At 44.4% G+C, this 144,179-nt stretch overlaps 2 protein-coding genes across 7 annotated transcripts; both read right to left on the bottom strand.

Moving 5' to 3' along the window:
• Positions 1-32,998: 32,998 nt before the first annotated feature.
• LOC146173935 (tenascin-like) lies at positions 32,999-51,029 on the bottom strand. The gene is made up of 7 exons (XM_084585302.1): positions 50,955-51,029; positions 46,623-46,705; positions 44,858-45,084; positions 42,510-42,815; positions 39,540-40,820; positions 36,665-37,696; positions 32,999-33,403 (listed from the first exon to the last, which is right to left on the bottom strand). Exons 1-7 carry the CDS (start codon positions 51,027-51,029, stop codon positions 33,063-33,065), a joined length of 3,345 nt encoding a protein of 1,114 aa, XP_084441428.1. The 3' UTR covers positions 32,999-33,062.
• A 9,454-nt stretch (positions 51,030-60,483) lies between these two features.
• Positions 60,484-125,979, bottom strand: LOC146173934 (sodium-dependent nutrient amino acid transporter 1-like). Of its 6 annotated transcripts, XR_014702117.1 has the most exons (18): positions 125,698-125,976; positions 121,873-121,999; positions 119,794-119,925; positions 111,136-111,299; positions 103,740-103,798; positions 98,703-98,835; positions 97,559-97,693; positions 95,293-95,396; positions 93,911-94,044; positions 92,921-93,036; positions 92,383-92,511; positions 89,807-89,906; positions 88,901-89,001; positions 87,802-87,960; positions 87,145-87,283; positions 62,675-62,888; positions 61,952-62,070; positions 60,692-60,708 (listed from the first exon to the last, which is right to left on the bottom strand). XR_014702117.1 is itself a non-coding variant. In XM_084584570.1 (15 exons), the coding sequence occupies exons 1-15, from the start codon at positions 125,707-125,709 to the stop codon at positions 87,119-87,121; spliced, it is 1,770 nt and encodes a 589-aa protein (XP_084440696.1). In that variant the 5' UTR covers positions 125,710-125,976; the 3' UTR covers positions 86,104-87,118. The 6 variants fall into 6 exon arrangements, 1 of the variants encoding a protein (XP_084440696.1); XR_014702116.1 differs by having other exon boundaries at positions 60,689-60,708; positions 61,952-62,888; XR_014702119.1 differs by lacking the exon at positions 87,802-87,960 and having other exon boundaries at positions 60,484-60,708; positions 61,952-62,888; positions 125,698-125,979.
• Positions 125,980-144,179: the final 18,200 nt, after the last annotated feature.

The following is a 144,179-nucleotide window of genomic DNA, read 5'->3' as shown; positions in this document are numbered from 1 at the left end:
GTGTTCGATGAGCACGAGGAATAAGCGTCTGTCACGCTCGTTCAGATTGTTCTAGCGAGTATTTCATATATCCAGCGCTATATTTGAAGTCAATTAGACGAGATCATGACGTTACTAAACAATGAGAAGTTCGGCAACATGTATATGAAAACGAAGCTGAAAACAAACGCTCTTCCATGCTTAACTATATTAGAGAACCGACCGCTTACGAATTTCAACATAACCTGCAACCTAAACCGCGAGACACATTTAGAATATATTTATTCAGGTACTTTGTAAGGCATAATGATGTCGATTACAAAGAACTGAGCTGAGGACGGAGCTCATTAGTCATCTACAAGAAGTTTAGGATCCTACAAGTACCACTCGTCTTCTCTCACATGATAGCGCAACATTTGCTGAAAATGCTTTTCTGTATATGATTCAAAACAGCGGTTTTGTCGTGTACTGTGTTTGTGGTTGCGCTCATTGTACTTAAGGCCCCAAAGCAACACAGGCCTTAAGATATACCGTAGTGGAGCACCTTGGAATGCTCGAAAACCAGGGGTGCACACTAACGTGCCCCCGCCTTGAAAAACACACGATCGCCGTGCTTTTCGTCTCCATCAGAAACCCACAATCTTAGGAATTAATTCCTCGACTCTACGAACACTCGAACATTGGGCAAATGCGCCTGCGTGTACTGTTTAAAAATGTTTAGAAAGGCAGGTCGTGGAGAGCAAGCCGTTAACCACGCATTCCTTGATTCATTGATGCATGCGAATTGTCCGTGTTCACGTGCGATTGCGACTATCCTGTAAAACGACTCTTTTCTTTTCAGTGCATCTACTTTGCTATTATACCACTGCTCCCCAATGAAGAGTACTGAAGATGAGTTTTCCTTGGCCTGAATGCAAAGGCAATGTTGTATTTTGGGCCATTGCCCACATACAGAAGCCCACATACAGTTGATAAAATTTGAAAATATAAGGACTACCAACTGCCTAATTTGCCGATAATAAAATTGGCGAAATCATAGCCACTTCGTTGAATTTTCTCTTCTTTGGTTGTTTCTAAATGGTAGAATTGTTTAAGCCATAATCGCTGTAGACTGTTGTGATAGGTATACTTATTGGTAACAGGGATCACATCATAGCTCTCTCCTCAAATTCATTACTTCGATTAACTTTTTTTTGTGAGATAGCGTACATAGCTCATTCGCAGAGTTAAGATAAATATGTGGGATAATCTAATGTGGCGCTAACATGTGACGGCACCCACAACTCCATCCAGGCCTCATACGTCGCTACCAAAAAAGATGGCACCTCCACGTTCTAAGTGAGCGGCTTTCGCAATGAAAACTACGCGCGTACCTCGAATTCTCCCTGATACACTCCAGAGGTTCACATGTCGCTATCGAGTCATACACTTAAGGCGGAGGTTGTCTAATCATTAATCTGTCTATTCATTAACCATGAATAATTTTTTCATCACATCATGCCTTCGTTAAAGTCTGAGCAAGTACCGAACGCTAAACAAAAATTATCTTCCGTTCTTGCGGCAACATCTGATTAGCACAACAAGATCAAAGGCCTAAATCTACACCCGGAAATTAAAGTATAAGTAATACATTCAGCATTTCACATATAGTGTCGAACGCTGCAAAAACAAATCATCAGAAGTGACGGTCATATTATTAGCACACCACATTCTATATCGTCTGCCGGTATAGCGCTTTGGTGATGCTGACGTTAGGCCGGTCATGTAGGTGCTCTCACGCATAACTCAAGCTACTGTGAGATCTTTAGCTGAGGCGCGCGGTCATTATCATTATATTATCATTATTTGCCAGTCCTTCGCAAACGCGAGCCTGCCGTGGATAGAAGCTCTTCCTCCAGCCTCTTCACTCTTTCTTGTATTCTTACAGGTACATAGTACAAACTTAGGGGCATCCTCCAAAGTGGAGAAGACCACGGACCAGGACGACGTTTTTTTAACTGCGAAGTTTCTGTGAAAGCTAACAGCTTTTCTTTGCAGTCTTATGCCTGCATTTAGGAGGATGCCAATGCCTATTCCTTCGTGTTGCGCGCATGGCCGAGTGACGGAGCACTGCAAAGCGGTCCTTGGAAGCTCTGTGTTATTTGCAAAACAGGGGCATTCAAGTTTAAAAAGCGTGCCGAAGGATTACGGTGCATGGAAATCTTTGTAGCATCGAATTGTCAGGACGATGAAAGTACTCGGTAACTACAACCTTGAACGGATGTTCGCAGTGGAGTTGAGCGCCGTCATTGACAACTCGCACTTGCTATGAGCGAATGACGCTGTAATTACCGACTGGCGCCTTCCCATTGGAAAAGCGAAGAGTGCTCTGCACAGTGATTCGGAATATGCGCAGCTGTATGACCACTTGTCCTCACAAACGCATCACCCAAGATGCCAGGGTCAGATTATTGTTGATCTGATACGATATTTTCACACTGTGCGCGCAAAATGAAGTAAAACCGAGAAGAATAAATGTACAGGCAAAACATCACTTTCGTACGTGCTTTATTTAGTTACTTTCTGCTTCCTTTTCTGCACTAAATGCAAAACAGTAAAAAGCGAACACTCCCCGAACTTTCCAGTGGGTGCCCTGCATGCTCACATGCTCTTTAATCCTGTATAACTGCTTTAGGAAATCACTGCACCTGTACTAAGCTTCTTTTATGTTCCAAAATAACAAACGTCCTGTTTTCACATTAGTTCACAGGTTTTTACCTGCAGGTGGAACATTCGCCTATCTTGATATATCAGCCTGTTAAATTTGCTCTTTCCTAAGTCTGAAAATTTTCGTAGCTAATTTGTGATCAGTTTTTATTTTGCGCAAAATGCCTTTTTTTCATGTTCCCACAGACTTGTGCGTACGATTTACGGCAGCAAAGCAAACCCACTGGCGATCAATAGGCCAAATACCACTTCTACATGGAGCGGTTCAGGGGGAGCGCGCCGTGCATACAGTGACAACAAAAAATAGCTGAAATGACTTCAACAAGAGTCATGATATTTCATCACGTGGCACTGCGGTTCACTGGGATGCCTACCGGGCTGTTCATACTTTTTGAACCAAAGAAGGAGGGCCAGAACAAACATTTATGAAGCATGCCACTGCTCGAGCATCGAATACTCTCTTACGTTACACTGCATGTAGCATTTCTTTTTAGCTCAGTCGTCATGACCAATGACAGTTTGTTTTTTGTTTCTTTCATGTCAGCAAATTAAATTTCTCTAAACCCTCCTCATACAGTTCACTAATCCCCCCCCCCCCCCCTAATACACAAGAATGTGCACGGCCCGGTACTCTCGTTGTCTGCCTCTTCGTCAACCGCTGCTCCACGTATTGTTATTCCGGTGATCCGGTAATCTGGGACCTATGCTAATCGTTTTTACCCATGACTTTACCTCAGATGTCTCTAAAAATCTTCAGATAGTATTTCTTACTATTGCTTCCGTCCATGCGCAGTGAGGCTACATAACGAGGCACGTAACGTCCCGAGTCGGCGGACCGGTGAAGAGGTGGTTCCTCCGCGAGGCTTTACTCGTGGAGGCCCCAGCCCTGTTCCATAGTCTGCGTGCCGGGGTCGTGGAGTAGGCAGCATCGAACATTAGTCGAACAATAAAGTTTTCGATCAATCAATCAGCGGTAGAGACCGGGGCGGTGCAACGATGGGGCACCTGTGGAACGGCACGGCTGGTTTTTAGCGGGTATTAAGAATTAAAAACATCACATAATGCAACCTAAAGGGGAACATCCCCCCGGAAAGATCTTGGCAGCTTATTTGCACAATACCACCATTAAAGCCTTGCATGCATTGCATGCATTGCAGAGCTCGGCAACCGCACTTCGCTTATTGTTCATTTGTCTGGTGGTAGCTGCGTACTGCTTCGCCCTTTCTACAAAATTCTTCCGTTCCGCAAGGTACAACGACTGGCACTTAAAGCAGGATTTGATACACCAAGCCGAGGGCCCTTTTTTCGAATGAGCGCAGAATGCTGCTTGAGTCATTGGACATTTAGCAGACGTAGAAAACATTTCCCTTTTATCGTAAGCTCACAATACACGTTTAGTGATTTGCCGACTGAAGTATGTTGCCAAGAGCTGCCAAGCTGCAGCTCTGCCGCACCCATACCTTCATGAGAAAACCATGTTCTGAAATACGTTTTCTTACAAGAGAATCGTCGTTTTTATTTCTAACCTAATTTTAATCCCCAAACACACGGCAGCAACGGGTGCAAAATCACAAAAACTTCGAAGATTGTTTGCTTGGACGCATCGAAGGAAACCTCGCTCTGTGCGCTCCTTACCTGAATACGGCTATACTCAGCTGAGCGGTAAACGTCTTCTAATAACGCTCATTTAAGGGTTCCATGAACATATCAGGCACGTGACGTGCTGGTGATGATTGCGCAAAGCCTTCACAACTTAGCTGCGAAACAACAATGGCTCTTAATCTGCTCGTTCGCAAAGATTATCAGCTCGTGGTACTGAAAAGTTGTTCATGTTTAGCACAGAAGCCGTTGCGCGGAGCTTTTGCACACAAAAAAAAAAAAAAGAAAAAAAGACGAGACAGGCGAATACAACCATGTGCCGATGCTGCCTGTTCGTCCCATCGTGAGATTGCACTCCATGAATGGATCGCAATCAGCGCTAAACGCAACGGTTCACATAAAAATGAGACCTGATTAGAGACCTGATTCGCCACCGACATGTGCGGCTCCTGCGCAGCGTCAAAGTAGTGAGCGTTTCGGCCATTTCAGCGCCATCCGGTCGGCCGCCCAACGCTTCCTCCCGCCGTGGACGTGCTCCGGCTCGTTCGAGACACATGTGCCGTAATATGTGTGCGTGCGTATGTGTGCAAGCGCTGGCCAAGCCCGGTGCTCGAGAGAGAGAGCATCGCCAACGCCCGCCTGCAGGAGGTGGAGGAGATTTCTGTCGCGACACCGATACTGAGTCATCACAGCTTGCTTGGACATACATTTCTCCCTTTCCCTCTGAACTGACGAGCTTATAAAAGGCAGCGACAGTTTCCCCTGCGGGAGAGACTACAGAGAGACGTCGCAGAGACGACGCCAGACATCAGCATTATGAGCGTGGCAGTTTTCTCTCCGGGCCAGCTTCTCCGCCCGTTTCAACGTGATGTTGAATTAAACGTTGGTTTTGTCAGTCGACGCCTCGTCTTTGCCGGGACCGCTGATGCCGTCCGCCGAGCCAAATGTTTAAACAGAGGGCGAAGTCAAACCGGGCAGCCGGCCGCGCTCCATTTAGCGGCTCAATTCCAGATATTATGACTACGAGGCTTGCTGCTTCCACCGTCGTCACCGTCGGCCTCGCTCGGCGCGCAACACGATGCTTGCGCCTTCTACTGTTCAGTGCATCTCTCGGCGAAAACAAAACTGATAAAACAATTGCGAAAAGAAGCATACTTTCCACTGGCGTATGCTTATGGAAGACCGCGCCACTTCGGTCTTTCTCGATCTCAATTGTCACACGTTCTTATTTTATACACCACAAGAATCATGGACTCAGGGCTCTGTCAAACCTCCGCCAGAGCTCCGCGGAAGTCCGGACGGAGTGGTTACGGGATTGGCAATGCTCTGTGCTCTATTTAACCGGAGTTCCTCCCCATGACATTGACCTACACAACAGATGGCATGCCGTTAGTGCTCAATTTTCGTATATTTCGTGATTAGAGCATAGAGTGGTTGACGAGCTGTGTTACTACCTTAAGCACCGGAAATCGAGAGCAGAAAGGGCTGAATGCGCTAAATACCACTAAATTGTATATATGGAAAAACCACATTTTTTTACATTTTATTATACTATCTATTCTGCAAAGAATGTGACCAATATTGTTATTATATTTTATATCACTTGTTTTTTTCTTCGGCTGGAAATTTACGACTACGAATACCTTCATTCTCTGCAACATCTCCCGCGCCTTCTGTAGGTTAAAATGAAAGTTGCAGAACTTTTCTTTCCTGACTACAAACTTCTGACAGGTAGCACTTTCACACGAACAGAAACGCCTCCTTCGTCGTAATTTTCAGAGCACTCTGTCAACTCATAGCACAGATTCAAGGCGGGATTCCAGATTTGAGCAGACGGACACCATATTGCGTCGATGATTTGGATTACACCTCGGAGCAGTTGACAGTGCGAGTAGCATTTACCCTGCCTTCAGAGTCCGGCTCAAATCGTTAAGACGTTAATCACCATCTTCTTTTTATTAAGTTTGTTTTTACTTGAAAAGAATTCGTTGAATGGCCAAGCGTGCGACTTCTGCGTTCTATAAGAGCTGTATCAGCATTCGAGAGGAAACTCGGGCAGCTGGAAGAAATACTAGTTGTCGCAAGTATTTTTGTAGTTTTCTTCGTCCTAGAATGCAGCTGTGATCCCAGAATGGCCTCAGCTAAGGAGAGTGCGCTGATTTGAATGGCAGCCAATTTTTTTCGCGGCATTCATGCAGTCCACAATAGCTGCCGAAGACTTTTGACTACCAAGACCTCAAGAGTGTCCATTGATAATTTGAGCTTCCAATGCCTGGAGTCTAAACTTATCCTGCAGCCGCTACCTCTTACACTGCTGCATAATCCGTCCCAATACACCAGGCCCCATTCTCTCCAAACCCGGAATCGACGGGTGGATTTAAAGACGCGGCCAATATCAATTTGAGGCGTATAGAAAGGGTTTCAATACTCGCCACCTTGACCTCTTAGGGACTTCATGTGCTCAAAACGATGTTTTCCGGCAGAAATTAACTTATTATTAACGAACTGGGTCTGTTCTCGTCAAAATACGCAGGACCACTCAAGCAGCCACCCTCCCCTCCATAACTATAAGGACCATACGAAATGTCAAAGTCTGCTCCAGCAATAAATTTTTGCCAGGGGCAATGAATAAAACCAAGCTACCTTAGTGGCAGGACCGGTATCTTGGAAACACCGTTAAAGAGGCAGCATCAGGTAATGCATTTTAGGAGTCACGCGAAGCGTGTTCCCAGTGGCATGTAATCTTTTATGTTTCAACATTGCATTAAATGCAGACAATAGTGCTTCTAAAACGTACCTTAGAAGGTCAGGGCAATAACTGTTAAAAAGCTTATGAGTTCAGCTTATGACTTTACACCTGCTTGCTGTCGTTCAGTCATTGGTTATCAAAGCGGGCCACAGTCTCTATTCAAGAAAAAAGTAGAATAGATATCAAGTCTCCCTAGAAAAATCTCAAGGGATGAACACGCTCGTGTTATCTCAACAAACTTGCAATTCCGTGACACATCAGATCTGCGTCCTTGTAATGCGAAAACAATCGCTGGTGTCCGATGATTCGTTGAGCTGGGGGCACTGGAATGCGGTGGCAAAATCTGCGTTGCTCCTCATCAACTCATTAACCAAATGCTTAGCGATGGGTGCGCTGCTGCAAGTGTAGTATACGCAGCGGGTGTAGAAGAACTGCGCTTCTGACATCCGCTCCATGTTCCAGGCAAGTTGCATCGTGTGCCATCTCGGCCTTGAGGAAGAAGGCGTGATGGCCTCACCAGGGGAGGTTCCTGCAGCTGCTACAATGGCTGCTATTTTGAGTCCATGCTTGAGCGCCACAAGTATGTCTGGGTGTTCGAGGTAATCGTTGACTGACTTGGCCAGGACGCATTGCCTGCATGGAAGCCGTAGTCAAAAATGGCAAAAAGGGCGAAGTAAGTTGGTCTGTTACTTGACCTTTAGTCTTTCTTGGCTATGGCGTGGTGCAGACATGCAGTGTGCGTACAAAGAGACAGTTATAAGTAATCGAAAAAATAATCATCGGGAGGAATCGAACCACCACCTTACCTCTATTCAGTGGAGCGGGGAAACGACTACGCCACGCCGACTCCCTAAGAAAGCATTTGCAATGCACTTTGTCTTTCGTAAGTACACCCGAGGACACTCAAAGAGAGAAGACCAGTGAAAGTGAGAAAGAACACATAAAAAATAAACATAAAATTATGAAACCTGTCAATAGCAGACAATGAAAATGATTCGAAATCTGCGCATCCAAAATTCAATCGCAAAAAAGAATCTCGTTAGACTGACGCGAAGCGCCATCTAATGAGGTTACAGCTTATTGAAGCTCTTAGCTGTACTGAGAGCTGTTCCGTATTTTTTCATAAAGTTGTTACATAGCTTTTGTGCACAATTAACTTTTGGAAACGTTCACGTTTAATCACTATTTTTCTAACACGAAAATCTGTACGCTGTACGCTTCTGTAAAGCGACAAAACTTGCATACCAATACGCTATGCATTCCCTCAGCACTTTCATAAAAATTATCTTTAAGTAATCGTCCTGAGAAGTCTTAACAATTAAATATTTATTATTTATTGTATAAGTGCAAGTGATGCCTTCTATAACTGTATCCTATTCTTGGTCATATTTCTTAGCTTATTTTAATGGTAGAATAAATTACCTAAAAGGCAGCAATATAAATGATAGAAAGGATTGAGCGCAGCTTCCATCTTTTTTTGTGATATCATTTAAAGTAGCCATGATATAAATTTGCTGTAACCAGTCACTAAGTGGCTTCGTAGCGCTCTCGTTTTCCAAGACTACAAAAGCCACAAATGGTAGAGAAAAGCTGTAAAGAAAACTTCCAGACGACTTTTTAGCCATGCCTAACGGTGGTGTTCATTTCAAAGATCGCTAAATAAGAATGAGCGTTAAGTTAGAAACTCTTTAGCGACGCAATACAACCAGGCCCCAAGTAAAAAATTCCTATCATGTAACCTATAGATATATGTTCAGCATACCTCTGGTAAAACATCGAACGGCGAACACCATTGTAATCACATTCTAAAGGAGGACGACATGTGTCCCACATATAACGTTTTTTTTTTTTATCGCGGTGGCGTTAAACGGCCCGTTGTGCTGAAAATTCGGCGTCGGCATTCACGAGTACATATGCTTGGTTAGGTTTGGTTTGTGGGGTTTAACGTCCCAAAGCAACTCAGGCTATGAGTGACGCCGTAGTGGAGGACTCCGGATATTTCAACCACCTGGGGTTCTTTAACGTCCACTGGAGTACGTATGCCTGTGAAAGGTGTAAATTAGCCGGTAAAACAACATCTCGGCATCGTGCAGCCGGCCGCATATGGCCACTGTTCACCACATTAAGTCTCTAGAATAAGGGCAGTGGACTGACTCATAAGAAACAAAATCATGTTGACATCAGCAATCCAGCCTCCACATTTTTGTGCCTGACCAGAATGCGTTAAGCACTACACGATGCCAACAGTGAACGTTTCCATAATTCTCTTTGCCTAGCGTAAGGACACTGCAGCGCTTTGAGGTATACAAACAAATAGAACAACGAAAAGAAAAGGAACTGGAATGAACACATGAAAATAGAAATAAATTGAGAACTTAGAAAGATATGGCTCAGGTTTAACCCTGCTAAGCCTAGATAGGTGAAGCAAAAGTGTCGTTTTCCTTGGTCCTGCTTTAGTTTAGAGGATGGCAGACATCGTATTGCAGCAATTGAATTGCCGTGCCTAATGAGTCCCCAACGATGCCAGCAATGAAAAAGAGTGCGTGATTATGTATCTCCCGTCGAAGGTTCAGGTGGTAGTATACCCTAGGTTAAGTAGTATACCATGGTTAAGCCATGTAGCCACACTGTGACTTCTGGCTCGTTAAAGGTAAGCGTCCTGCCAAGTTAACCATGGCCGATACATGCCCTAGTGAAGCCTCCACTTCAAAATGCTACATGATGTGTCTAATCTCGTAAAAAAAAAGGCTCTCAAACGTTTTTCTGCATCCCCTTTTTATCCATAAATGGCTGTAATAGGAAATTTTTTTTGATCAACCAACTACATGTGTGAGAACGATCGAGACACCACAGGCGGAGCTGCAGTCCGGGGGAATTAACGCTACAGGCTGATTACGATAACTTCTGTTATATACAGGTTGGTCATACAGGCGGTGAAATAAAGATATAATCATGGGTAGAAAGTAGGACTATACGCGGAGAACTTCAGAGCGGCTTTAGAAATGGTAGGCGCTTAGATGGTAGCCTGTTTGTGCTTACCCAATGCATCGAAATATCTGAAGTTGAAACTATACCTTTGTATTTGGACTTCCTGGACATAAACGGGGCGCACGACAACGTAAACAGAAAATTCCTGTGGAACATATTAAAAGAAGGAGATATCGGTCATGAGATAACAGATTTCCTACAGGAAATACACCGGGATAACAAATTAAAAATTACATGGGAATGAATGAGAAGTACGGAAGCTGTCAAGGCATATATACAAAGGATTAAGACGAGGTTGTCCTCTATCAACGCTGCTGTTCATTCTTGATATGACAAATATGGAACGGAGGATACAAGAAAGCAACCTAGGTTTTAACCCGTCATATATATTAGGCGGAAAGGTGGTAGAACAGCGCCTCTCCGGTTTAATGTATGCAGACGATATTGCCGCGAAACCTTCAAAACAGTATTTGTTGTTTTTTTAACAGCCGCCGGCATACAGGCTTATCACTCTGATTCTGGACCGCGTATCAGTTCCGTAATCTTTGTTTGTTTATGCTCGATGCCGCGAGTCACACCTTTATCAGTTTTGTTGTAGCACAAGATGCACCGAGATCTGTCTCGAAGGTTCCGGCCACTCGGGTGTCTTTCCACAATGTTCCAGCCCGTGCTGGTAGCTGTTTGCGACGTTATCTAGATTGTTCTGTGCAGCCATTAAATTGAGCGTTGCCGAGTGTGACGAGCATTCTTTGTTCGACGATCGACGAGCACGTTTGTTTCTATCACCGCCGCCGAGTTGCTTAGTTATTTTGCGGGCGCAAGTCAGCCCAAATAAAGAGTTTCTTTAGTGCAATCATCAACCCCTTCATTTGTGTCGCCAACCTCGTCACCACTACGTGACATCTGGTGGAGGTGCTGCCTTTTATCCTTCAAGCGAAGACCCAAGCCGTGTTCCTGTCGCCCTGGAAGACCAGCCTACAGGTCACCGAGCCAGCCGCCGACTTCAAGGCCTACAGCCAGAGCACGGTCTGCTACCTGACCCCATTCGATTTCGGAAGACATCGACGCTGACAATGGCCCAGCCTACAGCACCGGTTGTTTTCGTTCAACCCCGTTAGCCCCCCTGCTTCCATGGACGACCGGACGAAGATGCAGAAGACTGGATGGACCTTTTCGACCGTGTTGCAGAATTCAATGGCTGGAACGACGCCGCGAAACTCAGGCAAGTCTACTTTGTTCTTCAAGGACATGCCCGAGTTTGGTTCGAAAATCATGAGGCAGCTATGAAGGATTGGGAGATTTTCAAGGAAGCGTTTCTGACTGCCTTTTCAAGCGCCGTCCGAAAGGAAAGAGCCCAGGCCCTCCTTCAGTCAAGACTTCAACTCCCTAACGAGCCTGTCTTGGCGTATGTTGAGGAGATGAAGCGCCTCTTTCGCCGCGCCGACCCTAATATGGCCGAAGGTGAGCAAGTCAAACTTCTATTGCGAGGCGTTAAAGAGTCGCTTTTTGCGGGTCTTGTGCAAAATCCGCCAAGAACTGTGGCGGAATTTGAAACGGAGGCGTCTACTATTGAGAAGACGTTGGCCACCCGAACGCGCCACTTCGAGCGACCACTTCAACCAGACTACTCATGCCACTACCCCAGCGCATCTGCAAGCGGAGAGAACCTTCGGGACATAATCCAGGAGATCGTGCGAGAGGAGCTACGCCGAATGCTACCATCATCGCAACAACCCCAGGTGGCGACGCTCGTCCGTGAAGAAGTTCAGCAGGCTCTGGGCGTTCCTAAAGCGACGACTCCGACGGCTCCAGAGCATGAATCAGCAGCGATGGACTATGCAGCTGCACTATGTCATCCTGCACCTCGACGCGACCTCCCAAGCCCTCGTCGCTACCGTCCTGCTTCCGAAAGCCGCCCCTTGGTCCCCGCCCGCCAAGCCTCCCAACGACCCCCAAACCCCAGAAAGTGCGACGCCTGGAGGACAGCAAACAACCGACCGCTCTGCTTCCATTGTGGTGAGGCAGGACACATCCTCCGTCACTGCCCGTACAGGCGGATCGGCCTCCGTGGTTTTGCTGTCGACGCCCCACGACCCCGTCCTGGCGAGCGACCACAGGAAATCAACGACTTCCTGCGGAGCGGAGAGCACTCGTCGCCAAGACGTCTGTCACGCTCCCCATCACCGTACAATGCCCGATTTGCGTCGCCAGGCCGTGACTATGATGAGAGTATGCGCGGAAGGTCCCCAAGCCCGCGCAGGGGAAACTAAAGGCAGCAACCTTTGGAGGTGAGGTTGCTCAACGGCAGATAGCCAGGATGACTTGCAAACTCTAGTTAAATGTAGCGGAGGCGGAGGGAGTGTTATAGGCTTCATTTTTAGCGAAGTTAAGTTGGGTCTGATTATTTTCAACGGTTCAACAGATCAGGGTCGTAAAATACAAGGCCATGAAACACCCAGAGTGGCAGAATATGTATACCTCGGGGAATGGGCAAATGAAGGATTGGCATACATTGAAAAGCAAGAGCTATCACTTAGGCCAAAAGGGCGAAGAAATGCCGGGATAATGAAGCACAGGGCATTGTGGGTGTACAACAGGTATCAGGTGTTTGAGTGTATTTGAAAAGGAATTATGGTGTCCAGGCCTACTTTCAGAAATTCGGTTTTGTGCCTAAAAGCAAAGGTACAGTCGACATTAAAAATAAATCGGAGAGTCGTCGGACGATTAGCACTGGGTGCCCACGGCAAAGACACAAATGAGGCGGTACAGGGAGATATGGGCTGGTCATCTTTCGAAGTACAGGAAACTCAGAGTGAAATATTATACGAGATACGCCTGAGGAAACTGGACAGTAACAGGCGGGCAGCTAAAGTATTTAAATGCCTATACCTAAAAGGCGCTGACTCACAATGGAGGAAAAGAACGAGGAAACTAACTAGTAAATATGCTGGTCATAAGGACGAAGAAATAAAGAGCGTTGAGCAACATGTGAAAAACACCGAGGGTAAATATTGCATGAATTCTATGGAAAAGAAACAGAGTGTGGAACTATACCGAAAGTGGAAAAATCAGACCAGGAAGATAGCTTTTTTTTTTTATAAGTCAAGAGGCCGTGCCCTACTTTTTGAAGCTAGATCAGGGTGCCTTAGAACACGCAGCTACAAAAGAAATTTAACCATGAACATGACACATGCGCAGAATGTGGTATATCCACAGAAACAATTAACCATCTTATACTCGAATGTGATGGTATCCATCTGGAAGTTGATGGAGGCGCAGTCAACCTCCCTGAGGCCCTGGAGTTTATAAATACCAGTGGCCGGGTGAATGAACGTGCGGTGGAAGCTAGCAAAAAACTGTTGGAAGATTGGTGGCTTAAAATCAAAAATGTAACACAATGTTTGTACTGTAGAAACAAAATTCAATAAATAGAATGATGGTATAGTTAACCAATTTAAAACAATAATTAATATATACGGGAAAAACGAGTATGATAGCACTGCTACCACCCCGTTTCAAAGGGGACACTCCTATATTCCATCCATTCATTAACACTAGCATGCCATGCTTTTGAAGGTGGAGCCCAAGTGTTTCTCATAATTTTACGCGATAGCGTATAGTCCTCTCTAGGTCTAAAATCTGTCGCCGTGCCCCAGAAATGAGATATGGCGCAAATAAACGCATCGGAAAATGTGTCAGAAAAGGGTGCACATCCCTTCTTCCAAAAATTGTGACGCAACGATTCATTGTGCAAGGTTTAAGCTGGTGTGTTATTGTTTCGCTTAAAATTGATCATCAATCCGATAATCAAGGTGGAGACTAATTTGCTGAAAGAAATTGAAAGAAAGACATGTGTGCCACCGATTGTTTTCCGCCAATTGCGAGTGTAGATATCAATTGATAAGTGACACAGTTACAGCGCTTGCAGCTCCTCAAATACAGAAGTAAACAGAAAGCAAAGATAAAGGACGGCGTTGAATGGCGGCTTTGAAGGTTCAATCGCATTTACTCTTAAGGCAATGCTTGTGGTCCTCTTATTTATTTATTCATGTAATCTCTTATGTTTTCAAAATGAAAAAATAATATCTATTAGGCAACCACCAATTTTAAATTCGGCAAAATTCCCTTTTTTTGTTTTGTTTCGCCTGCCCTTCAAACCTCCGTTCATTTCCTTCATATATTTTAAAATATTTCTCAAATATAGATGTGTTTTCTTATTTATACATAGCACTGTAATATTCATTGTTTCGTGTAGTAGAACACAAATATTATTAACTATCTTTCTCCCCTTCCATATTCTGTTTCTCAGGAATGCAAATGTATAAATTTAACTGATTTCACCTGACATTCAAGCTCTAGTTACTTGTATCATTACCATTCTAATGTTGCGTTATTCGCAATGATTGCCTCGTTCCCAAAGTGGAAGCCACAGTAAAAAGATTACCACGTGCTTGGCACATAATGAAAGGAAACTTAACTGCTCCTCGTTCTAAATCTTTCTAAAATGCACAATTCTTGCCTTTATGCACTCATAGCGAAGAATATTGCGTCACCTGTGTAAATCCAAAGCCTTCTTTGTTTCTTGCGGCCAGCCCTGCCATTCGTTCACGTTCTTCCATAGCAAGGCAGCCATTGAAGTTCCAATCACAGCAGCGTCGGCGAGCTGCGGGTCCGTGATTCCGGAACTCAGCCAAGCATACACTCGCGGAGAGACGTAGAGCGCAGTCTCGTTCACAAAAGACATGCGCTCCAAGACTGTGTCTCCCGTTCCATCACTACTCCAGGAAATGCCTTGTCGCGCTTTTTCCTTTCCTGCGTCGTACTCAAAGTTCAAGGACACAAACAGATTCCGGACGAAGCCCTGCGCAGACATATGGGGGACGGCCGGTTTCTCGAAGACCAGGTCACCGGGCAGCAGTAGAGACATATTTGCGACAAAGACTCGGAACTGTTTCGTGTAATTTCCCACTGCGACGAGCCGCTTGAGTGGGGCGTATTCAACCAAACGTCGTTTCGTGGCCTCGAAGACTTCATGCAGCCGGCGGTCTTTGGAGGGAGATGCAAAAGCTGCAACGTACGTGATGTGCCACAGCTGAGTGCTTTTAAACACGTGTGTCCGACAGACCTTCTCACGCTGCTTTGTTGGGGAACTTAGCAAGTGCTCTTGTTTAATATAGCGGATTGCGTTCATCGTGACGAGCAGCAACATGTAGCACAAGGATAAGGGCTGATTTCGTGCGTCACTTAGAAACCGTATCACCTTAAGGAGGTCGGTCTTGAACTTTAGACGGCTTGTTTTCAGCTGCTGTGTGTCAATAAAGAAGTCCAGCAAAATATCATTGAAGTCCGACTCTTCGAGGCCTCCAAACGCCTTCAGAATTTCTGCCTGAGACGCAGACGCTGATACCGCTTTGCTGGCTACAAATTTGTCTTCCAACTCGAACAACTCCTCGTCAGTGTAATTAGTGCCGAAGTGCATATTAAGCGTGGAGAGAGCGATGGTGTAGCAAGAAGCATCGCAGATACTCTTGGAAGATATTGCACGGAAGGCGCTTTTGTCCAGTGTGAGCCATATTGTCTGGCTACCAGGATCATGGTATACCACAAATATGAACGAGAGATGGTACCGCATTTGCACTGCTAGACCAAACCGCATTATGTCCGCGCCACTCATTCGACTGGTCGAGTTGGCGATTTCCAGGGCTATGGCCACTGCATCTCTCGTTCGCAAATCTTCCTGCCATACCTCCCGCATGCATGATCTGTAGAGGGTGTGGAGAGCTGCCGCAGCTGGAGTGCCGTAGTGATGGGTTCCCTTGAAAATGTTGGTGCTGACATCCCACTGCAAAAAAAAGCCGCTGTGGTTAACACCCAGTGCATTTATAGCAATGCCTATTCACCTCAGACATAAGTCGTAAACGCTACTAACCTCTCTCTTAGGCAATGTTAAGTAATTCAATCGAACGAGTTAGTTTAGTGCAAAATCCCTCATAAGTTCGACACCACCGACAAAGTATCTTGCGCGAGCTTGTATGTGTCATCAGCCTAATTATCAAGCTGCTTCGTGAGATTATAGCTGCTTGGCCTGGCGCGCTAATTGAAGCTCAGTCCGGCATAATGACTAACGTCCGAATCTCCCTGACGTGTCAACTTCGACAGTCAACAGATAGAGTGAAGGAGCTTATGACTGATCAGTGACTCATCCTGATCTGCTGAGTGCTCCCACAGCAAAAATACTCGGAGAGGTCTGGTGGGCTCGCACTCGTATTTTCGGCTTCAGTATCCGTACCTCTTAGCCAGTGAACCACCGTATCGGTTGCTTTCGCTGGTTATAATCAGGTTTAAGTAGGGCATGTGATACGCCACTTGAAGCGACGCCATGAACACGTGCCCCCCGTAGCTGATCTCGGATGCAACAGCTGTGGTGCCAAGGCGTACTGCGGTGAAAAAGCAACGCGGGGATCTTTGTATAAGGTGGAATAGAGACGAGATCGAGGTTTGATCCCTGTCGCGGAAAAGGTGCACCTGCGCTTAGTCAATGAATGCGATATATATATTCCTTCTTCCACTCGATGTGTCAGTAAATATTTTTTTCTGTTCCATTCCTTGTGTGCCAAAAATAATAAACAAGAATGCTAAATATCGCCTGCATAACCCAAATTTGATTACTTTCGATATATGGAGCCTAAAAGGGCCGATACCTGTTGGCATCAGCAGAAAAATAAATTACACTATTTTATCTGGAGTTTCCGCTCCAAACATGCTTTGCCATCTAAACAAAACAAGTTCTTCCATCCTACTTCAACCTTACGAAATACGAGAATGTGGTTTATTTCTAGAGGTTCGAATCCCCTACATTTAGTAGCCGAAACAAAATAAAGCTTTCAGTCACGCCTCTCGTGATTCCGTGGAGTTATATTACAGTTTTAAACTAGTATTCTAAAAGGTGAGGAAAATCTTCTTTAACGTACTATAACTGCAGTTCAGGTAAACATTTCCACACGTTCTTGAAAATAGATAAGCGTCAGTTGTTCGCTAAGAGGCTCCTTGTAATGCATAAGTAAAATTATTAGCTAAAACAATCCTAATTAATTCATTGAAATTGCGAATGTTTAAAATGATCGGGTGCATCCCGAATAATTTTGCAGGATAATTACAGAAAGGAAACGGTTACTAGAGGTTAGTTGATTTATGGGGTTCACGTCCTAAAGAAACTCAGGCTATTAGATACAACTTAGTAAGAGGCTCCGAAAATTTAGAACCCCTGCGGTTCTTTAACGTGCACTGAAGTCGCGCCGCACCCAGGCGTTTTGCTTTTCACCTCCAAAGAAAAACGGCCGCCACACCCGGTGTATCATCCCGCATTCTTGGGCACAGTAGTCGAGCGCCCAACCACTGCACAACCAAGGCGGTTTAATCAATTACTTCTGCTTTTCTTTTCCACGTTAATTATCACAATACAAACTATCCTGCAATAAGCAAGCATGGTTTGCTTAAAATTATGCTTAAAAGTTGGCACTTTTGAACAGAAGTTTTTCCGGGCTCTTTTTGCCAATTTTGCAACCTTTCCTCGTAAAGAAAGGAGGGACTACACTCAACATTTTGTCAGTGTAAACCTCTAGTGTAGAACAATGTTTTACCGTAAGAACATATTACGGTACTCGCTCATATTTATGCAATGATTTGATGTTGCGCAAAATTAAGGCGCTGCGGGTACGACCGTATAGAAGTACTAAAAATTACAAGGGTTCAACGCTGCTGAACCAAATATTGAGCGAAAGCATTAGCTGCGGATGACCAAGCGTTCTTCTTTTTCTTTTCTTCTTCCTCAGCCCACATATAATGCCCCGCTTTAACCAAGCCGTATGAACGTGCCTTAGTGGCCTATAGGGGTAACGTGAATGCCAGGGTCCTAGCAGACTAATTCTGACATCACCGCCCCATGTGAAACGAGAGACCAAAGTTGGCAGCTCCTGCCAGCCCGTGTGTCACGTGGGGTGTGACGTCACAGCGTCACGTGGGTAAGACGTAACTGTGGCCGGGTCACGCGAACTCTTGAAAGGGCGAGTAGTATTGCTTTCGCAATAAAAATGATGCATGCATTTTACTTGTGCATCCACACGAAGGCCCGTTCAATTACTTTGCCAAATTCTGATGAAGCTCCTGATGTCGCCCTTCATATGACAACCATTTGGATTTAAATCGAATTGCAACAAATAGCAGCAGAAGCTACAACAAGAACTGCAATAGCGGAGCGAGCAACATACCAGGCGTGCAGATGCACCGTCATATGGCCTAACAATATCCATCAGGTACAGGTTAGTGCACTACTTATGATGGCTTTCAGTACAGTATTTTTGCCGGTAAGATTGTGCGTAGAGTTGATCAAAGTGGTACCCGGAAGTATATGTAGCAGCACAAGCATAGAAGTATATCTAGAAGTGTCGCTTTCTGTAAGTAATTATGAGCAGCTTACACTATAGTGAGGCGCGCTGTAGAGAAAGTGTTTCGATGAAGTACGCAGGCTGTCTCAAAATGAAAACATTTGATTCCAGGGTACAGTCAGCGCGTTCTTACTGTAAACTGTTTTCTGGTGCTCCCTTCAGTGAAACCATCCGGGGGGCTTATCGACTGCAATGGCCTGGCAGCTCCTGCGGTAAGACTCACCAGCATGTCGTTGGCAACGTCGTCTTGGATGAAGCCTTGTTCGAGGGCATTTTTGCAGATGTAGGAATAGACGTCCTTGCAGGGTGTCAGTCTTGAGTCGATGACGGCGAACAGCCTGGCAGCCTCACTCGAGCAGCAGAATGAACCACCTGTGCGGCTCGTGTTGCCTCGTTTGGCAGTCCAGTCGACCGCGAACAAAACCAGCGCACCGGTAGCAGAGGCCCAAAATACCCCGCAAGCGAGGCCAATGAGGATGCCGACCAATCGCAGCTTTTTTCTCTGCAAGATAATAGTCCGACGCGTCCAGCCACCGCGGGCGATCGGTGACAAGCCGTCTTCTCCAGTGGACCGACTTGGCATCGCGTCCGCCTTCTTCTTTATAAAACAGAGCTACAGCGCCCCCCTTTGGTTTGACATGCCTCAATTGAAAGCCTCTTTGAGAAACTAAACAACTCACTTTCTGAACCCTGTCCAAATGCTTTCTTTATTTTTTTATTACGAAAGCAATACTACTCGCACTTTCAAGCCTTCGCGTGACCCGGCTGCAGATACGTCTTACCCACGTGACACACGGGCTGGCAGGAGCTTCCAACTTGGGTCTCTCGTTTCACATGGGACGGTTATGTCAGAATCAGCCTGCTAGGACCCTGCATTCACGTTACCCCTATAGGTAGTGGCCATTACCTACGGAGACGCGACCAATCGAGAGCTTCACGTAATCACCGACTCACAAGCGGCGTGTCGGTTCCTTCTTGTAGGCAGAATACCTACAAAATTAGCTCGCTTCACAACTAACCCATTGGCTACAAACTCACAGCTCAAACATCAGATCACTTGGGTTCCGGGGCACTCTGGATTGGGAGGTAATGAGGTCGCGGATAGGCTACCTCGAGGTCACACAAACCGAGCAGCCACCAATCCCGATCTCACAACCAGCATTCCTGTCCCAGCGACTTACGGCGCGCGACTTAAGTACCTACGGGAGCAACGTAGGATTTATCCTCCACACAAGGGTCTAAATGCACAAGAAATGCGGGAATGGAGACAGCTCCAAACCAACACTTACCCCAACCTACAACAATACAACGTAATGTTCCCTGAACACTACACAGACATATGTACTTGGTGCAACGACCAGCCCGCCGCCTACCACGTCACATGGGGGTGCACAAGCCCCAAACCTCCACACATAAACATGCACCAAATGTCTAGCCGCAACACATGGCGCCTCTTTCGAGCCCTCATCGACCCAACCCAAACACGAACTGAAACACAGAAACATTTGCAGAGAGCCATGCATGCTTTCTCTGGCAACACGACACAACTGGCACAAAAACTCCGGGACCAGTATCTGTGTACAGCCCAAGACCCCCGTGGATCATCATACTCTTATGCAGGAAGAGAGAACACAGAGCTGGATCAAATTTTCCAGCTCCATGATCTGCGGGCGGCTCTTGCCACAATGAAACGAGGCACTGCCCCGGGAAGGGATAAGGTCACCGTCAAGCTTTTGACGAACCGGCCCGACTCGGCATACCAGTCCCTCCTCGACTACATCAATGCGATTTGGCGCGGGGACACCCCCCTGCCAAGCGACTGGAAAACGGCTCTGGTAACCTTTATTCCTAAATCAGGGAAACCAATTGACACAGATAACCTCCGTTCCATCTCTCTCACCTCCTGTGTGGGCAAACTAATGGAGACGATGGTGCGGGACCGGCTATCTGAATATCTTGAACAAAAATATGTATTCGCAGGCACCATGTTCGGATTCCGCCCACACAGATCCGCTCAAGATGTCCTCCTGCAACTCAATCGGGAAGTCCTTGACCCACTCGAATGCCCCCATAATGACCGGGTAGTACTCGCCTTAGATCTCAAAGGGGCATTTGATAATGTAACACACGAGATTATACTCACCCACCTAAGCCAGACCGACTGTGGTCTCAACACATTCCAATACATCAAGCAATTTCTCACGGATCGTCAATCCTACATTCGCATCCAAGATAATGAGCATGGTCCTTACCTACTCGGCACGCGGGGAACCCCCCAAGGCGCAGTACTTTCCCCGCTGCTCTTCAATTTGGCTATGATGCACCTGCCTGCCCAGCTCGATGGTGTCGCTGGTGTGCAGCACGCCGTGTATGCCGATGACATCACCCTGTGGGCCACGCATGGCAGTATCGGGGACATTGAAACCAGCCTGCAAACAGCTGCGACGATAGTAGACCGCTACGCCCGCCGCTGTGGTCTTCAGTGTTCCCCACAAAAATCAGAATTTGTGCACCTCCGCCACTCGCGAAAGTGCACAACTCAAATCACTCTATCTTTAGACAGTGGTCCCATACAAGAAGCTGACGAGATACGGGTACTCGGACTCTACATACACAAACACAGACGATCAGACACTACATTGGCCAAACTCCGTAAGGTGGGGGACCAGGTGGGCCGCATGGTCCGCCGGGTTTCAAACAAACGCGGGGGGTTGCGAAGTAAGGATGCCTTGCGGCTGGCAAACGCCTTCGTGACCAGTCGGATTTTATATTCGACACCGTATCTCCACCTACGGAAACAAGAGGAGGATGCCCTTGAGGTTATCCTTCGTAAAATTGTCAAGCGTGCCCTGGACCTCCCCATCACTACTTCAAACAGGCGTCTTATGGCCCTTGGGGTGGTGAATGCTTTCCGGGAGCTCCGGGAGGCCCACCTTACAAATCAGTACACGCGTTTGTCGCAAACGGAGTCGGGTCGCCGCCTTCTTGCTCGACTCCGTATCCAACACACCACACTCATGGAAGACAGGTTTCGTATCCCAGAATTGTGGAGACGCGCCCTCTGCGTGCGACCTCTGCCAGCGAATATGTCACGCGAAGATCATAATGGTCGGCGCCTGGCACGAGCGGAAGCCCTAGCCCGACATTATGGCAACAAAACAGGAGTATACTACGTGGACGCCTCCGGCCCTCACCACGGGGGATGGTACACGGCCGCTGTAGTTCACAACAGCAAAACGGTTAACGGTCTCACCTTCAGAGCCCACAGTACAACACACGCAGAAGAGGTGGCGATTGCTCTCGCGGCCTCTCATTCCGACTCAAAATACATAATTACCGACTCGCGAGGAGCCTGTCGGAACGTCAGACAAGGCTGGACTCCCTTACTAGCCTATAAAATTTACTTAAATTGCATACGGGATACGGACCCCGCACACCGCTACCTTATATGGGCCCCTGCTCATCAGGGTTTGGCAGGAAACGAGGCAGCAGACGCAGCCGCCCGCGCGCTCTCTCACCGGGCTGTTTTCTCCTCCCTACCCGATCAGGAACCCGATTTTAATCCGGCCTACACCTTCAAAGATATCACGACGTACTATCAAAATTGTCATCGCCTTTACCCCAGCCCATGTAAAGGTCTCAAAAAGGCGGATGAGCGGCTCCTTCTCCGCCTTTTCACCAATACATTGCTGTGCCCGGCAGCCCTAAAACATTTTGACCCCTCCTTTAGTGGCAGCTGCCCACACTGTGGAGCGGTGTCTTCTGACATCTATCACATGGTGTGGGCCTGCCCCTCCAACCCGTCTATTCCCCCCATCCCCAACCCAACCCGGGAGAACTGGGAGGCGGTCCTGCTCGGCTGCCACGACTTACAGGCCCAACAAGCCTTAGTCGGACGCGCCCGAGCGGCGGCAACCGCCACCGGGGTCCCCAACTAGGGACCTCCACCTAGTGTTTGTAAGGACCGGCCCCTTACGGGCCGATCCAAACATCCTTGTGTAAATAAATGTTCTTACCACCACCACCACCCATGCACCATTCGGAGGCGCAGTGGGAGGCCACTCTGCAATGCTATGATCTAGAGACCCAGCGTAGGCTGGTAACTCCGGCAAGAGCGGCAGCCCAAGCCACTGGGGATTTGAGATGGATTCCACTCACTGCCCCCCCCCCCTTTTTTTTCTTTTTATTTTTTCCTTTCTCTTTTCTTTTTCTTTTTGAAATAAAGTTTTCTCTCTCTCTCACCCCTATAGGCTACTAAGGCACATTCGTATGAGCTGGTTAAAGCGGGGCTTTATATGTGGGCTGAGGTTGGGTGGTTGGTTGGTTCACAGGAAGGGAAAGGCGCAGTATCTGTCACACTTGCTTTGTGGACACCTGAACCGCGCCGTAAGGGAAGGGAGGAAGGTGGGAGTGAAAGTGTAAACAGAGAAAGGGGAGCCGTAGTTGAGGGCTACGGAGTAATTTCGACCACCTGGGGATCTTTAACGTGCGCTGACAACGCACAGCACACGGACGCCACTTCGTTTCGCCTCCATCGAAACGCAGCCGACGAAGAAGAAAAAGAGAAGAGGAACGCTCGGTCACCCGAAGCTAATGCTTTCGCTCAATATTTGGTTCAGCAGCGTTGAACCCTTGTAAAGTTTTCACTTTCCACATTTAATGTGTAATCTAAATACTCAATAGTCTTCGAACAATGGTCTCATCTCGTAATTAGTTCCTCAATTTAAGAAGCCAGTCCTGATAGCTATTAGACTATTTTTGGTTTTAAAAATTTTCGCGCATTCTTCACTCGTTTCTTGGGATGGGCTGTTCGTTCGCATTAGGTAGGCGACATTTGCTTTGATAAGAACAAGAACAGTGGGTCTATCTGTTAGAACGCTGCAAATTTTGGTGTGAAGTAGTATTAGTTTTCTTTAAGGAAATATTGTTGGTTATAGTCATTGCCCCATGTGAATATTCGCCATTTTTTACGACAACAGCAAGAACAATAAATTATGTATCAATAAATATACAGGAGTGCCTAAAACACACACGCTGTATCGAGACCGCTGTCTATGGTTACAAGAGTTCAAATATGACCAAGTGCCCTGCAGGACCTCATTTTGACGGCCGGCGTCTGGATAATCTCTTAACCCTTTGGAGTCCGTTCTAGAGATTTGTTTTCACTAAGGGTGAACAATTTAAAGCATGCGTAGATTTGGCGCTGTAGGTTACGAAAGAATAAAATTTGCGAAATGACTATTGAAGTGTGGTAATATTCGTCATTACAACCACTAGCATGCTACGCGTGCAGGCGCAACCGAGAACACAAACGGTTGTCGCTATCTTCGTGATTCGCTACGCCTGACGCTCCACTGCGAGTTCATCCTGAGCAGCTGGGTTCATCTGGGTCGACTGAATAAACGCACCCCTACAACTGGTGGAGGTGCGGGGTGCTTTGTGTGGGTACGGGGTACACTGTTCTTCATAGCAGGCCTGTCTTTGTTATCTGGATGACATTGTAGTTTTTTCTACCGACTTTTCTTCTAACCTTCTCCACTGAAGCATGTCGTCACGTGTCTCGCCAACGCTGCGCTTCCAGTTCAACTTGAAGAATTTACAATTTGCAGTCTGAAAACGAAATTTCCGGCCACGCAGTTTTAAAGCGCGGCATTTTTCCCGACCCCACAAAACTTCGTGCAATTGCAAAGTTTTCCAAGCCACGCTCCCTGAAGCAGCTTCGGAGCTTTATCGGCCTCCGCTCATACTTTCAACGTTTCATCTTGAACTTCGTCTCTATCATCGCTCATCTGACCCAGCTCCTTGCTGGCAGCTCCGACCTTTCAGCCAGGACTCCAGCCTGCGATAAAGCATTCGACACTTTACGCCACCTTTTGGTTTTGCCTCTCATTATCTGCCACTTTGATCCGACAGCGCCTACAGAGATTCACACTGACGCCAGCGGTATTGGGCGCGGTGGCGTCCTCACCCAACGTAAGCCTGGTTTCAGCGAGTACGTGGTGGTATACACCAACCGAAAGTTGACGAAAGCGGAGTATAATGATTCTGTAACAGAAAGAGAACGTTCGGTCGTTATTTGGTCCATCGGAAAAATTTATCCCTGTGTGTATGGCCGACCATTTTATGTCGTGACTGATCAGCACGTTTTGTGTTGGCTGGCTTCTCTAAAAGACTCATCCGGCCGCTTTTCTCGCTGGGCTCTCCGTCGCCAGGAGTACGATGTTCACGTCATTTATCGATCACGCCTGAAGCATACGGCCGCGGACGCTCTTTCCCGCTGGCCACTGCCTAGCGCTTCATCGTCTGACCACGTCAGTGCTTACGATTTGTCGACCATTGCCACTGTCGAAATGGCCACCGAACAGCGGAATTACCCGTGGATCAGGGCCCTTTTGGACTTCCTTTCAAGTCCTTTCCCGGTAATTCATTCAGAGCAGCGTACGCCAAGCCTATCACTTCTCCATTCATGACGGTCTGTTCTAGTAACGTTGGGTCTGTTCTATCACCGCTTTCATTTGCTTGACAGACGAAAATGGCTCCTAGTCATCCCACGTCATCTCCGCGCCCGACATTAATAATTGGTTCACAGGAAGGGAAAGGCGCAGTATCTGTCACACTTGCATGTGGACACCTGAACCACGCCGTAAGGGAAGAAAATTTAATTATTGGTTCACAGGAAGGGAAAGGCGCAGTAACTGTTACACTTGCTCTGTGGACACCCGAACCGCGCCGTAAGGGAAGGGAGGAGGGTGGGATTGAAAGTGGAAAGAGCGAAAGAGGGGCCGTAGTGGAGGGCTACGGAGTAATTTCGACCACCTGGAGATCTTTAACGTGCCCTGACATCGCACAGCACACACACGCCTCTTCGTTTCGCCTCCATCGAAACGCAGCCGCCGCGGTCGGTTTCGAACCCGGGAACTCCGGCACAGTAGTCGGGCGTCTTACCACTGCACCACCCCGGCGGGGCGTAAGGGAAGATAGGAAAGTGGGAGTGAAAGTGAAAAGAGAGAAAGGGGAGCCGTAGTGGAGGGCTACGGAGTAATTTCGACCACCTGGAGATCTTTAACGTGCGCTGACATCGCACAGCACACGGACGCCACATCGTTTCGCCTCCATCGAAACGCAGCCGCCGCGGTCGGTTTCGAACCCGGGAACTCCGGCACAGTAGTCGGGCGTCTTACCACTGCACCACCCCGGCGGGGCGTAAGGGAAGATAGGAAAGTGGGAGTGAAAGTGAAAAGAGAGAAAGGGGAGCCGTAGTGGAGGGCTACGGAGTAATTTCGACCACCTGGGGATCTTTAACGTGCGCTGACATCGCACAGCACACGGACGCCACTTCGTTTCGCCTCCAACGAAACGCAGCCGCCGCGGTCGGTTTCGAACCCGGGAACTCCGGCACAGTAGTCGGGCGTCTTACCACTGCACCACCCCGGCGGGGCGTAAGGGAAGATAGGAAAGTGGGAGTGAAAGTGAAAAGAGAGAAAGGGGAGCCGTAGTGGAGGGCTACGGAGTAATTTCGACCACCTGGAGATCTTTAACGTGCGCTGACATCGCACAGCACACGGACGCCACTTCGTTTCGCCTCCATCGAAACGCAGCCGCCGCGGTCGGTTTCGAACCCGGGAACTCCGGCAACTGCACCACCCCGGCGGGGCGTAAGGGAAGATAGGAAAGTGGGAGTGAAAGTGAAAAGAGAGAAAGGGGAGCCGTAGTGGAGGGCTACGGTGTAATTTCGACCAGCTGGGGATCTTTAACGTGCGCTGACATCGCACAGCACACGGACGCCACTTCGCTTCGCCTCCATCGAAACGCAGCCGCAGTAGTCGGGTTCGAACCCGAGAACTCCGGCAGAGTAGTCGGACGCCTTACCACTGCAACACGCCAGCGGTGGTGGTGGTGAAAAACTATTTGGTGGAGCCGCGAAATACTCGTTACAAGGCCTGGGCCGGCTCCTGATCACGGGTGGTGGCCAGCAGGCAGTGCCTGACGGCGACCGCTTCAGCCCAGTCGACCAGTCTCCTTTGTGGAGCCGGTTCTGTGCTGGAGACCGCGATCTCCCAAGCCTCGTTGTCCGTAAGGCGCCATTCGGCCGATGGTTGGCCGCGCCCGACATTTGCGCTGCTTTTCATGCTGACCCACAGTGTGCCCATGGTGGCGTATTGAAATCCTACACGCGTCCCCGTCTGCAATTTTACTGGCATGGAATGTGCCGCTTTCTACGACATCTCGTGCGCGCTTGCGAATCTTAACACCGAAAAACTCCTCAGAAGTCCCCTGCTTTGTTGCAGCCGTTATTCTGTCCTGCCCGCCCGTTTTACCGCGTTGCCATAGATCTCTATGGCTCTCTTTCTACTGCCGGTGGATTATCGTGGTAGTAGCCCATCTTACTCGCTACACTGAACCATCACCGTTACTTTCTGCCTCCGCATGAGACGCCGTTTTCTTTCTTCTCAAGAACCTGATTCTTTGCCACCGTACTCCCAAAGAACTACTCAGTGACGGCGAACTCGTTGTTTTATCCGACGCTCCTGAGGCCCTACTCAAAAAATGCAGCATCATTCACTGCACCGCTACTTCTTATCACCCTGCAAACGAATGTCACGACAGAACGCTTCAAGCGTACTCTGAGTGACATGCTGGCCATGTACGTGAACGACGCGCATGCCAACTGGGACCAGGCTCTTTCCTTCGTAACCTACGCGTACAACACTGCGACACAAACCACCACTGGATTCTCTCCCTTCTTTCTTTTTATGTGCGCGAGCCAGCCTACACAATGGAAACGCTTCTTCCCTGCCGCTCTGATGTTTCTGAATCGATGCCTCTCGGACGCCGCCCGGTACACAAAAGAATGCCATCAGCTCACCCGTTCGCTTACAACAGAGAACCAGTGGCAACAAAAACACCATCGTGTCACCGGCAAGCCTTCTTCATATGCCACTAACTCTGTTGTGTCTCTGGGCACCTATCACAACCCCCGCCCTTTTAAAGACGCTTCTCGGTATCACGGTCTATGCCGAGTCCTTTAACAAATATCTCTTGCCAACTATGTAGTTGAGCCCTTTACGTCCTCTGTGGACGTGCGTTGCCATGGGTGCAAAACTGTTCATGTAAACCGAATCAAGCCTTACTATGCGCCGCCCGTCCTTTCGGCTCCGTAAGTCGCCAGGATGGCCCCTTTTCTACCCCGGGGAAGCTGTAATGATGATGATGATAGTGACCTCAGAGTGTGGTAATGTTCGTCGTTATAGCCACTGACATGCATCGCGTGTTGGCGCACCCGAGGACGAAGAAGTTTATAGCTGTCTTCGTGATTCCCTATGCCTGACGCTGCGCTGCGAGTTCCTCTTGAGCAACTGGATCATCAGGGTCGACTGAATAAACGCACCCCTACACTATCAAGAGTTACAGAAACATGGGCTAAAGGTATTTATTGAGAACACAGAAGATCAATCTAGCGGTAGTCCTAAGAGGACGGTGCTTCGGAAAAAGTAATTCTCAGCGAAAAAGAAAAGCCTTACTTATTGAAGTTTCCACGCAATGTCATCACTAACACTCAGTCTAAACTTTCACCAGACTGACCCTTGATTACAAAGTGTTGCATTTTTGTATTGGTAGTTCCGGGCAGGGAAATTTCAAGTATTACCCGAGATTTTTTGCAAACGTTTCGAGACTGCTGCTTTCTTCAGTTCCATTATTAGGTTTTGTAACAAAACCAATAGTGGAGATTGCTTTTGCAGATATACAGGTTCAACCGAGGCTGATACAAGCGTTGTGCATAACTCCACACAGCCTCCTCTTTCTCCTTGTCCCTGCTCTGCTCTCGCCAGTAGAAGCTCTTAACTAGACTGCTCTCAAGCTTTCTGTAGCATTCTGCTTCGTAATATTCGTAAGATCACTGCTCATCATAAGTGTCAAAATGATATTAGATACAGGGTAAAAAGCCATAGGGCGAACTTCGGCATAAGCTGAGTGGGAAAACATTATCGTCCTCGGAAGCAGTCTGATCAAGCATCCTATTTCAGTTTCACCTCACCTACCCCAAACCAAATAATCGAAACAACAAGATAATCACACGCAACCCTCCTATGAAGGACAAAATATTTGGGTCACACAAAGACATGCTACGGAAACTTCTTAAGTAAAGGGGTTGGCGTACGGATGGCCACTGTTATGTATCGGGGCGCAGAAGCGTCGGTTCTTCCACGGAGATCCCAACGGTATCCGGTGCATCCCAATAGTTATATATGTCTGAGTGGTGTATGTCTACATGCTGGATGGCCGTCGCTGCAATTCCCACCATTTATGTGGGCTTGTGAGCTCCCCTTTGATACTCACTCTGCTCATCCCATCTTAGCATCATCTTTAGGGAAAAGTGCCCTCATTCCGCAGTGTTTCTACCCCTCTGTCATTCCGTAACCTGATTAGAGGTGGCATCACGTCAGTAATTATTCCCTTATTACAGGTGGTATCCCATAGAAGGATAATGGCTTAGATCACGTTTAGTTGGTCTTGGTTTAGTTGAATATAGGTCAAAATCTACGATAACCAACGCGAGAATCATCCGCAGCGAAGCTAATCAAATTGGCTTCATTGCTAATTGCTATGCGCGACTGTGAAAACTAACAGTAAACAACTGCCATAAATTGGACGCGGGTTCTGATCATTCATTTTTCGGTACCAGAAAAATTCAACAACACGTTCCGCACTCTACACCGACTGCCTACCGCACCGCCCATATTACATTATTTTTACCCCGATGCTCCCAATGAGATTCACACTGATGCCAGCAGCGCAGTAATCAGTACTCTTCTAGCGCAACGTAACTCTTGGGACGTTGACTATCCTGTGGTCTTCGCGAGTCGCACCTTGACAATGCCTTAGCAGGACTACTCCGATACTGAGAAGGATTGCCGAGGCATAGTTGGGGTGATAGAAAATTTCTTACCTTACGTGCGCGGCCGACTAATCAAAGTTGTTACGGACCACCATTACCCGTGTTTATTGTCCTCGTTTAAATACCTGACTGGCCGCCTTGCTCCCCGGGCCTCACAGCTTCAAGAATATGATATTCATGTGGTGTATTACTTTAGGAGGAAATGTAACGCCGCATTGTTTCTCTGCCTCCACCGCCTGAAAGTGTTTGCAATTCCCCCATTGGACTGCAGTTCCTTGTCTCCGACCAAGATGGCAGTCAAGCAGCCCAAAGATTCCTGGGTCGTGTTATTTCTTGGTTTGTTTCGGACACCTTGCCCATTTCGACGCCTTGCGCAGTCTGCCACCAGACTACTCATTTCTTAATAAGTAGTGTGCTCTTATATCACCAAAATAATTTTTTACGTCCGCAAATGGCTTCTTTCATTGCTCGGCACTTACGGTCGAAACTGTGGGCTTCATTTCCTGCTAACCCGCAGGTAACTCACGCTGGTGCCTTCAGGATTTATGCACGGAGTCGTCTGCGTTAATACAAGCCCGGAATGTACGCTTATGTTTGCAAATTTACCCGCTCTCGCCCTAATTGTCAATGCTGCAAGCTCGGCCATCGCCATTCAAATAGCCCCATGCAGCTTACCCTTGCTCATCCATGTTTTTCAACCAAGTGGAGATTGAACTCTATTGCGCTCTTTCCTCACTGTAACCGGAAATCGCTGGTCATTTAAGCGGTTGATCATCCGGTACGCCGAAACTGCCGCCTTACCTGCTGCTACGGCACGCGATATCACCGCCTTCATCTTACATCACTTCATACTTCGTCATGGATCACCGCGAATTCTACTGGGAGACCACTGATTGTTTTTATCAGAGGTAGTTTCAGCACTGCTACAGCAATCCAATATCACTCATCGTACTACTACGGCCTACGCATCGCAAATAATGGTCTGACCGAACGATTCAAACACTAGCTGACATGTTTCATTGTACGTGACTGCGTTCCATTCTTACTGGAACACATTGCTACCCTTCATCACATATGCGTCCAACACTGCTACTAAGGGTACTATAGGTTTCTTACCATTTTTTCTACTGTATTGACGTGAGCCGTCTTCCCCAGAAGACGCAATACTTCCAAATTGACACGATTCTTCGGATACCACACCACTTTTGACGCCTCTAAACACGATGAAGAGTGCAGGCAGCTCACCCGCAAGTTCGTGTCTGCCGACCATGGGCGACAAAAACATCGTTTTGACTCCACTCACGCCACCACCAGCTTTTTTCCGCAAGCCCTTGTTTGGCTAGATGTACCTTCTGCATCACACGCCACGTATTATGGCCCGCTGGCGTCAGTATAAGGAGGAAATGATTACGTGCCCCCACTGTGCGACTCTAACCTGCGGCGGCATATCTCATTTACTTTGGGAATGCCCTGCTTTTTCTACTGGACGCCCCGAGATCGAACCCTACCGCCTGAACTACCGTTCCCTTCTAGAAACTGATGCAAACACACAGATGATATTTGCCAAGTATGGCTCGCTTAGTGGCCTGGTTAGAGCAATGTGATTCGAGTGACGACCTAAACAATGAAGATTATGTCTACTCCCCTTTATCCCCATCCATGGCCATGAGCCTTCCCCTTCAATAAAGGACATTCAATCAATCAATCACCTGGCCTCTCCTTCAAGCTGCTACCGAAATACCAAGGACCCTACCACGTCCTTGAACGCCCATCACCCGTCAACTGGTTTGTTTAGCCCGTCATGCCCTCAAAAAATCTCCGACGACGTAGGCGTGAGACCATTTATACCTTTCACTTAAAGCCCTACTACGACTCACACTTATTCGTCTCCCTTAATTCGCCAGGATGGCTCCATCTTCTCTCTGGGGCGATTATAAAAATGACCTGCCGCCAGCACACCGGCATGAGACGCGAGCAACTGGGCTAGCCGGGACCTGCTGACACTTCTCTTGGTCTAGCCCAAGTAAACGAGTTCGCCCTACGATACAGCTCGTTACAATGGTTAAAGATCAAAGACATAAAAAGCATATCGTTGCGCTTAAAGAGAAAGCTTTTCTGTATAGCTTCGGAAACTACGTACCAAATTTCCGCAAAGCTTATTGTATTAATGGGGAAGGGCGTGATTTCTGTCAAATAGGACATGGGGCTGGCGGAGCAAAGCCACTCAAACTTCGCCTCAAGAGTAGACGTCAAGCGCCTAATTAGAGACTGCCTGCTTTTTATTCGACAGATACAGTTATAATTTGTGTTTAATTTGAGATGTTTTCAGGTAACTTGTTTACGCACGCGAGATGTCATAACAAGCATTTATAGTTTTACTTTTCGAAAACAAAGTTAGATGTACTCTTTACGTATAGTTTTGGAAAGATAACAAACATTGTTAAATTATTCGGATAATAGACAGAGTGTATCAAACAGAACGTTTAGGTTACATTCTGGTACATCAGACGTGCTTGTTTGTGTGTCAAAAAATGGTCCACGATTACAATGCGCTGTAATGCGAAAACTTTGCGCCGGTCTCACGGTAGTTTAGTTGGCACTATCGTTAGGTAATCACATACATTAGTAATGTAATCTGTTAGTAATGCTTCCCCTAAACAGGTTACATTACTAATGTATGTGATTACCGAAGTAAAAATTAAAAAACAAAAAGACATAAAGTACAATCCCCAATTGCTTTCCTTGGCCTCGCCGACTGTTGGCTTCATTCCTTCGTGTATTATAACGAGTACCCTCATTTCCCCTTCATTTATCTGCTTGTAGCCTAGGGGGGTCTCGAGTCTGGCAGTCTTGAAGCCATAGGTAGCGTAAGAGGGTTCTAGCACAGCTTTTCGTCCTCGCTCTTGATCACGTTCTACGTGACGCTGGCGGTAACACAGGACGTTCCACGTCCACCGCTATGGTTGAGGGCGGCGCTGGTGAACAATCTCAAGGCTCGTATACAAACAACATTAATACCCAAAAAAGTAGCAGGTGGGACAGCGGCCGATGTAGCTCAGTTGGAAGAGCCCCGGACGCGATATTCGGAGGTCGTGGGTTCGGTCCCCACCATCGGCAAATTGTTTTTCCTTCTACTTTGTGTTTATCTTTCCCCTAAACAGATTACAATACTAATGTATGTGATTACCGAAGTAAAAGTTAAAAAACAAAAAGACATAAAGTACAATCCCCAATGCTTTCCTTGGCCTCACCGACTGTTGGCTTCTTTCCTTCGCGTATTATGACGAGTACCCTCATTTCCCCTTCGTTTATCTCCTTTAAAGTGTAATTCAAATCAGGCTTCGAGAGTTTGTTTGCAAGTGTTGGGTTTCAGCAAAACAGTTATATTTCGCAGCAAAGGTTCTAAATTTTAAGCGTGACTTCATTATGACTCGACTACCAAAGCGCCCTACAGTGACCAAGACATTTTTCTTATTTTCGAGGTACCCGATCACACTTTTGCCTGCTAAGCAGTCACCAAGACCGCAATTTCTTAATTGAAGTTCAGGTAACGGATATTCTGTGCAGGTTTATGTGTATTGCTTAGCTCCAAATAAAATAGAAAACTTCAAAGACAATTTTTATCAATACTTTTTTATTAATAGAACTGACTAGTTATGTACAAAAACCCCTTAATAGAGAGGTGTATTAAGCGGTACGCTTAGAGAGTAACTGGGCGTTCTCTGGCTATAGCGTGTTCATTCTGTGGTGGCGTGAACCTGACTCGGACCTTGTCTCCATCCATAGGCTCCCCTTGGTACACAGTATATGCATAGATGCTCACGGAGCAAGGCACACCAGGGCTGAGGCGCGGAATCCGCAGCTCCACCTTGTCCGCATCGATAGCAACGCTGGTGCTATTGGCCCTTACGTTGCCGTTCATGCATGTGATGCTCACTTCATAACCGGAGCGGGGCCCGTTCCAGGATTCTGGAGGAAGCCAAGTGAGATAGTGGCCTCCTTGGCGTTCTTCCACGGACACATTCCGGGGCTTTCCGGGTGCTGAAAGTGTGACCACACAGGGGGAACGATTCAATAAGACGTTATTAACTTTGATGGTCCCTACTATTTATGTCGTAACTGTGAATCTTTGTCTGAGTCTATAACAGTGAGTAATTAACGAAAAGAAAACAAACTTCAGCGCGCTCTCTACCATATGCAGTTAGCATCTCAGTAGCAATGTAGACGTTTGTGAGGAACATACTCGTTTGATGCAACTAACTTAATCAGAGACTACTTCAGTTTTCGGTACCACGTGGTTCAAACTTATTGCGCATCTATTTTAAGTGGCATGTCATTCTAAAGTGCCGCTGTATCGCCGGCTGCAAATTTGCAAGCGTCGCCAAAGTTGTTGATCGTGCATAACCACAAAACCGCAACCAGTCACGTGTGCCAAGCCTTGATAGGGGCATACTAAAACGTCTTGATTACTTCATACCTTATCGTCAACAGGTTGTCACAGCGAAAGGTGTCAACTCAACCCTGTATCCCGTTATCATCGGTTTTCTTGAAACTACTGTCTGTAGGCCATTGTTTCCTAATGACCATAAGTATTGAAGACTTGGCCGACTGTGCCCATGATACAATCCGCACTAGTGATTAATGCCTTGTGCGTGCAAATGGCGGATAATAATGACTCATGCGCTTTTGAGGCCGACAATTTCAAAATTAGTATATTGTTCCTTAAGTGCGATTTCATATTCTCCATCATCATCAGCCAGACTATATCCACTGCAGGTCCTCCATATTTCTCTAATTGGCCCTGTCCTGTGCTAGCTGCATTCACTTGACCCCTGCGAACGCTTTAACTTCCTCCACCCAACTAACTTTATGTCGCCCCCTGCTACACTTTCCTTAACTTGGAATCTATTTCTACCCTAAGAGACCATCGGTTGTCCTCTCTTTGCACTACATGCTCTGCCCAAATCCATTTCTTCTTCTTCTTGATTTTCAGTGTAATGTCATTAACTCGAGTTATTTCTCTGATCCACTCTACAGGATTACTTTGCCTTATCCTTAAACCTATCATTTTGCCCTCCATAGCCATCTGCTTTGTCCTAAACTTAAATATAACTCTTTTCGTTAGCCTGCACATTTCAGCACGATAGGTGAGTTCAGATAAGATGCAACTGTTATATACTTTCTTCCTTACAGATACCGGCAAGCTGCCAGTCATAATCTGCGACTATTTGCCATCCTAACCCATCTTATTCTTTTTCTCCTAGTTATTTTTCTTTTATGATCCGGATCTGCGGTTACTACCTGTCCTAAGTAGACATATTCATCAACAAATCCAATAACTTCTCTATCTCTCGCAAACTGCTTTTCTTTCCCCAGGCTGTTGAACATTATCTTCGTCTCCTTCACATTGATTTTTAAGTTAACCTTGCTGTTTTTCTGTCCAGGTCATCAATCATTCTTTGCAAATTATGCCGTGAGTTACTTAGCAAAGCGATGTCATCAGCGAATCGCAGATTACTGAGGTATTCCCCATCTACCCTTATCCCGAGCTGCTCCCATTTCAAGTATCTGAATACCTGCTATAAGCAAGTTGTATCGTGTCTCGTTGCCCATCCCCTTTGTTTATGGGAATTTTAATAATTTTAAATGCAGACCAATGGTTGCTGTGCAGCCATTATAGAATACTATATATTGATTGAATGTCCTTCATTGAATGGAAAGGCTCATGGCCATGGATGGGGTAAAGGGGAGTAGACAGAATCTTCATTGTTTAGGTCGTCACTCAAATCATATTGGTCTAACCAGGCCCCTAAGCGAGCCATACTTGGCAAATATCATCTGTGTGTTAGCATCAGTTTCTAGAAGGGAACGCCAGCTCAGGCGGTAGGGTTTGATCTCGGAGCGTTCAGCAGAAAAAGCAGGGCAATCCCAGAGTAGATGAGATATGCCACCGCGCGTTAGAGTCGTACTGTGGGGGCACGTAATCATTTCTTCTGTATACTGACGCCAGCGGGCCATAATACGTGGCGTGTAAGCCGCTTGGGCGAAGAGCTTATTCAAAAAGACTTCTTGATTTCGGGTGAGGTGGGTTTTTCGCCTAAAAGGTGGGTCTAGTGTGGCCACCCACATGCGAAGCTGACTGAGGCTACGAAGACATATAATATTACAGGCCAGAAATTCAAACTCGGACTCAATTCCGCCCAGGCAGTAACACAGTGACTTACCATTTATATGGAAATAATTTCGATGAAGTCGTTTGAAGTAGCCTTGTTGCCAGTCCTAGTGCAACGACACTTTTTTATGCAAACACACACCGACTAAGTTGCGAACAGAGCAAATCACATGTTATCGTATTTGAAATGCCTCTTTAGTTCCGCCCGTACTAATAAAGCTGAGATTTTTTTTACAAAAGAATCATAACCTCGCAATTAGGATACACGTGATCAATGCAGATCACCGGGATATTGAATCCGTATAAACATGCTCGAAATGATTCAGAACACATAAGCATACTTACATTGTGTGATTGTACTGTTAGTGTACATACGGATTCGAACATTGTGTTACTGCTACTATAAACACGCCGCAAACTTGCACACCGCACCTCTTTGACAATTTATTTTATCACAATATTCTTCATGAATCCCATCACTTTCATTTTTGCTCACACTTCGATAGCTTGCATACAGGTGAATTTCCTTACAGCTGTGAATTTCCTTTAAATTCGCCTAATATTTTACTAATATTTACGCTGTGCTGTTCTAATGTTCGCTTGTACCAAAGCATTATTAGGACCATATTTTATACTCTGCTCCCGTTTTGCTAGAAACATGAGATCGTAGTCTTTTGTGATACACCTGAATGTTTTGATGCCTATTTCGCTGCATAACATGAAAGAAATCCCTCATGCTTTTTGTCGAGGTTAAGTCATTACAGCCAGATTGTAATAACGGACAGATCTTGAAACCTGCTTTCATGGCGCCCACGAGCACAGCAACCGCCTGGACATTTTACAGGTTTAAAAATTTAGCTCATAATAATCAAATGCTAAAGCAGAGTATATGAGAGCAGAAGAGCATCAATTGATGGGACAGATACTTGATTTTGTGTTGAAGCAAATTCTTTTTTGTAATTACTGTTAACGTTTGTTGGTATCTGATCCAGGTGGTCCAAAAATGTACGAAGCAATTAAATCCGTTGTCTCCGATGCTGTAGCGCGGAACTGACCAAGGGTACAAATTCCCCTACATATCCAAAGCGGCATGTTTAGTTTTCATGGCAAATTGGAAAGGTTGAACTTACCCTCAGCTAGTGTTTCAAGAACTTCAGAGCTCATATCTCCAACGACGACCCCGCCACTTCCGGAAACTGCAGGGTACACGAATATGGTGTAATTCGTCCATGGTTTCAGATCATGCAGTTCCATTTCGGCTAGATTTGTGGTCTTATTAAACAGGATGAGCTGGCCGTCTGCTGTAGGCGCCTCAGTGGGAACCAGTGCCTGTTCTTGTCTTGAAGATGTGGTGTTGCGTGCAACGACTTGCTCAATCGACACGTTGCTCTCACGATTATTTTTACGATGCGTGCTTATAACTACACCGTAATAGGCTCCGTCGATCCCAACTAGTTCCTTGACTTCCGACCAAGAAATACGGGCTGAGCTTGCCGTTACGTCCTGAACAACGATGTCACGAACACGCGGTATCGCAGGGGTCCAAGTCAAAGCCCTTGCCGTGGTCACGTTACCTTCGATCAGCTTGCCTTCTGCCTTCAATATGGGCTGAATAGTGACAAATATAGCCGCGTAGTTTTTGACTCTAGAAAATGCGGCTGTCGAATGTTTTCCCAAAACAGTTTGATTCCGGCAATTTTCGGGGAGATCATCCACATCAACACATATCATGACATAGTATTCAGTATGAGAAAGTGACTTCGCAGCAGCCTTTGCCGTTTTCCAAGAAATAAGTGCATCTGAAGAAAACTGTGTCCGGTTAGTCATTGTGACAGAGATGTCAGTCACTTGCGGGGGACCCTCTGGATTAGTCGTAGCCGATGCATGTGTAGGGGAACCCAGCCAGGAGACATTTTTTCTTTCATAAACCGGAACCACTTGTACCTTATAAGAAGTGTACGCTTCAAGCCCATCTATGGTAACAGAGGTTTCGTTAAAAGGAAATGTGTAATTTCTTCTGTTGTCATCGCGGGCTTCCTCTGGTTCGTCTCGCCACCAAGACACGTGGTACAGTGTAATGTCGTCCTCCTGATTAGGACTGCTCCAAGAAACGTGTAACTCTGAAGGACCGGTAGCTGTGACATTAAGGTCCCCAACAGTTCCTGAAGAAGAAAAAAAAGATACAAGTTGTCAAACCTTATGTCTGTTCCGCTGTGCTGATCACGAAGGCCATCAGTGTAAAAATCTAATATCCGAGTCAAAACTTCGAATTAGTGTCAATTACAGCAAGTGCTTGCGTACGTATTTGCCTCTGGATGCTGCTAAAATAGCAATTGAATAAGATATGCTTAATGCCCACCTAGATACTATATAAGTAGTATTATTATGTTTTGCCTTAACGACTTGTAATTTGTAAGTACAGTTTTGGTCAAATGACCTGAAGCCGAATGATTTTCGTTTGAGTCGCAAAATGGAGCCGTCACGGTGCCATTAAGGACTTAAAGGCCGTGAAATCATATGCGACAGTTTCTCTATGTGATCTGAAATGCTCCATCATTTTTAATGCCATTTAGCCTTTAATAATGGCATGGCAGCTACATTTTGAGGTAGAAACAAAACTCTTTGGCTTCGGGACTTTTGACCAAGATTGTACATAGGGCACTGAGAGTAAAATAACTGTATATAACAAAATACATAGCGAGTGATTTTGAAAAAAAAATAAAATGCTCATGCATTCCCCGCCAAACTACAAAATACTGCGCCATAAAATTAGCAAAACTAAATATATTTTAATGCAACATAATGGCATACTAAGATTAGTTTTATTTCAGCAAACCTGTAATGGACAACACGCTTCATAAATATTCGCTTCTGTAAATATAAATGGGGTACATTCCCATGTTTCAACGCATTTCTCGTCATATGACGAAGAGCTGCACGAAAGGGTTGGGTTTGTACTGATTGGCAAATCAGTCAGTGATTGGTAAACCGCATAACTGTTCCTTTGTTTCGGTTGAGAAAACCGTTGCTCTACCATAGCAATCAACGGAGATGAATTTGATATTCGTAATAGCGAAACTTTGTAAACAATCCTGGCAACCTTTGAAGTGTTTCTCTTTATTACTTGCTGCCTCCATTACAGACTCATATGGTACCCAAATAAAGAAATTCCCCACATAGAGGCATGTTATATTCTCGCCTAATTCCCGTATATTGTGGTGAAGGGATTTCACTGCTTTCTACGTCTTCAAGGTGGAGTGCAGATTGATGCAAATTAAACTAGGCAAACGAAGAAATTGACCTCAGAATTTCAGGGCAGATATGTGACAGTTTCACATGCAAATTGTTTAATGAAAATAAACTGTACTTTGAGGCTCCCTTCCATTATAAACGGGTCATATGTTTGGAGGGGCTTTTAAACCACTTATGTTGCCCATTTCAGCCAGTAGTTTCAAACACATCTTGTTGAGAGGTACTATATTTAGTAAAATTGAAAAATATATATATTTTGCCTATTTTACCTATCATCCCCCTTAAAGCTGCATCGGGATACCATGGATCAACCATGCATATGATTTTTGGTAAAGCGCAAGCATAATAATTTGAGTATTTAATAATAGCAAGCACTGAAAACTTCATAATAATTAATTCTACAATCGCATTAGATAGCTCTTTCATGTGCAAAGAAGACAATAATGTTCAGCCCATATTTTCGCTTGCTCAATACAGCGACGTTACTTGTTGCTGTGCTTGTTTGAGAATTTTAACGTACTTTATTTTCTAGATAGCAGTGCAGTTGTGCATTCCGGCTTGATCAAAGATCAACCAATGCCGCAGCCTGGAAACCTGCTGCATTTCCTTCTGATTGCTGCAAAATTCTTTTCAGCGCATTTTACATGAAATATGTGAATTCTTAAATATACAGTACGGAGGCGGAAATATCACCATCTCTCCTGGATCCCTCGCACGACATCTACGAGAGTTCTTAGGATAGAAGAAACTTACCGGTTGGCCACGTCTGAAACTCAAGCATAGCGCAAGGCGCACAATGTTGCCTCTTTCCTCTAGCAACACATAAGGACACCTCCAAAGAGTAATTTCCTCGAGGTTGCAGATTTGTGAATGTCTCCTCAGTACGGTTGACGGTCGCCTCGATGACAGACTTTGAATGCGGACCGAGAAGCCTCACGTGGTAGAACACTTTGTAGTCATCCAGTCCCTTTACAGGGCGTTTCCAATAAACTGTAACACGATTCCCGTCTAATTCTGCGTGCAATGAACTTTTCAGTGGGGGTAAACTTGGCGGCGGAGTCGTGACGTTAGTCACTGCAGGTTCTCCCTCATCTATGCCCCCGCTTACATCTTCCACGAGGGCTCTCACTTCCACCTGGTACTCGCAGAGGTCTATCAGACCGGGGAAAACAGCTTTGGCTACGCTCGCCGCTACTTCTGTTCTACTGCACCCAGTTTCAACACTTTCTGTCTGGTCGCATGTGGGACAAAGTGTTACTGCATAGCCGCGTACTGGCGAGTCATTTTCATCCCAGTACTGTAACGCTTTCCAAGTTACTGTTAACACGGAAGTGTTCATTATCCTCTTCACTGATGTTAGAAGGCCTTCTGGCTTCTGATACGGGTCTGGCTCATCTTGTCGCAAAGGTGTCAGAGTTGTGACAAAGACGACGGCTGGTTCTCCTAGTTCGGTTCTACCGTCCGGCATGTTTACAAGGGCACGAACTTCAACTTTGTATTCACAGGCGTCCTTAAGACCATTGAACACTGCCTTTCCTGCCCTTGCCGGAACAGCAATACTATCGCATTCAGCGGGCGTAGTCTCGCCTTTGTCCACGCACGTGGGACAAGCTCGTACTGCGTAAAGTTGGGGCGATGCATCCTTGTCGGTCAAAAGCGGCACGTCCCACGTCACGAATAACGCAGAATCACTTGAAAAGCTTCTCACTTCAGCATGAACGTCAGGTTTCCGATAAAAGTCTGCGTTTACTTTAGTGTAAGGCCTTTTTGTGCCTCCATCTTTTAGGTCTTCGGATAGCACGATGTGGTAAGTGGAGCTGACTTCCAAGCCGTGTATAAAAACTCGCGTCGATGAAGCTGGTATGGTCATGTTTTGCATGATGGTGGGTTGTCTACCGACTTGGTTTGCCTTCCACCAGGTTACAATGCGGTCCCGCAGTGTCGTTGAATCCCCGCTGAGTTCTGGCCAGCTAACGAGTAGTGTAGAACTGTTTTCTGCCTTGATGTCGAGGTGAATTGATTCCTTTTCCCCATCTGAAACACAAATTGCATTGCGGTTGAACCTGTTCTAATCGTTCAAAAACAGATAAAATAGCAATGTTAAAATAAAACCAAAGACAAGAAGTGTCTAGGTATAAATTATTACACAGATAAGAAAACATGGACCTCCATCTCGGCCCAGTCTTAAAGGAAAGATGGTGGTTCAACTTGAGGCTGAGCACTTGCCGAATGGGACCTGTCTTCCGTCACTCATATGCTGAAGGGGCTTTAAAGAACGTTTCTCCTAGACCATCATTTATGGATGCTACCATCTTATGAGGAAGGCTTCGTCGTCATCACTGTGGCTCAGTGTGTGACAAAGCACTCTGCCTAAGCATCACGAACACTTAACCTACTTTCGAGTTTGAAAGGTAAAGTTAAAAAAATACATATTATAATATCTGTTTCCTGCACCTGAATAACTAACTGGGGAGAGGTGTTGAATATGAGAGCGAAAGAAAGAATTTCGCATAGAAATGATACTGCCAGGTAAAGAGTGTCTTTTCCAGTGGGCGCGGAGGTGAGGAGGATGGGCCTTCAGAACAGATGTTCCTAATTAAGGCTTCAGTACGTGCTTACATAGAAGTTTGCCCCCCCCCCCCCTCCCCCCTAAAAAGTTACTCAAGAATGCGCTGTGCACTCTGCCCTGGCTTTCGGCGTAAGTGACGCTGAATTCATACCTTTGCGTTAGCTCCTCGCTAGTGAAGGTACCAGAAATGCTCAAAAGCCTCGCGCGAGCGCTGACTCTCCCTTCCCTTGCCTCCCTATTGGCATAGTCTGGTACTCAACGCGTAGGAGACTGCAGCCAGATTTGCATCTAATAGGCTTCCACGTATTGCATAATACTTTCTTTCTTTAATAAAGCTCCATCTCTATTTCTGTACCTAAAGGGCAGCCACATCTCACGGAAGAGCGTTTTGAAGAAACGTACTGATCATATTCGAGATGTTCGTTGTACATTTGCGTTGCCAGTACTTAGAATGGAATGAAGAAACACCTCAACACTTTCGGATATTCTGTATAGAGACACTGTAATGAAAAAGTGTTTATGAGCAATATAGTGATTGTATAATTAGATGACAACAGCCGGTTTCGTTACATGTCCAAACCAGCATCGTTATACTTTTATAGAGAGACAATAACGTTCCTAAGTGTTCGCGAAGCCTCCTGTACATCACTAATAAGTGGCGCTTCATCGTGCTTTAGTTTTAAGCGACGAGCTTTGGCGGAGGTCATTTAGTTGTCTGAGAATAAATGCCTGCGGTCACTTTCGGAATGCCGGAAAGGCGCTAATTGTTAGTCAATTTTTTCTTCTTGCCAGCGCCACAACTTCTGCGGAAAAGTACAGACAGTGGTGCGTAATTATTGCTATTTCTCCGACACACGTGTAGGCTTATTAGTAGTGCTCAAGCTTCAAGCTCAAGCGTCCGTGTGCTATGCGATGTCAGTGCACGCTAAAGAACCCCAGGTGGTCGAAATTTCCGGAGTCCTCCACTACGGCGTCTCTCATAGACTGAGTTGCTTTGGGACGTTAAACCCCACAAACCAACCAACCAAGCTTTCATTTACTCTTTTTTTTATTACATATATCATATGTATGGCTGTCTCACAATTACCATTAATTTTTAATTTCGTGGCGAATGCGTACGGAATGCGAAACAAAATTGATAAAAACGCACTCACAACTCTCTAAGGTGTACACAATCAGTGAAGTCTCGTCCCCGTACAGCTTCTGTCCACTGGAAGTATCGACGCTGAACGCACTGGCGTACAGCGTGTACTGGCGATACGGCTGCAGTTCCTTCGGGCTGAGGGTCTCATCATTGGTCCCAGGCGACGATAATTCCTTTGTGACGCACTTGGACGACTGGCACCAGCGAAGCCGGTATCCGGCCAGGCGGCCCTTCGGCGGTCTCGGAAGCCGCCAACTGATGTCCAGCGACGAAGAGCTACGCTTGGCGTCAACGGCTTGGTATTGCGCACTGCGGTCTGCCAGACAACACAAGGCATTGACTGAATGATTACAAGAGATATTAAAACAGACGACTGACAAAGATTTATTTTGATATGTGCTTATCAGTGGGATTCAACCGAGATTTAGAACAAAACATTGATGCGCGATCCACGAAACTGATGTAAGGGTGACCATGCTATCAAGTGGGCTCCGACTGTGTGATCGCGCTACCTCGATGCTTCCGCTTTGCGCTCTCACCAAGAGTGGTGGGTGCAACAGGAATTTGCAGCGCCGTCTGTGTGTAGCTGCACTAACTCAGAGACTGGCAGTTTAACGAGCAGAGAAAGAGGCAGGTACATCCATTTCTTGATTCCGATTATTGTTTAAACAATATGTCATGTCAGGCAACAGAGAAAAATGAACTCCGAACGTAAAGTATTTTAAATCGCGGAAGGAGACCCTGACCGTCTGAGGCTCTCGATGAGTTAGTACGCTTCAATTTGAAGTGATGGTAAGATATGTTTTGTACTAATTAAGGCTTTTGAGGGCATGCATTGGACGCCACCAGGATTTTATTTATATAAATGTTCTTACATTAAACCATTAGCAATTTTGCCTTCTTTCAGCACGGCATTACCCAACGAAGGCATGGCATATCCAGAATAGGTAAGGTGTAATATTAAGTTACAATTCCTAAGTTAGCTTAGTTTTTTGTCGCATATTCTGCAAAACACTGCATTGATATGCATCATGAAGCACACTGCAACAACGATTCAACTATTCTTATTTATATGCAGCTATTTTAAGGCACCGGATGCCTTCAAACATCTCCTTTTTTTCGCACCTTTTCTTGTTTACTGCATTGGCCGTAAATATTATGGTTTGAGGCTCAAAAACTAAATGAAATAATTCACTAAATCACATTTGGCATTCACTTTGCCCAGAGAAAAGTAGAGAAGTGTAGTATTACTACAGCCATAGGGGTTTTCATTGAAACACGCATTCAAGAGCTGGCGAGCATGAATTGTCGAGAAGCTAATGGATCCCGCTTCATTAAGTGATGCCGTATTTACTGATGATACACCGCAGTGAGGCATGTTCTTGCCTAGAAAAATCAGTACACACATCACCATCAAAAAGAAGAATAACGCGGTGGAATTGTGTGCCTATGTGTGTCCGTGGGAACATTTTAACCACTTGTGAAGCATATTCGCCGTTATTGCCTAGCAAACCAGTTGGTGACCTAACTTCTTGCCTCTGTATTGCTTCAAAAGTTACAGCGCAGTTTGTAACAAAAAAAGCCGTTGCGAGTTTCAAAAATAAGTTATACCTTATGCATTTTTCGAGTGTGATTGAAAGTGGCAAAATGGGAAGTTTCCACAGCAGCACTCCGTACGGTCCGCTTTGTGATTCACAATATTATGTCAAAATATTTTCTTGTGTTTGAATGCCGTCTTGGTGGTTCTCAACGATTGAAAGGAGATGCCAACCCGTGCAGCTTGATAGGCTTATCTCGCCGTTACTTCATATGAGTGTTATATTTGTGGGGCCTCTTCAATGACAACGAAGTACGTTCAGTTTCGCATCCTTCATAATTCAACCGTTCCTAAAAAAAAGCACGATGTCTCATACGGCTCTGAAACAAAAGTGTTAATAAACGCTTAATACACTTCGACATGATAATATTCTGAAATTAAATTGAGCGTAGCTTTTAGATTGGTTTATAGAAATTTTGTCATTTGATTTGTTTCCTATTTTTAGCGGTACATAAGTTCTTAAATGTGTGAAGGGGAAATAATTCACAATTTTCATTTCTATGTTCATATCAATGCATATGAAGAAACAAGTTACGAGAGTTTAAACAGTTTAGTTTCAAGGGTTCGATATTCCTAGTACTGTACCACCAGGGTATATCCAAAAAAAGGTACATGGAATAGCCCCAGTGAGGAGGTGCACGTTTTCAAAGGCCGGTGCGAGTATAACACCTTGTCTAATAAAAGACAATGATTCAAGCAGCGCACTCAGAAAATTTTCAATAGACAGATGCACAGTATTTTTAAAGGGATATTGGTCCTACCTTTGATAGATGTCCTAAATGTCTTGCACACTGGACTGGAGAAGCGGAAACCAGAGCACTGCGTCTGTACGCACATGGTGTAACTCATGTCGGCAGTCAAGTTCGATTTGACTGTAACTTGACCTGTAACATTTCTCTGGCATTCCGGTGGCGTGTTTTCCAACTCGCACATCTTGCCGATGTTTCCAGCAGACATGCAAACGCAGTACAATGCATTCCCTTGGAGCCTGCGTTGAAATGCCAGTTTAACTGAGAAAACTCTTATGAGAAAAATAAGGCTATATTTATATCTTCATTGCTGCTGAAAAAGCATTCAAGGAATCATTAAATCGAACTGTAATTAACCACCTGCGCTTACTCAACAGCACACATGCTGCTACATGTACAGCCCCCACAGAAACATTGTAGTTACGACATATTTGCCATGATCGCGCGGTCTCGCTCGGACGAGGGTTTTCAGGACCAGCCGCTATACATGCGAGGCATTTAGCTGAAAAGGTAATAATTAGTGCGTCGCAGATAATGTTTTTCAAGTTCAAGTTGCTGCTGAGAAAATGATCTGAAATAGGCACAGTCTCGTCTCGTGGAGAAATGGTCGGTTGAGCGAAGGAGGATAGGTAAATCCTAAAGCGAGTGTCTACTAGATGTGGCGATAGCGAAGTCGATCTCGAACGAAGTCGAACGTTTATTTCGGTTCTGTTTCTGTCCAATATTCTTTTCACCTAAGCAATGGGTGCTGATGAAATTGCTCGCTCGAGGCGCTAGCATATCGGTTTCGGGTCGAGGTCAAGGCATCTATAGAGGCCAATAGAGGATATCTTTCGTCTATAATGCGCGCAGCGGAGTTGAGAGCCCCTGTGACGTGACTTGCGACGCCTCAGAAACCACCAGGAACGTCAGGCTCCTTTCTCCCGCTTTGAGCTACTATCCTAGCCGCCTCCAAGACAACCGGTTTCGTTGTTAGCAAGCAGGTGCCTACGTGCGGTCATTCAGTGTGCCAGCAGAGTGTTATCATTCACTGATTATTCTGTGCTATCGGTGCAATGCGATTAGGGCGCCATATGTAACTTGTGCTGCTGTGCACTTGACCCTGTTTGGTTCAAAATAAAGACATTTTCTAGAAAACCACAAGAATGATTACTGCGATAGGTACAAGTGCCATTACACATGAGAAGTTCCACGGGTATTCTAGGGCACATGATGTCGAACATGGTTATTACAATACAAATACCAATGCGCGCAACACTTTCAAGAACCGTACTGTTCCATCACTACAACAAAAAAGTTCGCAATAAATTTCCTCCCCTTAAAAAGCTGGCTGACTTCGATGCTTTGCGTTATTTTTATTGCTGCAAACAGTTGGTCTTCATATGTAGACTTATACCGTTGCGCTCCGTGATAAATAACCAGCAAAGAAACAAATACTTCACAGCGGACACAGTCATAGTTTACGATGAGCAATAAGGGAGTAATTACTCATTGATATCCACCGGAGCGACGAAGGAAAGATTTACTGCTTTCTCCGAATCTTCGTATTTGAAGAAATTTCGGCCTGGTCTTCCCCAGACCTTAATACGAAGTTTCTGAGAAAGCTGTATAGCTTTCCTTTGTAGCCTCGCGATACCCAATGACAACGCTCTTTGCCAAGCATTAAATGTTGAATGAAACAACGCTTCGTCAGGAAATAAATAATATTCGATTGGTTTAGACCTCAAGGTTCTTGTACTGTGCATTGTTAGCGAAGTTGTAAGGTTTGAATACTTACTCTGGGCTGTTCCAAGCTAGATTGGCTGTATCGTGTGTGACGATGAGGGTTTCTATATCTGCAGGTGGCGGGCAGGAGAGGGCCTAGGATGAAAATCAAAAAATTGTCGGAGATCGAAAAACTCAGATACATGTGCACATAGAATATAACGGTTAGAAGACGTGAGAAGCATGGGCCCTCCCGTGCCGGCAGAATGATCTTTGAGAACGGCACTGCAATACGTTTATTTTCCAGAATGGTAATTGCGCGGATTAGGTGATAAAAATTAAAAGCCTATATTTTCTCCTTAAATTTCCAACCTGCTCCAAGGAGGCTTGTCGCGCTAATACGATGATCACCAAAGCTTTGCGCGTTTCTTGAATCTTACACAGAGTTTTCCGAAAGCGACAAAAATATTGGGAAAGTAGTAATAGTGGCGGGAGCTTAAAGGCAAAACAGAAGACCGAAAAATGTACAGCGAAGCTCTGCTGGCGGTGTGATTTTCTCGTTGACATCGTCATTGATGTAAACTGCTCTGCTACCGATGAGATGGTGGTGGCAGAAATTGATTGAAACACGTTTACTGACAGCCCTGTCATGCACTTTTGCTGTCGGCATCTTTGCGAGCATCTGGCCCCACCGCAGTCATGGCGGCCGAGGAGGGTGCTGGATTGATTGTCTTTGACATCTGCTATAAATCTTGGCTCTGGGGCCTAAGTCAACAAACTCTCCTAGCTTTGCCCAGAGCACAGCGACAGCCAGATCGACGCGACTGAGGAGAAGCCGCGCTTTCAGCTCAAAAGGAGATACTGACATCCAATGCTTGACGCTCGAACCAGGTCAAGTACTAGAAACACCGCCCAATGCTCCCCTCGCGTATTCAAAAATAAACGTTTTCCTCCTCCCTTTTGCTCCTTTCGCAACGGCTGCAGTTTTATCCATTAAGCTATGTACTCTTCGCTCCCACTGCAGTCTTCTGCCTCAGTTTACGCGCAAATGTGCAATCTGTCTGCGGTATTTTTGCCGAAACTCGTGTCATGGCACTCGTTCAAGTGCGATGATAGCAAGGGTCAAGTACCTGTCCCCTGCGCGGAGGGTATTTTGCATATTCGTGCACTCTTCCATAGGCAGAGCGAGACGGTATGTCGGTGCCGGGGTGGCGAGGGGAAAAAATATTCTTTTCCGACTGCTTTTGTTTTCACCTAGTATATGTTGTATTAAGTCTGTGTAGTTATCCTCGGTTTACGTGCCCGCTAAGAAATAAAATTATTTACAGAGTTTTGCGGATATGGCACTCGTTAGCTGTACTCAAAGTGGAGGGTTTGAAAAGCAGCCTCGGATCTTGCATTCCAATAGATGAGAATGTCATAAACAACAGGAATTTTTCGCGCACGGTAATGAACCGCACAGAGTAAAATATAACGCACAGCTCTTCAATATGGCTGATATATTTTCTGTAAATCATGAACCTAGTATACCATACTAGACCACTGTCCTGCACTTTTAAGATCAAAGCAGTAACTAAGCCTGAAATATTTGCTTGAAAAAGGAACTGCAGCGAAATTATTATTTTCGCTGCAGTGCCTTTTTGCGTGCTGGACGAATAATAAAACTAATTGTAACAAGGTATTTTGCTTGTTAGTAAAGTATTATTGTTGTTACAAGCATTTTAAACTCTGTGTAGCTGGAACCGCGTGAACCTGGCGGCAGTAGTGAAGTTCGACAACTTTTGGGTATGTGACGTAGACACGGCTTCTCGGGTACCGTTCAAGAGACGGATCCAATATGAGTGGACGGATTTTGGAGGGCGCGCAGGAAGAAGCTGAAAGCAGTTGGTCGTCTTAGGTTTGTGACAGTGGATAAATTTGATCATTTGCACCGGGGTAGCCCTGCTCAAGTGCTATGTAGCCGACGGGAGACGGACGCACAGGTGCCGCAACAATTCTCGCTTCACATGCACATGAAGTGCCGAAAAACCGAGGTTTGGTATGTTGTAATTGTTATTAGCTGTTGGAGACTGTTCGCAGTAATGTAAATTCATAAGATCGCCGTTCCCGTCCCCCCCTCCCCCAATAATCGAAGATTGAGCATACGCTGTCGATTAGAATTTTACAAGAACAAAAAGGTAGATGTGTTGCCCTTACACCAGCTGTAACTAGGACGTGGTCATACTTCCAACACTTATATCCTCGCCCAGGATGCCCGATCTGTAAAAACTAAAATGTCGAGGCCCACATCTACCACTTGCTGTGGGACTGCTCAGCACTCAAACCAACACGAATTCGGCACCTGAGCATAGCTGGCCTTTCAGCAGCCAATCCTGCCTCATACGTCACTTGGACGAAGGGACCTCATCATCGCTCACTTCTGGACTTCATAAAATCAGCCAACCTTTTTCCATTCATTTATTCATTCATTCATCATTCACCTCATATCCTACTGATGTCCTGAGGCAATAAATATCGACTAAAAAAAAGGTAGATAACTTCCAATACTCTCAGCACCTAAGCGTCACATTTTTATCCTTTATCATAGGTTATTTCCGGCTTTTAATTATGGCTATCATTTTTAAAGGTTCGTTACAAAACACGATTGCTAAAATCCTGCGAGTTATATATAATGCTATATTTCGTTTTAGCATTCTTGGTATCACACAAAAGAAAACGTTGCTTTTATGGAGCAAAAAACATTCATTGCCGTCGGCATTAAAGAGAACATATGAGCCTAAAGTCAGTAGAAAAGAGAATGCGCTGCTTAAACCACGGTTTCTACAAATCAGTGTTTCAGTACTGCGGGCGAGCGGACTTGAAGAATAGTCGCGTTGTTCCGTCAATCCACGTGACAACACGATAACCAGATGCAGACCAAGCACTTCGCACGATGGCTAAAACCCAGCGTTCGCTGTGTAGCAATCTAGCTAAATCTCTCACAAGAAAAACAGCTGAGCAAAGATACATGGCGTGTAAGCAATAATGATAACCTGTGGAGCGCGCGTTTTTGTTCATCGATCAGCCCTTTTTATTTCTTAAAACGAGGGTGCTTTGCGTAGGCAGCGATACCGGGACATGGTACCGGCGATGATTCCTGCTGAACTTCTCGCGCATACCCACGAATTCACGACGAGCAAATTTTATGATGAGGACTTGCCAGTTAACGCAATTTTTTTCGCCTACCTTATGCATGCGCTTAACCGAAATTATATCTGAAGGTCGTTCATCTGATTGTCAGAAGCATTCACGCCCAAGGACTAACCTCATTAGGCTACTGTAGAGCCTTTCAGAACAGGACACATTTTGTAAGCAAATATTTGCCACTCTCTGGAAGGTCACGTCTTTAATACTTTACATTCTTAACAGTGTTTAAAATATACCCTCATAAAGATGTCCGGGGATGGAATAGTACGTAGAGTCAGCTTACTTCTCTCAATGCTTGGTATGAGTAAGAACATAGTGCAGATTGTAATTGGACGAAGTATTTCTCCTATCCGTCCTAATCACCTTTTTATATACGCCTTGGAGATGCATTGTTCATCCTTGCTTTGTTGCAGTTGCATGAATGTCTTCGTGCATTGATAACAGCCGTTAGCTGAGAGCCATGGAATGATTACCTCATTTCTGAGCATTAACTACTTAAAGCATTTTCCGTATTCCGGGGAGAATACTCTGCAACCATGTAGCCCGGAGGTTGAAATTAAGAAGCGACATTGCATTAAAGGAAACGTCCCGCGTTCCGAGTAATTACAGAGGCTTCCTTGAAATAATTGTTTTCTGAGCATAAAGCGACTGTTTGAACTGAAAATGTTTCACTTCATCTAAATTTCTAGCTTTATATTGAAGGAAGGTTTGAATAAGGCGCCGAGAATCATAATTGTACATTGGAGTGCTTCGAGAGACTATTTCAGAGACCGTTTCAAGGAAATGGGAGGGCTCTCTAATTGGCCACATACATTGACGGCGGCTGCGTTGCTGCGGCTGGTCAATATTGGCCACATATATTGACGGCGGCTGGGGACTGAAAAGGTTTTGTCACCTGTTGTTGCTTCAGTTCACCGGAGAACAAGTTCGAGTTTCTGTGTGTTGAGTACGTGGCTATGCGTAGACGTAACCTGTTGTATACATGTTACATTGCCTAATCAAGTACATAAATCTTGGGGGATAATTACGTTGCAGTGATATGCCTTTTAAGCTTGCTGATTCCCCATAACGTTTTTTTTCTAGCTGATTTTATATCTCTACATCAATGGGCCGAACCGCCCGACAAGCTTACATTTTTCATTTAGGCGCAGTAGAGATGACCAAAATCGAATGTCTGAATAACTCATAAAAGGCATGACAATTGTGGAGCAGTACTCACATTTACTTGCTTGGTAGCTCCTACAAGAAATATGAAAGCCACAAGGCTCCTTATTTTCCTCGAATCCGACGCCATGGATCAGCCACGGCTCGCGTTCAGACGTAAGCGTGTACGACCACTTGGCTGAGCAGTCACTACCCTGGCTAGTTAGGTGCAAAAGACACAAAAACGCAAGCCTCTTAAGTTTTCAACGACTCTCTATGTGTCCTATGTGCATATATGCTCCGCCATGAGGGCATACGTCAATCGCTTATCGCTGGTTCCAACCGCCGTTCAAGATACCTCTCGAGTCTATTGTAAACAACCTTCCTGTTATGAAATTGCTTTTGAGGCTCGATGAGCTTGACTATGTCCGCTGCAATCTATGCAGCGATAGGGGTTTCCTGAAAGGTATCTGATACTCCGTCACGGTGCGCAGCAAAAAGATCGTGCAGGCGAAGATAGCGAGTACAGATTTGTCAAGTGCTTTATCATCACACGCTTAGGGCGAAATTCTGCGACCGTGTTTGCAAGACGGAAGTTTGATGACACAGAAATGGCGTAAGCTCAGGAGCGATATGAGAAACTGAATCGAGGGTAGTCTCTGAACACATATACTTCTTAAATTGCCGACATTAGGGAGTTCTTCCAGCTTCAGGTTTTAGAGAAGGAACTATGTAATGGCTCACTGATCTTACTAACATTAAACTGCGATTCAACCGTGCCTGTCTATTTTGAGCTACTGCCATGGTTAGTGCGGGATCATATACAATCTATTTCAGTAATCGTCTGGCCATGAAGTGCGCCTGTGGGGAGCATACCGCCATCAGGCATCCTCCAGTCTAGAAACCTCATAGTTACATTTGTGTGTGTAAGAAAGAGCGGTTCTCTAACAAAGAAGAGTTTATTTGCTATTAAGCTGAGCGTAATGGGTCAGCATCAACACGTAGTCCGGCGACGAGGCAATATAAGGCACAGGGGGGGTCAAAAGTTCCCAGGCCACAGGTTCTGCTTCTGGTGAGCATATTCTGACACGTGAGATCCGCTTAAAGCTATAAATAATCTCAGAAGTTAGAATAATGCTTCTTCAACCCTCCACATGTACTTTAAGATTTGGGGCCGTCGTAGCTACCTGACTATACCGCTGAGAAGCAGACCCTGTGGCCTGGGAACTTTTGACCCCCCCCCCCCCCCTATACCTTCAAGTAAGCGCTAAATACTGAACAGGTTCCCAGAGCAGGCATCTTTTCCCAAGCGACGACGACCACTGAAGCAATCCCGAGTACTACAGCGCGGCCTGTATGCGTCCCTCACAGCTTCGCGCTTTAACGTCTTCAAGAGGTCAGACTGCAAATGTAGGCCGTGGCACGTAGGCTTGGATACGCTTGTGATCATGTAGACACGACGTAGAGCTGGTCTCCGGCGGACCATGACAGGGACTAGTAATACTGCGCTTAGGCCATCTACAGCTGACTCGAGGATGCCAGAATAGAATCCTGCCGGAGCAAGCGACATCTTTTCTCTCACAATTCGTAGAATCTGTCAACAGTTAGGAGTCCACGATGGAAAGTACAATCATTGGTAAGATTCATTACACCCAAAGCGATTTTTCACGAAAAAAAGTGCTAAATCAGAGTGTGATGGGAAGTCTCTTGCAAGTGTTAGCTGGTAGGTGGCATGTAGAGCACAGACTGGTCGGTGATTTCTGTGACGTCACAAATCCACATGTCCCGGCCGAATTCGCAGGTGCTATCAACACAGGCATCACTATTGAGATGTCGGTGTGAAATAAAAATTCCAGGCTTTCAGGACTCTTAGTTAGACACACTACACTTAGACCTGGGTGAACGTTTCCTAGGCATTGTATTAGCGGAGATTAACACCTGCACCAATCATGTCAACTAGGGCAGCATAAATTACGGTCCTTCTCAGCTGTATTCACAAGGTAACATCACGAAGAACTGAATGGTCGTCTTGAAGCCGCGTGCTTTTATGTTTAATTACACCAAACGTATGAATGACATCAGCACGGTGCAGATACCCGTGCCTGAGATCTGCTTGGTGACCTTACGTCATGATCGCGGCTGTAGACATGGGATTTTTTTATGCGTTTCACTCGGTACGTTTTTCTTCAAATACTTAGAGTGTGTTCGAAATTATATAGAACAAAGAGCGCCTAGAAGCGCAATGGTTGCACAGAGATGAAAAATAGAGACGGGGTTAGGAAAAGAGGAATTGCGCCTTCCCGGACTTTGAAGAGCGCCATGAAAATGTTCAGCTGTGGCAGCGTTTTCGGACAGTTCAAATGCCAAAAGGTGGGCAACTGTGGCTGAGCTAAGCATAACAGTTCACCATTGCTACTCATCTCTATTATTTAGCCTTTCTAAGGAGCCTAGGGGCACTCCCACATTGTGTGCAAGGCTTGAGCAACCTATGTACAATTTTCAATTGCTAGTCCATTATGTTCATGCGTTAGTGACACCATGGTACAGTCAAAGTGTGCGACAGCAGAATGAACAATTATTGATGGAAACTGTTGTCTTTTATAGCGGCGGATCGATACAGGCATGTGTCGGCGTCATTGTTAGCGGTTGGTGTGGAACGTGGTTAGTAGGCACTGCGCATGCGCGTTTTGACCAGCACAAGAGTAACCGCTGCATATTAAATGGGTCGCTTAAGTGTTATTTGTGAAGGGCAGAGTATTCTTTCGCCGGAATGTACTTAGGTTGCTTTATTAAAGTGTAACCGTGCTTTTAGGCGTTCAAAGTGTGGTCTACCCTTTTTTTGGTATGTTTTGTGTTAATCACAAGATCGAAGAATAGGTTGTTTTTGCTACGATATGAGTACCTAAAAGGCAGGCTTTAATTATGAGATCAACGTTAATATTAAGAAGAGTTGACCCTGCCGTTAAAGATGTCTCTTTCACGCACGTTTTGCCACATCAGGCTGAAAGTCGGCTCATCTACACAACTTATGAGTGTTTCATTGCAATAGACAATCCTTGCCGATTCCCGGTGCTGTTGACCCCACTATCTTTTTCAGCTAGGTTTAACAGACTGACAGAGTAAAAGAACAATATATCGGACAAATACGCGAACATTGCGCACTAAGATGAGGGAAACCAGCAACACACGCTCTGCTTTCCTTGTACATAGTTTTTATGCAATACTTTATCTCCACCCACTACGAACAATGTTCAAGCACAGATTGCTTGCAGGGCGTTTGGAGTGGTGCTCTAGCACTCGTCTCAGCTCTCCGCCAACAATGGAGAAAGAAGGAATGGAATCGACGTCAATCGTTTCAAATAAGCTAGCCAAAACGCACTCACGTCTTTATTTGCTCTAAATTCAAGGATATTCTTCGGTTGGCCGTAATCAACAGGAAATGTTATTTAAACGCTGTAATCATCGATATGATCAAACATTGATTTGTATAGCTCGAATTTCCGGCTATCCAAACACATACACGCACGCACATACATGCGCACGCACACCCACCCGAAACCGCTAATAGCCAGTCTACTTTATGTTTTTCACTTATCTCTTTCGTTAATGATGCTACTCCAACGCATGACTAACATTTAATTTTTTTCCGCTACAAACGTTACTGCCAAATGACAGTGAGGGCTACTCAATTAAGGTCTGATCTTAGATAAAATGAATTCCAAGTTTGCGTTGGGTTTGCGTTGTACAGGTTCGCTGATCCGCGCATTCTCTCCGTCGACGGCGCCGCCTATTCAAGATGATAATAATGATTTCCTCAGTAGCAATGGCATATACCTACGGCGAGGGATTCACCGGGGAGCATTGCAGATACAATAGACTCGAGAGCAAGGAGTGGAGTATTTTGATAATTTTGAGCCAAAGAAAAATTTGACTAAGCAATTAAATAAAAAATAAAAATAATAGTCTCATTTTAGAGGAACCTTCGTGCTATGATTATATAGCCGTGAATGTACAGGTGAACAAAGGGCAAATTTTGCTAACAAATCAGCCCGCTCATTAGGTGTAATGTGACAGTGGCCAGGTACCCAGTGAAAGCAAGCTTGTGTAAAATGTGGCGGAATAAAAAATCAAGGAAACGGCTGCGCACGGTATATCCATCAAATTTTCTAGCACTGTTAAGACTTAAAGAATGCCTGAAAGTACCATAGCCTTCGGATATTGAGGGAACCTTTTTGAGGCCAATTCAATAGCGAATAACTCGAGCGACAAAAATCGTGGCATAGTTATAGTGCCCCAAATGAATAACTCCAGTCAAGAGTTCGGAAGTATATACCAAACCTTGCATTTTCATTTTGCAGGGAGGCCTTTGTAAAAACGAAATTATGTTAGAAAGAATTTCTAGGTACTCTTCTATAAGCCCATTTATGCTTCAAAAGCAAGTTTTTAGCATTTCGCGGGAGAATGTCGTTGATTTAGAATACAGTATCAGGCCTCCGGTGGTTAACCTGTATAAACAAATTTATTGAAACAGAAATTTTCGACAGCAGAGAACTTGCGAACACAGCCCCAGGACTTTTATACCAAAGCAGACTTACTAAACAGCTGAGCTGGGTTCGTTGTAAATACAGAGTTGGCTAGTCCAGGAAAAGGCTTCAAAGCATTAAAAACGTCATCACAGTGAGAAGCTGGAATAGAGAATTTAGATAAGGTACCGCCTGGCTTCAACTATACCAAAGCATTAGGTACAGCTGTTTTAGGTACAGCTGAGTAATTGCGCAGAGCGCGTTGCTGAAATAAAACAGGAGCTCTTGTTCCTTGGGCACCCAAAAAAGAACGAATCCAAATTCAAGTATTGGTCGAATGAAGAAAGAGCAGTGTCCCGACAAATATCATATTTTTGTTGCGGATCCTTGCTAACCAACTCGAGGAACACTCTCTATTCAGCACCATGCTTCTAATTTGGGAAAACCAGTGTAACTGCGAGTCATTTATTATAACCAAGTATTTAACAGTACCGACCCGCGGGATTAGAACAGAATGATACGACAATGAAATGTTAACAGGAGAAGCCTGAAGGAAAACCAGGACTAACATTTGTTGATATCTAAAGCTGACTTCGCTGAAAGCTAAGGCTGCATACTGTCGCCCTGCCTATTTAACCTATATGCAGAGTGCATCATGAGGAAGGCCGGCCTGGACGAGTCTTCAGCTGGAGTGAAGATTGCTGGAAAACATATCGACAACCTTAGATATGCGGATGATAGCACTTTAATGGCAGAACGTGAAGTGGAACTCAACAGACTTCTGATGCACGTACAAGAAGAGAGTGAGAGGTTTGGGCTTAAACTGAACATTAAAAAGACAAAGATCATGGCGTCTTGCCCTATCAAGTCCTGGAGCATCAATGGACAAGAAGCGGAAGCTGCGACAGATTTTCTTTTCTTGGGCGCCAAGATTACCTCGGAAGGAGACTGCAGCCATGAAATTAGGAGACGCCTGCTTCTGGGAAAGAAAGCAATGGTTAGCCTTGACCGCCTAGTAAAGAGCAGAGACATTAGTCTGCCAACCAAGATCCATATAACTCGCGCTATGGTCTTTCCAGTTGTGATGTATGGATGCGAGAGTTGGACTGTGAAAAAGGCTGACCGCCGAAGAATTGACACGTTTGAATTGTGGTGCTGGCGAAGACTCTTGAGAGTTCCTTGGACTGCCAGAAGATCAAATCAGTCGATATTGTCGACCATAAACCCTGACTGCTCATTGAAGGGTCAAATTCTAAAGAGTAAGCTCAGCTACTTTGGTCATCTGATGAGAAGAGAGGAGTCGCTGGAGAAATATTTGATGTTGGGAAAGGTTGAGGGTCGCCGGAGAAGGGGTAGGCAGCGAACGCGATGGTTAGATGGCATCCTCGAGGCACTGCAGATGAAGTTATGTGATGTTAGGAAGATAGTGAGAGACCGGAAAGCGTGGCGTGACATGGTCCATAGGGTCACGAAGAGTCGGACACGACTGAACGACTGAACTGAACTGAAAGCTGACTTCATGCTGTCCAACCAGATTTCCAGATCATTTTGTACTCTTTCAACAAATTATACAGGCGATGAATATTTGTGGCAGAAGCGAAAACGCAGTGTTGTCCGCATGCAGATAAACTTTCACGGCCAGGTGAACAGGAATAACATGCATGAGTGCATTAACCAAGAATTGCGAAAGGACGGAGTCTGTGAGTTTACCTCTAGGCAAGACGTAAGTGTTCGAATTTGACGTGTCTTTAGTGCAAAAGGAATATTCCATCCCTTTAAGACTCCCTTATCCACGTAGAGACAGAAGCCTGTAAGCTAGCTATATATGGCGCTAACTACCGTGTTTTACGCTGTCGTACACCATTGTTTATGTAATGTAACTAGAGTTGATACCTCATTTTGCCTCGTAGGAAACCTAATACGGCTCCGCAAGTCTATGTGCGCACTCAAATCGAACACCCACGTCAATGCCAACATGAGTTTTTTTAAAACATTCAACAGTAAGAACATGATTCGTGAGGTGGCTGAAGACTACCCATTCTACAAGCCTAACTATATTTGAAGTGAGAGAAATCAGGCGATTATTGTCGAGGACAAACCCTATTAAGATATTTTAGTAGTGAAATTGTTTTCGCTGTTTTCTAATCTTGTAGTTCCCAAGCTTTTTCCAAACACCACTTCAAAATCTGCAGACGGTCCGGAGAAAGGTCTTGTGTTAGTACTTTCAGCATGACAAGTATTACTCTGTCAACCCCAGAGGCAGCAGATCGCCGGTAATTGAACACAAACGTTAATGCAGACACTCACCTTAGTGACACCGACACTCAAATAAAATAGGGTCAAAGAAAATGCAGTGCGAGCTTTAAAACGTATAACAAGCACCTGGACTGTTGATTCCAGTTGGTCGTTTTTTCCTCATAGGAACAGTACCGTAGGTTAGGTGTAATGAAAGGAGGGCAACACTTTAGTACGTTCCATGTAACTGCAGAGAGATTTCCGGTTGACATGGGGTAGACAAATAGTTGTTCAGATTTGAATTATACTTATCCTTAGACTTGTATATTCTTCTTTTAAATGAAGCTGTACAGTTGTACACTGAGTACGCGCAAGGTGCTTCCATGCGGCTTTTCTCAGACGATAGGCTTTTTCGCATTCTTCATTACACCAGCTGGTAGTAGTCTTGTTTTAAGGGCTGACTGAACTATAAGCACTGATTGCCGAGTGGCTTCTAACACTGAAATCAATACTTGTGGACCGCGATTTGATTTATCAGGGGGGAGTGCAGTGGTGGAGGCCTCACCTAGCACTTTCTTGAAAAGTGTAGTATTGAGAAACGTTTCTGTAAGACCGGTTGTCTTAACTGGACTTGACACAATGGGAACAGTGGGTAATGGTTGCTAAACGCACTGCTAGTGGACTGCAGACCATGAACATATCCCAATATCGTTAGTAGCTACCGGTAAATCAAGAGATGAATGTGAATTCGCATTCATATACGTAAGGCATGCCTGTTATAATAATGCACTTCATTTGTTGACATCTAAGACAAAGGTACCTGCCAACTATAATCTGTTCTGAAACCTCATACGAGTGATGCGAACTGAAGTCCGCCGCTAAATCTACATTTTAAATATTACGCAGTAGAGTATCTAAGCTATTCATCCTACGGAGACCGGCGGGAAAGTAGACATAATTAGGGGCACATTCAGGAATAAGGATTTCAATTGCAAGTAGCTCACAGTCAGGTGGCATAAATTCTTAAACCTTTTCGCACGGTTGGGTGATCAGCTCTATAAAAACGTATTTTTCGGATAAAGGGTGATTAGGAGAGATTAAATTTTTCCTGTAGTAAGATAATGTCCGGAGTAAGTTTAACAATAGGCTGTGGTAGGTTGTGGAAAGAAGATGAGGTAGAGCGAAGAAGCACCAAAATTCCAGCCACCATTGCTCAAAACATGACGCCGTAACAGGCTCTTTCAACATATCTGATTTCTTTGCAATTGTCAGTGAATTTTCTTAGTCTTGACATTCGGATAATGCAGTTTATAAGGAGATGCTTCAGAGATGGTCAAGTCATCTCAACGTTTGATTGGCAACCGTTTGAGAAGAAAACGGAGCCAGATTTATCTACAGCCACAGATGGGGACGCAGAGAAGCTCGTTGAATGTCACCTACACTTAAACAGCAGGGTGCCAGGGTACTTAACGCAATGAAGTAGCCTGTGCAAAAACGATTGGTGACAATGTATCACTGAATGTACTGACCATGCAGTCATGCACACCAGCAACAACTTTTTCCATCGCAGCAACCAGCTACTTTGTTATACTTGCCTAAACATCAGGAGTACTACTGCGGAAAATATTTGGGGATGCACTATGTCCAGCACGGTAATAATGTCCGCTCGCGAAAACATGTCAGGCTGAATTATGTCTAAGCATTTCGCTCATCAGCTCGCTTTGGACAAGAGGACTCGTGAGCAGTATGATCGCAGTGGCAACGGCAGCAACTAATCGACTAGAAAGTACAAAGGTCCTATACATGATCACCACCGCAAATGTGGCAGAGTTTAGCTGACTTACAAACTTAGCTACTGTGACCGAACGGACAGCAATTCTTACACTGCAACGGTCGGGACGGCAGTAAGTCAACATGGTAGACTATTGAATATAGTTTGATTTCACAAGGGCAAGAGGACCCTGCAAATGTTGCTATAACTGGTTCTGTTGGCACACGAGAGCCCCCAGCCTCTCTGCTACAGCGGTAAACTGAGAGCATACTAGGACCGGTATCATGTGGGTCTTCAGGAATCCCTCCTGGAGTAGTGGAAGAATCAACACCGTGGACACCTCCTTTCACGCAGCCAATTTGTTTCGAAATAAATGCGTTCACAGACATTAGGGAGAAAAAGATGTTGTGCGGTAAGTCCGCATCACAATCGAAATTATCTTATTGGCATAAAAACCTTTTCCTACCAAATGGTTAAATGGTTGCTACTCGGAAGTATGCAGATATCGGCTGGTTGCAGCTTTAGGCTTCTCCTGGATCAAACAAGGATTTTATCTTAATTACAGCATCTCCTACAATAAACGGCGCCACAGGGATAATCTAAGGCTTAAGTGGCAAGATTTCATCCGGCAAACTAGCTAGCCAGGTTACCAGACCTGTTACCGAGGAGGACATAGCCGTGGTCGCACCTAGAATAACCCGACTTCCAAAAAGGGACGCCTCACTGAATGCCCTAGAAGCGGACCTGCATCACCTTGGGGACAGGCCAGAATGCTAAAGGCAGGCAGGAGATCACGAAGGATGGGTCGGGCAGGTCAGAACAGATAGGGGCACAGCGTAGAACCATATCAGTCAAGAGATGTGCCGTTAGCTTTTCGTTGATTGAGACATGCACGACTTTGCGCCATGGTTACTTGGTACAGACCAATGATGTAAACAATGAAGACAGAACGCGCTGTAGGCCTAATAGTTACCGGCGACAGAACTTCTAAGAGAAACATAGCCGGCACTTGAATTAGATTGGATCGGTTAACATCATATAGCAACATGTTGGAAAACCTGTCCGTCCATCCTTCTGAAGCCTATGTTAGCAAGTGGTGCAGTTGTGAGAGAAATATCCACTTTCCCGTTTAAGAGGAGAAGAAGAGGGAGAGAAAAAGTGGCTCCGGGAAGATTAATATAGAATGCGACGTCATCACATGCTTATAGTTGTAGCAATTAAGCTATATCTGTGACGTCATATGGGGCTGTTGATGTCATATTGTAGCATTGGAAACGTTAAAAACCTCTTTGGAAATTCCTCTGGAACAAAAAGAAACAAACGCATTTTTTAAACCAGCCCTAAATCCTCAGAGAACAAATCATGCGTGGTTGCCGCATTCGTGAATCTAAAATTCTGGCATATGGCTGTAAAAGACCAACATTTCACTCTGCATTTCACGGCACACATCATAATAATAAGAACTAAAGTGTAGACACCTTGTAATATTATCCGTAAATCTGAAGAAAAAAATACATATTCGCGAGATATTCCCTGCCCCGCAGTCAAACTTTGAACCACTTCACGAAACAAAGTGCAAATAATCCGAGAAATCAGATCGTTAGGCTTATTCTTCCGACCGGCCTGACCGCCTAATCTTGGGGATGGCGCGCGAGCATGGAAAGATAAGAAAAATGGCAATGCAGAACCAGTCTTTATTCCATATCAATGGCCACCAGGAAAACTAAAAGAGGGGGAGCGGGGGGGGGGGGGGGGGGGGGGAGGGAGGGGGAGGGGGAGCTTAAGACCAAGAGTTCTCCCGGAATTCAATATCACGCACTATTCCGCCTGTGTTTCAAATGCGCCGAATTCCTCGGGCCTACATATTACGAAGAATGCAATGCATTTGGTTCCTTCATTTTATTTCTGTTTTCCGCCTCGAAAATAATTGTGTCACGGAAATGCACATACTCTATTAGATGACATTCCGTACTTTACCTCGAAAAAGGCAATAATTTTATGTCTTGGAAGCTAGAGAGGACCGAGGAAATAATCGCGTAGGCAGCAGCTAGTGTGGAACGCAGAACGCCGAGTACGCAAAGTATGTCCTAAAAAAAATCGTATGAGGCAATAACCTCACATTTCCTCACACCGTCTCACTAAATTCACGTAAGAAGTCATATACAAGCCGCATATAATTCCGTAAGATATCATAGTTTCTCGTACGTTAACATAAATTATTGAAGATATTTTATGATAATGATGTGCACCATATGAGAGTCTATGTGATTTGATGAGATTGTGTGAGGTTATTGCCCTGTAGAACTTTTCGTTTTTCAGTAGGTTGCTACTGCCAATTATTCCCATTTCGCCATCCCGGTTCAGTACGCAAGCCTGCAAAGTACAGCCGGTGTGCCTTACCTTTCTAAATAATTATCTCTCTCACACCCACAGGCAGAAACAGTCAGAAGCGAGCCATTCGTATGAAGAACATAATGCACACACATTACACACGGATCTTCACTAAGGGCTTTAACGTTAAATGCATGAAGGAAAATATCTCACCTATTTTTGTGTTCCTCGTGCAACATTTTGGACTCCCTCAATCAGGTAAGTGCGATGTTTATCTTGATAAGAGGTCACTCTGATCCTAAACTTGTCAAATAAGTGGGAAAGGCCCATATCTAGATTACAAACAAAAGGCAGCATATTGAGAGATAAGCTTGCTCATAATATTATTTGATGATGGTGTTGCACAATATATGAAAGCAGCCTGATATTGAGAAATTGCCGGTATATTATTTTCACCGGGCAATTATAAACCACATAGCCACCTTTAGTAGGGATCACCGCATGCCACTGTGTTTCGCAATAATCTAATTCACTTCCTCGTCAAAGAGTGCGGAAAGCATGAAACCGTTTTCTAAATAAGCACCATAATTCTCTACGAATCACAGGTATTTGAAATACGTTTATTCAGGCTATACAACGCTTAAACAGGAATTTTGTTACTCCTCATTTATTTAGGAAATAATCCAGAATCCTGACTACACTACAATGAACAAAGCGTAACAGGTCACACGGGTCCAGGCATCTAATGCACCATATCAAATCCCCCTGCCCTTCTGTTTTTTTTCAAGAAACTTGCCAATTCCCAAATTACCGAACTCCATCCATCGGACAGATAATACAGATTTCATTTCGGATGAGTGCATGAAATGGCTTTTGACCGCCCACGATTAAGCCTAAAATGATTGAGCCGATATTTGTATTTATATAGTGCTTTACGGCAATGGCTGTAACGTCACGGAGTACTTCCATTTTCTTCGTCCTTCTCTCCTGCTTCCCCTTTCACTGTCGTGTCTCTTCTTGCCTTCCCCAGCCGATAATTAATGGTTCGCTTCGTACAAGCACACAGCTCCGGGTGAGTTTTCCAAAGCTCTAGATTGTTTCACTTGGTTGACAACTCATTATCCAATGTAAAATTCCAGTGAAAGCATATCTGAAATGAAACCAAGTGCTAGATATATTTTGCGTTTTATTTGAAACAACTATGCTGCTATACAACAGTTGCATCTTACCTGTACTCATCTATGGGCTGAAACTTTATAGCCTATACCAAGAGAATTCTTAAGTTGAGGACAACCCAGAGGGCTATGGAACGAAAAATGGTAGGGGTAACATTAAGGGATAGGAAGCGTGCAAAGTGGGTGAGATAACTCGAGTTACTGACATTTTAGTGGAAATCAAGAAGTAGAAATGGGCATGGGTAGGGCATGTAGTGCGAAGAGAGGATAACTGATGGTCGCTTAGGAAACAAACTGGATTCCAAGGGAGGGAAAGCGTAGCAGGGGGTGGCAGGAAGTTAGGTGGGCGGATGATGGTTTGGTTTGGTTTGTGGGGTTTAACGTCCCAAAGCGACTCAGGCTATGAGAGACGCCGTGGTGGAGGACTCCGGAAATTTCGACCACCTGGGGTTCTTTAACGTGCACTGACATCGCACAGCACACGGACACCTTGCTTTTCGCCTCCATCGAAAAGCGGCCGCCGAGACCGGGATTCGATCCCGCGTCCTTGGGAACAGTAGTCGAGCGCCGTAACCACTGCGCCACCCCGGCGGGGTAGGTGGGCGGATGAGGGATGAGGTTAAGAAGTTTGCAGGGGTCACGTGGATGCAGCTAGCACAGAACCGGGTTAATTGGAGAAATATGCGAGAGGCCATCGCCCTGCAGTGGGTATAGTCAGGCTGATGATGGTGGTGGTGATGTTGTTGAGTATGATGATGATGATAATAATGATGATGCTTACTGTGTGCGGCATCATTCCTGTCTGAGAGCCTCACTTTCAAGAAAAGCGATATCTGAACCCGTGATCGTGCGGCGTGAGGTCGCCCTAGCAACCCTATGTGTGTACTGTGAAACTAGAGTAACTGCAGCCTGCATGTTTGCAGACGGAAGTGTCGGCTGATACCAGGCCCCTGCTCGCGTTGATATTCAATGATAACCTAGAGGAGAAACTTCCGTCCGCCCTCAAGAACGTTTAGAAATTGGTGACCTTCAAAGTCGGTTGCACAGCCTACGGTGTGGTATACGAATACTGCCGAAGGACGGAGACGACTTCTCATGAAGGACGAACAGCAGAAAGAAATCAGCGCGCACAAAACATTGTTCAGAACACTGAGGTAAGCGTGTATGTAAAGTTTGTTTGCGCTTGAGTTGTTCAGAGAAAACTTGTTAGGGGCAAATAAGCCAGCTGAAAGGATTATGGGCGAAGATGAAAAAATAATGGCACGTTCAACATGTGGCTGTCTATGTATCGCACTGATAAAGGGCGTGCATTCTCAGCGCTCCTTACTGCATCTGGCATATGCGGTAAAACGGTTACTGCTTTACTGTGCTGTAATCGAAAAGTATGAACTATTTATGACAAATCGAAGCGCTATTCAAGCTTCATACTCTAAAGTACACGTGTTTCTTGCTTACCTGAAGCAATCAAGGTTAGTTGCAAACATTAGTAAATATTCATTTTTTCTTGGCTTGGCGGCAATCATCAAGCAGAGTTCAAGCAGATGTATGCAGTTTGTTATGATTTCTTCAGGGCTGCGCCTTGTGAATAAGTACATAGTGCACTAGATTGCTAAATTAAAGAACGCGGATTATAGTCGGTGCCTTAGCGCCTGCACGGCGACGAAATACAGGGCTATGGTATAATACAAGCGCACGTTTAAAAGCTGCTGATGGCATAAATTTACGAAGCCCCCCTCTACCACGTCCTCATAAGCTTAAGCGCTTTGGAATGATAACCTCTATTATCCAAGCTGAAATTATGTAAAATAAATTCTTGGATCCACGTAATCATGCATTAACGAAAGCCTCATGTCTCCTTCTGTGCCTTCAACAAAACATACCTAGGGCCCAAGATGAATTCTGTAAATGAAAACTTAAAACAAATGCAATACGTAATCAAGAAACAATTATCAATGTTTATTTTTGAGTGCGTGTAGTGTTTAAGTTATTGATAATCGCGTTCGATGTGGTTAACTTTAATTATTCTCTAAAAACTGGATTCCAGAAAATTACACCGATGTATTTCTCGTTTTACTCTTGTCTCCGAACTTTGGACTATATATGTGAGGAATGTAGCAATCAATAACCTCGTTTCCCTATTGTCCGCAGAGGGTGACCTATAGAGTTTGTATAGCATATAAACAATAAAAAACAACAATCTGTAAATAATGACACCTGAAAAAAAAGAACGGCACAATGGTAAACCATTTCTGGTCATTATGTGAAATAGTCAATAACGGTACTTTACTGTGTGCTGGCTGCGAAGTCTTAAACATCAGTTCGATCAGGTACTACATTTGCTTGTGTATTTGTGAAGCTTTCTATATTTCATTCCGTAATTTTATGTAAGAATAAAGAAGAAGACACTGTATGATTCCAGGTACCTTTCAGTGCCTAAAATTGTAACAGAACTTTTTTCACGGGGTAGAGAGTTGTGGCGAGAGCAATGGTCGCCTCCTCAGCCGTGGGTATAGATGAAGTGTAAAGGGTACCTGCTGGGATAAGGCAGCCGTTACTGCGAACAGCCACTACCGCTGCTTGTGCACCTGATTTATACAGCGAGGCATCAGTGCATACAACATTGGGATCCTCTCCACGCAGTCTGTAACAGTGCCAACACCCGGACCTCCGGCATTTTTCATCGCGTTCTCGATGCATGTGTTTTGAGAGGGGTGTATCTGGAGTGCAGCTCGTGTGGAGTGGAGATTGGATCAGAGCCGGATATTCCGCCGGCGAGTAATAACTGAAGCGACCGCAAAAGAGCTCGGCCCGCAGGGGTTCGTGTTAGTCTGGCTAGCTGTGCTATTTTTGTTGCTTCACAGAATTCCTCGAAAATTTTGTCTTCCTAGTCGTATGAGTCGTTCTGTGGAAGCGGTCAAGGGAAGGCGTAAAGCTGCACACGTGCTGCTCCTAATCAGGCCATCTTGCTCCTGCTAGGCTAGTAAACCTTTCGCTTCAGCATTTTATTCTCGAAATTTCTTCAATATTTCCGACTAAGTATTCTGACCTAACAGAGGTACCTCGTCATGCAACGTTATCCAGAATATCCAACTGCTGCTTTCACTTATTACAGTTCAGATAGAAATCCCGAAGGAACATTAAAAGAAAGCTACATCCTCCTAGATGTCTTTGTCAGCTGAATAAGGTTGGAGTAATTTTTTGTTCATGACTACGATTCCTGCTATTTTAATTCAGGGTTGCATTTACCAGCTACATTGCCAGCTCCTACTGTAAGTCACTGTTCCGTCCGCCAAGACAAATCGACATACCGAATTGAACCGGTTGCTTTCAGAGGGTTTTAGAAACTCTTTTTTGCTGTTGAAGATCACTTCAAAATAATATTAGGTGAATAGGTATTTACCATCAAGGCTTTAATTAATCACCTATAATATTAACATTTCGAAGGCACAAGATGGTGTCTGGGAAAGATTCTAGCCCGGCACCAAATTTGCACTATTTGCGCCGTCTGGCACAGTTGACTGGCACAGCAATTTTGTTTGAATCGCGTTAATGGTAGCACATGGAGGCACTCGTCCAAAAATTAGCCATATACCAAGTAGTAGTGGCCGTAGTAAGCCAGGTAGTAGTAGTAGAAGTCATTAGTAGTTACTTAGTCATTAGTACTAATTGCTAAGCATATTTTTGTCATTTTTAATAATTTGTAGTCAGTCTAAGTCAGCGTTAAATATATTGGTCATTACAAACTCATTAGAAGTCATTACAAGCCATTAGTAGGTCATTTTACTCCTTACTAGGAATTTAGTCATTTTAATCACTTGTTAGTTTTCATTAGACTTATGGGACAAACAAATCGTTAGTATTCATTTCAAGTCATTAGTAGGTCCTTAAAGGTCATTAGTAAGTCACTGCTAAGCCTTTTAGTCATTTTTTAATCAATTGTAGTCGTTAAAAGTCGTCGTTAGACATATGTGTCTTTACAAGGCATCAGCAGTCGTTATTTATCGTTATAACTTCAACCAATCTCTATAATAACCTTATAATTCACTGACTATCGCTGTCAATAATTTTCCGTCTTTTCCCTTTCTTTAATCTGTCTTCATGCTGCTGACATTAGCTGATGACGCGTCCGGCGATCAGGACCGGCGGTTACGTCCGGCGGTCCCTTTCTGCCCATGCACCATGAGCCTACAAAGGATTTCGCTTTTATAAATCTATTCTCAGATCGTCCCTAGAAATGCTTACAGTGTTCTGCTAATAATTGTCAAAAAACGCCCTAATTATATTTAATTACCCCCTAAACACTCACTGTGAGCTAAGAAAAAATTCAAAAGCAATGTTTTGTTAAGCATAGAAAGACTACATCATACAAATTAACATGATCATAGCAGTAGCTTAGATTATTTGCTATCTGCTAAGTAATTTCTGTAAAAAAATGCGCACCACTCCTGTTTACTTCCGACCTTAACTACTCATTGCGAGCACAACACAATGTTGCAAAGCATGATGTTGCTGTCAATGGCCATATTAGTTCCTTCTCATCAACGTGTTCTTAGCAGTGCCTCAGAACATTGTAGAGCTGCCCCATAATCCTAAACGTTGACTCATAAGCCTCCATTTCCCTCCTCCTGAACTGATGGCCACCAAGTTAAGGGTTTTGTTAAGCTCCAACATTACTCTACGCCTCACAGGTTAAAAATATTTTCTCTTAAATAGCCTGCTAAGAGCCTTATTCCCTAACAAAAACTTTGAAAGTTGCATAATGTAACACATTACCATTATGAATGCTGCCCTTCTACTTAGTCCACCTGAGCCATCGCTCCTGCAATCACATCAATTGCAGCTAACAAAGTCTAAGTGCTCTTGTCGCACCTGCTCAAGCCTCAGTGAAACCATCATGCATTGAACATATATTTATCTGCGCCTCTTTGTTGCAGGCGACTCCAAATGAAGCAGTAGCAAGAACGCCACCAATGGCGCTTGCATTCTGAAGAACTTGCTTACAAAAAGTTATTTGAATTCAGCCTGTTCGAACTGCCGAATTATGTTTTTGCTAGGACGTGAACGCAAGTCGCTATTCCAACTACAGTGCGCCGGGTGTGTACCTGTGTGAAGTCATAGGAATGAACCGTGGACCTCCTCAATGCGGTGCGCAGAAAAAAAGCAAAACCATGGAAAAGCATGCAGGACAAATCTTTCACTTAGAAACCGGTATCACACAGCCTGCCCCACACGGTGAAGTCCGCAAGCTTCCTCGATACCCTGTAGCACCACTAAAGAATGTGTGGAATATGCTTGAACCAAAATCAAAGCTGGTAGGTGAAAGGAGCACGAAATACGAAAAGCATGGAGCTATGGACGACAAGCTGAAAACAAACTGGAAAAACCAACTTAAAGAAATTAAATCTGCAGCGGCCCAATCCATTGAGCCATGTGATTCACAAAGCAAGTGGCAAATTAATGGTACAGTATCCTGCTCTGAAGGCGTCTCTCACTTGCAGATGATATTATAATTCATAAAGGGAGCTCGCCGGGACTTTGGAACACAATCTGGTCATAATACGAGGCCTCTTACGGAGATCAACATACTCCAGAAAGACCTGCAAATTGTATGCGACGATTTTTTAACTGAACATCATGTGGAAGAATGTCGCGAAATCAGTACAGAAGAAGAAGAAAGCCATTTGGAGTGCAGCTCAGCGCCCGCTTTCTCAGCGGTGAAGAAAACTAACGCTAAGGCACGTGAAGGGGGCGAAGCTGCAAATTCATCAGTTGGGAACTTTGTCCAGAAAGAACCACTAGCTTGCACGTCGACCACTTGGGTTTTGAAAGGATACGGAGCGCTGAAAAGAACTGTCATGTCCCGTGGATAGGCTATGCACGAGACAGAATGTGTTATCTTCGCGATCGCATCGTCACACCAGGAGTGTATTTCAAGAGAAGGGGCTGCTCACTAGGCCTACATTTGCACCTTAAAGTACAAAACACTATGCCACACGGGTCATGTCCATTCCAGGAGAATATTCGTCTTCGCCTGATTCATCCAAGTAAGGACGAGAGGATTACAAGCTCGAAGCAAAAGATGGAAGTCTCTTTGCCATTCGACTGGAGAAGCCGCTAACGAAACGTGCAGTTACATCTCCAAAGCATTTTTCTCCGAGAGGGACCTAGAAGACGGCAAGTACATCAAGAATAATGAACTCAACATAGTGCTTGAAGTGACTTGATGATGTCATAAAGCACGTAAAAAGGCTTCTGTGCTCACTGACTGAGCCGCTGTTCCCGACTATTAAACTCTAAATACTTTTTATGCAGATAAAAACGGTTCGATAAATGTAGTTGATTTGTCACTATGACAGGCGTGTCCGCCTTACCGTTACATGCATTGTAGGAAGCTCCTTTACCACTGCTGAAACGTGCAAAGTTGGCTCCTCACACCGTCCTGTGGCAGCCGTCTTCTAGTATTTTCTAGTCCTCCTTTAGTTCAGAACACAAGCAGCTTCGCCCCACCCGCGTGTGCAAGGTACGTATGCACCTTTTCTCCCAGTGTTCGCCCTTTTTAAAAACATTCTGTTCTACTGCCCGAATAGTCAAAGAGGTTACAACACCGGTATAGGCGAAGTCAGATGGATGTTACATTTGTCTCGGCATTGCTGCTAGTGGAATCTAAGCGAATTACCAACGACTACGATCTTATACTGTGAGAACAGCTTCATTTTGAGCAGCTCTATAGGCACTGTCCCCTAATTCTAGAATATGAAAAACGTGTCAGAACTGTATATTCAGCCGGCAGTGCAGGGAAGTGAAGGTCTTGTTATGACACTTATACGAAGCATGCGAAGGAAGCAGCGATATGGGAATATTTACTTATATTTGTCGTTGGACTGTGAAAATAGCAGATCCATCCAATGACTGAACTTTAAGTGACCAAGTGGCCAGAAGGCTGAAAAAAGCAGCCAACAGATCCCAATCTAAAAGTCAAATACGCCGCTCTAGGATATCTGACAGATGACCCGTTTTTGTTATCCTGGTGTACTCTAATGCGAAGTTGGCATTGATATTATCTGGCAAATATTTTGACGCTGTTGTTCCAACGACTGGGCGGTTAAATGGTTCAGCTGCGTTGCAAGTTTTTCTCATCAAGGTTTTATTTCGTAATAGAGAAAGTGAAGTTTTGTACTCTTTTTTTACAATTTGCGTGCACAAATTAGACCTCTGCCGTCTACCTCATTTTGTTTTAGGCACCTATTGGGTAATTTTGTGCCACAGCTTAGATTACTGATCAACCACCTGATTTTACCACCCAGGTATGGAAAACGGTTTTCTGTGCTGCGCTCAGCTTATTTTCTCAGCGCCTTCGATGTCAATTGCCCTCAATCTCCGCCGCAAAAGCACATATCTGCCCCGTGCGCTTTTATGCATAATAGCGACTTTAGCACATGGAAGACCTATTATTATAGTTATTTGTTATTGTCGTTCCTGCCTATACCTGGATATTTCTTTAAATGTCAGTAGGGCCAAGTGATGAATCGGGGAATTTCTTGTTTTATGTTAGCAATCGTTTTTGTTTTCAAACCTTTTTATCTTGCGATCCTATCGCTATTTGCACAGCAATGAGATCCGTATATGAGGGTGTTGTGGACAAATAACTCTCGGATGAAGTTGCTGCATGGTTGTGGCATAGCGGACATGCAAATACATCACACTGGGGTAAGTGTAGCTGGTAAGGACTTTGGAGCGCCACAACGGAGAACGCTGCGCGCTTGCCAACTGTAGCATCTTCGTATGCTTGTTCTGACGTCATCGCTATAAATTGAACTCTCCACCACAATCCTATCTCTTTTGTAGCTGATCTGCTTTCAAAAACCCCAAGAGTCCATAAGTTTCCTTCATGCCTACACAAAGGACGGTTCACATTGTCTGGAATCGGTTTATGAGTCACGGACTACAAGCAGTGCATCTTTCCTTTTTCGCCGCTCTGCGCAAGACGTTCAATTCTTCGACGAGCACTGGACACGGCTCAATTAACTTAAATTTTCTTCCAGATGCTAAGGGACCTTCAACTGAGCAATAGCACCAAAGATTGTTTCGCCGTTGGCTGTGCAAATTAAAATATCTTGCAATCGTATAGTTAGCTCTGCTGAACAGTTGCATAAAATTTGTTTCGTCAATTGTATTTGGAACATGTGACTTCCACATGCTCGTCAACAAATAAAAATTGCTGAAGTGTGATTTCAAACATGGAGAAATATGTGTAGCTAAGTTTACATTATCCAGACAACTTCTCGGGAACTCAATTATTGCACGTTTTGTGTAATGTAACCAAGTATTACTACTTCCTACACTAGCAGTCTGTTTGCAGCATAGCCTTCTTGAGGGGGGTAGGGTACATTTTTAGTATGTAAAGCTGCACGTTTAGTTGAAATGCTGTAATTTTTATGTCATTTGTCAATTGCCCCCCCCCCCCCCCCCCATTTGTCTTTCACATACTAGAATGAGGTTGAAACCTAATCTAACCTTCCTGTGAACTTCGGCGAAGAGTAAGACGTGCTACACCTAGGCTTCGCAGGCAAGTTCGTGTGAGTTTGTTAAAGCAAGGCTTTTTAGGTATCGATGGCATTATAGACATCAATGGCAAACTGACTAGTAACACAGCATTCTCAAATGCATGTGAGATAAAACACTCACTAAGAAAAGGGTTACGGAATAAGTGAGTAGCAGAGTACATGCAAGCGAACAAGCATGAGCAAATGGACACGCTGACGAAAGCAATGAACGCTATCACATCATGCATTAAAAGCAGAGCCTAAGTGTCCACCACGTCTTTTAAAGTAAGTTCGACCGGTATAGAAATTAAAGCAACGCGAGAGAAATACCAAGTCAAGTCTGCTTGTAACGGTACGAGCAGGCACGGAACTAGCATGAGCCACGCTCAGCGTATAATGCTGTTATCTAGGGTATCGCAAGTTATTATAACAAAACTTTGATCGATAAAATATTCTCAAATACAGAGTTGTAAAATAAATAATCTGGCGATACCTTCGTTGGTCCGCCATAAGAAGCAGAACATGTGGATGCATCGCTGTGCAACAGAGTTCTTATTTTCGACAAAATACCTAAAAGGTTACCAAACTATCACATGCACATAAATGGGTTGCAAAAATATTGCAAGTAAACAAAGAAGGGGTACCCTTAAGGGCTGCGTAAATATTGCAAGTAAACAATGAAGGGGTACCCCTGAGCTAGGTTTTAAGGGTATGTCACGTCGGTGCTAATGTTTTCAGTCTACCAACTCTCCTTGCGGTTCCTTCGCGGTCAGTGACTTTGCTGATAGCCTTTATCATACATCAGTTCAGTTCAGTCGTTCAGTCGTGTCCCACTCTTCGTGACCCTATAGACCATGTCACGCCACGCTTTCCGGTCTCTCACTATCTTCCTAATATCACATAACTTCATCTGCAGCGGCTCGAGGATGCCATCTAACCATCGCGTTCGCTGCCTACCCCTTCTCCGGCGACCCTCAACCTTTCCCAACATCAAATCTTTCTCCAGCGACTCCTCACTTCTCATCAGATGACCAAAGTATCTGAGCTTTAACTTTAGAATTTGACCCTCCAATGAGCAGTCAGGGTTTATGGTCGACATTATCTACAGATTTGATCTTCTGGCAGTCCAAGGAACTCTCAAGAGTCTCCGCCAGCACCACAATTCAAACGCGTCAATTCTTCAGCGGTCAGCCTTCTTCACAGTCCAACTCTAGCATCCATACATCACAACTGGAAAGACCATAGCACGAGTTACACGGATCTTGGTTGACAGACTAATGCCTCTGCTCTTTACTAGGCGGTCAAGGCTAACCATGGCTCGCTTTCCCAGAAGCAGGCGTCTCCTAATTTCATGGTTGCAGTCTCCTTCCGGGGTAATCTTAGAGCCCAAGAAGAGAAAATCTGACACAGCTTCCACTTCTTGTCCCTTGATGCTCCAGGCCTTGATAGGGCAAGACGCCATGATCTTTGTCTTCTAATTGTTCAGTTTAAGCCCAAACTTCTCACTCTCTTCTTGTACGCGCATCAGAAGTCTCTTGAGTTCCGCTTCACTTTCTGCCATTAAGGTGGTATCATCCGCATATCTAAGGTTGTTGATATGTTTTCCAGCAATCATCACTCCAGCTGAAGACTCGTCCAAACCGGCCTTCCTCGTGATGCACTCTGCATATAGGTTAAATAGGCAGGGCGACAGTATCAAGCCTTGCCTCACTCCTTTCTCAATCGGAAACCAATCAGTAAGACCATGCCCAGTTCTGACTGTGGCCTCTTGCCCTTCATACAGGTTCCTGAGGAGACAGATGAGGTGAATTGGAACTCCCATCTCTTAGAGAGCGTGCCACAATCTACTGTGATCTACGCAGTCAAACGCTTTCGCATAATCAATAAAGCAGAAGTAGATGGGTTTCTGGAACACTCTTGCTTTTTCCATGATCCAGCGAAGGTTGTCAATTTGGTCTCTAGTTCCCCTGCCCTTGCGAAACCCAGCTTGCACGTCTGGAAGCTCCCGATCCACATACTGCTGCAGCCTACCTTGGAGAATTTTCAACATTACCTTGCTAGCATGCGAAATAAGCGCTATCGTGCGGTAGTTCGAACAATCTTTGGCACTGCCTTTCTTTGGAATGGGGATGTAAACCGACCTCCTCCAATCCTGTGGCCACTGCAGGGTTGTCCAAATCTTCTGACATAATGTATGCAGAATGTTAACAGCGTCGTGGTTGAGGTTTTAAAGCAACTCAGCTGGAATGCCATCAATTCCGCTAGCTTTGTTCTTAGCAAGGCTGGCTAAGGCCCATTCAACTTCAATCTTTAGGATGCCCGGCTCGAGGTCAGTGATCACAACCGTCTTCAGTTGGGTTTGCACATCCAGGTCCTTCTTGTACAGTTCTTCTGTGTATTCCTGCACCTCTTCTTTATCTCTGAAGCTTCAGTGAGGTCCTTGCCTCGTGTGTCCTTTATCACGCCCAGCTTAGCACAGAAGCTTCCTTTGATATCTTTGATTGTCTTATACAGAGCTCTTGTGTTCCTTAATAGGCTGTTGTCCCCAACTGCTTGGCACTGTATGTTCAGGAAGGCATTCTTATCTCTCCTTGCTATTTTCTGAAAATCCGCATTGAGAACCTTGTATCTTTCTCTTTCCCCCATAACTTTTGTCATCCTCCTTTCTTCAGCTATTTGCAAAGCCTCTTCAGATAACCAGTTTGCTTTCTTGCATTTCTTTTGCTTTTGAACTACCCTAGTAGCAACTTCTTGTATTATATCACGAAGATCAGTCCACATCTCTTCAGGCTCTCTGTCTTCTAGATCTAATTCTTGAAATCGATTCCTCACTTCCGCAGCATATTCTGATGGAATTTGATCCAGATCATACCTGAAAGGCCTTCTAGTTTTCTGCGTTTTCCTTAATCGAAGCTTAATTTTGGCAACAAGAAGCTGATGATCGGTGCCACAATCGGCCCCAGGCCTTGTTTTTACTGCTTGTATAGCGCTTCTCCATCTCTGCCGGCAAATAATATAATCGATCTGATTCCTGTACAGACCGTCCGGTTAAGTCCATGTGTACAGGCGCCTCTTGGGCTGTGGAAAATGAGTATTCGCTATGGTCAGGTTGTTTTCTTGACAGAACTCTACTAGCCTCTGCCACGCTTCATTTGGCTCACCAAGACCGAACTTGCCTGTAATGCCGGATATTTCTTCACTCCCGACTTTAGCATTCCAGTCTCCTGTGAGAAAAACGACGTCTGATGATGGAGTGCGGTCTAAAAGGCATTGCAGGTCCGCATAAAATCTCTCAACGTCAGCTTCTTCAGCAGTAGTGGTTGGTGCATAGACTTGGGTAACTGTTATGTTGAAAGGGTGACCTTGGATGTGAAATCATTCGGTCGTTTTTGGGGTTGTACCCTAGCACTGCTTTGCCCATTCTTCTGTTTACTATGAGAGCGACCCCATTCCTTCTCTTGAATTCGTGCCCACTGTAAAAGACATAATGGTCGCCGGAGTTACATTCTCCCATTCCGGTCCACTTGAGCTCGCTGATACCCAAGATATCAATCTTCAATCTGTCCATTTCTCGCTTGACGACATCCGGTTTGCCTTGCATCATAGATCTTACATTCCATGTTGCTACGTGATATATCTCCTTGCAACATCGGATTTTTCGATCACTTCCGACACATCCACAACTGAGCGTCCTTTTGGCTTTAGCCCAGCAGCTTCATTCGTCCTGGAGCTACTAGGAATCGCCCTTTGTTCATCCCCAGTAACATGTGGGACGCCTTCCAATCTGGGGGGCTCATCTTCCGGCGTCATATCATTAATGCTATTGTGACTGGCCATAGGGTTTTCTTGGCAGGAAATACTGGAGTGGGTTGCCATTACCTTCTCCAGTGAATCACATTTTGTCAGAACTCTCTGCCGTGACCTGTCTATCTTGGGTGGCCCTACACAGCAGAGCTCACGACATCATCGAGTTTCGCAAGCCCCTCCGCCACGACAAGGCAGTGATCCATGAAGGGGATCTTACATGCATCCTTGAAATGCCGCTCTAGAAAGATATAAAGCAATGCTTATCCAAGCGTTATGAACGTGCCTGCGAGGTATAAAGGCAATGTCTCTGATTTAAAATGCAAAGATCCTGGAAAGCCGACTGCGATCTCTCCTTGCCATGAAAGGAGAGGTCCAAGTTACCAGCTCCCGCCAAATTGGCAAGGTCACATGGTCGCATCACGTCAAGCAAGGCAACAATAAAAAAAAATCTGTAATATTTATTATTATTATTACATAGTAGCATTTCTAACCTAATAATTTCGTGACGACTGCTTGTGAATATGCACTTTTAATCGTCGGACCCACAACTAGACTTCGGCTATGGGTCCAAGCACTGTCTCCAAATGTTTTTGTATTCATGCGGGAAATAAAGCAAACTTCAAACTTCATCTTCAAGTGCCAGACCATGCCAGCTATCAAATGTGCCCCTGATAGCTGGCACGGCCGTAATTGGGGCCGTAAATCTTTTGGCCGTGACTCGGAGTTAAGTCCGTGATTCTCATCCAACGCCGATGTCGTCAGCGCTGACATCGCATTTTATGAAGTAGGGCCTTAATGTTGTCCTGCTGAAATGTGAGTCGTCATGCAGACATAGATCTTTGAATCATTATACCGTGCATAGAAAGCAGCTGCAGCACACTGCTGACGCCAGTGAGGAAGCGAACAGATGATTCACATTAAGTATGTCAGTATCTAGGAAAAGCGGTCGAGGCGTCTCGTATGACACAAACGCGATTGTGGTAGCAGCCACGCTGTCTATAATGCGGTTGTCCGCTCCGCTTCCTTAGCTTTCCTACAGAATCAACTGATCTGGCGTCCCTGGCATAAAGATCCTGAGTGAAACGAATCGACAATCTGTATATCCCAAGCTCTACCAGTCGAACAGGTGAGTTCTTGTCGCCCTTTCCCAAAACAATGGAGGCCGTCTAGGTGGTCGTAGACAAGGCAAGAATACACTTTCAATTTCATATAGACCTCACCATGGAAGGAGTCATACATTGGTGACTTATCAGGACTAACTCTCTGTTCTATGCTGCCCACGTACTTTGGTTTTTCTTAAGACATACGCAACACTGTTCCATATTGTAAATGGGAATGCTGTGAAAAACCACCACATCTAGGCGCACCTAACATGTCGGCCGAGCAGTGGGAAGCGCCACTGCCCGGCAGAAATGCACACTACCTAGCAGGCCCATCGAATGAGTCAAAAGTACAACTGCGCAGCCATTGGAGTGTTGAAATAATGCCGACACTTTCAGACCCCTATTTCGTTGAACAAAACTTTCTGTCATCATCATCATCATCATCATCTGCCTGATTACAACCACTTTAGTGCAAAAGCCTCTCCTATTAGGCCAGTCCTGTGCAACTGCATCCAGTTGCTCCCTAATAAATTCCTAATCTCATTCGCCCACCAAACCTTCATGTCACACCCAGCTACGCTCTTCTCTTGGAAGCCAAGCTATCTGCGTTAGAGACCATTGGTATTGTCTGCGCATAGCTTGACCTGCCCATGTCAACCTCTTTATTTCTAGGAATTAACTTGCATTCATTCAATGGCGCATTTGGGATGCTTCCTATCTCTTAACGCTACTTCTATTATTTTTTTTTCTCAAGCAATCTGAGCGATCTTTATGTTGAACTTTTTTCATTCGTTCCCACGTTCCTGCCCCATAGGTAAATATGGGTACGATACAACTACTGTATACATTCTTCTCAAGGAATAGCGATAACCTGTCATTCATGATCTGATAATACTACTCGAATGCTCTCCAGCCCAATCTTATTTCTGTACTTACCTTTTTTTTGTGATCCTTATCTCCAGCTATTACTTCTCCCAAGGGTAGTACTTCCACACTGTTTTCGGCGCCTCGCCAGCTATCACAGAAAGCTATGCTTTTCTTAGGCGGCTGAGCAGGACTATAATCTCCTGTAAATTCACTTTTAGGCCTACAGTTCTGGTTTGCCTGTCTATATGTTATGCTTTTTATGGAACATAGACAATTACGTCTATAATTCGTCAAACGCAAGGTTTAAAATATGAGCTTAAAAACGGGATTTAAAACGTTTTGTTTTTTTTAATATATGCCTTGCTATTGCTTCTTTTAGGAACGAAAACGAAATGTGAGAAACATAATTTATTGCCTTTTCTCTTAAAGGTAAGCTTAATTATAGTGGGATGAGTTCAGATACGTCTGGAGAATCCTTTCGTCTCAGTTATTCGAGTTTGAAACACGTTAGTAGGATATGGTTGGTGGTGACAACCCCTTCACATAGTTCGTAGGTAGGTACGTGTCGCTTTGCAAGAATGAAGTAATTTGTGTGGTAAATGACTGTGACCGCTACGACCGATACGAAGGCGACAAAAAAAATTATTGAGGAAACGTTCTAGTTGTATACGTGGTTTTCATTATTCTATCAATGGCTTCACTAAGTGTTATTTATTTTGTACTGCTTTGTTCCATCAATCCAATCGTCCAAGCTGAAGGTGCTTTTGCATATTGAAGAACGATCAGCTACTGCTACTGCATCAGAGTGGTTGTGGTATGGATCCAAAAACCAGTCCAAGGTAACATTCTCCCACGTTGGGCCCGATGAGGAGGAAGAATACTAGTTGTTCTGTGTTGATCCGGGAAACCGCACTGAGAACAGATGTCAGCGTGAGGCCATTTCTTTCATGATGCGTCTGCGCCCTCTGAATAAAGGACCCGATATGCATGGTTTTGTTGCTCACATCAGCACCACAGTCGTTATTGGCGTTGTCGTTCCAGGTACCTAGATTACCGCGCACTTTCCTTGCGGTACAAAATCGTCGAAGATGCTGCTTTTAGTTTTAGGCAAAAGAACAGCTACGGCAAAGAATGGCCATAGTATGGATTCAAGGACCAGGCCAACTCAATTTCACCACGCGTTAAGGCTGTTGCAGAGCAACGCTGCTAGATGTTCAGGGCTGTGCCGAGGAACTGCACCCAAAACAAAGACTAGCCTGAGATTATTTTTCTCATAGTTATTTGAATTCCTCTGTGCCCACTGAAGAAAATACTCGAGATGCATGGTATCATGTCAGCCGTCGACGGTACCCTACTGATTAGTGATATTACTGCAGATGCCACATTTTCAGTTTAGATTTCTTGTGGTACAACATCGGCGAAGAAATTCTGGTATTTTATTTTTGGCGTAAGAACAGCTACTACATAGGAGAAGTCGTAGTATTGATCCAAGGTCTAGTCTAATCTATTGTTGCAAACGGTTGAGGCTGATCGGATTGAAGGATTGATAGGTGTTGAAGGCTGCCCTAAGAGGCTGCAACCAAGTCCACAGTCCTGCGTGAGAACAATTCGTACACGGTGCTTCTAGCCCACTGAAGAAAATGTACACGGTGCATGATTTTGTAGCTTTCGTCAACGACACGCTTGTTATTGGCGATGTCGCCTCAGATATCTTGATTACATAACAGTTCCCTTGCGTTACTACATCGTCTAAGTAGTTGTGCTTTCAGTGCCCACTGCAAGAACAGCTCCTGCATCACAGTTGTAGTATGCACCCAACAAACATGCCTACCTAATGTTCTCCCCATATTGGGAATGATGCAGAGCAGGATTGGTAGATCTTCAGAGCGGTGCCGAAAATATGCACTGAGAACAAACGCTCAGTGTGAACAGTTTTGACAACTCAAAAGTTGAAAAGGCCCAACACGAAACGTTTACGACCGCTTAAAGTTGCTACATTCACCTTCTACATCAAGCGGGTATTCCTTGCATATTATCTTACTGTTTATTCCACGAACAATGCTATTAATAGTCATTTATTTTAGAGTTCACTTTTCGTTTTCGACTGGAAACTTAGGTATAAAAATAGTTGCATTCTCTGAAATACCTTGATTGCCTTTGTTAGTTTAAAATGAACGTTGTAGAAGCACTTTTATCTTTCCTGAGTACAGTCAACTGTCAGCGGGCTCTTTCGCTAGCCAAATAAATGCCTCCTTCGCCTAGGTTACCTACTACTCTGCGGGGTGAATGCCGCTCGTAGCACCAGTTCAAGAGCTAGTTTTAGCACTGGGTCTGATGAACACCGTCATATCGTGCCAATCTTATGGATTGTGTTTGCTATAAGATCATAGTGTGATCCGCACTCATTTTTTCTTCGGAGTCTAGTTCGAACAATTTAAATGAAATCGTCATTTCTATTTATTCGAATCCCTTTTTACCTTTTTTAATCGTACGTGACTGAACAACACTCCGGCCCTGCGTTCCACCAGAATAGCATCACCATGGAGATAGCAAACTATTTCAGCTCGAAGAATACAGTATTATAGGAACTATCTCTGTACTTGTTCTCTGCGTCCCAGAAAGCAGCTGTGCTTCCACGGTTACTCCACCTGACGAGAGGGCGTTTCATAGTGCTATTGAACGGCAGCATTGCTTTATCATGGTAAGCATGACGGCAACGTTGCATTACTCAAAACACGAAGGGCGTTCATTTACTTTTAAAGTTCCTTTACCCAGTCCAGCTACCACTAACTCCTAATCATTTGCCATACTTGCACATTGACCTTAATTGTGTTTTTAACACATAATTTTTACTGCAAAAGCAATATTCCGACAGCCAAAGTGAGACCTCGGGTGGCCGCAACTACGCCGTGAAGAGGCGTAGCTACGGTGTCGGCAAAAAAAATCTGCCTGCCATGCTATTTGAATTTACGTTACCCCTATGCCACCGGCAGAAGCTGCCAACTCGGGTCGCTTCTGTCATATGGGAGGGTGATATCAGAATCAGCCTGCCAGAACCGTTTCCATTCTCGTCACCCCTAAGACACGCAGATACGTCCATACTGCTTGGTTGAAGCTTGACTTTATATGTGGGCTGGTAGCTTACGCTCTCGCGTCATACCCTTAGAAGATGAGCTTAAGTGTCCCCAATAATGTAGCACCTTACACTGATAGGGCGTGATAGGGTAATAATGTAGCAGGCAAAAGAAGCGTCCGCCGTTGCTTTCGCAATTCATCTAGGGTTAACCAGAGCGAAACCACAACTAATTTTATTTCTACAGTGTTTATTGCTTGGTTTACTTTTATAGCATTGCAAGCCAATTCCGACGTTACGCAAATATAACGCCTCTTCTTTTATTAAATACATTATGCGTTTTCAAAAGTTGTATTGGCGTTTTTTTGTTTGCTTCCAGGCGCATCAAGTGTGTTTTGAATGGACTGCTATGCTGTTCCCAAATATATGTCCCGTGGCTGACAGCCACCGCACCCTTGCTTTGCTGAAGCATGTGAATTGTGTGATATTTGCGAGCCGGCCTTTAAAAACTGCGTCTAAAGTTCTCGCCTTCCTAAATTAAAAAATCACCACTCCAATTTGTTTTTATTTTGATGCAGATATCGTGCGCCGATGCTCATAATTTATGCATTAGGCACTTTTGTTAATGTTTAGTGCTTATTTCGGTCCGTTTGGTGCCTAATACGCAATTATAACTGCCTATTTTAGCATCTAAAACTTGCATATTTAGTGCCTAAAAATTCACTCTCTAGACTGATAACTTTTTCGCCTTCGCCTCTCGCTTTGCTTGTGATCAAAGAGGTCTAAATATGCCTAATTACCTAAGGAAAATATTCATAATGCTATGCGTTTCCTTCAAGGTATTTGAAAGAAGAGAAAGTGTTGGCACGAGGATGCATTGCATCTACACTCCTTGCGTTCGAATGTGGATAGAGAGAAACCTAAGAAAGGTGACACGCCTTCGAGCAGCCCGAAACGGTCCCTATAAGCGGCTGCCACCGAGTGTGTAGAAAAATAGCGGCTATTTCATGTCATTTTAATTTTAGATTGTTCAGCCTGCTATAAATGAAATGAGGGAGCGGCACGTGCAGGTTGCGATCGTGTGGCTTTATCTGGGCAATTTATTGCCTGCTGCGTTAGCGCTTTCCCTGCTATCTAAGTTCGCTGACTGCCGACGCACAAACTGGGATATAAATCTGGCAAGGGCTGAACACTTCACAGCATACGTATGTTAAGCACTTTGTTGGCAGCAGCGCCCACATGACCTTGTTCATTGAAAAAGAGAAAAGGAATAAAACTTGCACACAAAGCTTCCGACCGGTACAAATATTGATAACTCGTTTTTTATTGGACATTTTTCTGAGAAAGGTGTCACCTGTGCAAATAACCGAAAATAAAAACAATAAGAAAATTATTCTCGTTCGCACTTTTGGGGATCTGGGGCTCCACCCTCGAAATTCGCCTTCACCGGTTGGCGCCATGTTGTTTTTTTGATTGGCTCTGGAAAGTGTCACGTGCTTCCAACTTGTGACGCGAAACCATCCGTTGAGGGAAGTACTTTTTGTGGCGACTTCAGAATGACGTAGCCTTGCAAAATTTATCTTAATCGGAAATATCCTTGCAACCTGGATTGTAAATATAAGTGATTTTGGTGTGGAAATGAAGTTACTGGCGGTGGTTTGGAGAACACTTAAGCTGGATTAACCAATGTGGTGAAAATAATTGCATACTGGAAAGGAGCAAGCTCTCTCATTTGACTGGCTAGAGCTATGTGGCGTGAAACACGTGATACAAAAGAATTATGGGTGAGGTACTTTATCTAGTGTCCCTATGGTTTCCTCACTATAATATCAGTGTCAGTAATCCTGTCTGCACTGTCCAGTCTGGTTTTAACTCACAGAATCTTGTCCTATATTTTGCCCGACTGCTGTCTGAACAGCCAAATCGAATTTAACACCACAATATATTTTTACGAAGATTGCATAAGAAAGATGACTTCATGAAGGCAGAGTCCTGTTGAACTCGGTAGACATCATATTATCTATTGAGTGAGCATTTGTTGTTCATGAATGTATTGAGAAAATTGTGAACAAAAGATTTCATTTTACCTTGACTACAATCACCTGTTGTTTCTGTGGTGCAGCCTCTGCCACAGCTGCATCTATAACATGGTTGTTGGCACCCCGGTCACATGTCTTATGAGCCAGAAGAGCCTGATGTAACGTAGATGTTCAGTTCTTGGTTACTTGCTTTTTTTTTGCAGCAGCGTTAAAGCCTCTCTTCTGCAGAAAATTCGGCAATGTGAGCAATAAATCATGGAGATCGCTCTGGCAGGTGATAATTGGCAGGTGACGTCCCCGAGTACTCTTTGTGCAGTGGTTGGTGTGTTGTCACGAGACCATATGACATGGCAGGAGCTGCCAACTTCGGCTTCACCTTTGAGGTGTATGAGTGAGGTTATAATTAAACCTTCCTTAGCGAAAAAACTGTGTGAGTCACATTAGCCTCATACAGATTTATCATACTGAGCTCATACTAAACTCATGCACATCTCATACAATCTCATATATTTCTCATACGTTGAATGATATTTGTATGAGATTATGTGAGATTTATATAAGTTTAGTATGAGTTCACTATGAGAAATTTGTATGATGGTATTGTGACTCATAGCGTTTTTCCGTTAGGGAATTGCGGAACATTTGCGTGATACGTAAAACAGGCTACTCTTACCGCCATATTCACGAACACACCTTCACTCGGAGTGGAGGAGCGGCTGTTTTCTCCACTCCATGGAGGGGAAGTGGAGCGTCGAGTCGAGGCACATTTGTGAATACGAGTGTTAAGCCGCGCAAGCACATCCGTTCGGCTTGGTTAAAGCGAGGTTTTTAGATATCTATAGCGAGGGGTCTTTCACATACTTGGGTAGCTTATAAGTGTATGGTGCTGAATATACATAAAAAAATAGATACAAATCAAGGGGTTAGGTGTTGGCAGTAGCAAAATCGATTTACATAGATGAGTATCTCCAGACAGGAGCTGTTAAAGCTATCGTGTCAAAGCTGTAAATGTATAGCTTGTGTATCCCTACAGTTTTTTTAGAGAATGGACATGGGGCGTGCGCAGTGTTCTGCGTTAGGGGAAGCGATGTTTCACCGCAACGCCTCCCCCCCCTTCCTCCGACTAAAGTCCCTACGGCCAGAGCGCATCACAAAGATGAGGATTTGTTATAGAACATTTATTTTTAGTTGATGTAATTGAATCACGAATAGAATTATGTGCAATTAAAACGATCGAGCTTCATCATGGACACAGAACTGAAAGGTACGCGATGACGCGCTCTAGCAATGTTTCCTTGATTCCTCGATCGGCTTTTCACAGGTAAAAGTGGCAAGTGAGCAATTCTTGCAATGCAACATCACGGGTCCTTATCCACCAGTATCGTAAAAAAAACCTTCACAGCCATAAACTTAAATGGTTACAACTTACCGCACAGGACCGGTAGAGTAAAAGTATGAGGTAGACTTGGCGCCCCCTTCAGAGAATTAGGGAGAGCGGCCGCCTCCCCCCATCCTGCTTTCCCTATGTGCACTCCGATGAGCATGGAGTTTTCAGGTGCTGTGCTATTTTGCCTGATTGCTCCCATATAAAGTTACATTCTGAAATAATGCTAAAGACTTGGTTCCTGAGACGAACATTTCCGCTTTTTAGTGGCCTCCATGAAGAGAGCATCCCAGGTGGTGGCAGGCATTTATGCAGAAGCAATATTGTTTTTACATACTCTAAAACTACCATTTCAAAGCCCACGCCATTTAACAGAATAGAATACTTGCTCTGTCCCAGGTGCTGACCAACCTTTAAATGACATTGAGCTTCATAATGTTTCATACTGTTAGTACTACAGAACGCGTACCATCTCTTAACCGTAGTTTCGACCTAGTAGTTTGAGCATTTTGGAACCCGTCCTTACTGGTGTTGGATACTAATTGGTAAAGCTGTGGGTTCTTGCTTTTCTAGGGCTGAGCTTATCTCGGGCGAAATGTGTAGGTAATGAATTTTTGAGCCTATCTTGTGTTTTCTTTGCTTTGTATAACTAACTTCTCTTCGTTGATCGCCAAGGCCGTGCTACTTTTCCCATACTGCAGTGTACTATAGAAGTAAGGCATTACTTCATTTACTAGCATCTGTGACAATCTCTCATTTTAGGCTGTGTTTTGTTGAGTGCTGTAAATACATTGTGTGGAGTTTTGTAGATCGTACTTTGCATTTTTGCTTATCATTAAGGCCTCACGTGAGGTGTATTTATTAAAAAAAACCTAAAGTATTGAAAACAAATGGTGAATCAGTTGTTAGGCAATGATGAATTGTTGGAAGCTACAAGAAATTTGTTAAGTGAAGCAGCAGGTCTCCTAAAGTTTGTATGTTTTGCCCAAATAAAAGACAGAGGCAATACTGCAGCTTGTTTCGAAAAATCATGCATACAAAACATACTAACTGAAGTCGTACTCTCATCCAAGCAAGCCATCACATTTAGTATTCATGCATTCAATGCACAAAGTTCCCATTTCTAACTGATTATGTGCGATCAGAATATTGAGAAAGTAAATTCTATGCGTTATGCTGGTATTTATGCGCGTATTAAAGTGAGGTTCATATGAGCATGCCCTTGAGTCAGGAGCGTTCAGGGTGAAAGGTAGACACTTCAACAGAAGACATAAAACATTGCTGTAGTCTGTTATACATTGCCGGAGGAGCACACAGGGTATGACAACGCCAATACAAGTCACTCAGTATTATCACCTGGTATTATTGAACCTTTGCCAGAACCCCCAGAACACGACCACTCGTTTGCGTGGCAGTCTGTTCCAAATATAATATGCTGCGGACTCCATCAGCCTTCCACTTTTTGCCTCTTTTTTGTCTTATCTTGTCCCTGCGCATGCTTCTGATTTTCTTGTGTTGCTGTTGCTTTTTACTTGTGGGGTCCATAAAGTGCTCCTTTTCCCCTTTGACTCCCTTGTTTCACACAAAGACAAGTTCGGGCTTTGCGTGAGATGTGCACTGCTTAATGTGTCCATGAATGCTACAATTACAATGACACCTTCATCAAGAAAATGGCTTCCGTGCTGTATCTTGCTCATTGTAATAAGGCATCATCTCTCATCTTCACTCTCCATCACTCACATACCTAACGTCGAATAGTATATGGGAAGGCATTTTCCTCTAGCCAACCTCCTCACCCTTCTTTTCTCTGAGGAAGCTTCCTGCATTAAAAGAAACTGCCAGGTGCTATTTCAAGTGCATCACTGGTAAACAATAGCAAAAGAACTAGGCTGTGCCGGACAAATTTTGTTTCACTTATAACATTGTGGTGTGGTGCATATCTGCACCAGGCTAGCAGTGTTGCTGCTTTTATAAAATGGTTGTAGTGAATGCAACATGCTCACTTTTAATGGGATTAGAGCCTCCAGGAAGGAAGAAACCAAGGAGAATTACTGACAGAGCCTTTTATTGTAATGAGGTAATGTGTTTTTCACAATAGAGTAGCACACTCTGCAGTGAAATATGCATACAGCATGCTAATGCGGTAAGTCATATTCAGGACACATTAAATTACATCAGTGTGAAAGTTAATCCGTTGCTGTCACCGGGCATCTTGTTGTGCTTCTTGTGTTGCATTTTCATTGCTGTCAGAAAATCATATATCTTTATTTTTGCTCTAGATTTAGTAACGTATGACAAAATTAGCAGCCACGTTTACTATGCGGCTGCTTGTAAACATCCCCGCCATATGAATCAATAATGACAGGCGCTCGGCTCTCTGACCCGCAGTACGTGCCTAACCCAGCGGCGGTGATCGCATTTCGACTGAATAAAACACTAAAAGCAATGCGATGTAAGGACAGGTCAAGATCACCAAATATGATCTAATCCCTGAGCTCTCCACAGCGCCTGTTTCCGTAGCTAGATCAAGTAGCTTGCGCTCACAATCCGCCGCTTAACCGGGCCGATACCTGCACGCAATGCCACTGAAGCTTACACGTAGATTTTAAGCTGTAGCAGACTTACTAATATGATGAAAACGGTGGGCTGCCGTGGGCAGTTTCCAACGCCAGTGATACCTTGACAGTGCCAGCGTTGTCGTCGCACGCTGTGGTCGCAACCATCGCCATTACATGCACAGTACAACTGCAACGTATGTACAAACGTATCTCACCATCTCTCCGGTTTCGCTGTATGTGGCGTAAGCACAGCACGCAACGCCCCTAAAGCTGCTCAGTATCAAAGCTTTGGCATTTTTGTAATCGACGCCAAGTAGCAGACGACAGCGTTATTTTTGTAACTTTATTTCCTTGTTCTCAAATTTTGTAATCTATTTTTGTGTACATGTGTATGCTGGTGCCGCCCCAATTACGCGTCACGGGTACATCGCAATATGGCCGAAAAGGCGAATTTTGAGGATGGGGCTCCTAAACTGCCTCTTCGGAGTGTTGAACGGCCTTAAGAGACACAGTATTTCAATGTGGCTGGATATATCACAGGCTTTAGGCGACGTGACTGATGATTTGCCATCGTGATGTGGCATGCCGGTTCAAATTATAGACAGCTCAATGTAGGAACAAGATGGAAATGGCATTTTATCAAATTGACTAAGTCTCAGGATGCATAATAAGAAGAGGGGCCTACGGTGATCTGATGAAGTCTCGACGAACAGACACTGATGTCTAGATAATGACACTCATGACACTGATGTTTTCCTTGCAGCTTCTGAAATTCCCAGAAACCTGCCATGTATATCCATGGAGTTTCTCAGAATGTGGTCTTGATGCGCGTCACAGTTTTTCTTCATGGTATGCACCGTTGACCACTCCGCTGCTAGGGGTGGAGTAAATGGTGGAGTAGTATTTTTTCTCCGCTTTCCACCGTCTCCATTTCTTGCGAATGTCAAGGTCCCGCGGACCGAAATTCTCGGACGCTGCAAAAGTGGCCCTGAATTTCTGGAAGAAGGCAACAATCTTTAGTTTCAAAAAACACAACCTCGCAAGGCAGTATAGTATCCATAGTATAGTGTGCAGCTATACGGCCATAGCCATAGGCAGTATAGTATGCAGCCATACGCCTACAAAGCGTTCCTTTGTAACCGTATGGCTGCGCTTGGGTGGATACCAATGAGCAATCACTTCCTTGTTGCACATATACTCCACCTTGGGGGATTCGTCTCAATATTCGACAAACGCCATATAAATCATTGTGTCCTACTAACTCACAATGGCGTCATTACATTCGTCGTACGAATCATGAATATTATGGCATCAGTGAACACACCAGCAAGCTTTCATTCAGATAAAATATTTTTCATGCCGTAAATCTCGAACACTCTAACAAAACCTCAGGCTCTCTATAGGCAAGTGGTCACTCAGTAAATGACTAAGTACAAATTAATAAAGATGCACGTAAATCAGTCAACAGATCAGTGAGTATGTCGATGCTGTTCCCAATGCCTCATTCATCTTACCTGCGCCAATGTTCGTCCTGGAGCCTTCACGAACGTGACAGCCATCCATATGCCTATCTGGCCAACGGCTATGGCTGCTAGTACCCAGCCTATGATAAAACCGATTGGAGGTAGCTCAGCGGAGGGCTCCTCTTTTATACTTCCGTACACAAATATCGCCTGCAAAAAAAAATCAAGTCGGCGCAACAATGTTTAGAGAAAATACAGAGGAACAGAAGGTTCTACATTGAAACACTTAAAACAAATCCCTCATCCATAGACCAAGGCCGCGCATCTTGAAAGCAAGAAAAACAGCTGTGGTCCAAAAACAAGCGGAAAGCTTTTGTTCAGGAAGACCGCTCAAATATCAAGGTTGGTGGAACATACGGTACTAGCTAATACCTAGTTCTTTGAATGTTTTTAATGCCCTAGAGTCAACAAGTGAGGGATCAACACTGCACCATGGTTTTCGGGTAATTAAACATATCTTTACTTTCATCCACTTGCAAGCAGAAAAGAAAAAATGTAACACGCTGAACACAAAGGAACTTTTCCTGTACTTCTACTTGTCTTCATGGAGCCTGGAGGTCAATGTATCATCGCATTATCAATACTGGATATAGCAACTCCAGCAGCACAAACCACGGGAAAGAAGTGTACTTTCACCCCCGCGAGGTACTAGCATATCTGCCCCCATTTCTTGTCCATATGGCAACGGACTAGAAGGTTCAGCCAAACGCCACTGTGCATCAACTAGGCCCACCATTCTTCAGATCATCCACAAGAAGAATGAACTCCTCAGTGCTCTGCCCCTCAAGAAATATCATTTTACTGAGCCTGTAACATGTTCATAAATAGATAAACAAATCCCACATAGAAATAAATGCACCAAATTGCGCCTCATTCTCAGGTAACATGTATGTGCGAAAGAATGCAATTTTCTTTCGAAACTTCAATCTGTTGGCGATTATTAGTATCTCTTTTGTTGAGGAAAGACGAAGATAATCCCTGGCAGTAATGCTTTTATATAGAAAAGGATTTAATGCCACAATAATAAGCATTCACAGACTTTCCAACCTGCGTGCGAAAGAAAAACATTCATAAAGCTGAAATCACTCACAATAAGAGACAGAGGAGAAAGCACTCCCCAAGTTATTTTCCAGTACCAAGATATTCTCGCCTCCAGCATAAACTCGACGTCTTCTACAATGTTCTTCCACCCTAGGAGCCATTCAACAAACAGGCAAAATAGTCAATAGCTGTTACATGCAATACGCGTTGGCATGATTTTAGAAATTCACTACGAACATTTATGGCTGTATTGTGCCTTGCCGTCGCTAATGTCTTTAAGCGATTAAAATTTGGTGTGGCGCACTATTTTTAAATAAAAGACATAATTAACGCAAAATTGATTGTCTCAATAGAGCTTACCTCCTTGGCCTCAATTACGAATAGGTAACGTAATTCAAATTTGGTACATTCTCCACGCCAGGATTTTTATTATCGCTTGTTGCATCTCTCAAAATTTTCTTAGCATTTTCATTACTTGTTTCAGCAAAAAAAAGTCAAATGAAAGTAGAATTTTTATTCCCAGAAAAAAACTGCAGTACTGACGGTGACGAACACCTTTGCGTGTCTTATAGAGGCCAGAATATTTGTTTTATTTTCCCAGATTCGTTTTATTTTTTATGGAGGTAATTAATGCAATGCGAAGAAAGGCACAGACTCTACCAAAAGTGATATCGGTTACGCATCCTGGTACGAGCCGAGACATGGGATGCTCACTTAGCCAACCAAGCACTCAAATTTGATTTACCATAAAAACCATTGCGTCAGCAAGATAACCAAAAATCTTAATATTTATAAATTCGGCTATCCTTTCTTCTTTCAACGAACATGTGGCAAATTTAGATGTTATGCCAGTTTTACGATAGTGAAAGGCGTACACGTTCCCGCGGGTTTTGCAAAAGGGTACCATATCAAGCGCTGTAGATGGCACGCAGGAAACGGTGCATCAAAAACTCACCGTATATCCAAACAACGCCGACCACTTCGAAGACTGCGTACAGGAACGTTGCCCGACCAACGCCGTAATTGTCAAAGAGTAGCCGAAGGAGACTACCGCTCTGCAAAAGAAAATTAATCATCAGAGCTGGTTTCTCGCAATTAAGGAACTGTGGCAATTGTAAAAGGCATTGATGTAAATATCTCGGGTAATTCTCTGCTCTACATTTTTTAACGCGGTACAAAAATAAAAAGAAAATATCCGACAATAACTGCTAGGCTACAGATGTTGTAAATCAAGGCTGACTGAAGTCTGTCTAACTAGGCTGCGCTGCCGTATTCTGCCTCTAAATTTCTGTATGCGCAGGTTTGGATTGGCGCTTACTCCCTTCTGCGCATTCTACCGGGAACTGCCGACAATAGAACATTTCTTGCTGTTTTCGCGTCGTTTTACCATGATGAGAAAACAGTATTTGGAGAAGCCGTTGCAACGGCTGGGAGTTAATTTGATCAGCTAGACCTTATTATCGTTCGGTGCCACCATGCTTGGGTACAGCCACAGGTCTGTTTTTAACGCCATTCAAAACTTTTGAATAGAATCAAAACGTCTGCCTTGCTAATATTCCTTGAATTTTTTAATATTTAAATACAAATCTCAGTGTTCTCTGACTGCGTGCGTTATGAATCATCCTTTTTATTTTGGTTTTTCATGTTTTGCTTTCCTTCTCTACTCCCTCACAATCATTTCTTTTCTTACGGTGTAATTATACACGTCAAAAACAAGTACCTCTGCACCGCAATTCCTGGCCGATCCCCCTGTGTGGGTATGTGCCATCAAATTAGAGAACAACAACTGAAACAGATGAAATAGCCAGGGCGAGTAGATGCATAAACTGTTTTGAAGAACGATGGCCCCAACAAGCAACGGTATGCTATCCATGCTTATTCAATGTACACATTTTTATTATTGTCCGAATTCAAATGCGAGCATCTTCTCTGGCAGCGTGTCTGCAGGGAACCATCTTTTTGTATTCAATTAGGCTGTTGTCTTCTGCCCATAAGTATAGCCGTCCTGACTCTGAGAACCTATAAGAACGCATTTCGCACCTATATGTTTGGTGCCATTTCAGTTTCTTGCACCCCAATTACATTGTTTTGGTGTCAGCGAAATGCGTCCTTATCGGCGTGGCTTTTTTTACACCGCATTATCAGCAACGAAGACTTCGATAGAGATAATTATTATTTTCGGCACTGTTAAGATTGATTCAAGATAAAAGACTTCATACGCTACATCGATCGAAAATGACGTGTGTCTGATGACGCTGCCGGCGGTAGAAAAAACGGTTGGCAACGTGCGATTAACCCGTGTACTGGAGGACTTAATGAGTATCAAGACGTTTTTGCCCTCCTTGTGGCTGAGGATATAACTGCACCAGTAACCCTTTCATCAGCCTCTTCGCTTGCTTAACCATTCTGATTAAGGATTGCTGCAGCGAAAACTGATAGTGTGTCCCACATCACAGTGCTCCTCTCAGGTGGCCACAGCTGTGCCGATAGCAACCGCACTCCATGACAGCCACATGCTACACTGTTCGACATGCGCGGGAACCGGAACGGCAGCTTTCAGGTAAGATGGCAGAGTTTTAATGCCGGTCTGTTTTGTTTTGTCGGCGGCCGTCCGTGATGTTGGTGTTGTGAGTGAAAATTCTTGAGCATAGCGCTGGCAGGCGGCAGCTAACACCGCCAAGTTTTCGTATGAGATGATGATGTCAGAATCAGCCTTCAAGGAGCCCTAACATTCACGTTACTCACTCAGGCACCTTTATATGGCTTGGTTAAAGCGGCGTTTTATATTTGGGCTGGTAGCCTACGCTATCGCGTCATACATCTAAAGTATACACCACAAATTTGGAGAGCTGTTCAGTGTCCACTGACGGCGCCTTATAGCTCCACAATACATGCGATGACGAAAATGTTGCAGCTAGAAGCCCGGCGAGTGTGATGCGTGCACAGGTTGGTAATGTGACGACGGGCGAGAGCGCCCGTCAACTGTATGCCAACTGTATGCCTGCAATCCATCGAGATTTTTGTACAAAATGGATTGTTGGGCAGGTTGGTTGGACAATGTTAAAAAGCGCTAGAAACACGGACAGATAGGAAGACAAACACACATTCAGTGCAATGTGTGTTTGTTTTCCAACTGCCGGTGCTTCTAGCGCTGTTTTAACAACAGTTTTTATGCCGCGTCACGGCCCTTGTCTGGGTAAGACATTCGCCCCAAAACAAAAAGCTCTCCCGTCCTATTGGGTGGGGAGGGGGGTTACCGGGAGCGTCGGATGGATGATGCTAGGTTGATGGGTTATGTGTGACGTTGGGACGTGGAACTTACGAGTGCAAACTCCCCCTCCTATCTGACAACAGTAGCTGCATACCAGCCGGGAGGGCGTTGGAGGGTACACGCTCTAAGTCACCAGGCTTTTAAGCTATCATGTCGGTGTCGAAGGATGGAGCAGCAACCATAATTGCGCTTTAACTTCCTCGCCGCTGTGGTTTGTAACATTTACGTACGGAATAAGAGCTGTTAAAGCGTCAGCTTACGTCTGTGCAAAGCACAAGGCCTGTTCCAAAGGAGACCACGCATACGGAAATGGAGACCCATGACCTCCGCTCTTTCAAATATGGAAACTGGTCCGTGAAGACGGTTACAATAGCTTGCACAGCAGCAACCTGAAATATTGACATAATAGGGCATGTTTAATTCTGATGTTCGAAAACGAGTAGCAAAGGTGCTTCTATTAGGTGATTATTATTATTATTATTGGTGCAGCCCCACTGAACAAACGAGTTGATCAGTCGATGTATCAATCAACCTACAAATGAATGGATGGATAGGTCAACCAATGCTTTACATCTTCAGTCAATTAATAAATTAGTCAACCAACTGATCTGACCGACGGTTCAATCAATCAGTCAACAATCAAGCAGCTATCAGCGATGGTTTTTAAACCCGATGCAACGCCTTCGAGTGAAAGCGTCGTCTGTTAATAGCGGCATAAATCACAGATAGCCGGCCAACGCACTACATGATCAAAGCTTATACCAATGTATGGCGTGACCAAAATGCTTTGCCACTCACACCACTGCCGAGACCCAGTAGAAAAAGCATAAAGAAGAAAAGCGCCGACCAAAGCTGAGGGATGAATGGTATTCTCGTGAGCGCCTCCGGATAAGTCACGAAGGCAAGGCCAAGGTCTGAAAAGAAGCAAAGAATAGTGTTCTTCAATATATGCATGGTTCTCGTTCAGTGCAAATGTTTCTGAGCGACAAAAAAACGCGAAGTTGCTGCTCTTCGTGTGGGTGCAGTGGTATACAGTGCTCAAAGCCCCTCACTGAAGCAAAGCAGAGCCATCTCCTCCCTCCTTCTCCTTTCCGTCGGGACCATGGCCGGTCTCGAGGGGAGGGAGGGCTCGACTTCGAAACCGGCCATGTGCAGAGTAAGCGCTAACGCTAGGGTTCGCTTACCTGAATGGCCAGCGCCGCGAGGCTATCGAGGCACCATACCCGAGATTTCTAGAGCGCGTTTGTGTCACAATCTGATTACGTTTTATTATGACTAGCTACTTCCCCCGCTCTCTTCCTCCCCATGCCCTCCTGCTTTAATGCAGACCTCCTCTTCAACCTCTTTTCTTGGTAACCGATCTCGTGTCCCAGCTCTTCCGGGTATGGCGACGAAAGCCGGGGAAGGAGGGAGTGGTATGGAGGAGAAGGAAAACTATTTTATTTATTTTTTCTTAGACAAACATAATATACAGCTTCACAAGGACTCCACCTACTACCGCGTGTTGCTCTCGCTTTTCCAGGTTAGAGCACCAGCACGCGGATCAAAGTTGTTTTTTGCTGTGCAAGATGAAGATGGCCGAAGGGACAAACACAACTGGCGCCATTCTTCCAATGCAGCACTACACTGACCATGAACAGGTACTCGTCGGCGTCTACAGATTGTTTCAATGCACTGTTGATCGCTTTCTTTTGTCTTCTGTGCACAAATAATTAGAAAGCATTTAATCTCATTATAATGATAACAGGGCGAATGTAGAAAGTAAGCGGAATAAGGCTAATCTCTTACTTGCTCCCCCTTTGAGGACTTGGGATATGTCATCAGTGCCGAGCTTGTGTGCCGACGACCCCAGCGTTGCGAAGACGACGCAGCCCGCCAGCAGGCTCGTCACAGTGTCAGCAATGCTGATCAAGAAGGCGTCCCTGCGTTGATAAATATTTAGTACCACAGTCCTACACGAACTCCTCAATGTCGAAGGCATAGAGCGAAGTAACTCTCGTACGTGGTAGTACAAATTATAGACGAACTGCCCGGTTCTGTTGGCTCACTTGAGCGCAGCTGTGATTGGAGCTAGTTTGAAATCTCTTGCAAATGTATCATTTTTCCGAATTACATTTTTGGAGAAGTGCAGTCACCATTCAACAGACAGGCGATGTCACATTAGAGCAGAGGGCCCTATGCTGAACCGCAGTAAAGCTTTGCAAACTTATCGATTGGCTATGTAATCAATTGAGGGTCTTAGGCTACCGCATGCATTCCAAATCAGCATTTGACTGTAAGTTTAGGTGGTGTCGTGTGGAACTGTGTTATTTGTATATGTTCCCATTTGTGCACAGTAATGTTAGGTACCTTGCGTTCATGAATTCGCTATCAAAGGCTGGTTCATATTACTGAATGCTTCTGGATAATGCCACCGGATGCCCCTACTCCTACTCCCTTTTACAGAAGTGCGACATCTCTTCCATAGGAACGAATGGCTAATAACGAATAACGAAGCTAGGAATGAATGGCTAATAAGCGCATGTATTCAAATGTGATTTTTTTTTCTTTGGTTCCTTGCTCGCATGATACTCAACGCTTGTGGTTTTATTTTCTCATTTGTGTGTTAAGATTTCTGAAATGAAATTAGACTTCAACTTTCACGTCACGGAAGCTTTAAACCTTTAATCTGTTCGCGGGCCAGAGAGGAATGTTTTGGCACAGCAGAGTCGACATTTTTTTTTTTAAATCAAACAACGCGTATTTGTGGGGGATGAATGATGTTATTGAAGACATCCCATATTTTTTTTTTCAGGATCGTAAGGCAAAAATAAATCAAAATTAACAACATAACAGTAGTGAGCGTAGTCAACTCAACGTTTACATCTACAACCCCTGCTGCTTATCCTTTCAGCAACGGTCTGATTTTAACATTCGAGTGCGTACGCCTTTGCTGCTGCTTATAAGGGTGTATCTCATATTACGTGATGTTGGTGAGCTTGGCGCCGAGCAGTAGCCAAATTTCATCTCGAGAATGCATACACGATGGACTGCAAACCAAGGATGCAGTTTCGGTCTTGCAACTGGTTATGAAAAGGGGAGATAAATAAGAACGTTTCCCAATGTTTCTACCTTATCTCTTATTTTTTGGAATGTATGACGCGTATAAGAAGTTCTTCGGAGCTCCTCACCTTCCAACTTTATGCTGGAAGTCGTTGTAGCTTGAGTACATTACTAAAAACCCAATGCCGATGCCAAGAGAAAAGAAAGACTGCTCACATGCCTTGAACCACACCTGAAAGGACAGAGAGACGATATTATTGACCTCAATAGACAGCATTGCCCTCGGCGAAGGTTTCCGTATAGTTACAAAGTGCATCGCAGAATATTTCTCTTCCATCACGAAGGGCAAATAGACAGCGACAGCATTTTCCTCCCTTCAGTACACTGGCAGTGTAAATTCCCATCTACATCTCGCATTGGCAATGGCACATTCTTGAGCGTGCTTACTTCGGCCCCCATAAGCCTTTTGGGGTAACTCTGGCCAGGATGTCAATGAAATTTTATTCTTTAATGTTGTCGGTGTGCGCCAGCGAACAAAATCTTTTACTATATATAGAGCGGGCACGATCGATAAAACGCAGGGAAAGTCTGCTTTCCCGCAAGGCCGTTATCGATGATTCAGATATATTTTCCAAGTAATGGATCAGATTTTAATCAGCATCCATATTACAGCGTCCTCTTTCACGCCTTCCACTCCGAGTAAATTATAAAACAGTCATTTAAATACCAAGCAGAAATTTGCAATTCTCATAGAGATCAACTAACACAAACCTTCACGGCCATTCATAAAAAATGTGAAGTTATTAGCTTCCTCTTTAGACGTTAGATATCAACAGTTTTGCCGTCTGAACCGGTGAAGTCCCGCATGCATCTCTCAGTTCCTGGGTGGCCTTCCAATATTTGCCTTCAGAATGCTGCTTCCTAAAAACTCAACAAATGATGACCATGAAGCCAGCATTACCGTCTGTGCACATTCCTACACAAAATATGGGGACCTATAATGCAGGCTGAAATGACATTAGCGTTCATTGCTACTATAGTGAATGTTATGTCTTGTTCTCCCAGGAAGGTGAAGTGGAACGACAATGATGAATATATGGAAGACGATGACACTTAATGAGATATAGCAAACAGATGAACTGAGCATTATGAACACAACTTTACATGACTGTGAGCAACTACAACAAAGTTGGAAAAACGTGGACCTTGCTACTTCGGCTTAGCCAAAGATGCCGCGCTAAGCCGTAGCTCAGAACTGGTCTTGCTCAGAGCTCCCTCCTGGGATGTCGGGCTCAGATTTTATGCCTCGAAGCTCAGCCCACACTCAAATCGTCGCCAATTGCAGCAAGCATGAGCATGACTGCTTACTTGCTGCCTGCTACTCGCCTTTTCATTTTGCTAGAACTAATAACACTCTCCCGACACATATGTGCAAGCCCAAATAGTATGGAAAAAAAGGTAAAACAATGCGCCATTGACCCGAGTGACCGCAGTTAGCCTGTCAAACTGCGGGCTCTGTTTCACAATCTTAACCTGTACCAGATCATTTTTCTTACAGAGAGAGGGAAAAGCAAACACTAGAACGCAACCTTTCCTTTCCGCCCGTGTAGCCTACACGCCGACGCTGCATCCGGTGACTTCTATGGCACGGTTGTCAATGTGAAGCTTGCATTGTCGTTCTGACGCATTCCTCCCGTAATTTTTAGTGCCATGCGCTGCGATAAGTGGCTGACGTCTTGACCCCACGGTTCTCCCAAAATATTCACCGCCAGTGATCTTCTCCCTTGCGCATGCATTATTGTTGATGAAACGACACGCAACGGACCCTTTTCCAAGCAGGTACATGTCCATCTCTCTTTTGTCATACACGGGCCATGTCGTTCCAAATACGACTCACCCGCCGTCAGAACCACTTGCTACGCCTGTCAATCCAACGGCATCCATAGGTGCCGTTCTTCTTGCACCGCGAGAATACCTCAGTGCCGACAAGCCCACCGTGAATACGCCAGGAATCACTGAGACCGGGCTCCAACACTTCACTGTGTCCTCCACTTTACCGAGTGCCTATACCGACATTTACATATGCGTTACTAAAGACTGCGAAATTTGCTTGTGTTTCCTTCGTTTACCAGAAGGGAAAGCATGCCGTCTATATGAAGAACCAGCTATATTATCTTTGAGCACAAAACTACTAAAGGATTTTCAGGCTCTTACAAGCGGCGAAGAAAATTGGCAGCCGCCCTAGCTCCTTCTATATGCTACAGAAAAAAAATTATAGTGAATAAAATACTGAAATAGGAGGCGGCTCTATCCTGTTTGACTCTTATGATAGTATGATTTTGCTCTCTCGCACGCTTCTTTGAGCAACTAATAACAAATAAATTGGAGAAATACCTCTATGTCAAGAATTCTCTCCCACTGCGGCACGAAGAACGCTTTCAGTCCATTGACAGCGCCGTTTTGGAGTAAGGCCACAGACAAGAGTGACAGGAGCACGATGTATGGGAACGTTGAAGTGATGTAGGTCACCTGAATGGAGTGAAATTGTTATAGTGCGAGGTTACTTTTCATTTTAAATAAACACGATGACAAAATTACAATGAATTAAGTTTCAGAACTTCAGTTTTAGCTGAAAACGTGAGCATTCTCGCAATTGAAGAGTAGCTAGTTGTCTGTTGAGTACAAGTCCTGTCTTGTTAAGTTTGAAAATCAACTAAGTAGGTGTAGGTGTGTAATTGAGGTGTGTAATTGAAAAAATTTCCCCGCTCGCTGATGTGCTTCTGAAGAAAGGGAAGCAGCACCTTGCCGTCTGCTAGTGAAGCAATGTTTATTCTCTTTCAATACCCACTTTAGTAAGTTAGGTTTCGGTTCGGATCGGTTTCCCGTGCGGGAAACCGATCCGAAGCTATGCGCCCGTGTGACGGACCAGTATCACGTTTTCACTAACGTGACGAATTTGTGGCTCTTCCATCGCTGCAAGCCGTACGCAGGCCTCGTGATGCTTCTTCATGCTTAACCCAGAACGTCAACTGCACCTTCAACTTATTTCTGAAAAGTAAATTAGTAAATTTCTCTTTGCGCTTTTTTTTTTTTTGCCGCCTACCTAGTTTATGTTGCGCAATTGGTTTAACCATAATATAGATTTCTTCTGAAACCATATAACTCGAATAACCACCATCTGCATGCTAATTCTTGCTAAAAACAGTCTTCATACTAACACAGAGGCCGAGTGACTTTTGACTACCCAGAATTGCTGCATTCGGTAACAAAAAATTATCAACAATTATTGTTATCGAAATAAATGTTTGCGTAAAAGTATCGGAGACCGAAAAACGTCCGCAGAGGTCGCAAAATTAAACACCGTTAAGTTCGACCCGTAGTTAGTGATAAGGAATAAAGCACACATGCAATCCGGGATTTCTACTCGCCAAGCGAAGTTTCTAGCCGCAAAGAAGGATAAGTAGACAGGTATGTCATAAAGGTAACAAGGCTAATACGCAGACATCTTAAAATATGGGCCTCGTCTGCCGGGGCTCACCTTTCCTATAGACTGTACCCCACGTAAGGTTGCCACTCCCTCGCACACCCAGCAGAGCAGCAAACAAAGCGCCATTCGCCAGTCCAGTGCTGAGGGTAGCGTGAAACCACCGGAGTCTTTCAGGACGTATTTTCTGAAATTAGTATAATGAGTCATGACACGTATGTACGGCATGCATTCTTATGCATCATGATTGCACTCATACCAATCATTCCCTATTATCACTGGCGTAAAGCCATGAAATAATTAGTCTCTTAGATGTCCCTTAAGAGGAGAACGGCGAAAGCTGACAGTTCCTCTCCAGGCAACTACTGTCATTTAAAGTCGTCGTTTGAAATATTGGATGTTTCGCAGTTATGAGTCATGCTGAGCCATACCTAGTCATTGTAGTCATTATCACTCAAATATAAGCATATCTACTCATTTTCAGTCAGTTGCGGTCATTACAAGTCGTCGTTCGACATACTGATTGTTCCGTAGTCATGCTGAGTCATGCCTTACATAAGCGGGAGCAAACTCAACATACAATACGAACAAGAACAGGAAAACATTGAAACAACAAGAAAACAGAAACTAGAGAAAGAATGCATCGGTTAAACGAAACAATATAAAAAACAAAAATAACAATATACCTTAAGCAAAGTTTTCACTTAAGTTTCCTTAAGTTTTCACTCGGTTCTGGTCATTACAAGTCGTGGTTTGACATACTGGTCGTTCCGTAGTCTTGATGGGTCATACCAGTCATTGTAGTCATTACCGCTCATAGCTAATCATGGTTACTCATTTGCAGTAACGGCCATTACAAGTCTTAGTTTGACATATTGATTGTTCTGTAGTCATTTCATAATACTTTTGTCATGTGATTTTGTTTCATGAACATAGAAAGGCATTCGTCTTGATAGCTTTTAGGAAGCGCAATTGCATGTGCACGCGGTCAGCGCGGTCGACCAGAACACGTTGCTGTGGAGAGGAGTAAGGATCGCAGGTTTTATCGCGCCTAGCAGATGGCGCTGCTTCGAGGTGCCCGAGAAGCGCTTTAGTGACCGCGAGCGTTAATAGAAATAAGCGCGAGAGTACTTTAATGTGGCGATACAAGGAACCCTTTCAGTTTGGGGTTTCGGCCACGTGTAGTGTAGAAAGAACACCATCTTCTAGCCTGCTTGCACCTAAAAACTGAATTAGAGGGTGTAGGCTTAGGGATCTTTGCTGCGGTTGTGTTCCATTGCAAAGGACCGGTTGACTGTTTTTCTTTAAAATATTGAGGCCCATACACGCCCTGCGACCAGAAAGGCCCGCCAAACGCTGTACTTTCTGTGAATAGGCACATGAAATCCCCCGAAGGACGAGACCAGCTGATTCCTTATCTTTCCTGTGTCTTAAGTTGCAAGGGCTCCTCAAGACCAAGGACTTTTTATGCTGCGTTTGCGTTTCTCTGTGAAAATGGAGCATGTATATTATAATGGCCTAACAATCACTGTTTGTACAAGGGCCAGCACACCATGGTAAATGTATTCCGCTCTCGCATTAAAGTCTTGAATACGGTGTTCGCGACTCGTTTTCCTGGATCCCAAAGCCGAGCACATTACCCGCAGACTGTAGATAAATAATTATTCCTGACTTTATAGAGTATAGATCGAAACACCATTTAAGAATAAATTCTGTCCAAGCCCAATAAATAAGAAATACAAAAATAAGAAACCTATACTTCTTTAAGGAAAATAGCCAGGTTTCCCCGTCAGGTTGCTCGTCTCCCACTCGCGCCGCATGCTTCTCCAGCCAAGGAACAAGAACAGCCACTCTGATGTGCTGCCATTTCTACTGCTGTACTGGCTGCTGTGCTTGGTTGTACGGCTTTTTGAAACCGTCCAACTTCAGTAGCTGCGAAACACGATCATGGACAGGTACTCGATGTCTCCCTCTTCCGTGAACCAGAGCAATCACCACTCCAATAAATAATTTTGCTTCCGTTAAATTTTCCGTTAACTGGACGAGATAAGAGTATCTGAACGCTGTAACTTAACGCGAAGTATGGGAGTGCGATGAGGTTCCGCGCAATGACCTCAACGGCGCAAAATTTGTGAGGTAAGTTTTATCTGATGTTGCACGGTTTCTGAACACGGTATAAAAAAAGTGTTTCCCTCCTTAAAATGTAGTGTCATCTTTACGGTGGCAGAGGCAAAAATGAAATAGTGCATCCTACACATAGTGCAAGGTAAGATATAGCCTCATGTCTCCAAACAACGGCCTAACTATTTAACCCGCTAATCGCTGCACAGAAAGCTTTCTATTGAAGCACATGGATGACTGGGATGTATTTTGGCACACAATCGACCGTGTTGTGATCATATTTCCCCTAATGTTTCTATGTTACAAACAAAACCTCAACGGTACTGGGACGATTCTCCGCTATACTACATCGCAATTCTCATGAGTTAATGTTTCATTGGCAAAACAATTATAAGGCGATACAAATTTCAAGCTTTTGTAGTAATGAGGACTGGACTGAACACTGAGCATATGTATGACTCGCGCTAAGAAAATACAAGAAACCTCACGCACTGGCTCACTTGCACTGCGCCTCCTCCTGTGAGGCTATATAAATGATTCGAGGCCTTGGTATATAGTTAATATTTCCTGCTACTTTGTTGTAGATGCTATACAGTTTGGTGCTTGATGAATTAAAACCTATCAAATGTTAGAAAATGTAATGAGGAATACTCGGCTTGTGCTGCTGATTTTACGCAGAGCCTGTAGCACTGAAAAATATAATTATCTAAGTGTAGAGAATATGCGAAACATCAGGCCTTGTTATCACGTCTTCAGAAACATAAGCTGCCCAGGGCCGCAAACTAACATCTTACATATTTTACTTCCTTAAACTTCGAGTTATACAGGATACACATCTCATCTCGAGCAAAACTCTTGTGAATGCTTTTTGTAGAAGTCCTTACCGCACGTCACTACAGATAATTGTACAAGGTGCTCACTGTGCCTGAAACGAATTTCCTTTAAATATAGCAAATATAATACGTTGCGGAAATACCTTACAGGATAGCTTTATTCTAACTAAATCCAATCCGAAAGTATATTGCACCCCGCACTATGAACTCGCTTTAGCCTTGTGTTGGGTGAGTGCAACATAGAATTATTGGTGAAGAATGGTGTCCGGACACGCAGAATACTCCGCCAGGCAAGCCCAAAAACACGCGCCGTCTGTTGGAACTATGGTGTCACGATGCGCACACACTCGAGCGCGCGCCTCTCCGTGGAAAGGCGGAGGGAGGCGCGCATCGAGGCACCCTAGTGGGAACGCGACGAGGTCGGCATCTGGCGGCAGTCAGGGGAAGCATGCAGCTCTGTGGTTTTTTTGGTTGCGTTAGAGAGGCTAATTTCTCCTCAAGACTTCTTTCTGTGTGACGTAAACACCGGCCGCATTTAGACGTAAATACCCCAATTTACGATATATTTCTCTGAATTCGTTCATTGTTTTTCGCTCCGTCTGCGCAGCTTGTAGAGTCATGTCACACAAAGTAAAAATCTGTATTTAGTCACAGGCAATTATTTTTCAATGGTAGCATTAGAGAACGGCAGGTATATCTATGGTGAATGTCACACCAATGGGCGGCTTGTAGTGCATTCTCTCAAGTGAAAGAGCGCTAGCTAGGTGATAGATGGTAAGCAACACATGGACTAACGAGGCCACAACAGATGAGGACGGCACTACACAAATGCGTGGTGCATCACTTTGAGATCATGTCGACTTACGCTATTTTAATCGAGGACTGAAGTATGAGAACCAGTTTCTGTCTTTTAAGCCCTCATGCGACCTAAAACATGACTCCTAAATCAAATGGCAGGTTCCTCTCTTAGGTAATGTCTGAACAAGGTGCGGTTTAATAAAATGGCGATTGTCAAAGAGTGCATATGGCAGGTACAGACTAGAGCTCTTCTTTTCTCAGGTCCTGTTTCTTGCATTTACAAATACAATGTTTAATTCAATGTGAAAGTTAGCTTAATGCGACTTTACAAACCTAGCTTCTAAAGAGACGAGCCTACATATACTAGCGTGAGCAGCGTGAGCAAAATCGACTGTGACGCGGGATGTTTAACACCTTGAGAACCGAGCGTGTTATATATTTTGTTCCTGCCCCTGCACCCTGAAGATTTTGCGGGTGACAAATCTGAGGACGTATAAGTTGCCTTCAGAGTAATATTACAGTGTTGCTAATAATTCCTGTAAGATGATTGCGTAAATACCCTACGGCATCACACTGAACAAGTGTTCCTAAGCGAACGAGGTGTATCTATAGCTCAGTTTACAGCCAAATAAGCAGTAGTTTGAGTCTAAGCGCTTTTGTTTTATAGACATTGACTTCATTTCTTCAGAGGCACTACGCAATAATGGTGGATGGACGTCACAGACCTGAAGACTAATGAGAAATTGCCTGGTACGTCACCAGTGCGGGGTGTTTGAATTGGCAGCCCTAGATCATGTGGTTGTGACGTCACGTCGTCGTCCACAAATGAGATTTTAGTTCCGACATGAAAGGGGTTTTCGGCCAACGAACGCTCTAATGCTGTCGCATTAATATAGCCGGGTAAAAATGTCATTGCGAGACAAGCGTATAGTCAGCCAGAAGGAACACATAATAACGAATAGAGGAAAGCGAGTGAAACGGATGTGCTCTTAGTGTAGTCACTGTATGCTTACCAAGAGGAGCATAGCTTTAAGCAGGGTATAGGAAGTCGCTCTATAAGGAAGGCGAGAAAAATTTTAACTAGCGTGAATTGGACCTTTCATAAGCTAATAAACTATCAAGAGGTCCTACCATGGCTAAAAATGCTTCTAGTTCTTTTATCCCATATATAGCTTAAATACTAGTGCATATATATCCACAGTGCTCCATGTGCTAGCATAATAATAAAGTAAGGGTGATGCTGAAGACAGTTGGTGATCCAAATCGCTTTGAATGTGGAAAAAGAACAAAAGTAATGGTGTCGAAAATAAGAAATGAGAAACTGAAAAAAGACGCCAACCTGAAATACTGCTCCGATGATGAAGTCGCATTCTCGTGTGTTCCGATGGTCGCATTTATCTTCAAAAAAGAAAGAACCGCGTATACAAACGTTATCTCAGCTGTCAACTGTAACAAGCAAGGTAGCAATGGGGACTAGTTTGTTGCAATTTTTTATGGACCTAGCTCGCAACACTAAAAACGACCAAACGACGGACACGGGGTAGGTGCGCGCACTGACAACCAAGGTTTTTCGGACAAGTGGTACCGTCTTTGCCAAAAGTAGCCAGGCTACATGTTTTGCTTCCCACTTTTATTACAAAGCCAATAAGGATTCCCACTTTACCACAACTAGTTAAGAATTGAGGAGGTGTGCTCAACTCTGCATCGCAGAGATTTAGAGCTTCAGAAGTGGTATGAATGTGCTACCACATGGCTGCGAAGCCGATCCTGCAGCCTGGTTACTTTTGGCAAAGGCGGTACATAAAGAACAATTCATGTCCATGCGCAGTTCAACGTATTCGCTCAAACTCATTGCCATCATCATTATCACATCCGTACGCACATACGCTTCTTCATTTGGGCAAGAAAGCAATCTTGGATTATAAGTGGCAAGTTTTTCTAAACTTATTGCTAGCGTCATGGTATACTACGTTTGCTTATTTTGTTTATGTCGTCTTTTCATCCCACACTAAATTTTATGCACTGCCTCGCTCGAAAAAAGTCTTCAAACTTTTCCTATACAAAGCCTGCTAACATGCTGTAAAGAGCGGTTTCTACCGAACTCAGAACCGCTGTCGGCAGTTATTATCTGCATTTCTATTTGAAACTAGTGTCTTGTGCGCTGCCACTACCTTGTAAACAGCTATGTGATCAGTCCTCTCTACGTTATCTTGGGGTATATTACGCTGTTTTTGTTCATTCATCTATATTGAGCTTTTTGCCGTTTGTACATTTGTAAAATCCTTTCAGTCGCTGCTTATCTGTTGCTGTTACTTTCTAAAATTGGGACAGTGGCGTTATCAAGCTGCTAGTGGCCCCTTTTCTGAAGCTTCTCTGTATACCTATTTCAGCCAAACGTACAATTCTATTATTACCATTAATGTGGTAATAATACTATGGTTCGGTGACAACAAACGTTCCTGCTTCACGGTTACTACCTAACAAAATTTTTCTTATAAATGAGAGATGTTCGACTCGCCAATTCAGGTTAAAATGCAGTAGTGTTGCTTTCATTGGCGTTTTATTCAAGTAGAAATTTAGAAATCTTGTTTGTTTATTAAGTATCGATGCGACATCTGTTTATTTATTTATTCATTTATTTGTTTATGGCCGCAGTACAGATAACAAGATTAGTCCAAGTAAAAACAAGCGCAGGCGCAATCGACCTAGAAAAAAGTACAAATACTGGTCACGAGGTCTCTGACAAGCAAACGCACACGAAAAAAAATTAAAGCAATAAATAGTGGGCTGCCCCTAAAAGACACTGGGAAGCGCCGAGCCCAGAGTGTTTGCCCAGAGTGTTTCGTGTGATTCCAGTCCAGGGATATAGGAGCACGGTTTACGACGATGCGTGTGCAGGAAATTTAGTTTTTGACCTTTAATATATGCTGTACATCTCCTATATCGTACTCTATTAAAGAACTTGTACAAATTTCATGCTTACTTTATAATCTCCGAAACATAAATCGCGATATAAATTGTTATATCGTACTCTATTAAAGAACTTGTACAAATTTCATGCTTATTTTATAATCTCCGAAACATATATCGCGATATAAATTGCCATTTTGGTGCCTCCTCGCCGAGTTACATGCTACACAGAGTTACATATATGCCACGCGAAGCAACACGAGCGTAGGAAGCGCTGAAGTCGCTTCCTGCTTTTCTCTTCACATTTCTGCGCTTTTCATGTGCCGTACCAAGTGAAAACTGGCCAATTGTATGTAAGAAATCACAGGAAAATTTCGCGCACGGTTTAACTTGGAACTAAATATAAATTATCCTTAGCTTTAGCTCTAATTATCATAACTTGATTTAAAGCGGCTGGTGGTGGGTGTGATATAGAAAGCCCCGCTTTTTAAGTTGTACTGAAATTCCCGCACAATCTAAACAGGAATTACACTATAAGGTAATAAAAATTGAGCAACCTGTCCTCTAGTGTACTCCATGTAGAAGCAGGGTATTCTTTTCAACTCCGGCGGTGGACTTTTGCATAATAAATATACAGAATGCTACATTATTGGCAATAGAAGCATGTTTTAATATGTAATTAAGAATCGCAAAAGGCGTTTACCACGCCACTAGAAATGATGAAGTTGGCAATCAGAGCAGATCTAAACCTTGGGTAAAATCTTGGTACCTGTGAGAGCTGCTGTTTCTGTGGACGCCCGTAGGCATTTCGCATTTTAGGTCAAGATCTACGCTGAGGCTTCGGCATCATACATTGCTTTGATATTACTCCCTTTTTACCCTCTTATAGGCTCATTTGCGTTTAGAGCACATGATGTGTATGATTCATGGTTGTGATGGTTCCGGTGGATTCAATTCCTATTTAAAAACTCGCAGTTTCTGCCACTTCGACAATGGAATGCTGTTTCTTGATATCCCACAGCCTACCCCACAACCTATAAGTGTCCTCTCAAGTCATGTGTCAACTGCCAGAAGAACATCGGCGAAACCGATAAGCGTAGATTTTGATTTCCAGCCAACTACCACTAGCCACCAACCGCTTGCCACAGGTCAAGGGCCACAAAAACAGGCAAGGGCTTTTTCACGGAGTGGAAACTCTAGCCCTAGCGGAACAAGAAATAAAGGACATTTGTGACAGTCAGGATTTAAGCGCTCGATCCTTTTTAGTACCAAAACAATCACCCAGCCACTCCTCTACTTCAGCTTGCGTGGGGCATCCACGCCTGGTTGCCATAGCAATTGTGACGCCAGCCCCCTCGCTAGTTGTCACAGCAACTGTGATGCCAACCGTTGTCGAGTCACCGAACCATCGATGAAGACAAAGGCATACACTACACATACAGGTCTGCAGGCTCCCTTCCCGTACTTATTCTTGTGCTCCATTTGGCATCCCTAACGGTCCTTATTTATTCCCCCTCTTTCCTATCAAAACTGTCAAAAAAAACGTGTATACTGAAATAAAGTCGCCCTTTTTTCATTCCAAAAAGAAGCAAAACTTTTAAACAAGCTATAGAATCGTTAACAACTTTTGAAAGCCCTTAGTATCAAAGAGGAGTTTTGAACATTGCTCTTCGCCCATAATGGCCTTAGGTGCCTATGTGCCATAAAACAGAAAACAAATAGAGACGTTTAACACTTTTCCAAGCTATGTGCCACTCTCTCACAGCTAAACAGTTGACTAAAACCTTTAAGCGAAGACTGTTGATCCTTAACGCGTTCCCAATCGGTAAGAACAACTGAAGGCAAAACGTGAGAGACAGAAGGTGATACGAGCTGCTGAAACACCAGAGGAATCGGCTTTGAGGCTGGAGACAGACAGTAATCGAAACCGTGTTGGTTTGTGGTTTGTGGGGTTTAACATCCCAAAGCGAATCAGGCTATGAGAGACACCGTAGTGGAGGACTCCGGAACTTAAATGGGCTCATAAATTCGAGCAAGATACCGCTTTTGCAAGACCATTGGTTTAACCATGCTCAAACTTGCCTACCCTTTTCTGCCTCGTTTTGTCCGTCGAAGATCCTGAACAATCTTCGTGTATAGGTGCGTTCGCGTGATTCGTAAATAGCATTTCGGAAGACTCCTTCGTTTCATGCTACCACGTGTTATGTTTTAACCTTCTCTACTTGTTTGCAAACCACGGTGGAACAAGTGAATGAAAACTGAACTTCTGCATAGATGACGATGATTGCGGTATACTAGCTGCAGATGCTTGGAAATTTTTTTTATACTTTGCAAGAGGCTTCCGAGCCCGCAAAACTGTAACTAAGCGCATTTAATGTCTTCAGCGCGCGCGGCTAATTTAAAGCTTCAGGTTGCAATGACTAACGAGCATATTGAAGTGCAATAAAATAGGTCTCGCTTATAGCGTTTTTATATTCCTTTCGTAAGAAATTAGCTGCCGTACATATATCCAGGGTGCGCAGGACATTACGGCAGTGAGATTAGAATTCGTCGAAGAAAAGGAATAGGCGTCACTATAATTTTTACTACTGCCAAAGCCAGTACCATTGCTACTAATGGAAGGACTATACAGGCTGACAATGCCATTACTACTATCGTTGCCACTGCGATTGTTGCAGCTACTACCACTGCCACTACTACCACAAGTTCACAGTTATTGCAAATTAGACTGCTGCTGTCACTTGGAGCACTAGAATTGATAAGACTACTAGTCTAATTTGATCACTGCTAATAATGTAGTGTTTCCGAACTGAATAAAACATGTTGTTTTAGCCGATGGTAACAAAGAGCTGCTGCGGGTGTGGCATCGTCTAAACCCGATTTCATTTTCCAGAGGTTAATACAGAATATAGTTGAATGACTCCCCGGTTTTTTTCCTCAGAGTTTAGATGTCCTGCATCGTCTTAAAAAAAGAGCTTACTGAAGCTCTAGGACCCATGTTCCGCTTACACTAATCATGTTTTCCCCTTTCATGTAGGTAACACGCACAATCTGAATTGGACAAGGGGGTCTGGTGTTACACACAATTAACACTGATTAAAACTTCATATAAATTGTGAACATATCCCTAGCGAAAAAACTGTATAAGCCACAATAACCTCATATAGGTTTCTCATACTAAAGTCATACAAATCTCATACAATCTCGTATATTTCTCATACGTTGAATGATACCTGTATGAGATTTTATGAGATTTATACGAGTTTAGTTTGAGTTTAGTATGAGAAATCTGTATGAGGTTATTGTGACTAGGGTTTTTTCGATAAGAATGTGATTACAATGTGACATAAACAATATTATAAAGCGCAGGAAAGTAAAGTTGAATTTGAATAAATAAAGCCTTGCATATCTTGTGGCGAATAAAATAAAAACAGCTAAGGCTTCGTGCTGAGAAGTGTCTTATGCACCACAAAATACACAAGGATTTGTTTATTCAGATTCCATTTTACATCACTGCCAGATATAATGACGTTTAAGTCACTTTGTCATCACAAGTTCACAATTTGACGTTTTAACCAGTGTTAAATGTGCGTGACGCCAGACCCTCTCATCAATTCAGATTGTATATGCTATCTATTTCTTCGCATAACTGGTACGTGGGCCCGAAAGTTTCAGTGCTCTCTTTCTTTAACATGATCTCGGACATCTAAACCAACACTTTGTTCCTGATGCAAACAACCAGGGAGTCATTCAACTATATTTTGTATTTTGTAAAACGAAACGATGGTGTAGACAATGCCTCGGAACCCGCAGCAGTGCTTGTTAGCCGTCAGCTGGAGTTCAGCCATCCCCTGAATCTCTTCTTTTTGATAATTTGTTTCGCTACTAGCTATCCGCTTAATTCCAAGCCTGTTTTTATCCTCCAGTATGCTACAGTTTAGCTGAGTACCGGCAAGACATGACCGTTATGCACTTTTTAATCCAGGATGATGGTAATCTGCAAATCATTACTGTTCATGGGTATAAACCAAATGCGTTCCACCACAACCCTTGGCCTCATTGAAATCTTGCAGAGTTGTTTCTCTTTTGTGGCCTGAGACCTGGGTGACCATTCTTTCATGGTAGCTGTCTTCAGTCATATCATTACCCACTCTTCTTGACCTATTTCAAATTGTTGTTCTCCTCTCACCCAAAACTGTTTAACACTACGCCTGTTTTTAATGTTAAATTTTAGTTCATTTTGGAAACACTTAACACACACATATCGAGGACGAAGTCGAGTAGACATACGCGTCATCGTCCTCGTCAGTGTGAGCAGAGCATTTCCAAAATGAACTATATCAAACTCGCCCAACTCTCAGTTCCTCTGCAGGAAATTTTATGCCTATTGGTTTGCCTTGCTCGTCTAAGTCATTACTCTTTATTTCCAGTTCGCCTCCGCAATTACTTTTGAAGGTTATGTGTTCAACAGAAAGGCGGCTACTAAGGTACTCTCTCCAAATAGTTATCTCTGTTTCCAACCTGCTTCTCTTAATGTCTCTTTTAAAGAACCGTTGATCAATAGTGTAGGTATCGTGTCTACCTGTCTCACTTCTGATTGGAATTTATTTTTCACTGTGAATGACTGGTTCCACCTTCAGGTGCTGCAGATGTATATTGCAATAGTACCAGATATTGTCACATGGTGCTAACAAGGTCGAAAGCAGCAAGTAGAGAGATTGGTGCTACACCTAAATTAACTCTTTATTGAGCTGGCTCGCGCCCGAATAGAATAACGAATCACGGTGGTGACGGAATCAGCAATCGTGCTCGACAGTCGTCAGGAGATAGCGCTAAATTTAAACTCGTCGCAGAGACATCTTGGCGAAGACGCAAAAGAAGACTAGCACAACCTGGAACATTGTGGTAACAGATGCGCGATGCTAGAATCATTCGCGGTATATCTCGGCGCGTCTTGCGCTGCAAAAGCAATTATCAAGGCCAATCTCGCCAAATTAGTGTAAATAAATGAACACCCACAAGATCTTTATGTGCAGTACATTTTTTCCGTTACGCAAGCTAACCTATGTAAATTATTTTCCGTAAGGAACCGGAGAAGGCTCCTGCTCCTGTCGTTGTCGGTGAGCCATTTGGAGAAGCCCTATTCACTTGTTGCGGTTAGTCCCACTTCCTGCAGAATCTGTGTCCTTGATGTCCTTGTCCCTGCACAAGTCCACAGCAGGTGGTGAATATCCACTTCTGCAGCTGGTATGGAACACTTCGGGCATGTTGTGGGTCTAACGTTCTCTTGAGATTCCTGTTACCGACGGGGTAAGGACCACCCCAGCTCTTATCCTTCTACGGGAAACCTCCTCCAATCTTGTTGTTATGATGGAGGGGGAAAAGTGCACGGGCGAATGAGGGCACATGTACTTTTCCTTAAAGAGGATGTTAAGATGGTAACATCTGAGTGGGCATCAAAAGCTAGCCTGGAGGGAGGTGCATTAGTGTTTGGAACTTCGTGTGTGAGTACATGCAAAGCGATAAGGTCACTCGCCGGTGGCTGCCAGCAACAACAAATAAAGATTACTAGAATTCGTGGTAATATAGCTGTTGTACGCATAACTGCTGCCGGTTTGACTGAGTGGTTTGGTTTGGTTTGTGGGGTTATATATCCCAAAGCGATTCAGGCTATGAAGACGTGATTTGACTGAGTAAACTTGTCCCTACCTAGGAAGGCTATTTATTGAGAATGGTTATATTCTGCGCATTTATCTGTCATCGGTTTGATCCTGTTAACTTGGTACACTGCCAAGTTGCGTCTGACACAGCGGAAGGGAACTGACCGTGGTGTAGCGGAAGCAGTTCTCGTCGCTCCACACCGGGTCGCAATGGGTCCATGGCAGCGTGCTTTGCATTGAGGCGAACATATAGAATATGCACAGGGCCATTATGTAGTTGTATGAGACAAGGAGATAGAACGTTGATATCGCCTGCGCAATGCCGATGCCTGAAAAAATAATGGACAAAATGAGCGTCCTTTCTACAGTATGAGTAAGCACGTCGACACTACTTCAGCACTGCAAAAAGATACAGGTGTGATATTTCGGAACTTGCATCGAGGGTGCGATAAATGGATGGATGGAATATAAGAGCGTACCCTTTGAAACGTATGAGCATCATGTTCGGCTTTTTTCTTTATATTTTTTTAATGTTGTTATCAGACGGTTCATAAATTCGTCATTTCCTTCATTACAATACTTTTGTTCCTACATTTATAGCCCTATCTCACCTCCCTGCTTTCTAGTCACCAAACATATAAGTGCTGTTTAACTTCCATCGCAGATTCATTCGCCAAAGTATTGATATCTCTAAGCCTAAGGCCTTAGGAAGAGTGACAGCCGGCCTTAACATTAGGTAGATTCCACCACATTCGAGTATATTATGTGCAATTGTTTCTACGCATTTACTCCACACTGTATGTGTGTCAATTTCTTGGTTAATTTTTTTTTTTTTGAAGCTGCGCATTCTAAAGCCCCAAAATCTGCCTTAAAATTTCAGAGCCTCTTGAGTTATCATAGAACGGTTCTCTTCTGATCTGTCATTTCCCATTCGGATACCTTTCTACAATCTTTTTCTTTTGCACTGAAATAAAGTTTTATTGTCCATGATTTTCAGCTCTCGGTAAACACTACTTATTCATCTGCCCTTGCTTCCTGCATACTTACTGGTCCATTTTGAGCCAAGATCGTTTTCGGTATAGTTATTAATCGGGTTCTGTATCCCCGTTGCATCTTCTCAGTCAGGAATGACCATTCTTTTTTGTAGACGACTAACTGCTCTAATGAAGCTGCTGTATTCTTAAAACTAGCCAACTTTGATGAAGGCACTGTTGAATCAGTGACGGTGCTCAGCATAGACAATTCTCAGCCTACCGCATGCTCAGAACCAGATAAAACAAAATTTATTGCCATGGTTAAAAAATCCCTGCCAACAAGTGGCCATCACAGTTTAGTGGAAGTTCTATCGAAACATGCTGCAGCTTTCGATATTTCTCGGGACTCGCCACCACGGATTCCCTTTTTCCGTACTCAGTACAGAATCAATACTAGGACTGCTGATCTCATCCGTCGGAAGCCTAATCGTGTATTACCATCAGAGCGCCAGGCGATCGAAGAACAAATTAGTGGTATGCTGCACAAGGGCATCATTCAGGAATCATCTAGTCCGTGGGCTGCCCCTGTGATACTAGTCAAAAAGAAAGGTGGCACATGGCGATTTTGTGTCGATTATCGACGGCTGAATAATGTTACCAAGAAGGACGTGTATCCTCTGCCACGTATTGATGACGCCATTGATTGTTTACATTCTGCCGCCTATTTTTCCTCAATTGACATGCGATGAGGCTATTGGCAGATTCCTTTGCACCCGAAAGATATAGAAAAGGCGGCATTCATCACCCCAGAAGGACTTTATAAGTTTATTGCGATGTCCTTTAGATTATGCAACGCTCCAGCCACCTTCGAAAGATTCATGGATACAGGTTTACGCGGACGAAGTGGCACATTTGTATGTGTTATTTGGACGATGTAGTAATATTCGGAACTACCTTTCGTGCTCACAATAGTCGATTAGAGAGGGTCTTGGAATTTATCGAGAAAGCTAGTGTGGTAGTCAATTCCAAGAAATTTCGCTTTGGAGAACGCCATACAGTGGTGCTTGGACATCTCGTAGACAAAGATGGGATCAGGCCTGATCCGAAAAAGATTGAAGCTGTCATTAGTTTTAAACCACCGAAGTGCAAAACAGCTCAGGAGTTTTGGGGGGACTTGCTCCTATTTCCGTCATTTTGTTCCTAAATTTTCTGACCTAGCAAACCCACTTGTCTTCAACAAAATGACATGCCTTTCAAGTAGACTGTCGATTGCGACTCCGCCTTCCGCAGTTAAAAATTATTCTGACATCAGAACATGTTCTACGCCACTTCTGCTCATCAGCTCTAACAGAACTTCACACTGACGCCAGCGCAGTCGGAGTTGGTGCAGTGTTCATACAGCAACCCGGTGGCAATGGACATGTCGTTGCATATGCAAGCCGTTCTTTAAGCAAGGCTGAGCGTAATTACACAGTAACTGAACAGGAATGCTTAGCTGTTGTTTTCGGTGTGCAACGGTTTCGGTCATATCTTTATAGATGCGCATTTAAAATTGTGGCGGACCATCATTCCTTATGTTGGCTTGTAAATCTGCATGATAATACCTTAGCTTGCCATCTGTTATCGTCCGATTTCCTCAGGCTTTCCACATATAATATTCTACTCTAAACTCCACGCGGTCTGAAAGATCTCTAGCCCATGTCACCCTATATCACCTCGTTTTTGGTTTTGCTGTGGGCGCGTAATACTTATCACCCAAGAGTTATCTGACTTATATTTCGAATCTCGACTTTACCACTGCCTTTAGGTCCAAATCCGCAATCCAGAAAGTAAGCCTTGGCTCCATAATTCCTTTCCACGCAACCCTTACTACCTCATCCCAGTTGTACCCCCCCCCCCCCCCCCCCCCCAATGCTTTATGTTTCATCATCCCAAAATCTTTTGGCCCATTTTTACTAACAGAGTCTGCTTTTTAATGTTTTTCAGTCCTTCGTTTACTCATACAAAGATATATATGTAGTCCGTTACTCTGAGAACTTCGTGACCTTTTATTATAGCACCTGATTAGATAATTCGTTGAAAACAATCAAACTGGACATATTACAACTTTGTTACTCACGTTACGAAAGTGTGACACATCTGCGTGAAAGCGCGGGCATTTCGACGTTGGAATGCCGGAGACAGACTGCGTGCATGAAATTTCTTTTCCTTCTATATAACAATTGCATCAACATAGATAAAGATTTGTACCTAAAGCCGCCTTATCATCGCTCTAAAAGAATTAACCATGACATGTGTATAACACCGTTTTCTGCTAAATGTGACTTGTTCAAATTCTCATTTTTTCTCCGTTCCATAGAAACATGGAACAACCTGCCCCACCAGTTTATGAATAATGTGTCGCTTGATGCCTTTTCTGCCAGCGTTGAATCTTTTTTTCAAGAAATGTCATTGTCGTAGTGTTGTTGTTTCACTGCCCTCTGTTGTTCACGAGTCTTAACGTAGCTTGTCAATATCCTCAACCTTGATGTGTTATTCATGGTGTACTCTGTATGCTTTCCCTGCTGCCTTGGAACACTATGCCTGCTGTTTATACTTTCTTTTCCACACCTGTCAGAGCCTGAGGAAGGCTCACAGTATTGTAAAATACATAAATAAATAAAAATTTACATCCAAACTCAAGCCTATACCGTCTCCTTCGTCTCCACAATGATTAACTATATAGTTTGGAAATCTTCCTAGATATCCACATACTTTCAAGCGGGGAGCCGCTGCTCTACGATCTGCATGCCTAATTTGTGCTACAGTTTAAAAGCTCGATTACTTTCTTCTATCGATCCTTTCATGCTAATCAGATAAAGAATGAAGAGCAGTGGTGATAGAGGGCTACCTTGTCTTAATACTTTGCACGCCTCGACAGTTGTACGTCTTATTCCTTCCCATGTGATGTCAACTTTTTCGCCTGATTATATATTTCGTAGGAAATTACTAATCTCATTTTTGATATCTTCATAATTTAGTATGTTAAACAATTAAACAGGAGTTCCCTGTTTACTTCGTCGTCTGCCCTGTTTATGCCTAATAAGGTAGACTATAAGGGTCTGTTTTCGGCGCTATCAATTCGTACATTTTATTAAGTATAAACAAGCTATCATCCACAAGCCTGCAATATTTAAACCCATTTTGAAGTTTTACGAGTATGTATGACTTTCTACCCATGACTGTATTTTTTAATTTTAGCACTTGCGTTGACATCCTGTATATAAGAGAAGTAACAGTAAGAGAAGTAAGTACAGTAACAGGTCTGACGGATTTCATGCGCATCATTCTCTTCATAAATAAAATTCATTTTATTCTGTAGCCTGATGTCCTGAATTTGCCCATTTGTTATGAATGTTTCCAATGCTTTTAACAACGGTCCCTTCCTTCTCGGGCCTAGTTGATTATTCAGCTTGATTGGAATATCACTTATCACAGCGGATGTGCATTTAGAAATGTTTGTATCCGCCTTTTTGGAGGTTATATGGATCAGTTCTAAGCTACTTTCTCTTCTGCTCTGCTGTGTTGCTCCCTCGTTTGGAAAGATTACGGAATCCTTGCTCCTAAATGGCTTGTGTATAACTGATGTAATGTAGTTTACAAAGTCGTCTCTCTCTAAACATTCCCTTAGGTACCTTGAGTCATTTGCTGCTTTCTTTGATTCTTATTACATAACACGCTTATAATGTTCCACAATTTTCTCTGTTCGCCTTCAGTCAATTGCATCGCGAATTTCAGCACTCCAGCAATAAGAAGACTGCTCTATTTTGCTTTGTATGAGGACCTCTGCAGCCAGTTTTATATGCCATTAGGACTCCCATTTTCAGTCTCTTTCCTACTGGAATAACTGAAACTTTGCCTTTCGGTGTTCCCTTAAACGACCCTTCGTAGTTCGATGCTTTCCCTGATCTCCTTAATCCACCAATTTTGTGGCTTAAGCTTTCTAAAAGCAGCTGCACGTGGCGGCCGCGCAACCACTTCAGCTCCATGAGCCGTGGTCAATTTATTTATTAAGTGCGTACACACGCATGTACTACAACGCGAAAGGTGGCCTCAGTGGACACGTGACAGATAATAAAAGAATGGGGGAGGCGTATACACTGCAGTGCGTTTATTTTGACTGGCGATGATTAAAACAAAGTGAAAGCTAGCGCAGATTCAAGAGCACGAACTTCGGAAAGCGACAGCTAATTACACAGAATACCTAAACATTTTTGCGAAAGCAACTCTGAGCCAGCCGCTTCGCCTCTTCAGTGTGGTCGCACCTCCGCGTGACACCGACTCCTCGAATTGCCTTGAGCCGTCGCCTAGCAACCGAAGCAGCTGCCGTCACTGCGCTTCACCAGATGGCGCCGCTGCCGCCGCTCGCGGGGGAGAGAGTGGCTACTCCTGGCCCTACGGGGGCTGGGGAGCGTTGATGACCTTTGGCTGACGAGGCCAGTATATCTTTCCTTTGAAAACTATTGTCACCGCCAGGAATCGAACCTCCATCCGAACGTATCAGCTTCTTTAGCCCAGGCACTGGAGCATTATACTACTGCCGCAGCCGATCACGACTCGCGTGAAATTACAGCAGCACAGGCCATCGCACAACATCGAGCAAATCAAATAGCCAGTGATTGTAAAGAGGCCATCAGAGAATACAGCGGGGGTCATTTCGGAACGCCTGGCTAAAATCATTGATCAAAGTCACATAGACAGAAAAGTAACAATCAGATGGACGTCAGTTCACTCCAGATTATATTTCAACCAAGCAATTAATAAACTGATCCCAGATCTGTCATCCTGGGGCAGCCAAGGGGTACCACTAAAGAGCTTAGATAAAGGAACACTGGCTAAATAGAGTCGAGTCAGAGGACACTGCAGGCTAGCCAGGATGTCATTAGCTCCACCTAACAGAGCCCGAGATAATGCGGACAAGATAGCGTTGAGGAAAGTCCAAACGAACACATATCCGAACACAATTATCACCAGTCATATCTAGCCAAAGTTAACATCAGACAAATGCAAACGTTGTGGACTTAGAGGATTGTTGATCATGTAATATGGGAGCGCGAAAAAAGCCCAAGCATCGCATAAGGGATCACTGAATGCACCTGAGCGGCTATTCTGTAAAGCTAAGACAGGGAGAGTTAACTACGAGCAGTCCGAGTGGCCAAAGCTGCCGCTGAAACCCGACTCTTGGCCTGCACCTAAGCTGACCCAATTTGTGTCAGCTTGGATGGTGTACCCAAGCTGGCACACCGAGAGCTCTGCAGCGTACTAAACTGGTCTCTCGGGTGGATGAAATAAATTTTATTTCTCTCTCTCTCACTCCAAAACACTCTGACGTTGTGCAGTACGCATCGTCATTTTCATCAAGCTAAAACAGCAAAACATTGTCGCGCTCTACCGGGAACATCATCGTCTTCGTGAAGTTATATCTGCGCAGCTCCTTCATTTAAAAAACCAAGGTAAGTACCCCATATACATATGTCATCTGGCGGACTGCGGCCAGAGACCGCTAGCGTAGTGTAGGAGAAGCTCACCAGGTGGGGTGACAGAACTTGCAGAGCTTTCTCATTACTGTATCTAAGTAGTCGAGTTAAGTGCACCGCTGGAATTTTAAATGAAAAGTCGACATCACTGAAAGACTTTCTTGACGTCAGCAGCTTCAAAACCACATGGTGAAACCAGCACGGAAACAAAAACATTGCATTTTTTGACAGCGGCTTTTCTCTTCAATCATTTTCCTACATTTCTTAAAAGCCAACTTGAAAGGTGGCTTTCACGCGCCCATTTGTAACCTAGAGAGAGTTCCTGGGGTTTCTAAGAAAAAGCGCTTCTCATGCATCATATACAGCGCGCATTGTTGTCTAGGTTCTGCCAACAGAAAGTGTCGTTCGTGCTTGGTGTCAAAAGACCTTCCCGCTGTTTTCAAAACAGAGCTTGTTCTTGGCCGGGTTTCTTAACGATGACTTTAAAAATTATATATTTCACGACATTAATGAAGCAAAAATAATTGCACCGCTGATGCAAGTAATTCAAAAAAAAAGAAAATGCGCGTCCCATTCGTGTTACGTATAAACCAAGACCGACTGAAATAAAAACCTGCACAGATAGCACTGCTCCAGCGCGCACCTTCTATTTCATAGCCCTCGCCGCTAGGGAAAGAACACTGCGGGCGGCCTGGCGCTACTGTAAACCTGTTGATAAAAATGACGTTTCTCATTACTTCAAAGATGTATTAGTTTTGTTATTTTTCTTCGTCGCTATAGTTTAATTATTTGTCCATACTATAATGCACAAGCACCTGTACTGCGCACGCGCAGTGGGTAACTGCAGTGCCGTCGCATAAAGTGGAATCGCGATATGTCGTCTGGCGAGAGCAAAACATTATAGAAATAAACAAACTCTCCGCTGAAATACAAATATGTAAAATTTTTGAAGTACAGTGTTCTGCAACTTTATCGTACCCGTTTTGAAAACTCCCGCCTTAACCGAAGGCTCATTTGTGCTGAAACTGCGCAGAAAGCTTGCGCGTTGTTGTATCCCACTTTACGAAGTACGTTTGACCATGGTGCTTATTTGATTTGGCCGCGCATGATGAGAAACCAGAACCGTCTGCGACGAGACTGAGGAGCAAAAGACGCAAACGCCAATTTTCTGCCGAAAGGCAGCGGGGGAACCATCTAGCACTATTACAGGAACGTGTCACGCTTGCCTCAGCGCTTTTGAACCACAGCTCTTTCCTCCAGCGAAGCCAGATGACGTCGCAGCTTCCTTTTGCTGGAAACTCTGTGCTGGCGTTTTTTGCTCCTCAGTCTCGTTGCAGATGGTTCTGGTTTCTCATCATGCGTGGCCAAACCAAGTAAGCACCATGGTCGAACTTACCTTGTAAAGAAGGGGACAACAACATGCCAGCTTTGTGCGCAGTTTCAGCGCAAATGAGCCTCTGATTGAGGAGGGAGAATTTTTCAAAAGGGGTACGATAAAGTTGCACAGCACTGTATAACTCGGAAAAAGTTATTTTCTTTAGAATTTGATTACAGCTTGTTTAATATAATTTGTAGTTTGATGGTGATGATAATGGCAGAGGGACAGGTTAACAGAGCTCATTCAATAGCGAGAGAGGTAACGAAAGGTGGCGCACGCGCTCCCATAGGACCCAACTATCTGTGCAGGTCTTTATTTTAGTTGGTCTTGGTCTCAACTCCTACCACTCAGGAATGAATATCGCTAGTTCATTGCTCCGAATCTCTCCCAGCTTCAAGTTCTGCTTTCGGCTCATCTAGCAGATTTCTAAACATGAGTTCTGGCTTTAATGAATCTCAGAACCTAATATAAATGTAACACACAGAGGGAAAATGGCAGATAGTATTTATGAGTAAAGTATCGTTACAAAGAAGAAATTATTAATATTATTAGCAGAGGTTGTGCACACTACTCATGGAAATCAGCTTAGAGTATTCATTCTCATTAATTTTGTTCTATTTGCCGATAAGTAGGACTCTTCAGATGGAGGCATGGTGGCAACTGTCCTCAACCCGTTTCAATTGGGGCGCTCTTATATTCCATCCATTCATTGTGGTGCTGTACGCGTGAGAGAGCGGAATCTCACCGGAAACTTATACCGTGCAAATGTGGGGAGAACAACCAACGTTGAAATAAATGAAGGGGATAAAGGAAACTGGAATGTTCTTAGGGCATTTTCAGGATACCTGAGACCACCTGTCGACAGGTTAGAAAGATTAACTGCACTTCCCTAGAAGAATCGCGGTGAAAATGAGAAATGTAACATTAAAGTTGGATCATGACGTCCTGCCTTTACCTTTGAATCCGGGTACGCATTTCCATAGCTTCACAGTTCCCAGGCCAACAAACTGGCCAATAGCAAGTTCAAGGTAGTATACGGGCTTGCCGATAATAAATAGCACTACAAAATAAGGAACCAGGAAAGCTCCTGAAAGAAAAAAAAAGGTTTATGATCTAAATCAAAACATTAAGATTTTATTTCTTATTTGCAAAACGGGAGAACACGAAGTACAAACTGTCGGCATTTAAACAATTGATTTGTAATGGAACTTCGCTGCCGGTTTTTTGTCATAATCTTTTATCAAATAGACAATTATCGTCGAACTCTACGAAGAGCTCGTTAAGAAAATATCGGCTTGTTCTCTTATTTTGCCTGAAGATGTCATAAAATTTTAGGTAATATTTTATGACTACTCAACCCAAAAATTACCAAAGTGCGAATGGATAACAATTTTTTCGCGGCGGAGAAAAACAGCCACCCGAAATGTTCGAATTGGAGTCCGTAGATCAACAATAAGGAACGTAATGGATCTCATTCGTCATAAAGTGTCGGTGAGCACTAAGTACAGAATTCGTCGCGATTGATGCCAACCATAGCATGCATTTCTTCAGCCGTGCGCAAAAAATAGAGGCTATAAAACATGGCTAGGTGGTCTGGCATGCTTCTACACGCCCCCTCTTCGAGAAGTGGAAAAAAAAATAAGAAATTGGGATATTCCCTGTTTGTTAGGTTTATGTTGCACTCGAGTTTCAAAGCGCGCCACTCCAGATATGACAGTTTATGCCTTCCACGCATTATCCGAGAAGTGCGAAGCTTTTCATCTTTCGCGAAGCTTTTGTTTCATGACATTCAACATGACGACCTGAAGTTATGGCGCAGGTAACGGCATGTTCTCTACCATAATTCAGGCTGTCTTTTTGGGGCGGGAGAAGAAATTAGCATAGCATTTTTCAGGCAGAAAACTCTTTGCCGGAACCTAATTAACACATAGATTACTTTGACGGACAAAAGAGCAGCAGTTCCCTACTGAAAAACCAAAAGTTCTACCGAGCAATACCCTCCCAAAATTTCCCCAAATCGCAGAGACTCTCATACGGTGGAAATCATTATCACAAAATGTTTCGCATAATTTATGATAATGTGCAAGAAACTATGAGATCTTATGCAATTATATGCGATTTGTATGTGATTTCTTATGCGAATTGAGTGAGATTATGTGAGAAAATGTGATATTATTGCCTCATACAATTTTTTTCAGTAGGATTGTACCAACATAAGGAGTGGCACAAATAAATGCCAGAACAATAACGCCGAAGCATTAATTTTCGTTCGCGAGTGCTAAAGACGCAGCCCTGGTCTACGCGTACACAGAAGCTCAAAGGACAACTACGGCGTTTGTTTGTTTTTGTTTTTTTTCAACCTTCTCAAATTTTGCTGGAACTTTCATTGTACGTTCTCTTCAATTTCCTGGTCATTCATACAAACTTTCGCAATGATTGGATATACTATTGTGACGCACGTGATTTAAACATTTTCCATTTCATGGCCTTAGTCAGAGAGATTTATGTGAGTAACCTTGGGGGAGAGACGTCACTGAACGCATGGCCATCCCTATTCGCTATGCATTTGCTGCGGGAAAAAAAGTTTTAGCTTTTGGTTTATTTCGGAGAAATAGTGGCTCCAGCTGTAATTTACATTCACCAGTTTATGTGATCATTGTGCACACGAAAGATTTCTTTGCCACATTAGCGAAGATGTAAGTTGGTTTGCCGTGACGTCACAGGTTGGTATAAACCTAGTTTCGGTTTCCCGGTTTCCGTTCTTTCAAAACACTTCGCCTTGGTATTCTGAAAAACAGTTTCTTTGTACCAAAAAGAGGTAACGGTAAAGAATGTGATGCGATTATAAACTCAAGGTGCTAAAAAACTATCCATGGTTGCCCGCAATGCGTCCACCATTAACAAGCTTTTTATACAAAGCCATATATGGCGAATCCATGGCGTCAAAGTACTACCCCTATAGAGTTATAGCTTGGCCAGAAAGAGTGTTGCATATTAACAGCCGGTGCACACTAATGCCTGAAATGACATTTACCTCCCCCATTCTCGTAGGCTAACGTCGGAAACCTCCAGACGTTTCCGAGGCCAATTGAAATGGAAAGGCAAGAAAGGAAGAACTGCAATCCCTTGCCCCATTGGCCTCGGTCCTCTTCCGAAACGTCCTGCACAAAAGACAAACCGAAGCATGAAGTGTCCGTATAATGTACCTTCTGAAAAAATTTTAGGAGGCAATAATCTCACATTTTCGCATACAATCTTGCTCAATTCACATAACAAATAACATACAAGTCGCATATAATTGCATAAGGTCTCATAGTTTCTTGTACATTATCATAAATTATGTACAATATTTTATTATAGTGATGTGCACCGTGTGAGGGCCTATGCGATTAGATGAGATTTTATGAGGTTATTGCCCGGTAGAACTTTTGGTTTTTCAGTAGGGAGATAGTAAGATTTTATGAGGTTATTGCCCGGTAGAACTTTTGGTTTTTCAGTAGGGAGATAGTAAGGTAATTTGTTTTAATGATCCATCTTTTTGGTCAAATAAGCTGAAGGTCGACATCACTGAATGCCTGATGCCTCTTTTATATCCTTAAATTTTAATCCCCTCAATGGACAAAAACTACTAATGGTTATGATATATACTACCGCTTGTTCATCGAATAAGACCTTAGCATATGTATGGGTTAAATGCTGCCACTATTTACCAAACAGAATACACTGCTGCATCTGAACTGCTTTTCATTTCACGACTCTTTCTTTAAGGCACCGCCACTTTGTTTGCATACTGTGACCTCATATCCAATCAGTAACGTGATTACAGAGAAACACAGAGCTTAGCCCCTTTTGGATCTGTTCACTTTAGAAACAGCTGGCTACAATGGCTTCGTAGCTTCAGAGCGAGCAGGCGAAGAAGATTTTGCGGATTGGATTGCGGCTTCGTGGAACCCCATTTCGTAAGCATCAAAAACATTTCTACATACCTTACTTTGGCCATATGGCTGGTCTCAGAAGGGTGCTAATATATTATTCACTTTGCCATGATCTACTAGGATCCGTATGCGCTTTGTTCTTGCAAAATGCACGGATGGAGACTGCTTGCTTTGAAGGTTGAGACCTCCGCAAAGGCACCCCCGGCTTGTATCAGAAGTGTCAGTGAGACGTAGATTGAGAATTGAAGAGAAACCCTCGCCTGCAAAAGTACACTGTTTTGCACCTTATTCAACAGTCATGTCTTAACGAAAGATCAAATGCAATATACAGGCCGTGTTGGCGATGGCTGTATGAGTGTTTAAAGGGACAGTTTACTGCCGGAGGTGCCAATAAGAACGTTGATGCGCAGCTGCCCACAAAGCGTGAAGTGAATATAATGCATTTCACAACTCTGCCGGACGTCATAAAAGTTATTTGTTTACGTAAACTTAAGGCGGCATACTTTTCTCGCTTTAATTAAAGTACAGCTACTTTCATTGTTTAATGATGCTTAATTCTCTTTTTAAAAACTTTTCAAAAAGAAGTCGCACAGGCTAGACGTCGCTATGCTTGCTGTGGTGCTGCCACAAGCAAGAACGGTTGTTGTTGTTGTGTCTGTAATCAATGCCACCAGTTTTATTTACGTCATCATTTCAATATTTCTTTTTTCAAGCTACCTTAGGCTTCGCAATTATAGCTTTCACAAACTGTGTGTACCTTGGTTAGCGCCATCCGCAATATTGTCACTGGAAGCCAACTAAACGACGCAGCAGATCGCCATATGCTCATAAAAATGCTATAACTATATATTGTGTTCTCGAAGTCAGAATGGCTACCATCTAGAACGTGGGACTACCATATTGAAAACGTATGCTTTAAATACTTGCACTGTGTTTCGCAGTGTCAAACCCGGATATTCATTAATTTGGGAAAAGTGCTTTCGACTTGTGCAAGAAAACAGTTGTTCAGAACATCACAGACTGTCCCCCTAAAATAAGCGCTGGTGCCAACCTGCCATGGTAGCCCTGAGGTTTTTCCGTTCAGCTGCTGATCACGAGGCCGCGGACTAGACCCAAGTCACGTCGATAATGTTTCAACATAAGCAAATTAGGAAAACACGCAGATGGGTCACGACATCAGAAGACCTTAAAGACATTCAGATGATGTATATCAGCACGAAACCCTTTATTACGATGTCCCTAATATCTATGTGCATCGCCTTAGAAGGTTAATCCAAAAATCTACGAAGACACCAAGGCTCGTGGTACATGGATATGCCTACAGGCGAAGAGATAAGTGAAAGCGAAGCAACCTGTCTGAGAACTCGAACTCGATTTATGGACGTAGTTCTTAGCCATAAATTGAAATACAGCGCAATAGAGATTACAACGGTCACTGCACTGAGTAACCGTTGCAGAGAGAATGCTCATCGTTCTCGGACGTGTGATGGGTGGACACGTTTTAGATCGGGTCGCTGAAATGCCGAGACGGCCGTTGAAGCACCGGGCCTCACCATGAGAGTCCTTGCGCTGTCTGCAGGTTACCGGAGTTTTCAGGCAGGTTACTACATAACATGGGTTGCTCCGCATAATGACAGAACGCGCGCGAATTGGAGTTGTCAACACGCACAAGATGCGGGCTCTGGGAATATCCTTGATTAATTGAAATTCATTTTCCATATCCTCTAGACAGAAACTACTATTTGATTGCAGTTGCCTTTACAAAAATGGCTGAGAAATAGTATTTTTCTCAATGTCGAGAAATTTCCATGATATGTTTATTGTTATATTATGAGAAGATAATGGGCTCGCCCTGAATGTTCTTGAAAATTAACCAATACTTTATTATTGCCTTATCATTAATTATAATGCGTTCAGACACTGTTATTTTATAATTTATGTATTGTTGGCATTCCTGAGACCAGGCATATGCCCCTCAAAGTAAAGCCACTTATATGTATGCGTTCTTTTTATGCCGTAAGCACCATCCATGTTCGTGGGTAACATCTCCTTCACTTCTAGAAAAGACGGCAACGAGCCAACCATATGGTGTTGACGTTATACGCAAAACGTATCCCTGCTGCTCAAACACACACACAATCGCATACACAGGCATGCACCCACACTCAATTATAAGCTGCAGACCTATTTCTGCACACGGATGACCCGATGGGTGCAGATCCAGAACAACACACACACACACACACAATCGTATTCACAGGCATGCACCCACACTCAATTATAAGCTGCAGACCTATTTCTGCACACGGGTGTCCCGGTGGCTGCAGGTCTAGAAGTGCTAATGAACAGATTTATTTAAAATGTTCTAGCCACTATGTGGTATCAGCGTCACATACATTATCCAGCTGAAATGGTTTGTTTTCTTACTAGATTACCTTTATGTCCTCAAGAACACAAAAAATGAAAGGGGTGTCTCTATAAAACATATTGATACGTGGCAAGAAGGTCTCACTGTTATTGATCGTCGTCGTCTTCAACGTTCAGCGACGCAGGGCATATATGTAACAGTATTATAGTGCGAAAGCTCTATAATATCTGTTTAACATTCTAGTAAAAATCAATCTGATGACTTTCTAATGTAAATCAAGAGGAAGAAATGGGCATTAATAAGGCATGTAGTGCGAGAGAAGATAGCCGATGGTCACTAGGGGTAAGAAGTTAGATTCCAAGGGAAGTAAAGCATATCAGGGCGCGGCAGAAAGTTAGGTGGGCAGATAAGGTTACGAAGTTCGCAGTGGTCAATGGACGCAGCCATCACAGGACCGAGTTAGTTGCCGTAATATGGCAGAGGCCTCGGCACTGCAGTGAGTATAATCCCGCTGCTGATGATGATGTTCATGATGATAATGATGATGATGACTCACTGGCATGGGCATAATTTCGGCGTTGAACGTCACAGGTCCTCACTATAGATGCCGGTCTCCAGTTGTTGTTCTTTAGAAAGGGTGAACAAAAATGTTCAAGCGGAGCTGCTCCGTGCAGCTTCGCCTGATTTCACCCCTCAATAGCAGGAATAGGGGGAAGATTCGCTTCTTTTGCGAGGATCTTGCTATACAGTCTAGCTTACATGGAACGTAGTTTCTTCGCCGCCACCTCTCGCAAAAATGAGGCAAGCGTTAGTGATTCTTCCAACGGACAAAAAAAATGGTATGTGTTTCGTAAGGCGTGGGCGTCTGCTCTTGAAATGACATGTGTCAAGAAAGTGCAGTGGGTGTGTACGAGTCGAAAACGATAAAAGGAAAACGGATGAGAATGTCACGTCCATGTTTAACAGATGAGCCAAGAATATTAACAAAGGCGCCTAGCAGCAATTGACTCCGAGACGATTGTGTTTTGCACAGGCTGACGCTCGTATCACGTGACCATATTCGGAGCCATCGCCGTAAGTCGAGAACAATTTCATTTGAATTGGTCTTAGAGCTCTTCAGGTTTCGGAGTGTGAACAACAGTTGCTCGCTTCTGCAGGCGTCGATTGAACTTTAGCCTGTCTGTGATATTCGGGCATCACATGCCAACAATTCAAAGTAACTAGATTTTCTGCCGAGTAATGTAAGATCGGAGTTGTCGTATTCTCTTACATTACAAGCGTGCATGCTTCGAGCCATCACACGGCCGGTAAAGCGGCTTAGGTGACGCACTTATGTAGATCCACACTTTGATTGAATAACACGATCTGCCGAGCAAGTTGGTTGCGATCCATTTGTATCAGCAGCGTTCACCTAATCAGGAAAAAAGGGAGTTAGGACAGAGCACTGTCCTATCTCCTTTTTTTTCCTGATCATGTGCGTGCTGCTGATACAAATTCCTTTTTTCCTGATCTTATGCGCTCTGCTTATACAAATGCACACTTTGTTCTTTCCTCTGGCTTTTTTCCTCTCTCTGTTCTTCTCGCGCTGCTATGTAGACTGTTAACTAATATCTTTTAACGTGGTTGTATTAAAGGCCCCGTTGATCAGAAAATCCTTCTTTGGCGTCGTCGGCTTTGTTAGCGACCTATCCCCGGGATGGCGCTGGTAGCTGACATAGCCACACCCTCACGGAACCTAGAGTTGCCTGATGTTACATTCCGCTCCGTTCATATGTACAGGTGATAACAGAATCAGCATGTCAGGACCCTTGCATTCACGTTTTCCCTATAGGCCACGCAGGCACGTTCACAGGGCTTGGTTTATTCGGGGATTATATGTTGGCTGGTAACCTACGCTTTCGCGTCATGCCCTTATTTTTTGGACTAGCTTTGGTGTCTCTCTACATTCTGTAAACCTGTTTTGGTCAGGCCTCGATCCGTGACTGTTGCTTTATAAGCATTACAATGTCTCTGTTCACATTATTTACTGTGTTTCAGTTGTTGCTTTGTATTTAACTTAGTATGCTTGTTGTATTGCCTCCTTTTTGCCTATAACAATATGTATCATGTTGTATCCGCCCACCCTGCTGGATTCTCGCATGGTTCCGTTAATTACTCAGAAAATCCGGCGTCGTGGCATTGTGAGCGAAGTCTCGGGCATAGCGCTGGAAGGTGGTAGCTGGCATGGCAGGGCAGTGATTATTTCGTGGTTTGCGGGACTTAACGAGAACACGTGATATCAGAAAGTTGGGAGGAACTGAGAACTGCTCATTTGAGGTGAAAAGGTAGAATAAGAATAAAAAAGTGCTCTTGGATGCTGAGCTAGTAATGCTCCACATAGAATTCGCAGGCAGAGTCATGCGACTTAGTTAACGCGGGGTCTATATGTCGGGTGGTCGCCAGCGCGCTATCCCGCTATAATGCCACGTGCCTAGCAGCTCGCGGCCGCAGTTCTTGAGGCTAACGAAGAGGAAGCGGCCATTGGCTCGAGAGGTGCGCTGGGGCTGAACTCTGTTATCAGTGCTGGGAGCTGACTTGATTCTCGGGTTCTTGCCTACTCGCACTTTCACGGCTCCTTGGGGCTTGAGGCGTAACAATATGGAAACGTGTCTCTCATAACGTTTTGTGTTGAAATTATCCTTCATATCCTAATAAATTTTACGTGACAGTGCAAAGTTTCTCTCATTGCCCTGATATTGCTGTGGGGTTCGTACGTAAATATGTATCGAAACAATAAAATCCTATAGAAGTATTCAATGTTTTGTCGAAAAGAAAACACCACAACCAAAATTTTCAAAAGAGAATTTCAATAAAAAAATATAAATTGTTTCTCGATGATGATGTTTCGAAGACGGAACAGGCATATCGAAAATAGGTGTGTCTTAGATACCGTCTTCTGATAGATATTTTGTGTGTAGCGGTAATAGACTCGCATGCAAAGAATTGAAGTGTGGTCGGCTCTGCATTTAATGGCACTCGGTACTCGAAAAATCTGCCACACGCTTTGAGGCATACTTTCGGCATGTTGCGCTCAGTACCACCATATCCCACTCGTATATTAACAGCTTCAAATATTCTCTTTTCCAAGACTATTACTAATGCAATCCGCAAGACAATGAGATTGTTTTACAGCCTGTTCTAAACCTGTTTTGTTCACGCCACAATCTGTGACCGTTCCTAGCATAACAATATGTTTCTGTTTGCTATGATTTACTTTGTTTCAGTAGTTGTTTTCATTGAATTTGGTATGCTATATATATATATGGTATATATATATTTGGTATATATATATATATATATATATATATATATATATATATATATATAAAGATATATATATATATATATATATATATATATATATATATATATATATATATATATATATATATATATATATATATATATATATATATATATATATTTATATATATATATATATATATATATATAAAGATATATATATATATATATATATATATATATATATATATATATATATATATATATATATAATATATATATATATATATATATATATATATATATATATATATATATATATATATATATATATATATATATATATATATATATATATATATATATCATATTACTACGTATCATATCTTAAGTGACGATATTGTATCCCGCCCCTGTAAAATGCCCTATAGGAGTACAGTGTGAGGCTGCTAGGAGACAGGCGCGGAGTTGACACAGAACACTTCTTAACCCTTGCGTCAAATTTCACAGGCTGGCAGCAGAAATGGAAATCTTCCGCCGTCTCATGTGCAGGAGAAAAAGAAACACCTGTTTACTTTGTCGAAACGATAAGGTCGCGCATTCTTTGCATACGCGGCTTCAAGGAGGGTGGTCGGCGGTGTGAAATGCATCAGCCGATCAATTATTTTCATTCGGAACAGAAAGAGCAGCAGTAAGCGTTTATTTTTCTTTTAAGACGCACTAGTATGGCATGCGTATTTTAACTACACCTCTTCATTCTTTATGTCTACATGACTACTCTTGATTCTTATCTATTGATAAATGGCAATGTGCTCCCCTGCTAAGGTAGAGAAACTTACTTCATTTGCTTCTCTTATACAAAGGTGCAATCGCGGGAACTTTTCGAACCAGCGGTTTGAACAAATGCAGATACCTAAAACTGCGAAGTGTTGTTAGCGATTGCGTCGCTTTGCGGCGCACATTCTGGGCAGCCGCCGTCTACCCTTATCGTGACAGTGAACAGTATTGGAGAGGGCAGGTTAAACATGTAAAGGACAAAGCTGAAAAGTGGAAAGTGACCAACCTATCTATTTTTGCTAGGGCCATGGTTTGAAACTTTTTCTTTATCAGCAAGCTCTGGTACATTATGCAGGTGTTGCGCTGTTCACGGTTAAATATACAGAAGTGATTGCACAGGACTTTCGCCGTATTTGTCTGGACGTCTGAATGGGAGCGCTGCAGTCACACCAACTTGTTCCGACCAGTTAAAGACGGTGGGCTAAGATTAGGCCAGCTATTTTTGTGACAGCTGGTCAGTCGTTTTTTTTTTCTTTCTTTTTTTGTTCTTTAGAGACACGACTGACCCTTTCTTACGTACCGTATGCCAAGTCAGACTGAGGCGGCTGCTCCCGGAGTACGTTGTTTCAACTGAACATTTTTGCGCAGGGATTAAGGGCTCTTATAGAGAAGTCGTAGCAAGTGTGCGATTTCTTTTGGCGTGGTTTTCAAGCGATTACTTGTCAACAGTCAAACGAAAGAAATTGTACCGTGCGTTGTGCGACATTGTGTTCCCAGTGCCCATATAGACAAGGCCTCGTACAGTGGAGGCCCAGGCGCAGATGTCTTAAAAAGGGTAAAAAGAAGGCAGGTCCCGCCACGAGCAAGAACATTACTTTTTGAAATTGCACACCGGTACCTTGTCGGTAAAAACATTTTTTAAAGGAAAGGAATTATTTATACTGTATTTATCGCACTGTTTAATATGCAGGAAGCCAGAAACTATAAGCCATGGTTTTTTCAACTGTTGGGAAGGGGTTTAGTTTTGGCATGTATTAGAAAGAACGCTAATGAAAGATTTTCCGTTAAACCCGTATGGTATCCGGTACTTTATGCGTAGAAAGTTAGGATGGGGTACCATTTGATTTAATTATGTTCATGGGCCTCCACTGTGTATGGCGCTCAAGAATGGCTGGTTATACCCTTGTGATGAAGACGCACAGCCTGCCCCAATTCATTTTCGAGAAAGCGTGGATGTCTATTCAGAAAGCTGCTGCGGAAACTCCCGAGTGGCTCTCAAGCATTTGCTGTGTACGCGTGAGTTTTTTTTGTGATGAAGCCTGTTCTATGCTGCCTGATCACGGCGTGTCATATGCAAATAGCGTACGTAAATCGCGTTTTATGTTATTTTTGTTGTTTTTGTGTCGGTTAAATGCAATGTGTTAAAGCCAGGCAATAAATTAAAAAAAAAAATGGCACGTCTCAACCGCAGCCTTGGATTTCATGGGTTAACCGGAAACTCTGCGCCTGCCTCGGACCTTCTGTGCAGCGGACGCTCGTGTGCGCGTCAGCCGTAGGCGGCGCCGTGTTGTGCAAGTGTGGTGCTTCTTTGGTTGTGATTAACTGCAGCCACAGTGTGAGTCAGTGTAGTCGAAGGAAGGTCATCAATGCAGAACAACCTGAACGTCAGCGGATATTCAACGAATTTTACTAAAACGCGCGGACAAAGAAGTGCTTATTTTGTAGTCCGGTTAATGCGAATATGACCATTGTACTTTTCATCTTTCCTTTGTTTATCAATTATTTTTCGTTCCTTTTTTTTTTTTTTGCTCACAATGTCAACGCATAAATAATTGAGATTAGTGATATATGGTTTACGTCAGTGTTTCCAGTAGGGGTTCGCGAAGCGATTTGCGGATTCCGCGAAACCCACGCCGACCAAAAAGAAAGAAAGTTCGCACGACAGTTCAGGTCTGATTAGATGCAGTTCATAAGGGTCATTCATAAGAAAGGGGACTCTAAGGACCTTAAAAATTACAGACCAATCAGCTTACTGTCTGTTACGTATAAGGTATTTACTAAGGTAATTGCTAATAAAATCAGGACAACCTTAGACTGCAATCAAGCAAAGGATCAAGCAGGTTTTCGGAAACGGTACTCCACTATCGATCATATCCATACCATCAATCAGGTGATAGAAAAATGCTCGGAATATAACCAGCCCTTATACATAGCATTCATTGATTATTAAAAAGCATTTGATTCAGTTGAAACCTCGGCGGTGAGGCAGGCATTACGAAATCAAGGGGTATACGAGCCGTACGTGAATGTGCTGGAAGATATATATAGTGGCTGCACAGCAACCATAGTTCTACATAAAGAAAGTAACAAAATTCCCATAAAGAAAGGTGTTAGACAAGGAGACACAATCTCCCCAGTACTATTCACAGCTTGCTTAGAGGAAGTATTCAGAGACTTGGAGCAGTTAGGGATAAGGGTAGATGGAGAATACCTCAGTAATCTGCGATTTGCTGATGGCATTTTCTTGCTTAGCAACTAAGGGGATGAATTGCAAATAATGATTGGTGACCTAGACAGGAAAAGTAGAAAGGTAGGCTTGAAAATGAATATGCAGAAGACTAAGGTAATGTTCAACAGCCTCGGGAAGGAACAGCAGTTTACATTAGGTAGCGACGTACTGGAAGTAGTAGGCGAATATGTCTACTTAGGACAGGTAGTAACCGCAGATCCGGACCATGAAAAGGAAATAACAAGACTAAGATTGGGATGGAGCGCATTTGGCAAGCACTCACAGATTATTACTAGCAGCTTACCGGTATCACTAAAGAGGAAAGTATATAACAGTTGCATCTTACCTGTACTCACCTATGGGGCTGAAACGTGGAGGCTAACCAAGAGAGTTCTACTTAAGTTGAGGACAACCCAGAGGGCTATGGAACGAAAAATGGTAGGGGTAACATTAAGAGATAGAAAGCGTGCAGAGTGGGTCAGAGAAATAACTCAAGTTACCGACATTCTAGTGGAAATCAAGAAGAAGAAATGGGCATGGGCAGGACATGTAGTGCGAAGAGAGGATAACCGATGGTCGCTTAGGGTAACAAACTGGATTCCAAGGGAAGGAAAGCGTAGCAGGGGGCGGCAGAAAGTTAGGTGGGAGGATGAGGTTAAGAAGTTCGCAGGGGTCAAGTGGATGCAGCTAGCACAGAACCGGGTTAAGTGGAGAAATATGGGAGAGGCCTTCGCCCTGCAGTAGGTATAGTCAGGCTGATGATGATGATGATGATGATGATGATGATGATGATGATGATGATGATGATGATGATGATGATGATGATGGTGGTGGTGGTGGTGGTGGTGGTAGGGGTTAAAAGCATGGAGATTCAAAGCTGACTTTAATTTCTCAAAGCGAAAGAAACACGAGAGGGGTGGAGAAACGGAGAACGCTTGCGAGAAAGAGAAAAAGCGTCTACGGCGTTTGCTGGTGCCAGCATTATGTACCATTATCTGAGGGCACAACAACAGTAATTAGTGAAACTCGCGCTATTGCTGCAGTGCTAGACGGGGCTGCAATACAAAGTGGCTCGGGTGTCAGACAAGCAAGCGACGCGGTGTTGGAAGGAGTTGAATCCCTTCTAGAGGCATTCATACCGGCGCCGACGCATCGCCTCTTCCCCACAAATTGATGGAAAAAATGGTTCATTCACGCCTTACCTGGGACTTGACGAATAGGGGAATTTACCCTCCATCAATGTCTGGCTTCCGAAAAGGCCGAAGCAGTATTGATAATGTTATTGCTCTTGCCAACTGTGTCAGGCGCAGCAAAGCTGAGCGGTCTTTAATTATTGCCGTTTTCCTTGACGTTAAAGGAGCATTTGATAATGTCACGCACGAGGCGATTCATTCAGCCTTGCGTTCAATTGGCATTGCTGGACGAATGTATAACTGGCTTTCTGATTATCTTCGTGATAGGACCATTTACATGTCAACGGATCAAGGTGACACGTCCTTACATCATGTGTCTCGTGGCGTTCCTCAGGGAGGGATTTTAAGTCCAACCCTCTTCAATATATCTCTTCTTGGTTTGGACAAGTCCTTGCCACCTACTGTTGAAATCTCCCTCTACGCAGATGACATCTGCATATGGTGCTCCGGAAGAAACAGGCGCATTGTGCATGCTCGGCTACAAAAAGCAATAGTTGACATTGCATTATTTTTAAACAAGCGAGGTCTTGTTATATCTCCAGAAAAGTGCGCAGCAATTTCATTTTCACGACGTGATCTTTCCCGTTATGTACTGAAAGTTGCTGGCACTCCTATACCGTATGTCAACCATAAAAAATTTCTAGGTGTGACCTTTGATAGGTCTCTTTCATGGTCACCACACGTTCAACAACTTAAGACCAAACTCTCCTCATACCTATCTATATTCCGTATGCTCTCAACGTCCAGAAGAGGCTGCTCTACCGATTCCTTATTACGGCTTTATTGAGCACTTTGTGAAGGTCTCCTGCGTTATAACCTCCCCGTTCTTCAAGGCCTCTCGCAGTCAAGCATTAAACTACTTGAAGCCATGCAGGCCAAAGCTTTGAGAGTGTGCCTTGGTCTTCCAAAGAGCACTTCCACAGTGGGCACTCTGGCGGAGAGCAGACGTCTATCTGTAACCGTGCTGATACCGCAGGTGCTGCTTCGCGCCCAGCTGCGCTTTGCACGTGAACCTACCCACCCGTTTTCAGAGGAAAGTATGACATCACTCTCCCATCTACTGCCTGCGCAATATCAACGCGCAGTACCGTCATCTTTCCCACCATGGAGGTTTGCTTCATGGCAAATTTGGACAACTATACCTGGCATCAAAAGAAAAGCCCACACCCCAAGACCCGCACTTAAATACTTCGCCCTTGAGCACATCTGTGCACGCTACATTCATTATTGCCACATCTATACTGATGGCTCTGTCACAGCTATTTCTTCATCCATTGGCGTGTGGATACCATCAATGCACACCACAATCTCGGCAACACTCAGTCATCGCACTTCAGCTGTGGCTACTGAGTTAAGAGCTCTGTGAGAAGCAATTATATATATTCTACAACAACACCCTGCAGCATGGGGTATCTTCAGCGATTGTCGCGCTGCACTACAATTGCTTAAATCATCAAGAATTCAGGAAGAGCTCGTCATTGACATAAATAAGCTACACACAGAGGCCTATGACCTGAATCACAGCATTGTCCTACAGTGGTTACCTGCTCACTGCGGCATCGCGGGCAACGACTTCGCCGACGCCGCTGCAAAAGAACTAAAAGATTCCACAAGGACAATTTCAGTACCATTCTCACGAAGAGATGCAGCAAGACTTGTAGCAACTGAATCATGGCGATTGCAACGCTCTCTGTGGTGTGACCCGAACCATCAATATCGACCTCTACACCGAATAAATCCCACTTGCGTCTTTCGAATTCCTCACAATTTGAACAGGTGGCATCGAAACTGTCTACACCGAATCCGCTTGAATGTGCCATACACAAACTACTTCCTACATAAAATACGTATAGCGAGCAGGCCTCTGTGCTCTACATGTGATGTGTGTGAAAATTTTGAACATTTGGTAACCTCCTGTCAACGTTTTACTGCACATCGCAGGACACTGCGCAATAATTTAAGCTTACCTAAAAACACAACCTTGCGCCTTGAACAAGTCCTGGGTCCTTGGTGCGACGGATCGTCTGCTGCGCGAGCTACCAAGGCCTTTCTGAAGGACACAGGGTTGATTAATACCCTTTAAAACTCATCTGTGTGTGATTATGTGCGTGTGAAAGTTAACTTTTCTTAAGGACACAGGGTTGATCAATACCCTTTAAAACTCATCTGTGTGTGATTATGTGCGTGTGAAAGTGTGCGGCACCGATTCTCTTTTTTTCTCATTTATTTCCCCTTCCCCTCTGACACTCTGTCACCCTCATCCCTCAACCCTCATCAGGAGTAGCATGCTAGGCTTTCCACCAGGCAGACATCTCCTGTTGCCATTAAAATATATATCTCTCTCTCTTCCCCACGTCCTCTGCTGCTCGCAGCAAGCTGGCTTATCAATTAAGCGTTCTCTGGAGGCCAGCTTGACCATAACTCAATCCCAAACCCGCGGCTTGCTCCTGGAACTTCCGCAAACCTCCGCACAAGACCACCCCTCTCCCCATGTCTCAATTAAGGGATGCCCAACTATTTCCACTTGTCCACAAGGGGCCCCGACACATCCGTGACTGAGAGCCACTGGTCTACTTAATAAGATCTTGTAGTGGACCCACTTTGGTTTAGAGCTCAGTTCTTAGACACGTACGTGGCTTGAGGGACTCCGGCGTATGTGCGACTTACTTATTTCGCTTCTTCGCTCTCCAACACCTCGCAGTAAGTAATGACTGTCATTTGCCTTGCCCCAAGTTGTGAGGCTCAAGAATATGGTTACGGGGAGGCAAGCCGATGAACACATAAAATAGAGAACAAAGAGATGAACTTCGAAGACCATGAGGTTTTTAATGAATATCCCAGCGGGCCTAGCGCAAGCCCCCCATCTCGCGCCACTGCCGGCTTCTTCCTCGTCCGTAACATTCCGGGGCCACTTAGCGATCGTCTCGATCGTGGACGAGGAAGTTTGTCGGTGTTTATGAGTCCATGGTATGACGACGGGTGTGACTGGATGACTGAAGAAGAACAGGAAGAAGACAACAGCTTGCCGCCACGATGATTCTTGGATAAAGCCCGGAAAAGGAAGCGAACCACAGGTCGCCAAGATCCGCAGGCCGAGGTCCAGGCATGCACCACATGGCAGGGGTCATGTGTTCGTATGTGGCGGCGTCTTCTGTCGTAGGTCGGCAAATCGGGTCAGTGGGGTCACATGGTCATCGGCTCTCTCGTTGTGTCTTGTGGTCGTGTGAGTGGCTCTCGGGTAAGTCTCTCCTTCGTCACATCTTGTGGTCGGGGCGGGGGAAGGGGCTGAAGAACGGCAAGGTCGCTTCGGGTCCGGCAGGCTGGAGAACAGCCAGGTGATGCGCTCCATAGAACCCGCTGCCGACGGCGCAAGCAGACACAGGGCGCCGAAGCTCCGGGCCGGTATGTCGAATGATGACGTACCCAGCGCCTCCAACCAAATGTTACGCGGCGGCAGGCCGGTGAACATAAATAACAGAGAACAAGGAGATGTTTGACGAGCGTGAGGACTTTTAATGAAATCCAGCCAGCCTAGCGCGAGCTCTCCATATCAGGCGACTGCCAGCTTCTTCTTCGTCCGTAACAATGTACAAAGAGCAAAGCTAAGCTCTCAAAACTCACCCGACAAAGAGGGCAGCAAATTAAGATGTAATCCCATGATTTTAATTAATAATCCCATTCGGAAAAAAAACTACACAAAATTTTACGTTGTTACGACAGAATTTCTGTGAAGTTTTTGAGAGTAAACCTGTTGTAACAACAGAACTTCCTGCAGTAGCATTAGAATTTTCCGCAGTTACAACAGAAAAGTATCACATAACTACAGAAAAACCTTACGTTTAGAACACAACTGCAGAATATTTTGTTGTTTTTGACAAGGTTCTGTACTTTTTTCGACGCGGTCGTATTTGTCCAGGCCAATCGAAGCCACGTGTCATCACTAATACCGCGTGACAAGTTTGGAATACGTCGAGAGCAAGCAGCTTATGTGTTCTAGACAAGCGACCCTGCACAATGTGTGCTCCTGCACAAGACGTGGAGTAACACCGCTTGCCTTTCGAACTGAGCGCCATTGCCAGTGCATGACGTCATCATGGAACATCACTTCTGGCCCGCGCTTCCTGCGCGTCTCTTGTTCTCAGTTTCGATTTCGTGCGTAGAAATCAATGGTTTTAGTGCCTGCAGAGCTTTAGAAAATGAGTTTTTCTCTGTTTCAAAAACTGATATGACATCGTGTTGTGCACGGCTTTGAACCTTTGACGGCAAAAGCCACGTCCCCGAGAGCATTGCTTCGCAGCATAATTAGCACAGACGCAATTATTGCACACAGGCCGCCGAATCCGCCAACAAGCTTTGTAACCTGCAGCCGTTGGAAATGCAGCGCGAGGACCTATGTGGCGAAGGTTATGAATACCACAACATTTCAGACCAGGGAAGGTGGTGGTCAGCCTGAACCTACACAGTATCTAAGACGGCAATAAATGAGAAGATGTTGCTGATTTCCATCATGTTTTCTACTTGTCACTTGTGCTGTATCGTAGAATTATTTGGTTTTAGTGATGCCTCTCATCTTTTGATGTCCTGGAGAACGTGTGGTTACAAGTTCTATCTCGCGCCCCGACTTTCTCGTTACATTGATTATTCTGCAGTGATTTTTATCTGGCGTGTATATATAAGTGCTGGTTTAAATTTCTTCAAATAAATTTGAAAGTTCAGCGTTCTGTCCTATCGCCATCGTTTTTCCTGATTGTGTGCGCGCTGCTGATATAAATGGAAGCGTCTTGCTCGAATGAGACACGTTGGAATGTCTCCCCTCAGCCTCCCTCCAACTTAATTTTAAAAAATGTCACTTCTCTAACCGCCAACTGATAATTTTGGGCCATATCTCTAAGGGCGGTATGCTTCTCGACCCACCTAAACATCATTCTCGCTGCATTCCTGAAACCATCCACGATGAAAGAACTTCGAAGTTTCATCGGCCTCTGCTCTTTTTTACGACGTTTCATTAGCAATTTCGCTTCCATCATCACACTTTTGACAACCCTCCTTCATGGAAGCAATGATATCTCTCCGGCTGATGCTCTGCATGTGATGAAGCGTTCAGCATTCTGCGCTGACTGCTTACCTCACTCCCCGTACATTGCGGCATTTTGACCTCGATGATCCTACTGAGATCCACATTTATGCAACGGGTATCGGTGCTTTTCTAGTGTAACACAAACCCGGGTGTATCGACTATGTCGCAAGACGCACCTTGATGAATCCGAAGCTGAACTACTCAGCTACTGAGAAGTTCGTATCCATAGTCTGAGCGATAGCAAAATTTCTACCTTACGCGTACGACCGACCATTCGAAGTCATTATACAGATCACCATTCCCTGTATTGGCGGTCCTCCCTTATAGAACCCAGAGGCCGCCTTGCTGGTTAGGCCTTAAGGCTTGAATATATATGTGTTTGATGCATAGCTCTGGAAGAAAACATAGCGATGCTGACGCTTTCTCTCGCTCCGCCCTAGCCCCTGAGAGCGTTTGCGATTCTCAAACCGATTGCATTTCCTTGTCTTTGACCAATTTGGCACTCAAGCCGCTCAAAAAATCCTGTATAGCATTCCTTCTCGGCTTTCTTGCGCACCGTTCGGTCATTTCGACCGTAGAGTTGCTTACACAAAGGGAAAGCTGAGGGCGCTGCACTTCAGCCACCATGGGCGCGCTAAGAATAATGGGCCGGTGTGCTACTTTTTGCGGGACAGTCGGTTTTTCTCGGGTGCACGGAGTGGCGTTACTATTGGCGAATTCGAGTGGGAGAGCAAGCGCACTCGAGAGCACTTCGAAAATGCTCTCAGAGAAGCGGGCGTCTTCCAGTGGGAGAGCAGGAGTAGAATCACTGGCTTCCAATGGTAGAGAAGGAGGGCTCTTCCTCTGCTGCGAGCGCCCGAGTGCGCTCCCGGCTGCTCCCTCGTCTAAAGCGAGTGTAAAGGAAGTCACATGGCATAGAGAGTCATATCCGCGCCATCTTTTTTTTTTTTTTTCTGAGGAGGCTGCCCAACTATGGGGCTGAATATTTCACGCCTGCATAATAAATATTTCTCTCTCTCTCTCGAATGGGCGATACTCAAAATGGCGGCTGCAAGGCGTCGGCGCTCGGCGACGGCGAAGGGAAAGCATTACTCGGGTGCTGAATATGCATGTTTGAGAGTCGTTGCTGGTGTCAAAAGGACCAAAGGAGGCAGATCGCCGCGCTGTGAGAACAAAAGCATTGAAAACAAGCGGTTATACACGGAGCGTTGGCCTCTCCTCGGGTTGCATCTGCCACCACTGCGGGCAGGCGGAGAATGTTGAGGAGAGAAGTGCGGTCACATGGTCGTGGCGCGCTGCTCTCGACACGTAGAGAGCGTTCCCGTGGGAAAGCAGTTATGCCCTCGCTCGGTGTGCTCCTGTACTGCTCTATACTGCTTAGCGCCTCTGCTCTCGTCCCCCCAACCGAATTCGCCATATGATGTCTCTTTTTAATCATCATCATCTCTAGGTGGGTACATAGACCGAAAATGCCATAGTAGCGAAGGTGCAAAAGCAGACGTCGCCAATAAAAGAAATGCCACTAAAATTTCCTCAAGTGATTGCGCAACCATAAATATTTTCAAAACATTTTTTTCCCTTTCAAAATGTGAATATTAAGTCCGTAATATTGGTATCTGTGCTGCTCAAAGCTAGGCCAATAGGAGAAAGAGCCATCGCTTATATTGGATAAATTTCACACTAATATGGGGGGGGGGGGCTGTTTCTCTCTCTTTTTGCAATTTATAGTCACAAAATTTAATGTTGGAACATTGTTTACGGTAGAACAAAGTTTATCTAGGCATTAGTTTTGGCCAAAAGTTGTAGTTCTGCACTCGGTAGTTATCCGGCCCATGATGTTTTGGGCGTCCATGGGAGCTGAACTGGTCGTCCGTAAACTCCATGTAAACTCCCACAGATGGGGACACAGCTTTCCCTATGTAAGAGTAAGAAACTCTATGATTTCGACGCCTCGAGCAATCCCCTATCAAGCTGCTCACTTCACAATTCCTAATGAGCGGTTATATAGCACCGATATTTTCCTTGGGATCGCACAAAGCTGCGTGTCATTCCTCAACACATTACGATCCGAAATCTGCGCTTTATTCCACGCTAACCCGCAAGCCACTCATGCTGGTGCCTTCAAGACTTATGCACGGCTTCACCTGCGTTAATATTAGCGCAGAATGTACACCTACGACTGGAAGCTCGTCTGCTTTTACCCTGCTCGTCAACGCCGCAGAGCAGACTATCGTCATTCGGCTGGCCTGATGCAGTGTCTGCTTTGTCAATCCAGGCCTTTCGGCCGGGTCAGCATTAACCTCTGCGGCCCGCTTCCCTACCTGCAGCGTCAAACCACTGGGTCATTGTACGAGGATCACGTTCACCAGTTCATCGAAACCGCCGCCCTACTGCTGCTACGGCATGCGATGTTGCCGCCTTCATCTTACATGTCATATTTTGTCACGGAACACCGCGGGAACTGCTGAGAGAGCATAAATTTGTTTTCATCTCAAGTGGTTTCATACCTCGTGCAGCAACGTAATATAATAAGTAATCGAACTACTTTGGCCTACCACTCGCAGACTAATGGTCTGGCCGAACATTTCAATTGAATGCTAGGCAACATGTTGTCTACGCACGTGGCTAACTGCAGGTCTTTCCAACTAAAACGTGTTGCTGCTCTTCGTCACATACGACAGAAACGTCGCTTTGACGCCTCTCACGCCACCAACAGCTTTCCTCGCAAGCCCTTGTTTGGCTCCGCGTGTCTTCACCTCGGCTGGCTCTCCTCCAAGCGGCTGCCGTCTAAAGACCCTACCGCGTCATAGAATGTACATTTGCTGTCAACTCCATCGCTGAGCCCGTCACGCCCTCGCAAGATCTCCGACTACGCGGACGTGAGATTATAAATGTGCCTCTTTAGCCATGCCACAACCCACACGTGTTCCTGTCTCCTTAAAGGGCCGCCGTGACGTCCGCCAGACCGCTAAATTCCAGCTAACCTCTAGGTTCTTTACACCTTCCTAATGCCCCAAAGCCCAATCATAACGACGAAATCGTAGCGCGTAATATTTTAATCCGGTTTTATAATCAGTGTTTTGGCACCGATGTGAGCGACACACGACGGCGAAGTTCGTTAACGGATATGACGTTTCCTTTTCGCTTGCTCCGCTCAGGCGCTGCTTCACCGATTGGTCTAGCACGCACATTAGATTTTACAATCGAGTGTTCTTCAATTTACTGTACAGAAAATAAATAACAGGTGTTTAGCTCCGCGTATGTTCTTGAAGTGCTTGTAAAGCATGTAGGAAGGAAAGAACTTCCCTCCTCCATGTTGTAAAGATAGCTTCTCTCCGCGGGCTCCTCATATCCCAAGGCAGCTGACAACGTTTGGAGGTCGGCAAAATCGCTGGACAGTCGAAAATCACGTGGCTGATCGTTTCTGCCGATGCTCCACAGATGGCGCACAATGTGTCGAGATCGCTTGTGAAGCGCGCTCGCCACAGCTGAGTCCGCAGCACTCCACAGTAAAACCCCTCATGGATGGATGGAATATGCCGGAGCCTGGGGAGTCGGCGCATTCCCAAATAATGTGATCTAGTGTGCCTTTTTGGCCGCAATTTTTGCATTTCGAATCTTCTTCCTCCCCGGTCTGTGTCAGGAATATCCAGACCGGGCAAGTGTAGTTTCCGGCTTGTAACTGCCTCCAAATGCGCGCCTCATTGTCAGAGAGAGACCGATCCGGGGATGGGTAGCTCTTCCGATTTAATTTGTAAAATTCAGTGATTTCATTGTATGTCATGGCACGATCTTCTATTCCCCTGCAGTCGGGCTGTTTAATTGCTGCCCGGTGGTAGAGATCTCGGGCTAGCAAGTGTGCAGCTTCATTGCCAGGGACAGATTCATGTGCAGGTATCCATATGATGGAGATTGTTCGATTAATGGGGTTAGTAAGGAGGATTCTTTTGGCCTCCTCTGAAATCTTTCATTTTCCGAAATTCAAGACAGCCGTTTTGCTGTCACTAATGACTACTTTTTCCTGCGTGAAACGCATGCGAGCGCTATTGCAACCTCTTCAGCTGTGTTCCTGCCACGAGTGGGTATCGAGGCCGCAATTTCGGGTACGCCATTCCCATCTACTACCACCGAGACTGCCTTCCGCACGATGCTTCGACATATGCTACATCTTCGGTTGCCTTGTGCTTCATTCTTTTTGCAATAGCTTTTGCTCTATGTTCTCTAACCATGGTGGATAGCAACACGTCAGCGGAAAGTTGCGTTTCTCATAGGTTCCGCCCAAGTCGGGCGCTGGGCGAGCGAAATGGGAGAGGGGCTCCCTCTCACACCAGTTCAGACGTACGCGCTGTTTTTTTCTTGTATTTAGAATTTTATAAACCGAATAACTCTCATTTCCGTGTACCGATTTTTGTCATTCTTTTTGAACTGCCATCGGAACGGTACAAAGAACCTAGAATTCGGCTGGAAGTAGCGGCCTAACGAACGTCACTGTGCCCCTTAAAGTCGCCAGGATGACTCCCCGTCTTCCACGGGGGACATTGTAAACATGACCTAGCTGTCACTAATGGGCCGGTATGAGACGTACGCGAGCACCAGTTGTGAAGCCCAGACCTGCAAGTGGTTCTCTTGACCTAGACATCGTATACTGGAGTTTCACTGCTGCAGTGCTGCAGTGGCAGCACGGCGTCATGACCCCGTGATGCCAGGGAGCGCTAGCGTCGCGCAGGCTAGCGCGCTATTTTTGCAGTAACGTGCGCACCCTAAGCACTGGCTCGCAATCTCAACAGCACTGGGTTAAGGTGAGGGCTAAGGAGGTTGAAGCCCAGGGTCTCGTCTTGCTGGAGGGGGCCAATTTATTCTAAGCTGCTTTATTTATGGAACCCCAAATAACGGAACTCCAATCTGGATCCATTGGGCCTTGAGGTATGAAGAGAAACGAGAACGAGGAGATGCGGCCCCCGCCTATAGTCTGACTTTTCACTTGTAGGGAGACCTTGTCTAGACGAATTCCCCACCACTTTGGGAAGTTCAGGTGACCTGCACTTGCTTAGGAACTCAAGTCCTTGTTTCCTGTCTCGCTCCACTATGTGGTGGTTGACATACATACATTATATATATATATATATATATATATATATATATATATATAATAAGTTAATATATGAGATATGAATATTTTTTCCCACCGCCGCCATCAATATCGTCCTACATCTTTTGAACAGTTCCATCACTTCTTTCCTCCCGCTTTAGAGATGAAAATAGGCTGTCTAAGAGTGAACCCCGGACTACTCCCTTAATTGTCATCTCTTTGTCTGAGCTTTCATGGCTGCATTTATGTCCTCTGCATCCCGCTCGCACTAATTACCATGATCACACGCTGTTAGTTTTTCGTACAGAGTTAAAACGGGGTATATTACAGAAGTGAAGCATATGGAAGTTAAGAAGGATTCGGGTGTCGGAAGGTGTCGGGGATTACATGATCCGGCCCTAAGTCGCAACTTCGCCATATGGGAGGCTCCGTTCGAATTAGGTGTTAATTGTGCATGAGACCAACCTTCGTACATAGAACTTTCTGCACAAGTAGGCAGTATTTTATGTCGCGTCGCCCAGTGTGGCTGCAGAGTGTCAACAATGGTGGACTGTTGGTGCTCAGGTATGGTAATCACAAAAAATAAGGCTCGGGGACGGGAACGCTGCTTAGGACTGGTGTTTTTTGCATTACCAGTGTTGTTACCAACCAGAACAAGAAAACTGCGTGAGGAGCTCGCCACAAGACGGAGACAACTCGCTGTCGTCTTGATCGTGGGGGTCGATTCCGCCGCACAGCCGAACGTTTCAAGATGTATCGGCCTCTTTATGCTTCATCGATATCGCGCATATACCACCGAGCCCAACAGCACTGTATTAAACTGAGGGCTAAGAACATTGCAGCTCAGGGCCTCGTCTTGGAAGAGGCCTATTTATTCTAACCTGCTTCATTTATGGAGCCACAAACGTAATAAGAGCAAAACATTCGCGCCACCTATCACAGTACGTGGCGCTAGCAGCACGCGTTCGCGTCGCCTTCCAGTAGCCGCCAGTGCCCATTGCTCGTTATAAGCTTAATGTCTTCACTACCACCACCACAGCTGGGCGGAGGACGGACCTTGACTTCCGGTACTGCCGACTCTGTACCTCGATGGCCGCACTGATTGAGGGCT

The sequence above is a fragment of the Amblyomma maculatum genome, chromosome 11 (genome assembly GCF_055883805.1).
Source record: "Amblyomma maculatum isolate TAMU_Amacu chromosome 11, ASM5588380v1, whole genome shotgun sequence".
Lineage (NCBI taxonomy): Eukaryota > Metazoa > Arthropoda > Arachnida > Ixodida > Ixodidae > Amblyomma > Amblyomma maculatum.
Note: the sequence above shows the minus strand (reverse complement) of the source record. Positions and strands in the feature narration are given on the sequence as shown.

What these genes read in the sequence shown, in the direction of transcription:
- LOC146173935 (XM_084585302.1), bottom strand. Translation starts at nt 51,029, where the DNA reads ATGGCGTCGGATTCGAGGAAAATAAGGAGCCTTGTGGCTTTCATATTT. An exon ending in CTAGCTTGGAACAGCCCAGA is followed by an intron (nt 45,085 to 46,622) that starts GTAAGTATTCAA and finishes ATTTCAACGCAG; the next exon opens with GCTCCAAGGGAATGCATTGT. An exon ending in TGTGTACACCTTAGAGAGTT is followed by an intron (nt 40,821 to 42,509) that starts GTGAGTGCGTTT and finishes TTTGTGTTTCAG; the next exon opens with ATGGGGAAAAGGAATCAATT.
- LOC146173934 (XM_084584570.1), bottom strand. An exon ending in AGTCCTCAAAGGGGGAGCAA is followed by an intron (nt 93,037 to 93,910) that starts GTAAGAGATTAG and finishes GCTTCTTTTCAG; the next exon opens with ACCTTGGCCTTGCCTTCGTG. An exon ending in GCCTTGTGCTTTGCACAGAC is followed by an intron (nt 89,907 to 92,382) that starts GTAAGCTGACGC and finishes TTTCTTTTGCAG; the next exon opens with AGCGGTAGTCTCCTTCGGCT.